The sequence below is a fragment of the Xiphophorus hellerii genome, chromosome 5 (assembly GCF_003331165.1).
Source record: "Xiphophorus hellerii strain 12219 chromosome 5, Xiphophorus_hellerii-4.1, whole genome shotgun sequence".
NCBI classification, from domain to species: domain Eukaryota; kingdom Metazoa; phylum Chordata; class Actinopteri; order Cyprinodontiformes; family Poeciliidae; genus Xiphophorus; species Xiphophorus hellerii.
Genome location: NC_045676.1, coordinates 4,201,676 through 4,345,854, shown reverse-complemented (window position 1 = coordinate 4,345,854; position 144,179 = coordinate 4,201,676). Strand labels below are relative to the sequence as shown.

Genomic DNA, 144,179 nt, shown 5'->3' with positions numbered 1-144,179 from the left:
TAAGAGCGTTGCGTGTGGCAGAGAGAAACAGGGCCCAGATGACCCTGAGCTTACCTCTGCAAAGGCATCCTGTGCAAGTGGCATTAAACTCAGAATATCCAAAAAAAAATTATATTAAGTGATGATTTAACTACACAACCTGCAGAAAAGGGGGATTAAATCCAACTTTATCTGCGGATCCTGGCCTTCAGAGTCGGGAAGAATCGGATAAATCCCTCCTCTTCTCTGCCTGGATGTCTTTTTACGAGGAATACTGTAGGGTGGAGATTTGATAAATGGTTAATTATGGAAATTATTGTGCTGAAGCTTAACTGTAATTACTTTTAATTGGCTAATTGGGAAGAATTAGTGCAATTAACTGCATAATGATGTCTTTTTTTCTTGAAAGCGTTTTGTGCAAATTTAAGGATGTACAGTGGCTCGCCAAAGTATTCATACCCTCTGAAACTTTTCACATTTTGTGGGTGTTTCCACCACAAACGTCAGTGTATTTTATTAGGATTTTATCTTCTTAACCAACACAAAGCAGTGTTGGATTGTGAAATGGAAAGAAAACAATGGTTTGCATTTTTCTATTCACTATTTTAAGTGTGGAAAAATACATTTACATTTACAAAGTATTGTAAATGTGGTTCTACATTTATAATACTGTAACTGGTCTGTCTCTGGTTTCTACAAGAATGAATCTTTTTGAACAAAGGTCATTTTCTGGACATCAATTTTCAAGTCTTGGCACATATTCTCAACCAAACCTACATCTGGACTTTGATTGGACCATTCTAGCACATGAATATCCTTTAACTTAAACCCATGTATCTTAAAGGTGTTTCATCCTTGAAGGGGTTAGGTTTGGTCTGTTTTTGCAGAAAATATTTCTCTGTTATTGAGATTTTATCCTGCTCATTTCTGCCTGTTTTGATCTCCTTTCAGGATGAACTGTCTTAGGACATCTTGTCACTTTAAATCCAAGTAAGCTGGTGCTGGCCATGCCCCCCAAATTACCGTAATGTTTACATACTCATGTGAAAATGGCTGCAAATAGATGCTCAATTATACAACTATACATCTTTGAAAATTAAAAAAAAGTAGAGCCTCCTGCACAACAAACAAGGATGCCACAAGTACTTTCTAAACCAGCTGATCAAATGTGCTGGCACTCCTATTGGGTTGCTAGGTAACAGGCTAGCTTTGCTGGGGTTTCTAAGTAACAGTGCAGCGCCCATTGAATGTAACTCAACAATCAGGTCATTTTAAAGACACCAAAAAACATTCGCTCATGGCCAAAAAAAGCAAATGTTGGGTGGCTTTTTTAAGTGCCTGGGCATTTTGGGGGGCAGTAGAAACCAAAAAGGAAATATAAAAACATGCAAAATGAGAATTTTGCATAACAGCTCCCCTTTAATCCAGGTCCTCAGATATTTGTCCTGCATGTTTAGGAGATTTTTAAGGTGTTTCCCTGCTGACACGCAGAGAAGAGGGGATGAGCAGGCGAACATGAGTGTGATTGACAGCACTTAGGCCCGCCTCCTAGTTCTGGTAGGTTGTTTGTAGTTGCATAGTTGCATTGGGGGAATTGAGAGAAGGCAGAGAAACTTGATATTTTTCACAGATCATCTGTCTTGTACCATACTGTTTATGAAATTACTTTTCATAAAAATTACAGACTGCAGTTTTAAACGTTTCCTGCTAATGAAGTCCTGAGTGAAGGTTGTTGTTTTTTTTTTCACTCTAACCAGTTGATTTTCACCACAGAGTTGGATTGTGTTAAGGCATCCTCTTCTGGTGGAGACAGTCGAGTATAAAACAAGAATTTCGATTCTCCTCACACCGCCTTCCTCCTTGTGTCACACCAGCACAGAACTCAAACCGAGTATTAGAGCGGCCTTGGCTCAAGGTGCTCAGACTCTCTGCTAATAACACCATCCAGAATTCACACCTTCCAAATGGGTTAATGTGTTTTTGCCCAGAGGGCCCTATCTACCTCAACAGCAGGACTCTCTCTGCACTTCCATTAAGCTACAACACTGCCGCCTATTAGCTGCTTTAGTGTGCACAGGGGCTACAAGTGCGAAGTCGAGTGCAGACCCTGCTTTGTGTGTGTGTTTGCGTGCGTGTTGGACCACAGAGTGTCCCGACCTGGAGCTGCATGGCACCGCTGCTGCAGGAGAGAACAATATTGTGGCCCCTGACAGCTTGTTAAAGACTTCACTGTGTTGTCTGCTGGGTGGTGTATTAGCACCCTGTAACACACTACATATATTTAACACACATACACACACATATAGGGCTTGTTTGTTGCTAGGTGTGAGCGTGAAACACAGATGAAATTCAAGCTGAAGAACGAAAAACAGACGCCGTCACTCAACGCTTGAAAACATCACTTTAAATTTGTTACTGCTTTATTTCCTTTTTTATAAACCTCTAAAAACAAACAACGATGTTATAAATTATGAACTAATCCTGGTTTAGGAAACCAGTTCAAGCAGCAAAAATCTTTTATAAATCATAGAGTAACATAGAGCACTGCAAAAACATCTTACCAAGTATTTTTGGTCTAGTTTCTATACAAATATCTTAGTACACATGAAATAAGACAAAACTAACCGATAAGAAACTTTTCAGCAAAATACAGGAGCTTTTTTAAATCAAGAATTCCTTAAGAATAATAATTTTTAAAAAGTACTAGTTATACTAACAGATAATTTCACTAAGAAAAAATGTCCTGCTATAAATGAAATAATCTGCCAGTTTAGCTAATAATTTTTGTTATTTTATTAAGGAATTATTTACTTAACACAAACACTTATGTTTTGCAAAAATGTTGTTTGTCAGTTTGTCGTATTTCAAGTGTAATAAGATATTTGCATTAGAAAATAGACAACAAAAACCTGGTAAAAGTTTGTATTTTTGCAGATAGTGTCTTGTAAATAGATATTCATGACTTTACGTATTAGTCCAACACAGAAATAGTAAAAGAAGAATTTATTTATTCAAAAACTTTTATAAAACCTGAAAAATGCAGTTTTTACATATTCAACCCCCTTTATTTTGTGACCCCTAAAACATTCAAATGTGACCAACTGAATTCAGGAATCAGAAAATAGACTCCACTTGTATGTAATTTGAGCTCAGTATAATTAATTAATAATAATTTCTCTTGATGCCTAAAAGGTTTTTATGTGAATATTAGTGAACAATCAGCAACAAGAAGACCAACAAACGAAGCAGACAAATCGGGGGAAATTTGTTGCAACGCTTAAAGCATGGTTGAGTTCTAAAAACTTTATGTGTTCACTTAACATCATATTAAAATACATGAACTTTGTGGTTGTATTTTGATAAGTGCATAGATACATACAGTAAAAAGTTTTCAAGCTCCTTGCAAATGTAGTTTTAAGATGATTTTCATTCACCAAGAAAACCAAGAAAAGCATTTCTAAGAGGAAATGAGACAAGCATCCCTTAAAAGACAATAAAACAATTTCAAAAGAGGAACCGTTTTTAAAAAAGGATATTTTTTAGTTACATTTTATTATTTTTTTATAGCTTTTCACATATTGTCACTCGTAGCTTAATTTGATGAGGAGCTCCAAACCTCCGTACTATCACCCTAGTCTTTATACCCTTCAAGACATGAAAGACAGACAGACAGGCAGACAGACAGTCAGACAGACAGACAGATGGACAGATATTAAAATCCTACTTTGTATTTCTCTCTTAAATATCCAATTTCCATTCCTTTAAAATGGACTAGAAATAAGTGGGAAAACTCACTAAAGTTAGAAAGATGGTCAGAAAGCCTGACAGACGTCGATCAACATCATTTTCAAAGAGAGTCTAAAGCAAAATCTGAACAAAAAATATTGAAGTGTCTTAAACAGAACTGTGCAATATTTATAAACTGACTATTAAATGTTTATTTTTCCCTTTGTGAATTGCGTTTGACATCACAAATAGAACCACCAGTCTTCTTGCTGGTTTCCAGTATCACCTTCCAAATCTTAACCAAATGCAAATGGGAAGTTAAGATACAGGCGGAAAAAACACTTTATTTTATTAAAATAAGAAAAGAGACGTTATATTCTAAAAACACCAGCTGATAAAACATTTCCACCACACCGCTTTTTAGGATAACAGATGTTCAAATAATTTCAGTAATCTTGTTGTAAATATTGAGGGGAATCTTGTTTAATTATTGGAGATACAAAAACAAAAAAGGCAAATATTCAGTGTTTTGCATAATTATTTAAATTCAATGTAACTTTTATAATTTACTTCAAGTCAAATATGATTCTCTTAGACTCTGCACCACATGAGCGGTTAAAATGAATTGGGACATCAGTTTAATATATCAGAGTATTTTAGCATGTCTTTTTTTAAAAATATGAAACAAATAAATTGGAGGAAATTAGTTTTGCTGTTTTCTTAGTTAAGAAAGTGAAAGAATAGCTAAAAATTAGAGTAAATAATAAAAAGGGTTAAATTATATGATTTATTATGTAAAATATTAGAAACGTTGGGTGAGGAGAAAAACTGATTATGAATTTAATCTAAAGATCTAATTTAAATTAAATGAGTTTACCTTTTCCCGTATTTATCTCATATACATATACAGTATATATATATATATATATATATTGGAGCAAATCAGAAACATTTTGTTTGGAAAAATGCTATTTTCTTGTTAATATAAATAGCATTCATTAGTATGTAGTTATTTGTTTGTTTTTCTCTCAATGGACCAAAGAAGTTACCCTGCTTTCAAAGTCAGACATTTTTAATCTGCTGTTTTTTGTTGTGTTTAATGCAATTTTAATGTTTTATATTGTTAATCAAATTAATTATGTTTTATTTTAGTTCAGTTTCTTCTTTACAAATATATTTATCACCAGCACAGACATTATTTCAACTTTAAACGGGATGAATATCTCTGTGTGCTTTTATTTCTCCACAAACAGTAGTTGCTTAATGTTTAGTGTCAGCCTGCCCCCTAGTGGACACTCTGCCCGTCCAATGATGCAAAGCCCTGCCGTTTACTGAGCAACACATACACAGAACAGTAAAAGGAAAACATCTATAAAAGTTGTATAAGTTTTGCTAAAATGAATAAATCATCTATTAAAATGGGTTGATTAGATTTCACAAGATGCACATGTTGTGAATTATGTTGCACAAAGTATTGGAGCTAAAACGCCGCAGGCCCTCGCCAGTTGTGTGTGTCTGTGAACATTTATTTGTGTTTAAGGAGGCAGAGCCATTATTCACGGTGTTTGATGCCAAAGTCAATAAAAAGCTATACATGAATGGGAGTAAAAATGGCCCTCTGTTCTCTGAAAACGGCAGTTCACTGTGTCTGACTCTGACGACAATAACTCAAGAGTCTGAATATGGATGAACTTCTGAGAACTCCTCAGAGACGCAATGCATATAGTTGATGAATTTCCATGAGTGACCGGACCAGACCGTATCAGGGAGAGTAAAATAGATCGGACCAACTCAGAGACAGCAGAACTAATTAAATGGATAAAATATATATATGGCCCCCTCAGAGTGTGTAAAATTAATAGGGGAGCAAAGAACTTCCCTGGAAGCCACTTCATTCACTCTGCAGCGCCGCACGCCTGGGCTATCAGAGGGCACAAGAGGTGCTACATACGTTAGCATGAGATAGTGTGAGCGCATTTATTGCACATTTATCTGCTTTTTATTGTTGCATGAGTAGTTCTTGAATGTTTTATAATCAAATATTTAAAACCAACATGTTGAATTTAAGTGTTTTAAACCTTGTTTGTTTAGGGGGTTTTTGCAAAGGAAATTTTAAGTCAGACAAAATTGTGCCTTGGATTCTCTTCGTTTAAGAAGAAGCAAATTAAACAACAAGCAAAAACGTTACATTACAGTAGCAAAGTAAGGGAAAACAATGGCAGTTCATATGTTCCTGTTATTTATCGAAAGCAGTTCTAATCAAATGCGTTTTTAGCCTTGATTTAAAGGAACTCAGTGTTTCAGCAGTTTTGCAGCTTTATGGAAGATTGTTCTAGATTAGTGGAGCATGAAAACTGAATGCTGCTTCTCTATGTTTGGTTCTGGTTCTGGGGATGCAGAGCCAACCAGAACCAGAAGACCTGAGAGGTCTGGAAGGTCTTTAACGTATTTTGGTGATAAACCGTTCAGTAATTTATAAACTAACAGAAACATATTATTTTAGGCAGAGTTTCACAGATTTGCCTAAAATATCAGACAGATTCACATTGCTGCTGCTCACATTTTGACTAAAACTAGAAAAATGGCGCACATCATCTTAGCTTTAAAGCTCTTAAAATGTTTCTGTTAGTTAATAAATCACTAAACGGCTTAGCACCAAAATACATTAAAAACCTCTTGTCGTTGTACCAACTTTCCAGATCACTCAGGTTTTCTGGCTCTGACTTTTTTTAAAATTAGTTATTAATAAACCTTTGCAAAGAATTTAAATGTGAGCTAGTTCTATTGCCTTCTGTGTTTTATTTCTGTCTGAAATTTGTCTTTTTTGGAGCCCCCTGCTGGCCTGGAGGCCTCAAGCAGCTGCTTAGTTTGGTTATGCCTTCGTTTTGATCTGAGACATACTGTATGTATCCAGTTTGAATTTCAAAGCCTTTTTTGTCTTTAGCTGAGATTACTGTGTGGATGGTGAAATGGGAAATGAAACTTAAAGCATTACCTCAATAAGAGACGGTTTAAAAAACTCAAACCTGATTTAGTTCAATCGAACTAGATAAGAGATCTAGAGTCTCAAAAGAAAATGCAATTAATTCTGTTTGCAATTCAATCAACATTTATCTTTGCCTTAAAACAACAATAAAATACAACATATTAGAGCAATTGATGTTTTTTTCTGTCAAAACCATTTTTGAGATTTGAAACTTTTGAGAATAATTTCAGAAATTTTCTTTTAAAAAAAACTTGTAAATTTTTAGTTTCAATAGTCAAGAAATTTCCACTTTTGGGAATTTTCTGAGATTTTTTACAAAAAAGATACTCCTCCTTTTTTCTATCTATAATGGGGCTAATACAAGAAGACAAACCTGCATGCAAACAGAATTTTCCAGTATTCAACAATAATCTTTAGCTGCACAGCCAGAGATGAGCAGCTTTTTCAAAAAAAATATCTCCCCCTCCCTTCCTCTGGGTATCCTGAAATAAAACTGTAGTAAACCAAATCCACCACTAGAGGTCACACCTGTGAGACGAATTTCAAAGGATCGTCCAGTCCTGCCAACTCGCCTGGCCTTGACCATGCACTTGGGAAGCCATCATTTATTTTTGGAGCCTTAGGCTGCATAGCTGCTGTGAGACTGGCAGGGGGTGAGGAGGGGAAGGAGGGAGGAAGAGATGCAGGAGGAGGGGAAGCAGGGCAAGTCACGCCAGCACCAGGCAGTGACACAAAAAGCATTGTCCTGATTTAATGGCTGTGAAGTCTTGCCTCCCCTTGGTCCAAGGAGCTGCTGATGCTTAATTAGGACGAACATTCATTTAAAGACACAACACCTCAGCTCCGGCATGGCCAGCCCGGAGCGAAGACGATTCAATCCATCTCCCGCCATCGCGGGGGGATGAGTTATAAGGACGGGACGGGTTCCTGTCGCCGCCCTGCGCAGCGTATTCACTCCTCGTCCAATATGGAGGCCATAAAATTCTCACCAGGCTCTAATGTGAAGAGTGAAACCTCTGATGAGTCATCAAGTAAAATCATACGGCCTGAAAATGTATTTGATTCATGAGGGGATGGGGAGAGATTTTCAGTAACGAACAACGTTAAAGACAGCTGTTCCTCACAATGCCCTGCTTAAGTATTCACACTGTGAAATGTTTCACATTTTGTCTCAATTTAATAAAAATAGAACATAGTATCACCTCTTCTGCCACCCTTGAACATTTAACTACTGAATTGTTTTTCCCTATTTGTCTCCACAAATTGATCCTTGCTCCAGATTCTCAGTTTAGTTCTGGACTTCAACTGGACCGGACGTAGTTTGTATGATGAGTTCAACAGATGTGCTGCTCTACCAGATGCTTGTTAATTGCTGCTGCTAGTCTGGAGGAGCTGAGACGGGGATAAGAGCTCCGTGAGGCAGAAGCTGAGCTGGAGGCTGCAGCTCAAAGGCGGCGCTTCGTGAAAGCAAGCGTTTAGGCACCCCTGAATGGTTGCCACGGGAGATTTCAGGATTTCTCAAAGATGCATGAAAGAATGAAGCGAGTACTCCAGGTATGTTTTTGATGAGGGAATAATATTATAGCAAGATATGCACTCAAAAAAAAGTCAATTTTACATAATACCCCCTTTAAAAAAAACACTAACCATGGTTTGATTTTGGAAATAAATCACTATAATCATGAATACCTGGGGTCCACTGCACACCATGGTTCAGCTTTTTGTTTGTAAAAATGATTTGTTAACCAATTTCTTCTCCCACTTGACAATTGTACACTATGTTGTGTTTATGTGTCCCATAAGCATCCAAGAAAATATTGACTAATCTGTTACACTTTGTAGGGATGAAATATTATTTTGTTCAAGTATCAGATTTAAACAAATAACTGATAACCGTTATTCTCTTTTAATGCAGGGATATTAGTATTTTATCATTGAATATTGTCAAATTTAGATTAGGTCTTAATTGTTGGTTGAATTATATTGACATTATTTACCTGTGAAACACTGACAGCATTATTATATTCCTTCTCATAACACAGGACCAAAATGAGTTCATGTTCCATTTGTAAAGGTTCTGCTTGCGTTAAAAAAAATAATTCAAACTAAGCTGAAAGCGTTACTGAACTTTTATTTAGAGACGTAATGATTCAAGTCAAACTCATTTTCAAGCCTCCCTTCCATGCAAATAACTGCCATAATGGTTTTCCTATTGATTTAAATCCAAACATATAAAGACTTCCTTCTCCATTATATCAAAATGCATATTTCTTAATTATTTATCGCAAGGCCTTTAAGCACCCAGGTCTTTTGAATTTTTTATTTCTGCTCAGCTTCAAACAGGAGATCTTGCATTTAAAAAAAAGAAAAGAAGAAGAAGAAGAAGAAAAAAGGGGAGACCCAATTTTGGGGTGTGGGAATTGCTGCAGGGCCAAGCTGACAGGATTCTTAGTCTCAAGGCGCCTCATGGTTTTTCATTTACAGCACAGCAAAGGCACAAATCCAGGTCAATTAAAATAAGGAGAAAGAGGCCTGTCTGGTTGACTGGGACGGACGCCACCACCCTTACCTGCCACAAGAGGGCACAAGGGGTGCGGAGGTGTTTAAACCATGAAAACGTTTCAGCCTGGGGGGCGGGGTGGCCCAGATAACGCAGTGACAGTCACAGCTCCACTTTACGCGGTTAATCTGAAGGTTAGATAGTCTTCTGCTCAGCAGGATATGACATCAGCTGTCACAATAAACAAAAAGAAAAATAATGATGTAAGAAAGTGTCCCAAGTTTAATTTTGTGTGCAGAGTTAAAAGCCCTTCTCCCCATCACTTTTGGCTCTTCATAAAAGCTTATTAGATGTCTCATCATTCGGATCGTATACCTTTAAATGCATTTGGCCTATAAAAGCTGCTCCTGCAACCCTTACATTTCTATATTCTAGGTGTGTGTGTGTGTGTGTGTGGGTGTGTGTGTGCGCGCGTGCAGGTGTGTGCGTGTGTGTGGGTGGGTGTGTGTGTGTGTGTGGGTCGGTGGGTGGGTGACAGAGAGAGAGAGACAGGCAGAAATCCTCCTTCACTTTCCATGACGGTCATTAAAAGCTCTCAAAGTGACACCCTGGCGTTAAAAAAAAAAAAAGCCTGTGTATGTAACGCTGCGGAGAGTCACTTTGATTTTAATGGCCTGTTGTTCCTGGTGTGTTGAATGGAAATTTATATCATGAACTTAACACTTTTGCTGTCCCTCAACTACAAACAGGAGCAGAAACTCCTGACTCAGTTTAGTGCGCCTGTGCTTTCAGAAGCGATTTTGTTTTAGGGTAAATGTGTCTTTGCCATTTAAAACGCGGGATTGTAGAGTCATTATGACCTCCATGCTGGCCAGAGATGGGCTGAAGTCATAACTCTTCTGTCAGGCTGCACCCCTGAGCCCCAACCCAGGCCAAAACCACAGAGCTTCCCTCCGGGACTCCAGGACCACACACATGCTGCTCGGGCATTTCCACTGTGGCACTTCCAGTCAGACATTCCCCATGTCCAAACAACCAAAAACATAATATCACTTCATGGAAAGCAGTGGTGTGACACTGGAGTATTTGCTGCAGCTTGGACTCAAAAGACACCTGAGCATCTCGCTAAATTTCTCAGTGAATTTAACAGTGAGTCTCATTGGGTTCAACCTTTTTAAATGTTTTGTTTGTTTTTGCCTCTTTATGCTTCATCCAGAAGTGCTTTATAGTAGGAAAAAAAATCTTTAAAAAAAAATAGGAGATTATTCATTGATTTAATCGTGATGAATCGATTGTTGAAATATTTATCAACTAATTTAGTCATCAATTAATGGTTAATTGAGTATACAGGCTCTACAAAATGCCATTTGCTGAAAGAACACACTCAGAGCAGTAACTGATCCAGATTTGTGCAGATATATAGAGATATTTTGGATTTAAGGTAACAATAATATCCTTTATGTATGTTTGGTAAAAATGTTCTACCCAAAACTCCTCAAGTGGTATAGACTTAGCTTCACATGGTTCAAAAAAACTCCTTTTAAGCACCTTTCACAATTCATTGAATATTGTTAATATTCAATGAATTGAATATTCATTGAATTAAACCAATAAATTGGCACATTTATTGGTTTAATTAACCAATAAATTAACCAATTTATTAATTGGTTAATCCAAAACATAATCAACAGATCAGTCCCACACTGCATTCATGTTAAGACCAGCAGAAACATGTTGATGTTAGAAGTATTTTTTTTTTTTTTTGCTCCAGATACATCCTTTGCTAAATGATCTAACATGCACTAAACATAAGGAATGCTACTGTATGTTGCTTCATTTTAGGCAATAAAATGTTCATTTTCTTGTTTAATTAATACACAAATGTAATCAAAGTTTAAACTTTAAATCTAAAGCTGCCAGGGGGGATAAATAAGTTTGGGCTGTTACCTCATTTCTGCAGTAAAAATGTTGTGTTTTGTTGTGTTTTTTTTTTATTGGTCTGATGTAATATTCTAATCTCAAGTGCTGTGTCATCAGCTTTAACCAATCAGCTTTAAGTAGAAAATTATTATAATTAACAGATGTGAAGGCTTGGAAACATCAGTCTGTGTAAAATTAATCTGCATAATGTTTCACTGAGACAAGTGAGTTACTGGAACAAATGAACTTTTCAGAAATATTCTCATTTATTTAAAATGGCTTCTGTAAAGAAAATTTAATTTAATTTCCTACTTTTAAAGGGTTAACATATCTTTTAGTGGATTTCACTTTCATGATAAGTCTGACACTGACCATGATTTCATTTTATCAATAGAAATATATATGGCTTACAGCTCTGTGTTTATTTGTCCAATCATTCATTGACGGCTGATCCGGAAACAACTTGACGCTGGTGTCTGACCACCTTTGGTTTCCTTAAAAAGACTTTCAGAAACAAAAACAGGACAAAACACCATATAACCCAGCAAGGCAGAATAAATCCTGCGCAATGTGATGCTAAAAGCATTTTCAGACTCCTCAATGCTTCCAGCACCTCATCATTTCATCCGGTGACACCCCAGACGCTCGGGTACGTTGGTCTGAGAGGAATCAACAATAAAAGACTCGTGCATTACCATTATTACTATTTTGGGTGCATGCCAGAAACACTCCATAATACCTTGCATGGCAGACAAATTGGCATTCGGAACAGCGGCGTAATGGAGGTTAACTGCCTGAATGCAGGGTTACCGTGTACTTCATGCAAATCTCCTGTGCACAGTGGTGAGACTTGGCTGATAAACAGGACAGGCAGCAGAGATTCTGAAGCAAGCCTGATTGATGTTTTATTAAGCAACATGTTTACCTCATTTTCAGCCTCGCTCACAGGCAACCGAACGGGAATTTTGTGAATCCAAAGGCTGCTACTAATGCTAACTCTTTTGTTCAACCTTCTTTTTTATTAATTAGAGCTCGAATGTGTTCAGTTTCCGGTCTTTTCTGGTCAAAGTTTTGTTGAAAGATCTTCTCTTTTGCAATGTTAAGGAAATCTAGCATTCTATCCTTTAGCAAACAGGGCAACACTTTTCTTTTTATTGCTTGATGAAAAAAAATGTGCACTCTTACTTTATTAGATTACTAAATGTCACATTTTCATTGCCGTAAGCAGAAAATCATCATAATTAACATAAATAAAGGCAGGAAAACACCAGTTTGTGTTTAATTAATCTATATAATGTGTTTCACTTAGTGTTAGACTTCCTGAAATAAATGGACTTTTCAATAATATTCTAATTCTAATTTATTGAAATACATACAGGTTACACGTCTTTAAAGAGCACTCTGTGTTCTGCTATGTTTTCTACCAAAGCGTAACCTCTCTGGGTCCAACTTTGACCTTCACACAACTTCATCTCAAGGTTAATTTACGCCTTCTAAAACTACCCACACCACCTTTGAACATTTCCACATTTTTCCATGTTACAACCATGAACTTTAATGTGAAACAGATTTAAACACAGAGAAGTACATAGTTGCAAAGTGGAAGGAAAATAAAGAAAAATCTGAAAAGTGTGGCATGCATTTGTATTCAGCCAACTTTACTTGAATACCACAAAATAAAATCCAGGACAAGTTGCTGAATTAGTCAACAAAATTCATCTGTGTGTAAAATTAGTGAACAACCAGCATCAAGAAGACCAGCAGACAGATCAGAGAGAGAGTTGTATAGAACTTTAAAGTATTGTTAGGTTATAAACCAAGACCTAAAGCTTTGAACATCACACAGACCTCTACTAAATCCATCATATATAGAAAAATGAAAGACAACTGCACAACCTTACATGACTCCTTCATATTCCTGCACTGCACTCCAGAAACACACAATAGTACTAGGAATGTTGGTTTAGTTTCTAGTGGAAATATGTTAGTACACTTGAAATAAGACAAAATTAACTTATAAGTAACTTTTCAGCAAAACATAGGCTCTTGTTTTAAGTCAACATTTCCTTAACATTGATGAAAAAGTAGTAGTTCCACTAGCAAATTATTTCACTTATAGCATGAGAAAAATGTCTTCTTATAAAAGAAATCAACTGCCAATGGAAGAAGTACTTTTTGTCAATATTAAGGAACTGTTGACATAAAACAGGCTCATATTTCTTGCTGAAAAGTCACTTGTAAGTTAGTTTTGTTTCAAGTGTACTAACATACTTGAACTAGAAACTAGACCATTAAGGGATACCACTAAGTTTGCAAAACATTGCAACATTTTACTCCGTATTTGGATTCTCAACTGTTTATACCAATAAAATTAATCCAATTTTCTCTAGAAAGAAAAACACCATCCAACCCTGACTTAAACTCTCTTTTTTTCACTGTGTTGAGAAGTGTGCTTGTGATGCTTTGTGTCCCCGGCCCTTCAGGCTGAACTGGGTCAGGTCACGGTCAATAAGACAATACGGGTAACATTCGTAGGCAACTCGGTGTGTTTCCAAAATAGAGCCTACTATTGTGGGACAGCTGCAAAGTCTTTTCTAGTCGAAGTTCAAGGACTCACGTGGAGCGCAACGTTCGAGTCTCTTCCTGCCTCAGTCTTTGGCGAGTCAGTGAATGTTCACAACAACGTGAAGTGAAACCTTACAGCTCTGTTGCTTCAGAAGGAGCACCTAGTTACCCTCTTCTAACCTTACCATCTGCATCAAGCTGCCACTCGGAGCCAAGATTAATCACAGAAGCTCCTGTCCGTGCTGGGAATAGAAGTTTTCCAGATAACAAGGTCAAGGGTCACATTTTTGGCTGAGGTTGAGTGTCCTCGGGGGCTAAATAAAGAGCCTAGGAGTTGCACAGCAGCTCGGGCTACCACAGGCCTTCACACTCAATTAGGATCAAAACAACCATCTGATTTTAACTTGGATTGCGGATTCTGAGAAACAAAGAAGGGCAACACACACACAAGGCTTGAAGATATAAGTAAGGCAGTTTTTCCCCTTATTTTTGGATACAAATCCAAACCGATGGAGATTCAATCTATTTAAAAATAGAAAGACGGGTCTATTTTATTACTTTAACAGTGACACTGTTCCTTAGGTGTTTGTTTATCTTGCTGAAACCCAGCCGGACCTGTGACCCAGACTGCAGGATGTGAAAGCAAAGGCACAAAATGAGAGGTCACGGCCATCGTTTACGTCCTGAGCACATGACAGGCTGTCAGGCAGAGGTTAAAGCCGGTCAGGATCACAAAACAACACATGCACAAACAAACAGCTGCTCATAACCAACAAATAAGAGTTATATACTGAATTCATGACACACAGAATCAATGCAAAAACACAAAATCTTACCAAGTATTTTTGGTCTAGTTTCTTTTCAAAAGGTACTTTTAATTTGACAAATGAGCCTCATCAGATTATTCTACTTTTTCAATATAACTGTATGTGAAGGGAATTTAACTTTTGGATTATATTCTAATTTCTTAATATTCACCTCAACCATAAACAGATCGGGTTCTAACCTGGTTCTTTAGTGAGTCTTAAGCTAAAAGTTTTCTCCCTAGTAAATTCTGACATCAATTGAATATGGCTTATAAAATCATGACACAACATAGTTAATGTTTGTCATGTTTATGTCCTTTTTTAATAAATATAAAAACTGTAAATGCTGTACAAGGCAGAAAAGTCAGGAGGAAGATTAATTTGTTCAATATAAATGTGTGCATCCTCCTTTTTTAAAGCCTGGTAAAAATCATCTTTATGATAATATCCACTCTGAATAGATCTGCATTAACAGAAGGCAGATATTTGTCCTTGTCCAAATGGGAACGCGGCACAGCCAAACATAAAACCCACCACCGGTTGTCCTTGTCATCCTTTGATCCCTTGTGAAGAGGCTAGACAGTCATGCTGCAGTGATCAGTCAGGGTCACATCCTCCTCCGCTCCTCTTACCTCCTCCTTCCTGCAGTTTTGTGTCTCAGGCAGATGGTGGTGCTGTAAGACTTAAAGCTGACCCCCCCACCCTTTTTTTTTTCTTTTTTTTTGCCTTTTTCTCCAAACATAACAAGGCTGTCACCTATTCTATCCTCTTTTGTCCTCTCCGCTCCATCACTCACCTCCGCACGTCAGCAGTGAACCACTGCAGCATCCTCCACCTCCAGCCTGCTCAGGAGGGGAGCGGAGACCCCAACTCAGCACAAACTATCCTTGATAAGCAACGATACACACACTAAGCTGCAAAACAAAACAACAACAAAAAAATCTATTTTTTACATTTTACTTCAGTGCTTTAGGTTAAATATAAAAGATTACTAACAAATGCTGAAGCAATAGCTGCAATAAAAGTTTTTTAATTACCAAAAAGAAGCATTGAAATGCATATCCTCTCCGAGGTCATTTGTGTGAATCATAATAATTTGGTTCCCGTTGAGGCCACACAGCCTGCAGCTCAATTATGATTCCAGTGGGTAAATATTTGTCTGCGCTAACCCCTCGCTAGGTGCCATAATGGTTCTTTGTGTGTTGCAGCGTGCACACTTCCTTTCTGTGGATCTATCACTCAGTGCCACTGCGTGTGTGTATACAGCAGCTCAATCACCCCTCCACCCCCACCCCCTAACATTTTCTCTACAGCTGCAGCTCGGCAGAGTTTGATCAATAACGCGTCCTTCATTCTCAAATCAGGCCTGACCTTGGCAGCCTTTTGTCTCCTTCCAGGGGCCAGAGTGCGCATGCACAGGTTGGAAAACAAGGCTCTCAAAAATGAAAAAAAAGAAGAAGAAAAAAAAAATCCACCCTTGGAAGGAAATTAACTGCCCTTGCTGCGTCTACAATGCGGCTCCCTCTCATTACCAATCTAATGAATCGCATATTTGTTACAATTTTTTTTTTTTATCTCGGTGCAGTGAGGTGATGCTGCTTTTGAACTTATTTGCGAAATAACCATGGACCGTGCTGAAATGAATCCCTGCATATGCTGCTGCATTGATTTCCAAACCCGACCGAGCAAACAGAACCTGAGCAGAGTCGAAGAAGACAAAAAAAAGAAAGAAAGAAGGAAAAGGTGGCCCTGTGTGCTCAGAGTCGTTTTAAAAGAACCAAACCTCCGAAGGCTGCTGCAGAGGGCAAAGGAAGTCGATCTAACAGATCCGTTTACATGTTAATGCAGCCTGCAGGGGGCACCATTTATAGATTAGTCCTGTAGTCGCTCTCTTTGTTGTTCTCTAATATACAGTACATCTGCCTGCTTGAGAAATGCTTTCTGTCACAGGTACATATTGGACCTGTCAGTAATGGTGCATTAAAAAGAACAACAGGTTACTCCAGTATGCCGTGGTGCTCCATCATGCTACCTGGCCGACAATTTACTCCCAACTCCACATCACATTACTGGAACTCCGTCCATGTGCATGCACAGATCAAATAAAGCTGCAGGACCACTTTGGGTTACATCAGAAAAGCTCCGATTAAGGCTGGAGGTAAAAGATTCAAACAAGAAATTCTGGGTTTTTGCTTAAAAACTCAATATTAGAGTCTGCTCCGTTATGGTTTCTACAGGCCAGAAAAAGAGAGATCAGTTATAAAACTGGCACATTATGGATTACAAATTATAATATTATTCTGTAATCTGTTCCAGGCAGTGTGGGAAAAATGTGCACGACTCTGCTTGCTTCAACGATTCGCCAAGGGGTTATTTATAGTGCCAGCCACACTTATTGGCAGCTTGGGTAAAGATGTGTAAAATATAATAAGTTCATATTTTATTGCAGCAGTAGTGGGGAAAAGAATTGCTTTTAAAAAGTAACTGAAGCATTTTGTGCTGCTGTAATCAGATTTGAATACAGTGGCCAAAAATTGTAGTCAAAAAATTTTTACACAAAAGTAAAAGCGGCCAAAGAAATAACTCTAGTAAAAAGTTATCTAGTTCAACGGCTACTCAAACACTGATCCGAAAATCTGACTTAAAATTTAAAAAGCCAGACAAAAATGTAGTTATGTACAAATTCTGGTGTTTTAAACACTAAAATGGGAAAAAATGCAAATAACATGGTTATAAAATAACAGATTCAGGCAGAACTTTCCCAACTATGTAACTGACATTTACAGATGATAATGCAAATATGCTGCATGTCAGAACAGAGTAAAGTACTTCCAGTACCAAAAAACACAGCAGGTAGAAAATGTTAGAAAAATAAATCTTTTCCAAAAACTGTAAGTCTTACTTCAGCTTTAGCTGTAGGTGGGTCTGTATCTCATACATTTTTTTTTGTTTTTTCTATATAATTTGAAATTAATCAGTGCATATTCAGAAATTTTACTCAAAAGTAGCAATATTTTATAAAAACATCACTCAAGTAAAAGTAAAAAGGATAGTGTAACAAAACTTGCTTTCCAGGTAAATATAATTAGTTCATGCTCACCTCTGGTTATAATTAACTGAAGATCTGAGTTTTTAGGAACTTCTCATCTATCATTCCCTGGTGTATGACAGGTACACCAGGGAATCAGCTTTTCTTGCTAAAGCTGATTGTTAAACTGCAGGAAAATGTGACATTTGTCTTTTCACACAAGCAGGTTTTTTGGAAATAATGTCAAAAAAATAAATAAAACTAATTGCTGTCCTACCATCACAAGCGTGGAGTTTGTTCAACTATAATGGATATGGATTTCACATATTCAAAGATTTTTACTAATTTTTACCTGGGGTGCCATTACATTTGGCAAGTGCTACAGTTAAAGAAATTACCAAAAAGTAAAAAATATTGGATTTTAATTTCTATGAGCTCTCCAGCAATGGCAAATCATAAAAACATAAATTTTAAAGCTTTATTTTATACTATTAAAATCATATAACCACCTACTGTTCATGTGAAACACAAACAACTTTACACAAATCCATTCAACATAATTTTATTTCTATTGTCATAACAGTGTGAAAATGTAAATGAAATCCATCATTTATCAACTTATGTCATTTGTAGAACATTTCAACTTTACAAAACCACAAAAAAACAAAAAGTCGCTCTCTAAAACAAATTAACAATAATTAAAAAAAGAAGATTTCTGCTACACCTTCCTCTTCTGGGTGCTGATGTACAGAACTGCAGGAGAAAAGAAAAAAACACAAGTTTATAGCTTTTAAAACAGTTGTTTAGTCATTTAACAAGATTTTGCTTCAAAGAGTGTTTCTCCACAAGAACAGCGCAAAACCAGCAGAAGAGTCTCGTTTCAGGTCCGTTTTCACCACAGACAACATTCCTGCCGTCAACCCAAATATGCAGCCGGTTTGGGTGGCCCAACCAAAGTCCGACCAAAAGGTTTAAAAAAAAAAAAGCGCTTGTTTTACAAAAACAGTGTTCTAAACAACAATTGATTCCTGATGCCTTCTCGTCTTTGAAGTCACTCCCACCCTTTACTTCCTGAAGCCGACCACAAAATGTGTGGGACCCACAGCGGTGCGACTGCCCGACATTAAAATCACAGTTCTGGTCGTCCTGACTGCTGTGCTGAACAGCAGACAGGTAGGTTGTTATTTCTGCTCATACCTTAAATCTACATTTAACCAGCTGCTCCACTGTGACTAAAATAATCCTACCTAGAGACTGTAAATGCTCCTCACCAGCATGATTCACATTCATGACTGAATCACACTGTAGTTGGCTTCTATCTGGGAAACACAGCCAGAGAAGGGAGGACGCAGACATCAGTTAAGAATCATTATTCTGAATTAAAATAGTAAAATCCTTAAACTTGTAGTTAAGAGTGTTTAGCCATTGTAGTAACAATAACAGAAATCAAATCCAAACTATTTTATGCAATAAAATATGGTAAGCTAACCAAATATGGGTAACCTGAAGCATCAACAAGCTGCACTGAATCAAAGACAAACCACAATAAAAGCAGTAGCATTTTTTTTATCATTATGGATACATCTGTAATGTTTGGTAATCACAAATAATAAAGAAAATCCACCCAAGATATTGTAAGTTTCTGAAATTTTTATTTTAATTTCAAAATGTGTTACTTTTCATGTTTAAAATAAGAAACAAAAAGTGTTTGTTACACCATAATCACTTTCTAAAACTTGCATAAAAACATTCAAAACACTGAATGTTTCGAGAGGTGTGTTGTGGTCAGTCTTCTCTGGTTCTCATCTAGTCACAATATTATCATCAAAGTTTGCTGGTAAATAATAAAAATGAGCATTTAATCAGCTCAACTTTACAGTTGGCTAATTAAGATATTACAGTTTCATTGGAATGTTTTATATCACTACCGTACATGATTAGTTTCTCCATCTACTTATAGCCCAGGAAGGTTTCACATCGTCTATAAACCTGAGAGTTCATGATAAAGTCTAACCTCAAAATGGGACATAAGGGATTCAGTCAAACTATTTCTCTGCTTTAGTTGGGAAAAAAAACAAAATAACTGGATACACCTCTAGACTGAAACTGAGTTTGTAGAAACAGATCTTTAAAAGATTTTAGTTTATGTCTTACTTACCTCAAGAGAAGTAAACTGGTTATGAAATTATTGTGTCAATGTGTCCAAAAAAGATACGAGTGTGATTCCAAGGTTGGTGTGACCAATGAGAACTAGCTTTTACTCATCTCAGTTGTCTAAAAACATTGGTTCATGTAAATCTACAGTGTAAGATCTCAATTAGATCCGTTTTTCAGCTGTTTGGATGCTTTAACAAAAAAAACATGTTTTTCATCCTCTGTCTGTATGAATTTGACCAAGTGTTTAAATCATGATAAAAAAACAAAACTAATTCAAGGTTTCTGTATCTTTAAACTATTATACTCGGATGTGTTACTATCAGAGGTGCTTTCCATCAGTTACGGTATTTGTGGCTGGGATGTCCCCTTAGAAACAGCTTAGTTGCATCATATTGGCAGCAATATTGGAAGGGTCTAGACTAAATAATAATGTAAGAGAACCATACAAAAATACAATTTATCTTATTTTTGACCAGGGCACAAAGCTAACATTATGGTTGGACAAAAATGTTTTCGGTTTTCATAAAATTGACCATTTTTAAATCAAAATTAGTTGACTAAGAAATTTATTTTTTATCGACACCAGTTACAAAAGTCACTGTATACATTTTTATTAATAAAAAATATATACATCCTTACCATTGTTTCCTCTCAAAAATGCATCTCCATACTTGTTCTTGAGCTGCCCGTTGACGTACTCTTCTGTCTGCTCAATAGCAATGTTCATGTAGCCATCCAGACAGGCCAAAACACCTGCACAGCGACAAACAGCAGCAGTTATTCAAATTGCATTTCATTTAATGGAAGCGGACTATTCCATTCATTTTTGTTCATCGGGATAATAATGAATTTCAGCATGGCAGCTGCAGTACCTCTGTAATCAACGCCCGAGTTGAGCTTGACCACCACGGGTCTGCCGATAATCTGCTTCAGAAAGTCACTGGGGGTTTGTTTTCTGAGACTCATCTTCACCTAAACTGGGTCGAAACAAGCAATGTAAAGGTTTGTTTATCTCAACAATGAACATTAGCATTGATAAAGATAATCCACCCATATTCGGCGATGTGTACAAGTTAAACCACACAAGAAATGCATTTAAAACGATAGTACTAAAGTACATACTCAGAAGCTATTTTAAGAAGAACCACGACAGTATTTAATAGCGTCTTGGCGAGATAAAGCTAGCTGCTGCTAATAAAGCTAACAGGCTAACCTCTTCCGTAAATGAGCGTCTACAGCTAACGACATGAAAGTGTTGGTAAGCGAATAAGTAAATTAAACACGTACTAAGGGTTAAAAGTGAGCTGCTTAATAAATCACAAACTCTTTAAATTTTTTAACAGAAGCGAAATATTGGTTAACGTTTTTACCTGCTAAACGTTTCACAAACGATTGTGTTCAGCGTGCAGCGAAATCAGCCAATCAGGTGCACATAAAGTACGGAAACCATGCCAGGACAATCATCTCAAAAAGCAAAGTTGATGCGAAGCACGGTTAGATCCACGATTTACAAAAACATAGCAAAAGTGCTGCTGCAAACAAACTTGATATTCATAACTACTTGAGATTTGAGTAAACGACAGGCATGATAGACAAAGAAGGAATGAGATGGTGTTTAGAATAGAGATAAAATAGTTATTTTTATAAAAACAAAACAAAAAAGCTTAATTTGCAGATTCATCTCAAAGATATCATGATAGAAAATGATACAGGTTTTTTTTTGTTTGTTTACAGTGTAGGGTTTTTTGCCTTGTTGTCATAGTACACACAATTCCTTTTCTACAATATATTATTATTGTTATTATAGTCAACCAGCAGGACACTAACATGTCTGTACAGGTTTAGTAAAATATATTAAATTACTGAAAAACAATCTTTTAATTTTAACTTGTGTAGATTTTATAATTGCCATAACTACTCATTATTTTCGAATTAATGTAAAAACATATTAATAAAAAATAATAGGAAGAACATTAAATAGGATTGATAAATAAACATAAGAATAACTTTATATTTTGTTTAAAAAGGAGTAGGTAGAATGTAATGCTTATTAAATGCTACCTCAAATTAACTCATTCAGAATATATATTGTGGGTAATAATAATGATAATAATATTGATCTCACTACTACAGCAGTTGTAAACTACTGTAGCAGTGAAATTATATTAGACTTATCTGATTGATTGACCATCACATTTTCAGTGTTTATGGGCCTGGAAAACATTTTGACATAAAAATGTAAAGGCTATCTTTAAAGAGATGTCATTACAATTTGATTCCTCATTTTAATGATAAAACCCTAACCTCCAAGAAGCAATAATTTAATTTAGTTTTGTTTATTATGGTATCTGAGAGCATTTCTGTGAAGGATAAAGGAAAGTCTTTTCTCTAATAAACCCAGGTTGTTGAGTGCATGACCCAAACACCGCACAGCTTGGGAGGTACATGAAAAACAGTGTAGGGGGGTAAACAAGGATGAAATGGTGAGGAGAACGATAGAAGAGGATAGAGGGCAAGAGGATGTGCCAGTTTGTGTTAGTTGAGACAGAAAGGTGGAGAGCCGAGGTACTGGTGAAACAAAGAAGAGAGAGGGAAAGACAGAGAGAGAGAGAAAGAAAGAGAGACCTGGAGAAAGAGGGGGGATTGTGAAAGGTGGAATCATAAAGTACTTCTTGTGTGTCTAGACAGGTTGCTTGTTAGCAGGGCATGGCTAGCCCTGTGGAGGCTAGAGGTTAATTTGGTATCTGCTGCTGTGTTAAACTAAGGTCAGTACTACAAGTCCTTAAGTCATAAACAAGAGTGGTTAAGAGCCATGTATACACCTAGGCACCGGTTAATGAATATTCAATGAAGAGTTTTTCTTCCCGCTTGTCCCCTGTTCCATTTGTTGATGCTTGCTTTGAGGGAAATTTTTTGGAAAGAAAAGAGAATCACATTTCTTTTCTTTGCCTTTCAAAAGTGACCTTTGTCCCCTCACATTTATTTATTTTTATATATTCTTACTCTTGGCTCAAGTTATAAGAGTATGCTGGTTTTGGTGTAGTGAAGGTAGATGTTAGCAACCTAACATCAAGTATTTAGATTTATTTAGGTTTAAATAAATCTAAATACTTTTTATTTCACAATTTTTATTTAATTGTGAAATACAATAAATCTAACCCACCATCATTTTCTCCTGATTATTTATTAAATTAAAATCCATCCTAAAATTTACAGTGGCTTTCAAATGTCCACACGCCATGGGAGAAGATATAAACTGTAAAAAATAATCGCTGCACTTTTCCAGCATTAATTTCACATATTTTTACAATTCAGCTGAAGAACAAAGAAAACATGTTAGAGGAAATTATCTGAAAAAATAAAAAGACCCAATAAAAAAAGCTCCAGCATTCACTATTCTTTACTTCATGCCTGCAATCAATATATTTATCACAGAAATTGCTAAATTAAAGGGTCAGTATTATGTGTTTTCCAGGCCCTTAGTGCCATGCACAATCAAGTAACAATGATACCTTGAGTCGTTCTAAAAATGCTATTTTTTAGAACATATTAAATGTGTATTTAATATGGCTTAAAAGAAATTTGATGAATTCGATTTTAATTTGAAAAGCATTCAAATCTAAAGTTTCTGAAACTACACCTGCAGGAAGTTATCACAGCATTGCTCCTCTAGTAATTTTAGCAAAGTTTTTACCAGCATTACACTGAGAAGTAGACTGTATAATGAGCTCAGCAGGCGCACAGTCCCACCAGGTGTTTGCTAGTTGTTGCTGGCTAGTCTGAAGGAGCTGAGTGGGGGGTGGTGGGCGAGGGGTGCTCTGTGATGAGGAAGATTGAAAGCGGGGAAGCTTGGAAACTGGAGCTCCGAGGAGGAGCAGCACCTCGAAGGCGGGGATAGGTCTACCCAGGCGTTTTGCACAGCTGAATGGTTGCCATGGAGATGACTGGATTTCTTAAACATGCATCAAAGAATCAAAGCAACACTCCAGGTATGTGTTGATGAGGGAATAAGCTCAAAAAAAGTCCGCTTAACATAATACTGCCCTCTTAACAAGTTAGCTATGAAACATGGCGGTGGCAGCATCATGCTCTGTGTAGACTCCAACCGATGAAGCCTGAAATATTGGTTTAAAGGTAAGCGCATATAGGCAGTGGGTGGATGGTTTCAAACGTATAAATCTCAAAAACCAGGAATGTTAAAATTAGTGTGTAAACTTCTGAGAGCCACTGATGTGAATCCTTGAATGCGGAGCTTGTAGCTGCAATTTATAAATATATATGTAAAACATTTACTTAAACTGATCCTACAAAGATAAATCATGGCTCCCAGTGGCTCCGCGATAAGCTTGTTTTCACTATAATAGCAAAGAAAAAAATTATTACAGTAAGCCATTCAGTTCAAAAGAGGTTAATTGTAATCATTGACTCAGTGGGTTAAAATAATGGCTAATACAGCGTCCCATTTTACCGCAGATTGCATGTCAATGATGGCCACACATTCTGCTGCCTATACATTATTTAATATGAAAGCGTGTGGGAGTGCAAATCTAAAATGTCAGACCTTTTTTTCTTCTCTTTGCATTTTTTTTCCCAAACATACCCTCCAGCACAAAAGCAGTAGTATGTTTCTTCTTATGGATTGAAATTAGATTTGATGGGTTTATTTATATTGTATTGATACACTAGAAAAGCCACCTCAGGGTAACAGAAAGAAAAATAAACAAGTCCAATTAGAATTAAATTATTTGCAGTCTAGTCGTTAATTTTATGCGCCCACTATATTGTTCCTACTGTTCAGGGTTATAAAAGGTTATAAAAGGGCAGGAGCTTTTCTGCGGCTGGACTGAGAGAGGCAGGGTAGACATCTTATCCATGTGTTTAAACTGTGGGAGAATCCATAGAACTCAATGGAAACCTGCAGAAGCACAGGGTACAAAGGAGAATTGAACTGGAGAGCTCCACCATGCCATCATCTTCAATTATTCTACCATAATTTTCAAACTATTGAGTGCATCTGAATATAAGACGCACGCACAAACCTTCCATCAGATCATATTTTAGCTTTCCTTCATTGGCTCCAGAATAGAGTTTAAGATTTCCATTCTCACAAATAAATCCCTTAACAATCACCTCTGTCATCTATTAAAAATCTGATTGTTCTGAACAGATACTTCACTCTCATACTGCAGGTTTTCTGGTACCTAGAGTTTCTAAAAGTACTAGAATGGGAGGTAGATCCTTTAGCTTTCAGGCTCCACTCCAGTGGAACCAGCTCCCAGTTTTAGTCCAACAGGCAGGCACTCTGTCTACTTTTAAGACTAGGCTTAAAACTTTCCCTTTTGATAAAGCTGAAACTTAAACTGCTTTAGGTTATCCTGAGTTATTTCTGTAGCTATGCTGCTGCAGGACTAGGCTACTGGAGGACAAACTGACCACTTTTTCTCACTTTCTTCTTCTGCTACTCTCCAATTTGGGTTGATGGATGGAGCTGTGTGATTTCTTATTGTGGAATGATGGACTGCTAGTCATTTGATCATCGCATTGTGTTACCAACCCTTTTATGCTCCAGATCAGCAGAGTGTCAGAAATCTTGTTTTTCTGTAAGTGATCACTGTCGATGATCAATAAAAAAGGGGGCTTTGATTAATGACTAGGAATAAAATTAGCAGAGATTGTATTTGATTCCTCTTGGCTGTGATCTGTTTTTTTATGTTAATTCATATAGCATCAGCTTCTAAAAACCCATGACATTACCTTAGTAAATAAAAGTGAACATATAAATTATGTTTTATTAATCTTTAAATAATAATTTGGACCAAAAATGTTCTCTGCCAAGTTCAGAAATATGTCATTGTTACAGCCAACAATTGATGAGATAAATGATCAACTCAGAGGCAAGGCGTGGCCTCGAATGATTTCCTAGTCATCACAAAGAAACAGTGAAGTGTAAAAAAATGAATTATTATTCAAATGATTATCTGTTTTGCACACATAGAGGATTTTACTGTCACAACTCACAGCTCACATAAAAGGGTAAAGTGCTAAAAAGCATTATTGGGTTTTCTACTGTACTTCATTTTCTTACCCAAAGCCACTTCTGAACATCCATCCATCCACTGTTTATTCCTGTTTGCAGTGTTTCCAGATTGGGCGGCTCTCCACCCAATTGGTCTTCTTTTAAACTTGTTGGGCTAGGAGAAAAATAAACAGCTGTGGTGAAGTTGTCAAAATATTTAAGAACATTTGTTTCATTTTTAGAAAGTGTTCATAGGAAGTAGCTCCTGTAATGAGCTCAGCAGATGCACAGTTTCATCAGGTGTTTGCTAATTGTTGCTGGCTAGTCTGAAGGAGCTCAGTGGAGAATTAGTGCTCTGTGAGGCAGAAGCTCAGAAACTGCAGCTCTGAGGAAGAGATTACAGGATTTCTCAAACGTGCATGGAAGAATCAAGGCAATACTCCAAGAATATTTTTTTATGAGTGAATTATATTACAACATGATGTAAACCTTTAAAAAGTCAGTTTTACATAACACTACCCCTTTAAAAGGACATAGCACCACAAAAAACAGAAGTCTTGTTGTGTTCAAAGATTTAAGTCCTTTGCAGTCCCAGTGGGATCTGGTTAAAATAAAATAAAGGGAAACCAAAAATGTTATGAATAAAATTTCTAAATACTATTGATGATCTATAGGACATATCTGATTATATATGACTATATATGGCACTATTAACATGATTTTCATTAGAGGTTGAGCTTTGGAATGGATTTTTTTTAGTTGGGCAGGTTTTACATTGTGTTTGGGCTGAAAACTTTCAGATCTGGCAACCCTGTAAGTTTTTTTTTCCATGCAGGGTTATGCAGGGGCTGGTGTCCACCTCCTGCAGTCATTGGGAGAGAATCGAGTTACACCCTGGACAAGTTGCCAGCGCATCATAGACACACACACTCACACCTAAGAGACCATTAACCTAACAGTCATGGTAGGAAGCCGAAGTACCCAGAGAGAACCCCACATGTGCAAGGAGAACATGCAGACTCCATGTAGAAAGAGCTCAGCGCCTTCTTGCTGCAAACCAACTGCTCCACCATTGCAGCCCAACCTCTGAAAAAACAAAGCGTATTGTTTTCGGAAAACACTTTAACCATCTAGAAAAAGGCAGTCATCTAGAAATCATGATATCATAGCAGCATTGTAAGCTGATTGAACAAATCTTGTGTCCATCTAAAAAAAAACAACCTTTTGACCCTGGGGGACGGGTTGGTGAAATAGGAAGATTATCGCCATGAGAGCTGCTGTTTTAGACAGGAAAATGGGGAGGACTGGTCTGAAACAGGTCAGGCCTTTAGGTGAGGGGGAATAAGGTGGAGGGGGCACATCACTCTTCTGTCCTAAAGCAATGTTCAGGATATGGGTCGAGGCGGGGGGAGGGGGTGGAGTAACATGAGGAGAAATTCTAGACTTCATTGACCCTTGTGAGGGCAAGTTTTCTCCTCAGGTCAAACTCGATATGGAGAAGATAATGGAAAAAGCTTGGGGGAGTTTTCAAATAAAAAAACTGATTGGCAGACATAGGATCGCTGTTCTTCTGTCTGTGTAATCCCTTACTGTATGGAGGTAATAGCTTGGAAGTAATAGGAAACCTTTTTGCCATCTAACCAGGTCATAGAAACCTCAGTTGCCTGGTTTGATGCTGAAATTCATTTATTAATATATATTATTCTACTACGTAATGGACCAAGCATAATTGTGAAGTGGAAGGAGAATGATACAGAATTTTAAAACATTTGTTTACAAATCAAAAACTGAAAAGTGTGATGTGCTTCCACATTCAGCCACCACAAGTCAATAATTAAAGGGGATCTATTGTTCAAAATGTACATTTAGCAAGTTTTTTTTCTTCCATTTATATCTTAACTGCTTTTAAAGACAGCCCACATGCTTACAAAAACCCATGCAGGCAGAAAATTTGTATTAGAAAACAGTATTTTTTTCAAAAACAAAAAACTCAAAATGCACTGTTCCAAATTATTATGCACAGCAGATTTTCTAAACATTTTATCAATTACAAAGAACTGCAAACGGTCATTCTTTGAATGTGCAGCATTAAGTGGTCACATGTACTAAAACCAAAAGGTATTTCAATCAAAAACATCTTAACAGACCGAGTTACATATTAACATTGGACCCCTTCTTTGATATCACAGCACAATTCTTGCATCCATTGAACTTGTGAGTTTGTAGATAGTTTCTGCTTGAATTTCTTTGCAGGATGTCAGAATACCTTCCCAGAGCTGCTGTTTTGATATGAACTGCATTCCATCCTCAGATCTTCTGCTTGAGGAAACTCCAAAGGTTCTCAATAGGATGGTGACCACACCATGAGTTTCTCCCCTTTTAAGCCCACATCAGCCAATGACACAGTGGTATTCCTTGCAGCATTCATTGTCATGTATGAAGATGATTTTGCTACAGAAGGTATGGCTCTTCTTTTTGAACCATGAAAGAAAGTGATCAGTCAGAAAGTCCATATACTTTGCTGAGGTCATTTTCACACCTTCAGGGACTCTGAAGGGGCCGACCAATGATTCTCTCCCCATGATTTCAGCCCAAAGCATGACTCCACCACCTCCTTGCTGACATCACAGCCGTGTTGGGATGTGGTGGCCATCCACCACCAATCCACTACTGCGTCCATCTGGACCATCCAGGGTTGCACATCAGTCATCAGTGAACAAGTATGTTTGAAAATGAATCTTCATGTACAGCTGAGCCCACCTCTTTCCGTGAAAGAGTTGTACGGAGCCTTGTGCCGGAAGCCCATTAAAATGCTGTTTACATCGTTTTAAACTGTGTGATTGTGATTGTGAGTGGGAATAAAAATAGCAACAGGTATTTTGTTCCATATAACACAGTAGGAATGTAACAGGTAAACCTTCTATGGATGCAAACTCGACTAAAAACCCACCTGTTTAGGATTGTATTTGAAACATAATCAATTACAAATTTATTGATGGAACCTGACTTAATGTCGTGTTTTGATTGTTTATTCTATGTTGCATTGTGTTTCTGTGTTTGATATGATGTAAAGCACTTTGAAATGCCTTGCTGCTGAAATGTGCTATACAAATAAAATTTGATTTGATTTTTGATTTGACTGCCACCGTTTCTGCTTGTGAGCTCTGGTTAGGGGGCCAATAGTAGGTTCATGCACCACAAGCATCTGGAGGATCCTCCATCTTGAGGTTCCAGAGGCACCAGCAGCTTCAAATAACTGTTTGCTGCTTTGTAAGGGCATTTTAACAGCTGCTCTCTTAATCCGATGAATTTGTCTAACAGAAACCTTCCTCATTATACCTTTATCTGTACAAACCCATCTTTGTTCTGAATCAGCCACAAATCTCTTCACAGTACGATAACATTTCAGTTTTTGTTAAATATCTAATGTTTTCATTAGAAGGAAAACATTGTCATACGGCACTAAACTATCTGATGATTTTCTTCAGCAGAGAAATCCTTTCTGTTGGGTTCTGCAGGGGAGTGGTTTCTCTACATTTACAGGGTGGCAGGCTGACGGGATCCAGCTGGTGCTCATCATCACCAATCAGCAAAGGCCTTAAATAGGAGCAGCTTCCCTGAGGCAGACACCAGACGGTTTTGCTTCAACAGTGGTACACTCCAGCTCTCTGTGCTGCAATTACTGTGTTTAACTTGTTCTGATTCCTCTCCCATCCATTCCCTCCTCATAGAACCAGCTTTGACCACTCCCTGGTGCTCGCTGCTCCGCTAGGCCTTGCCCCTGGATACCTCCACGACCACCAGCCAGCTGCACAATACCATCTATAAATTTAATAGCAAAACAAAAAATGTAATCTTTATGACACTTTAATCCAATTTGCATAATAATTTGGAACACGGTGTATACCTATACTAACCTGTTCAACGAACTGCAATAGAATAGAATAGAATAGAATTCAACTTTATTGTCATTGCACTGTCACAAGTACAAGCAACGATAGGTCACCTTTAACAAAAAAATGAAACACAACCATTCATAATTGTGCACTACTTTGTGTTCATCTAAATGAAAATCCCAATAAATTACATTTAAGGTGGTTCTAAAGATAGATGGGTATGTATACTCTTGCAAAGTGTTTTATCTGTTGTGTCTGTTGCACCATCTGATCTATTCACAGCTCTCCTTCTCTAATTTTAGCTGTATACACTAATAAAAGCACATATTACACATGTTATGACTGAATCCCATTATCTTACTGCTAACCAGAGAAAATTTAAAGAGCAAAGACTGTCCCTACGGTTTTGGTTTTTTATTATTTCCAGGCCAGTGACACATCGCTCAACTTCTACCTAATGACTCAGCTGTGAGCTCCGACAGTTGATGGTGGTTGGCTGGCCTGGGGGAGCAGGGGGTGGGGGGTAAAGCTGTGAGAACGGAGGGGGGGGATGTGAGGCAGACTAGGTGGGATGTAATCACTCCCTGTAATTTGGGAGGAAATCCACTGAGCTGTTCACAGTGAAGATAAAAGGCAGTCTCTTCACAGCCACCAAGCTCCAGCGCCTCTGAAAGGAGAGGTTCAGAGGAGCGATTCCGCTCGCTCGGCATCCCCTGAGGTTTGGTCCTGAGACCATCTCAAATCAGCTACAGCCCTGGAGCCATGTTCTTTCCCCAAGGAGCCGCACCGCAGCCAGACAGTCAGACGGCCCGTCCTGCGCTGTATAGCCCAGGCGCAGCCAGCCAGCTCACAACTCTCCTGAGATCCTCCTCTGTGGAGAAGGGAAGCTTGGTGGAGCTTATGCTGCTTTCTGTCTGACACCCTCCTATGCTGCATTATCCTCTCCCACTTCACTTTAATGTCTCAATCTGCAGCAGAAAGGAGCAACATTTGAGCTCCTGTTCACTTTTCACTTTCTGACGATGAACGAATGGGAGTTTTTAACAAAATTATAGGAATTAGGTCTGGTCTAGTATGAAGTGCTCACTGTATAATAACCTTAATTTCATAATGTTACTGTTTTAACACATAACGTTAAACAAAAAATTATTTAATGTAATTGCTTTGCAAAATCGCAAAATCTTACCAAGTGTTTTTTGTCTAGCTTCCAGTGAAAATACCTTAATATACTTGAAATAAGACAAAATTAACTCACAATTAACTTTTCAGCAAGATAAGGGATCCTGTTTTAAGTCAATATTTCTTTAGTACTTTTTAATATTGATGAAAAAGCACAAGTTACATAAGTGAAATAATCAGGGAATGGAACTTGTAGTTTTTCATCAATATTAAAGAATTGTTGACTTGAAACAATCTTCTCTGTCGACTCGCCCTAGTGGTTTGGAGCACTTCTGTTTTGTGGCGAGAGTTTGCAGTTGTTTTTTCTGTTTGTAGAAGTTATTTGCACTAGAATGTTGTCCCAAGTTACTTGATAAGACTTTGTATTTCTTTTTTGCAGTGTTGGATTTCTGAGTGAAATACAAAATTAATCTGAAATATTACATGTGGAAACAGAAGGAATGACAAAGTCCAAGTCCTGTTGTTTCGAAATACCTGTTACCACAGCATCACTTGGAAAACACTGACTGACGTGGTTCTTGTTATTAGAGGACCACGAATCAAAACTACGATCTATGTCACAAGTAAATTTGTCTTGAACCATGAGCAGACTGGCCAACGTGATCACTTTGTCACCCAACAGCATCCCACCAAGTTGTCACGGAGACAGCATTGTAGTGGTTTTAGCTTGATAGATGGTGAATGGTGCTTATACAAGGAGCCACTCCAGTGCTCCCATAAATATGCATCGTGACATTTGGAACAAAGCCGCTCGTCCTCTCTTTCCTGATGAGCTCTCCCTGCATACTATAACATATTGCCATACTGTCACACCTTGTGTTTCATAACCAATCTCTCTGTTCATCAACTTGGCAGATAACCTCTAGATGCTGACAAATGATATGGGGAATGACATTAGGGTTCTATTGTATGCAAAGCTGAGGAGTGATTTTCCAACAGTGATGCTTACACGGGTACTTAATGATTAATGCGTGTTATTTCATGATGTATAGAGTATTGTTATTATGAAATATGAATTCAGGCTTTGCAATCTTGTTTTTCTGGTAGTTTAGAAAGAAAAGTCCAAATTTTATATTTAAATTGATAGTTTGGGATTTTTTTATGTAAGGCTCTATTTAAAGGTTTTGTGCAGGTTTTGATCTGACCCGCTGTAGATGATTATCTAATTACACAAATGCAGAAGCTAACAACTAGTTCAGGAGCGCCAATGACCAAAATGTATGTCTTTGGTCTGCATTGTACTGTGATGTCAATATTATTGTTGATCGTGTGTATGCCTTTTTTGTGAACCTTTAAACACACTGCGAAAACACAAAATCTTACCAAGTGTTTGTGGTTTGTAGTGAAAATATCTTAGCACATTTGGTAAAAAGCATTAGTTCCACTGGCAGATTATTTCATTTATATGGATAAATTTTTCCTGTGTTACATGTGAAATAATCTGCCTGTGGAAAAAGTACTTTGGATCAATATTAAGAAATTATTGACTTAAAAATGCAAAATATTACTTGTAAGTTAGTTTGTCTTATTTCAAGTGTACAAATTCTGAATCTTTCACAATGCAAGCATAGCAAACAACATGTGAGAACATCAACTTTCATCAGCAAAAACCGAAGGTAAGACTCTGAGGTTCCAACACCAAACACTCTCTTCTCTATGACGCTGTTCAACTGAAGGAGGCCAGAACTGAGAGGGTTTTAGGCACAATGTTGCAGAGCTAAACAAATTTAAATGAAAATGTCAAAATTTGCACCAAACAGGGTGTCTGGATATCATTAATAAGTCTTCAATTGATGCATTTATAAGTAAAGCAGTAAAATGTCTTAAGCAAATAATAAAATACATTACTCATAGGTCTAAATATTTGTCATCACTATTTAATATCTTATGTTCCATGTAGTTTTCTTTCTTGCAAGACTGTCATGCACAAGTTTGAGTCGCTCATAGATATCTTCATTGCATTCTGTGTCTTGAGGTGGTTGCAGCTAGAACTAACTAGCTGCTAATGCACCCTTGTTAGGTATATAGTTAGCTTTTCTTCGTCTACCATGGGTAATAACAAATTTATCACCAGTTAGCTGGACGACATTCGTCTACGCCAACCCAAATGATGCTAGGTACATTCTGTACAATAAAACTTGGCGCTGTTGGGGTTCAGGCTGTAGCCATAGTCGGTGTGAGAAGCACAAAACTGCTGCCAAGAGCCACAAAAAGATCCCAGAAATGTTACAGAAAACTATTAGCACTAATCTAATAGCAGCGTTTGGTTCGACACAACCTCTGAAGTTGGAGGTTTAGTGGATTTTACGCGTGGAGGTCAAGCACTAGTCTTACCAGATCTTAAATTTCGTTCACAATGGTCTTAAAAAGATCTTTAAAAGTCTTAAATCTGAGTTGGTGGAATCTGCAGAAATCCTGCATAAAGATGGAACCCTAAACAACTTCTTTAGAGTTTATCAGCAAAAAAAAAAGTTGATTTGGGGATTAGTTACACTTTAAAGAGGTATCATTAACTGTTGAAAATGTTTTAAGAGAGAAGACCCTTAAAAAAATGTGAACTATCCCTTTAACGACAGCACTGTAGAGGTGAGCGAATGTGTTCAGAGCACCTTTTACAGCTCTCCCTGTAACATTAAGAACATATCTGGCCTGTTTCTCCAAACACATCAGTGCTTTGCAGGGGAATAAATATCCAAGACAGCCAGAAGCAGTTCCTTTCAAATCCCACTCACACTCACTCATATCCCCCCCCCCCAACCCTCCATGTTTCTCTCTCATTCTCTCCCTCTGTCATTTGACCAGCAGTGCTTCCTGCCACTGAGGACCTGTGACTCAACAGCCGGAATACAGCAATGTTCTTTCGCTCACCCTCTTGAATATTCATAGCAATAAGAGGACTGAAGCTCACACCGATCCATCTTGTATCCATGCGCAATTACATAAAGAACAGGAGCAGTGCATATATATACGTGTTAGCAGGTTTAGCAGATATCTAAGTGGCTCCTCGTTGGGGAGGAAAGTGAGGTGGCGAGGCTGTTTTACACTAATTTCTTTATTCCTTTTCACAGGAGTGCCATGTTACAAGAAAATTCTTGAGGCGAGCCAATGGCCCGATAAATCTGCCGAAGCCTCTCTCTCAATTTGTCTCCGTGGAATGTCAGCTGGCAAGCGCCCAGCCACCGAGAACCTCCTTTCACGACGCGCCAATCTAACAGACGAGATCCCATGTTGGAGGACTGGCGTGGATGAATCGCCACGTGCCTTATCTATGTCTCTTTATGTCTATCCGGCTGAGGTCTCCCGCTCCTCAGAGGGCCACTCTTTTTGCAGGACCCGACAGTTAACCTCAACGGCTGAGCGGGTGACAATGACAAAATGCAGGTGTCAACCCGTGATATGACACAGATGCTGTGTCAACCCGTCTCACTCCATATGACCCGCAGTGTGAACAGAAATTGCTCTGTTTGGTGTCGTTCATCACTGTGTGGCGCAGTCTCCCACATAGCTCAGTCCAGGTGGCGGAATGGCAGAGTGGGAGAACAGACCATGTTTGTGTGAAGATGCAACAACTCTCTCGCTCTCTTTTTCGCCTTTTTTTTACTCTTTCATTCCCTGCCTCCTTCTTGTCTCCCTCTTCTTGTTCAAACTGAGTGCTGTAGCACTCTTTGTGTTTTATTTAAAGGTTGTAGGTTAGAAAACAACAAGATGACTCCCCACCTGTACTCCTAAGTGACTCACGTTGGAGGTATTCGCCATTTGTTTATGTCCAGTAACAGAAAATGCATCCATGCATAAATAGATTAGGGAAAATTTAGTTTTTTTCCTCACAATACAGTGCTGAGAATGAATTTTTCTTAACATAAAGGATTTTTCTGTTAATGCATCACTGGATAACAGAGCTATGTGACATTTTATGTTTTTATTATTTATATCTTTAAAATACCTTGCCGCACTATTCACATATATTAAACTTTTTATGTTTTGTTATCTTAGAACTAGGGCTGCAACTCACACACACTTATTTTAGTAATCAATAAATCTAACGATTATTCTGACTATTAATTAATTAATCTAATTTTGAAAACTGGCACATTCTGCCAACCTTTTTAAATAAAAAAAGTAAACATTTTTCTGCCTAAACTACAACAACATCATTCCTTTATTTTAAGTTTGTAGCAAAGTATGCATTTGCAGCTAAACAAATACTGCTCATCTGTTGATTATTTATTTGATTAACCAGTTAAAATTGGAAAGTAGCACATTCTTAATAGGAAATTTTTCTTTTCACAGAATTTGAACCAGATGAAGTTAAATCTATTCCACTTGAGGAGTCCTGGGTAAAAGATTTTTAGATATATTTTATATTTTAAATGCAAAATGTATCTATAACTAAATTAGTTGACAATTATTTCAATAATCGATTCTTTGCGATTAATCTGATTAATCGTTTAAACCATAAGCAAATTATCGGACAAGAAAACCTTAAGAAGCTTCAAAAGGCTTGATACTGGTGTGGAGGTTCATCTTCTAGCAGGACAGTGATCCCAAACATTCAGCCAGAGTTACAATGAATTAATGTGTTAGAAAAGTCTCCATCCAATCTGTCTGAGCTTGAGCTATTTTACAAAAATTGATAACCAAAACATCTCCTGATGTGCAAATCCTAAAGACTTGTGGCTGTGACTGCAATTGGCCATACAAAGTATTAACTTGAATACAAATGAACGCCACACTATATCTGCTTCACAATTATTCATGTTTGTGGTTGTGAGGTGAAAAATAAATTCATAGCTGTATGAATACATTTTCACGCCACTATTTTACTGTGACTATCCGATCTTGTTATTGTAGTACTTGTCAGATCAAATTTATGCATTAATATATTCTAAGCTGGCAAAACAAATCCCTGAAGGATGACGTAAAATAAAATTTCACAAAAGCCAAGTAATTACATCCTCTAACACTCTAAAATTTGAATGCAGCCAGCCACACAAGCGTATTTAGAGGGTTCATGTTCCTGCACGACAGTTGGCATGACTGTAAAAAAAAGCCATGTGCCAAGTGGAGCTGCCAATGCTCAGCATGGCTGGTTTTAATATTTTAATGTGCTTCATTACAACATTATGGGCCAGATAGCCTTTCTTGGGTCCAGACAATTGTTCTGCAAATGAACAAGATTACATGACAAGCCCTGAATGACAGAGCTGCCCACTGTTGCCTGCCTGAGCCTGTTATCTGATGGTAGCCAAGCAACAGATCCCTGACCTGGCTTTGACCTGCACCCGATAAGGTCAACACCTGAAGGCGCTCTCATTGGAGGGCTGGCGGAGGGAGAGGTGGAGCCTGGGGGAAGCAGGGAGACAAAGGACCCACAGAGCAATGCCCTGCTTTCTCCATATTAAAAAAAAAAAACAAATCCCCCAAAAAATGAAACGAATAAACACCTCCGTACCTTATTTATCAAAGGGTGAGAAACGTCCTCCCTCCTTTCATACCACATCATTGAGAGTAAAAACAGCAGCTGTAGCTGATCATAATAAAGAAGTGTTAAGACAAATGGAAGAGACACATTATAAAGGAGGTGCTGAATGTGAAATTAATCGACCAGAGCAACCAGCTCTCATAGTCACCCCCTCCTCATTGTGTCATTTGTGTGCCGGCGCTCATGCAAACCTCAGTTGCTTTAACAGCGGTGTTATAGAACTTAATCCAAATGGCGATAGTGGCAATAGCCTATTACACCATGGCAATAGACTCAAGCTGAGACTGGTAACACATTAAAGATATCAGTGTTCGGCCCACTTCATTACAACATAAAGTGATATTAATCAGCAGGGGTCCTCTTACACATAGAACGGGATAAAACAAACATGCAACCCAAACATGAAGAGGTGCGAAATCAAAAAGTTCAGTTCAGACGGATCCAAACTGGATCTGAATCTTTAAATAGTAGGAAAATATCACTGTCCCCTTTACAAATAATTTACTATAAGATAGAAAAACACACGCAAGAAACCAGCCAAGACGAAAGTGATGAACAAAATTAAACTGATTATTTTTGCTGCTCTGGTGCTTTAAATACAATGTGATTTTTAGAGCAGGTGGCAGACATTGTATTCGCAGGGATTTTTTTAATAATTGTAATCTATGTAGATCCCATAGAGCTACAGCATATTGTACAATTTAGCAAGAATTGTTTGACTGCTTTTAGTTTTTATAACATTTTCCAAACTTGGGGCAGAATTTCATACTAAAATGTAAGTCAGTCATTCATATACAGCTCCAGTCTGGAGTTTAAATCATCATAGGCTTGAATATTGTATTTATTTAGAAGGTTAAAGGTTCATTTCAACCTTTTTTTTTTCAAGACTGGAATAACAATTAGAAATACCCCAATGCATTAATATCTGATATTGATATTGCTGTTAAGTCTAATAACCGATATTTATCAATATCATATATTGTTAGTGCCAATATATCCTTAATAGTTATGCAACAAACAACTTCACGTTGAACCCCTACTCTTTTCTGAACTGATGCAGTTCATTTAAACCGGCACAGATTTGGCTTTTAAGGGTAATCCACTATTTTTAATGTGATGGTGGTACTGATTTGAGGAAGTTTGTTCCAAAAGTTGAATATTAGATAGTTCTGTCCTTTCCAGAACCGGTTTTGAAGTGTGTTTGGGATCATTGTCTTGTTGTTGGAACACCAAAATGCGTCCAATTTCTAAGCATTTGACCCAAACTGTAGTGCTTTGTTTAAACTGGATGGACCAATGAAGGTTAAACTTCAGCTGAAATCACCACCCGGATGGTTCAAACTTGAGGATAATTGAATATTCCAGCAGGATAATGTGGGTCAAGAGGAAATGTGCATGTATCTATATATCAAAACCTGTTAAAATAAGAGAAAATTAATGAAAAAAAGTGTATTCGCACAGACACTCATTTAAGTTATGATAACCCAATGGTGGATCTGAACTAAGTCCACAGCAAGAACTTGATAGAAGACTGTTTGTTTTTCAGCTCAATGCATCATAAAGACTGTTAGAATATCTTTTTGGACATAAATGTACAGTATGTCATACTTTATAGAAGCTCTACCTTTTATATTTATCACGTTCATACAACTGCAAGCACAGTCATTCCTCCTATGTAAAAACTTTAGTCTCTGAATTGAAGGATCTTCACTTCCCTTCAGGCCCTTCATGCAAGACCTCTGGCCCAGATCACTCAGAGCAACTTAGGCTCCTCCTAAGTGCGTGTGTGTGAGTGTGTGTGGGGGGGCGTGTTGGTGTGTGTGTGTGTGTAGGCGTGTGGAAGTGCGTGTGTGTCTTTGTACAGCCGGGAAACCGTTGAAGGTCAAAGGGCAGGAAGTTGGCCACCTGCCTCTGTCACACTGTTAAAGGTAGCTGAGCTGAGAGAGGAAGTGGTAGCAAGAGACACGACAGCGACTGAGAAAGTTTTGTAGTGTATGTGGGATGTTTTTTATTTATTTTTTGATCTGGTTATCTAATGGGCAACCTTGGTGCTGCAAAAACTGAAAACAAACTCTTTCTTGTGATAATGTCCCATTAAATATTTTAATTTGCTCTATACAGAATTGCCTAAATGAGTTGCAGAATCAGACAGCTGTGATATGCTTTAAAGTGTCCTGAAACCACACCTGAAACATTTGGTACAAGGATGTCTTCAGTGGTATTTGCTAAAGGTGACAACCTGACTTGCACCGTGCATAAATGTGCCAACCGAGGACAAGAGCATAGAAGGCCAGAGGGCAAAAATGGGAGTGAACCACCTGTTTCTGTCACACTGTCAGAATGGAGGAGGATGAGTGCAAACAGGGCGAAGTGTGTTCATGTGAGTGTATGTGTTGTGGATGTTGTGCAGGAGGGGGGACAGGTGGCGCACTGGACGTTGCTGGCACAGTCCACCCCAGGATTTATCACTCAGCGACAGTCACGCCTGGGCAGGGGACAGATGTTTCTGTTTACCCCAGGGCAACATCTGACTGGCCGAGCCTAACGTTAGCCCAACCAGCCTTTAACTCTGATAGGACAACCCCTGAGAGGACTGAACTGAGGGAGAGAAAGAGAAACAGGACGATCCACGCAGCTCAGCCCCCAAGGCAACAAAACATTTTTGGTCATTTTTCTCCAATCCATTTCATCCTCCACTGATGCACCTGAAACTCATTTGGCCTCCAATAACTCTTGAGTCACAATAGGGAATGCTTTTATTTTAAGAACAGAAAATATGGAGATGCACAACAAAACCGTTCCAGTCAACCCTGAATCTGTTCTGCATTCAGTAGGGAAATGGTCATAAATGCTCACTACTTAGTCTAACATCTAAATGGACACAAATTAAAACTTTTAAATCAACACTAATTTCCATGGACTGCACCTCTACGGAGCTGTAATTGTTGTAACCTTTCATACAGGTCCTCATCATTAGTTCTCTATGTTTTCTGAATAAATTTGTTTGGAGGAGTCAGGGTGAAGTTGGTCCCAACTATCAAGTTGTGGCATTGATTGTTATTTTCTGACAACATCATCTTCTACATGATCATGCCAACATATTATCCAGGTTTTGACTGGAGAAGATTGAAAAGTGGACAAGTGGAATATAAAATGCAACCTCAAGGCAGATGAAATTTACCTGAAAATCATGTTCTTTATGAATAGAAAGAAATGCAGCAAGGTCCTGACTCAAGACCTGAGAGATGCATCCATCCTTAAGATGATCATCTGTGTTGTACGGTGACCCAGAAGGATCAACTGTTGTGTCATAGCCTTTTGTTTTGACTTTTATTGTTGTGTTGTGGCCTTTTGTTGTTGTATTCTGGGTTTTTATTGTTGTGTTGTGGCATTTTGTTAAACTTTTGTAACTTTTCTTGTTGTACTGTGGCTTTTGTTGTTGTGTTGTTTTGTTTTGGAAGTTTCACTGTTGCATTTTTCCTTTTGTAGTTGTGTTGTGACTTTTTGTTGGTATAGAATTTTGTTGTTGTGTTCTGGGTTTTTATTGTTGTGTTGTGGCTTTTTGCTACTGTTTTATAACTTGTTGTGCTGTAGTATTTCTGCTGTGGGCATTGTTGTGGTTTTTTTATTGTTGTGTTGTGCTGTGATTTTTGTTGTTGTGGCTCTTGCTGTTATGTTGTGAACTTTGCTGTTGTGTTGTGACTTTTGTTGTTGTATTTTGCTTTTTTACGTATTTTGTTGACCCTTCTGGGCCACCATATTGTCAAATTGCTGCCATCAAACTGATATATCTTTGATAGAATGAAAGAAATTATTTATTTTTACAGGTTGGTCAGGTAAACAGATTCCTTGCTAAATTCTCTACTACGTGTAAATGATGCCAGTTTATCCCTTCAGTTTGAAAGACATTTTAGGCATACTAATATTTTAGTCAAAATTAAGTTGCTTAATAATTAAACATTCACTGAAATCAGCAAAAATGCAGTTAAATGCAAAAAAAACCCTTGAAAGCTCTTCATAAAGCCTAAAGAACCATCAATTGAGACCACTTTAAAAGATGAAAAGACAGATTGGTTCATTTAAATATAACATTATAAGAAATGCTTCAAGACTTTTGCACAGAACTGGATGTACTTTCATGTTTTGTCGGTGAAACTTGAGAGGTACTGCTGGCAATGAAGCCGGTGCACTCATCCCTGGAGCGCAGAGAAATGACCTTTAGGTTCAACCCTGAGTGAGGTCATGGTATTGTTGCCATAGCAACTATCAGTAACCTGTCCTGTAGCAAGCATTACCTCAGCTGACTGGCATTGTCAGGGTCAGAGACCAGGCCATGAGCTCCCCCCGTGGTGACCGAATTCACCAGGAAACAAAAACACCATCAAAACAAAAACTACGGTTCTAGCCTTATCAGCTGGAACCATGTGTTCAGAGAAAACAGTCGCAACAAATGCAAAAGTTTCACACCTTTACACTAAACCGCATCTGAATTAGGGTAGGCTAGAACATCAGCAGGATCATTAATGATCTGTAGAAAGTTGATGTGAAGAGCCTCAACATTTAACAGGAGTTGCAATATATTGGTTTAACTTAAAACATACGCATATGTACAGATGCTTAGAAAAATTAATACATGGATGTGGCATAACTTTCTTCAGCTGAACAGAAACACAACTGAAGTTATAATCTTAGGACCTAAAGAGGAAAGATCCAGAGTCAGCACAAAGCTTTATTATAACTAGAAACTAGCGATCAAGCCCGAAATCTGGGTATAGTGAAGGACTCAGACCTGAGCCTTCAGAGACGCATAGAGACCATTACAAACTCGGCCTTCTGTCACCTGAGGAACATTTCCAGGATTAGAGGACTAATGTCCCAGCAAGATCTAAAGAAACTCATCCTTGTGTTTATCTTTGGTGGTGTTGACTACTGCAGCAGTGTCTTCACAGGTCTGTAAAAAAATCAATCCTCCAGGTTCTGCATCTCCAGAATCAGAACCAAACATGAAGTAGCAGCATTCAGCTTCTACACACCACAAATCTGGAACAAACTTGCATAAAACTGCAAAGCAGCCGAAACATCGAGTTACTTTAATTCAAAGCTAAAAACCTACCTGTTTAGAGTTGCCTTTGATTAAAAACAACTAGAACACTGATCAACATATTTGATGTATATTTGATATTGAATATTTTTGATGATTTTAATTATGGCATTTCATTAAATGGTACAATTATATATGTTTTTTGCCTTTGAAGCACTTTGAACTGCATGGCAGCTGAAACGAGCTTTGGAAATAAACTTGACTTGATGTGTTATAATGACTAGTTTGTACAAATTCTCCAGATGTGCAAAACTAGTAGAAACACATCTCAAAAAGCTGTAATAGCAGCAAAAGGAGAAAAGAACTGACTCCAAGAGGTTGAAATACAAATGCACACCACACTTTTGAGATTTTATTTGCTAAACAATTTGAATACTTTATATTTTTTCCTTCCACTATACAACTATAATTACTTTCTATTGCTCTATCACACACAAATGTGAAAAGGGGGTGTGATTGAATACAATTTTGCATATGAGACTTTATTTTGAGCCAAATTTAAGGGTATATAATTCCAAATATAATGTCTATTACATAATGTCTCCATGTATATTATGCAGTGCAAAAGCTGAACTGATCTGCAAGGAGAGGAGAAATGTCACAGTTTCCCACTTTCTCTATGCATCAGCTCTTTCAGGCTTGAGTCAGAGCACCTGTCAACAGATTGTCCATCAGCAGGTGCAGTTGAGAAACACTGCTGTTTGCATAACCACACAACCATCACCAAAAGATGATTACAATAGTCTCTATCATCGCCCAGCATTATCCTCTCCAAAACTGAAAACCCTTACAGGGATGTCTTAATTATTTCACGCAGGAGATGCAATAACAAATCGCTTTTTGCTATTTGTGGAACATGTTTGTCCACTCTCCTCCTGATAGGTCCCATTTAATCATGTTGTTCTGTTTCCTAATTAGCAGAAATGCAAAGTGTCTTTGTCACCTGTGGACAGCCAAGAGGGCTAATTTGGGCTTTTCACTAATTGCCACGGTAACGAGCCTCCTGCGCCTCCACTGGGGGTGGGGGTGGGTGGAAGGCATGGCATGAGGAGGACTGGAGGATGGAAGGATGGAGGGATGAAGACACAGCTCTCCTCACACGCGGCCGAGGTGTGAAAGAACGCGGCAGGCCAACAGAACGCAGCCTGGAGGAGTCCAACAGCAGGGAGTGGGGGACAGCCTGCGCTGTGAAAAAGCCCCAACACCCAGCTGAGAGGGAGGAGGATTCAGCTCTGGCCAGTTTTTTGCTCTCTCTCGCAACTTTGATGAGGAGATGACTGCGTTGGTTTGGATAATAGTCTGAAATTTTTCTGATAGGGACACCTGTTATTGTTATCACATGGTTGAATACAGATTCCCACACAATGTCCCCTTCTTTTTTTTAACTGTTCTTATTATAGAATAATCCTAGGAATAACTCAGCAGGCAGATTTTAAATGAACAGCCCAGGGTGTAGGATTCCTAAGGGGAGGTTGACTTCAATAAAATAAAGCTTTAAGTTTAGTGTTATTTGCTAAATTATTTAGATTTCATAGTGGGTGTTACTTTTGACCAAATACTGCTCACTTTTATGCACTTTTTTATAAACTAAGCTAATTTGCAATGCATTTCCATAGGTTACAATGATTAAAACATAATAAAATTAACTCTTATTAAGCCACAACAAATCAAAATTGATAAAGTAATAAATAGGAGAACACAATACAATACCAAATACCACATTGGCTGTTTGTTTTTCTGATGTTTCACGTATACCCACCTCACAATTCCCACTGGATGGGCCAAGACTCACCAAACCAGTGACTCTAAGTGGAACTAAAAGGGCCTTGCCATGTCAAGTATTCAGAAATAACTATGAGGTTTTCAAATCCAATGAGATTTTCAAAGCTCCTCTATTTCTTCCGATTAGTCCAAAGATATGCAGAACTGATTAACATCTTCACTTGTTTCTGGAAATACTTTAGCTGTTGAGACTTGTTGATAAGTTCACTTCTTACCAATCAAAGATAGGGACCAAAAGTAAAAGACAACTGACAGTTTTAAGTGAGACATGACTTTTCAAACCAATGCTGCAATAGACTCCAATACCAAATCAGTTGTGTTGAAAATCAGCCAAAACCTACAATAGGTTATAGCTGATTGTGTACATTGGCTTACATTGTGTACATGTAAGCCAAAACCTTAAATATGGTTTAGGTAATACAGTCATTTTAACACTAAATGAAAAAAATGTAAGTAAGATAAAAATGTTGTAAAAACATATAAGGCACAACCCAGGGGTGGGCAGAGCACTTTTGGTGGAAGTCATGTCAGTGGTGCCCTAAACTAGTTTTCTATTGCTTATTGCTTATTAATACATTGCAGTGGGCACCCAAAAAAACGAACTAAACTTACATGTGGACTGGTCATACTTCATGCAAGAACTGCTTCTGCCTGTGTGTCAACAGGTGCATCCCAACAAATTACAACGTCATCAAATGCTAGTTATTTTAGTAATTTGGAAAATCATGAATAGCATATACATTGTATAGATTAAATATAATTTTAGTGATTTCTTTCGGATGAGTATTTTTGTAAAACCAGCAAAACAAAGTTTTTCAAAGAAAAAATTATGTTATGACCATTTTTTGGCTAGACTGCTGACTCTACAGTTCTTTGCAAGAAGAATAAGGCGCAAACATTCCAAAAGAAGCTGAGTGTTCAGAGTGTTGCATACAAGCAAATTGATGGAAAGTTAAGTGGAAGGGAAAACTCTGGCTAAACATGGTGGACAAGCAAAAGTAATGACAGCAGTTTTGTGACATAGACTTATCCAAAAGAAAGACTGCTGCATCCTGTGTTAAGTCAATCTCAGAGGCATCTTACTTGGGCTAAAGAAAAAAAAACTGTTGCTCGTTGGTTTTTAATCTTCTTTCTGATTGAGAGTAAATTTTGAAATTAAGATCGCAGATCCTGGAGGAGAGGAACAGAATCCAACTTGCTTTAGGTTCACTATGAAGTTTCTGTAGAGAGGAATGATATGGCAAACCATGTCCTTTGTTGATGCTGCTCTTTTGTTTTTTCTTATGTCCAAAGACAGAGTAGGCTACCAGGAAAATTTAAACCACCCTGCTGATAAACTTTATGGAGATGCTCATTTAATTTTCCAGCAGGACTTGGCGTCTGCCTGCACAGTTAAAGTACCATTACTATCTTTAATGACCATGGTATCACTGTTGCCCAACAATCTGGTCTGACTCAACAAAGCAGATGAGCTGGAGGCTGCTTCCTTCAGACTTCACAGGAGCCACAGGTTAATCACCTCCATGACACGCCGATGCAGTAGTTAATGCAAATGGTTCTTAAAAAAACATGCAATCTGATTCTATCAATCAGTGTCATTGCTTTTAAACTGTTTTGTAATTTGTTTTAAACGTATGCATATGTTTTAATTTTTATTTACTTTCATGTACTTGTGTGTTTTGCATATTCCTACCCAGGTCCCTCTTGAAAATGAGATCTGGATCTCCTCACACTTTCTTCCTTCCTGGCTAAAAACAGGAATGAAAAAAATAACAAAATGATGGGGATTTCATTAGATGTGAGCCAAAATTATCAAAATGAACACTTAAGTCGATATATGTTTATCTGGAACTGAATTGCTGAAAAACATGTTTTGAGAATATTCTGCCTTACTGAGATGCACCTGTAAATTGTCTTGAGACTTTTGTTCTGAAATTTAAAAAATTAATTATTTGATCCATTTTTCCTCATATTAATACGCATTTATCTTTTCCTGCTGAACTTTAAAGTCATTCTCTTAATCTCTGCTTTGTGTAATAAGGAGTCAGAAATGTTAGCGACATTTGCATAAATTAACTCCCATCACTTTATTTATTTTCATTTTTGTTTTTCCTCACGGAAAAAAATGACACGACTCGGGATGCGATTCGACTCCATCAGTGTGGTTCTCTTTGTGTTTTCAAATATCTATATTTTCTTTTCAGCAACGCGCACTGAAAGCCTGGGGGCACCTTGTCCGTACGCTGCTCTCGGGGGCGAGCTCCTCCAATGCGTGCGCGCGCGCACGAGGGAGAGCGCGTGTATGTGTGTGTGTGTGTGAAGCGTGTGTGCCGAGTGTGTGTGTGTGTGTGTGTGTGTGTGTGTGTGTGCGTGCCTGCCCACGCGCGTGTGTCTGCTCTGCTGTTGCTGCCCTTTGATCCCTGCATTAGTGTTAGTTAGGGGCTCGGAGACACACTTGCACCGAGAGCAGCCATAGTCAAGACACGGCAACAACAACAGCGAGCGGCACCTCCTCCGCCCGTGTTCCCGTTCCCCCCCTGAACAATACACTTTAAACCGAGCAAAGCCAGGTGCACGACCGAGTCCCTGCCATCACTGGCGCCTCCAGTCTCAATGGGAAAAATCCTTTTTTCTCCTCATCCCCAAACAAGGACGAGAATGTGATTAAAAGCGGGGGGAAAATGCCAAGGAGGAAGCAGGAGCAGCCCAAGCGCCTGCCTTCACGTAAGTCCTCCGCTCGACGTGTGCGATTTTAGCCGCTCTCCGTGTGTTTTGCGCAGTAGTTTAGGGTTATAGAGGTGAAACAGACAAAAGGCTCGGCGTAGGTTATTTCTCCCCCCTTTTTTTTTTTTTTTTTTTTTTTTTTTTTTTTTAGGTCCGAGCGAGGCAGCCATGTTGTTGGCGAATGGGTAACGTTAGCCAGGCAGTGAGTGGATAAACGATACGTGGCTTTAATAAAGAGCAGAATCGATGAGAGGTCCGGTTCCGCTAGAAAGGTTGCGGTCAGTTTGGCGTATGTGTCGGGGCGGTAGTGTGCGGCATAACGGGCGAGCGGTTTCGGTAACGTCTTCGGTCTCTCGGGTAGAGAAAAGGGGGAGGATCTGGGAGTCTGGCCGCAATAAAATGAAGGGTCAGCCGGATCAGACGAGCCAGAGTCTGGCTCCCCTGAACACCCCCGGTGTTCTCAGTTAGCCTCAGCGCTATCTAGCAGCACCGCTCGGTAAACTTCAATTCCCTGGCTATAAACGGCCAACTTTCGCTTCAGTTTTGCTACTCCGAGCTCGCGGAATCGACTCATTTCGCGTTTGTTTTAATTTTTTTGTTGTTGATAAGTAATGATGATGCTTTTTATTAAACCCAAACCCATGTATACATCTTTTTTTACCCCTCCCTGTCTACATGAAGGCACTGTCAGAGACATGGTCGGTCACCTGAAGTTCAGGGTTTTTCCCCCCTTCCTTCCCTTTGCAGCCATTCATTGCAGACAGACTCCGATCAATAACGCGGTTAGAAAAAGGAAACAGCACTCAGGCTCAGATACGCTGCTTGTGCCGCAGCAGAACCCCATTATACTTTCCGAGGAGTTTATTTTAGTCGGTGGTTGGCTTACTTTTGCGCGTTTGACCCTTACTGTCTTCGATATGCTGCCTTTATCAGTCTTATACATATAATGAAATGCTGCAATAACGTACTCCGGCCGCTGGAGGATTCCTTAGATGTTTAGGGGCCATTATTAGTGACATTTTTTATGCTGTTAATCATTTCTGCTGAATGCACGCGTAGGCAAACAGCTCAATTAGTCATATTGATATGCAAATTTCATGAATAATTAAGTAATTCAGCTGGATATATTGTTCTTTATTTTATAAATGTCACATCCCTCCAGATGTTTTGCCATTGCAGCTAATTTTGCTCGTTTGTACCCAGCTCAGGTGTCTGACCTGGGGGTGAACTTAAGGGGAAAATTGCAGAAGCTGGGTATGAGGCAGAGATGTGGACAGTAGGTGCAGTGATTGGTGCTCTGAGTGGAAGTGACTGACAGTGTGGGAAGTCACATGAATGGGCTTCACAGCACAGAGCGTGGTTTTGAAAATAAACCGTAGCAGTCTTTATAATACAATCTGGCATCGAAGTCTTGATTTGGAACTGTGTTTTGAGTGTGTTTTAGTCACTTTTATAGGTTCAGAGATTTAGTGGCCAATTACTGAATTTTGTAAAGTGTTGAATTGTCTCTACTTATTTTAGTTGATTTTCGTTCTCTTAAAGTAGGCATTTATTCCTAGACCACAACTGAGGTTGCCCTAAAATAGTAATATTTTCTTTTCAAGCTGTTATTATTCCTGGACAGAAATATTTCACATGAAACAGGAGCCTGTGGTGCAAAGACCAAAAACTTCCTAACTAAACCATTTGGTCTTATGCTCTGGTTCAGAAACCTGTAGAGGTTAGTGGTTTAAAAATCTAAGAGCCATTTTCATTCCTGTTAGCAACACAGCTGAGGGGTTTTGCTGAAGTTTTGATTGTTCAGTTTGAGTTTGGAGATAAGTTCAATGAAAAATCTGAACAAATTAATATCTTAAGTTCAAATTTATAGCTTTAATTTGTGAAAAAATTCAACCTGAATACCTATTTTTAGGTTAAATAGTGTTCGTTTCTGTTTTAAATGGGGAATGTGTTAGTTTCCAGTACAAACATGGCCATTTGGCTGTTGAAAGTTACTGTTTCAAAGTACATAACTGACATTTATTCTGACTGCAGCTGAACATTTCTTCACAATAACAGTTCGCACAATAGTATCACAAAATTGACTGTTAATATGATCCAAGTGTTATAAACTTTGATTTTACATGCTAATATAATATTTAGCCAGCTGGACAGAGTCTCAGAACAGCAGATGCTCACACCGGAGATGAGTAACATTGCCCAAAATGCTGAACGAGTGAAGGAAACACAGATATCACCACTGCAATATTTACCAATATTATCGCCACTGCAAGATTTTTATTAAATGTCATGCAGCTTTAATTTTGATAACTAAAACGTTGAACATTAACCAAAGATTATTTGTTAAATTTCATGACAATATTTTCCCAAAATGTTCAAATTAAGCAATTATTTGATCATATTATGTCACAATTTTTATAGGTTTCAAAGTAAACTGAGGGCCCTTAAGCATCCCAGAATATCAGCCTTTACCTGTCTCCTTTATTAACCTTGGTATAAAAATTCTTTCTTCAAGTTCTTTTGACACTTTATCAAACATCATTGTATCCAACTCTTTCAACATTTTTTTCATAATGCATCTGTTTTAGAAATAACAGTAAAATGACTTTTTCTGTTTCAGATAAATGAGAACAGTAAAAACAACCCAGACTTGAAGCTGCCTCTGTGTGACTAGAAAGCTACAAATACAGTAAAAATCCTCTAGGTTAAAGGCCTAAACTTTGTATACATACAACTAAGCAGAAAAGACAGATTAAAGCTCACTATTTATTTTTTTCACAAATATAGGGGTCAGCATATTACCAATATCTAATTTTAAAATAACAGTAGCGTTCAGCTTAATATTTGGATTAAAAAGCTCTGATTTTCTATTAGTTGCTAAATTGCTATCATTAAATTTATTTATAGTGGAGCTTTATGGAGTTGCTTGGATGCAATATTTGGCTGGATATTCTAAATCAAGGGCCATGCATTCATTCTCTGCATGCAAATAATAATTTTTTGCCACTTAGCTACCCATACCTGATGTATAGCTTTAGTTGCTGAGATGCTAAAGCACAGTGTGTGTGCCGGGGACATTGGGATGTAGTAAAGAGTCAGGAATATGTGGGTTAATTATAATTAATATACATTTTCAGCGCATTTTGATGTTTCCTGAAATTATTCACCTTGAGTTTTGACAAAAGTTGAGTATGAGAGAGAGCAGCTTATGTTACACCGCTCTGCAGTAGGAGGATTTCAGTAACACCAAAACAAAGAGAAATGATCACAAAGTTGACAATTTGATCCCTTTCGCACTTTATACTAGCAATTCACATTAACTGTAGAGTTTGTAGACTAACATTTTCCAAATCCTGCATGTTCTCTGACACAGAACAGGACTTTTTATAATGATAAAACAGAGTAACTTCGCTGCAATATGTTCAGTTTTTCTTTACCTTCTAACGTCAGACTTTATTGTAGTATTATATTCACTCCTAGGAGCTTCTTGCATGTTTTGTGTTTGTCTGATCATTTGAAACACCTCAATGAATCTGAAACTGACTTCTTCACTTTGTGAAAACCTTCACAACTGGATGTGGCAATAGCTGATTGGGAAAAGCTCAGCTCTTTACTTCAGATCAGCTGATTATCTGTCAAGCATTAAATCAACTGATTTACGCTTCAGCAACTTCTGAATTTTGTTGTTTTTCCACTACGTTTGTAACAAATAAACCATATAATATATTATCTTTGGATCTCTTTTCATCGCCTGTTGGATATTTGTCTACTTTTTGTTATTTGTAGTCATTAATGTGTGGGACTGTGATATGTTACCCTTAGAGCAAAGCTGTGTGCTCATTTTTGTTACATCTCTGGGACCTTTCTCCATTAATTCACCAACCTTGTCAACACCAGCCGTATTCATGCCCTGGTCCTAATGAGGCAGGATGTCATTTCTGGGTTAGGTGAGGTTCGTGTCTGGATTAGGCATGCATTTGTTCCTGTTAAGATGTTAGTTTGTTTTTGAGGCTGTGCACATGCAATTTGAAAGCAACTCCCTCCCATATATTTGGTGTATTATGTACCTGTCTGTGTATCTGCATAGCTTGTAAAATACTTTTACAGATATATAGCAGGGATAAGATGTGTATGATTTGGTATCTAATTGTTTACCTAGAAGGATGATCTGATAGATTATCCAAAACATATAAAAACTTTATAGGTTTACTTCTTCTATAAAGAAAACAAAGAAGTATTATTTCAACAGGAATATTTTGGGTTTTAATACAAGACAATTACAAAATACACACTTGTTTCTGCTTGGTTATCATATAAATTAGTCCCAAATAGAGATAAATATGTTTCATCTGGTATATAAACACAAAGTTGTGTATATTTGTGAAAACAAATCAAGAGAAAGCCGATATTGAAGGAAATCAATGCAATGTTGTCTGGTCTATGCTTGTCTTGACATGCTAACATCTAAATATCCAGGCAGCAGAGACTAAATTCCACAGTAACATGTCTTGGATTATACCATAGATTTTTGGCAAGCATTGCTAATCCATCTCACTTGCTTTTGCCACTCCTCTGACTGCATCGTGAGAAAGCCGGGCAAAGAGACACGTTGAAATTGGTGATATAATTCTTGCCCATTATGAGTGAAGATTATATTGTAAATATAGAGATGGATTCGCTGCTTAGATGAGACCAGAACTTTTTAACCCACATCCATATATTGTTTGCAAGTCTAGTGTAGGGCCTGAAGTGGGGCCTGTGCTCCAATCACAGAACAGTATGGATTTGTTGGAAGTTTTTTTGTTTTTGTTTCCTGTTTTCTTTCTGCTCTGGCCTTTTTTCCCTGTATGAGCTAAATGATAAATATGTTTTGAAATGCAGTTTTGGTTACAAAAACTAACTCTAATGTTTGAGTTGGTAAACCCTCCAGAAATTTTGAAACCAGGGGTTAATCTAACCCCTTTCAACTACCTGGTTTCAAAATGACAATATTATTTATTGCAATAATTTCTGGGACAATTTATGGTCAAGCGAAATTTGTTATCATGACACCCAACAAGTTTTGGAAATCTCTTAAAAAGAAAAGGCCAAGCTAACACACTGGGTTTAGTGCTGTGAATAGACCCAGGTAGACTGCTTGTTCTGCCCTGCCTGCTCTGCTGGTGTCTGTTATAGACGAGGAAAGTTTTCTTTAAATTAAGGATGGCACGCTCACATGAAAACGAAAACAAACCTCCGAGTGTGTGTGTTCCTGTGTTGGTGTGTCTGAGGGTACAGACGCTGGCTATGGAGGTCACAGTGCAGTATGGCGCCTTCACTCTGACAAGCACATTTGACCTTTGGTGCCACAGAGGAACCCAGCATTCACTCTGACCTTGGTCTTTATTATTGTTTATGTAATTTTTCAGTCTAACTACTCCGTCCTAAAAGTTAGGGACTAGTTTAAATGCTTTTAAGTTCCAGTTTTATGACCGGCGCTCTGAGTCAGCGAGAATACCACAGGGAACACTTTTATTCCCTTCTCATCCCTCCTGATTATTTCCATTTAAAATATAGAGATGTTCATCATTTCTGGACTGGATTGAAGGTTTTTTTCCTCCCGTCTGCCAATAGCTGAGAGACTTGGTGGCTCTCTACCTTACTGTAATGGCGGGTCACTGGCTACCATCCACTTTTTATGATTATAATGACCTTGGTAGGGCTAGGGCTTGAAAACATTGGATTATAGGGAAAATGAGAGAAGGGTTTCCATTTCCCTCTTGGCATCAAATGTTTGGGGCTCTTTCTGCCAAGAATCCTCCACCTCACCACCGCTGCTATGTTCTCCCCTAAGCTGGCTGGGGTTGGGGGGCGCGTGCTGGCAGGTCTGATCGCACAAAACTCAAGCGAGAAACGAAACACAGCCTTGAACTTGGAAATGCATTGCAGGACAAGGGGAATAACGCTGTGCGCCTTTAACTAACCTATGCAACCGCAGACCTTGGGTGCATAGAAACTGTTTTCAATTAGTGTTCATATTCAGCTGACAAATTAGATCCCGTCGTTTGGTCTTTTTTTTTTTTTTTTTTTTACTTCATAGTTGCAGAAAACACAAAGTTGTTTGAGTGAACAGTTTGTTGGGCAGAGTTTAATGGGCCTGGTTTCACAGAAGTAGCAGAGCCTCAGGGCTAGGATCAATATTTATACACAAATGTTAACCTTATTTGCTACTTCAGACAATTGGCGAGGCACACAGACGTGGAGGCTTTACAGCACTTAAAGATGAAGGACTGGGAAGGGGAAAAAAAACTTGCTGTTGTGTTTGTAAGTCAAGATGAATGTAAAACGGTCAAATAACTGACTTAATGAAAGGGGTTTTAACCGGCCTCAATTTTATTTTACAAAACTGGAATCAGTTCCTTCGACTGTTATCATTCAGCACCCTGATAAAGATGTGTGAAAAATGTCAGAATAAATTATTTTGGAGACTTTGTAATCCTAAGATGCCCCTCTTTGCTGCTTTTTTTTTTCTGCCCTCCTTCTCTTCCTCGTTGCACGGAGGAGCAGCTGAAAGACCCAGTAGTGACCCATTTTCAGTTAACTGGCAGAGGCCATCAGATTTTTATTCAAACTATTCTCCTGTCTCATGGAGCTCATGATATAGCAAGATTCTCTGGACTGTTTTGGAGCTGAATCAGGCCCACAGCATCACACATTTAATGCCTAAATGCTTCCCAGTCATCTGATCTTTACATACATTTGTAGGACAGACCAAAAATGTATGGCCTATCCTATGTGGAGATTGGGTGACTTTCAAGACACCACTTTTTAATTATCTGATAATTACTGAGCCAGTAATTTTGTTTAAAAAATATTAAACAATAACATTGTTGTTTCAAGAGACTGTGCATAGTAAGACACAACAACCAAAACAATAAATAAAAATGTAAATATAAACCACTTGTAACCAAAATCATAAATATCATTAATATTAATTATCAAAATGGAAATTACCAAGCTTAATTCATCATGTTGCTTATTGCGACAAACTTAGTCACCAGTCCATCTCAGTGCAACACAGAGAGACAATCCTGCATGCACACTCATACCTGCCACTTTGTTGTTTTTTTTTTGAGCGACAAAAGAACAGTCATGTTTTTTGACTGTAGGAGGAACCTGGAGTACCCAGAGGGAACCACGCAAGCACAGGGGAGAACATGCAGGAAAAATTCCAGGATTCCAGGATTCAAACTCCCAACCTCCTTGCTATGCTACAAACGGCTGAGTTTGGGATATTTTGCCTATGTTTCTTAGAGTCTTTTGGGCCTATTCAGCCCCAGATTTCACACAAGGAATCAGTGGGTGATCTAGATTTGAAAAGACTCAACAGACTTCTCCTTCCAGCAGGACTTGTTCACAGTTCAGGTGCTCGCAAAGTCGGAAACAAATAATAATGGATTGTGTTTCTCTTTCCTGCTGTGTGGCCAAACATTCACAGGGAAAAGTAGTTTCTCCAACTCAGCCACAAACTTCAAGCACTAAAGGCATACAAAGCATCACAACGGCACCAAGTCAAAACTTTTCACGAGGACAGATGCATTGCTGGTTTGTCTGCCAGCAGCATTTGGGAGGAAGAAATCTGTAAAGAGTTTGTAGAAGAAAGAAAAAAGAACTAGGATTTTCTCCCTTTAAAAAATCTGGTTCAGGATGTTTTAAAATGATATTTCTTTCCATGAGTCCTACTGACCTGATGCACAAATCAATAAAATCGTATTTTGATGCTTCTAACATTTACAAAGAAACACCGATATTATAGAATAGAATAGAATTCAACTTTATTGTCATTGCACTGTCACAAGTACAAGCAACGAGATGTAGTTTGCATCTATCCAGAAGTGCTCTACGAGATATAAATATTTATTTACAGATGTACAAGACTATATATGTATGGACTATAAGGGGTTATAGCAAGAGATATAGATATTGTGTATAAATATAAATATGGGAGCTATATGCACAGATTATACAGAATATACAAGAATGTTAGGGAATGGATTATAGATAAATAATGGCAGATAAAATTTACTGGTTGTATGTGTGTGTGAAGAAAACAGTCTGTGATGTGTGTGTGTGTGAGGATAGTCCATGTGTTATTGTTGTATGAGAGGATCATTCATTCCTACTTATGGATTCTACAAATTTTGAATGACATATAATGTAAAGCTGTTTGGTTTTTTAAAATCTGAGTTGTTTACTCTCGAAGTATATATGCTTTATCCTGGAAACTTATTATTATTTTTTATGTGCCTTTAGAGAACTTGGAGAGTCAAAGGTGGAGTACCACTTTTGAAATCCCCCTCTTTGGGATCATTATGAATTTCTCACATTGCAAACTAAGCCCTAGAAATTAATGAGCAACGTGGAATTAAATTTTTCTTGACTTCGGCATGCTGACAAGGTTCTTAATGAATTAAGAAGACACAAAACTGGCAATTAATTAAATGAATGTAGTTATTTCTCACTCAACGTGTAAATGAGATTTAGCATAATCATACAGTTTATCCCCCAGTAAGCATGGAGTGCAGTGTTCCTGCTTCACAACTCTCACTGCGCCTGATTCATCAACTTGCATATCTGGTGGCATCAATGGATGCTCACCTTTTGCAGCATCTGAAACAAATGCATACAACTGAAACTGTATAAAAGCCTGGTTATTTTTAAATAAAATAGGCCAGTTCCTATTTTTACACAAAGCTCTTTGTTTATAGAAACTCTTTAACCACATTATAAAATTATGTTATGGGAAAAAAATGTAACTCAGAGTTTGCATTTGTGTTGTGATCTACTGTATGTGGAAGTTGCTTAGCCACATTTATTTAAATTACTGTTAATACCTTTTGACTGCAATTTTAACTTTTTGTCATGTTGAAACCATAAATATTTAGACTTTGAGTATGCTGTTCTGAGGCATGAATTTGCTTTAATCCACTGTTGAGCACTGGTAGCTAAAAATGTAGTTGCGTTAACCCTAAATTGCTAATCATAAACATTAGCTCTGCTAATGCTAAAGCAATACACAAACAGAACATCCAGTGGAAGCTAATGCTATAATTCTTGCTTCAATTCAAAACATATCTGCCCTAGGATGACTACAATTTAATTTGAGTCTTTCGAGAGCTTCATTCAATTTAACTCTTGAATTAAAGTTCATATACTGTAGAACTGTGTTTGTTCTACAGTTCTCAAGTACCGTATTTATGTTTAGTTTGTAGATTACCGTTTTATTTTGTTCTTGTATGTTTCTTGTTTGAAATAGTTATCGAGGGAAAAAAGAGAACATGAGAGAAAACTGAACTGCTGAGTAAAGTCTTCACTCACTTCAAAATAAGAGTAAGAATATAAACATCTAACTACTTGAATAATTATTAAGTCTATAACCAAAAATTTCAACACAGATGTTGAAATTTATTGCACTGAAAGTTTACATAACAGCCAAGCAAATTAACACATTAGAATGTATCCAGACAAAATAATTTAGAGGAAGTGCACTAAAGGTTTCCAAAATTTAGCACATTAGCTAACTTTGCTATTATCCCATTAGCAGATTTGCAGAAATGTGTCATTTCATCGTATCTCTGGCTGCATGTTTAAGGTTGATGTTCTGCTGGAAGATGAAGCAAAAGCTGTGTCCACTTTTGCTGCAACAATTTTCTCCGACCACCGCGTCGCAGTTGGCTCCATTTATCTCTCAATCAGCTCCCACTAGTTTCTGTTCTGACACTCTGATACTGCCGCCGCTGTGTTTCGCCATGGGAATGGTGTGTGTTCAGGAGTACATGGAGTTGTTTTCTCTCTCATTTGACCAGAACACCTTCTGACATGTGTTTGCTGTGTCCTCTACATTGTTTTTGGCACATAGTAAATGGAATGGCTTGTGGCAAACCTCCAACAGGACTTCCTTTATCTTTCAGGCCTGATTTGTAGGGTGAACTGTAAATAGTTTAGGAGGGGATTGCTGCTGCTTCTCCAAAGTTACTGTGGGGCTGTCACTCGGCTGCTTCTCTGATTAATAAGTTTAGGTGTTCTGCCATGTTTTGATGGGTTAGCAGTTGGTTCTTCCTCTCTCCATGTTCAGATGATGGATTGAACAGAGACGTGGGAGATGTTCAAAGTTTGGGATATTATTTTTTAATCTAAATCAGCTTTAGACGACTCCACAACTTTTTCCCTGACCTACCTGCTGTGTTCCTTGGTCTTCATGAAGCTGGTTCTCTGATTTTCTCTAACAAACCTTCACAAAACTGCATAGGTAGACTCTGTTCACTAGTTAGGGGATTTCTGAAGGCAATTATTTACGGGGATCAGAGTATAATGCACTTTATGCTTCTTTTTGTTGTTGTTTTTTTTTTTTTTTAGATTTTTTATGTGGAAAAAGAACATTTTGAGACTATGCATCATTTTTTTTCCACTTCACAATTATTCGCTTCTTTGTTTTGGTCACAAAATCCTAATAAGATAAAAGTTTGTGGGTATTAACACTTTTGCAACGAGCTGCACATCAGGCATCTGGGAAACATTTCTTTTTTTCCCATTTAAAGTTAACTTTAGCATCATCAAAGCATTGCTCTTTGTGATCGCCTCATCCCATTGGATGATGTGCTGGATTTGATACCCTAACATTCTTCCTCTCTAATTGTGCTTATGACAAGACAGTCAAAAGTATTTTCTCAGATTTTGCTGCTACTGGCTTTATTACAGGCACATTGTTTCTGATTTTTGCCTGCCGTCACTTCTTAGCTGCGTTGCACAATGAATCAATTTCATTTGATCAAGAGCATACGGTGCTGCCTACCCAGCAGTTTTGTGGATCTCGTATAACAGAAGAGGAAAGTGGGTTTTTTTCATCTGAAAATTGACATTTCAGTTATTATTCAGCTGAAAAACAAATCTATTGAAGGGAAAATGTTCAAAATAAAAAAAAATTTAAATAACCTGATTGAATAAGTGTTCACATTCTTAAGCTCACCTTTTCATTGAGTCTTTGCATTTAATCTGAGGTACATCCATAATTTATATTCATCATTTAGCTAAGGCATTAGATTGCTGAGGATTAAAAGAATCCCTTGCAATAATAAAGGTATCAGTCCGAAGAAGGATACAAAAACTCTAACTCATCATATATCACTATGGATGTGAGGGTAGCAAATAATAATTGTAGAAAATGTTGAACAACAGTACCTAAACCGCAGATATATTTATGCACAAAAAAGCTAATATTTTTGGGATTGTTAGTTTTACAATTTTTTTTCACTGTCCAAAGAAAGTGTCAATAAAATCACAAAATTTGAAAATATGATAAAATGCGCAGTTACTGTGTGCAGTTTTGTGATACAAATCACACTTCTTTATGCGACTAGTGTCCTAAAGAGACATATTATAAATGAGAATGTTTTTAAAGAGCAGTATTTGTGTTTGTGGTGCTATGATTGCTGTCAGAGCCATACAGTTACCTAAAAAGAAGCAATATACGTATATATGTTATCGATTAGTGAAGTTTATTTGTGTAGCAAATTTCAGCAGCGGCTGTTCAAGGGCTTTACATCATGAAAATACAAAAACAACATTCAGTCTGTTATTGGTTTTGTGAAAACCAATAACAGACATTACATTTTTCCATCATTAAAATAATTAATACACATCATATATGTTGGTCAATGTTCCATTTATTATGGTCCAAAAGCAGCTCTAACGAGGTGGGGTTTCTAGCATTGATTTAAAGGAACTCAGTGTTTCAGCTGTTTTGCAGGAAGTTTGTTCCAGATTTGAGATGCAGAGAAGCTGAAAGTTTCTTCTCCTCATTTGGTTCTGGGAATGCAGAACCATAAATTTTACTCATCACTTTTGAGTTATCATGACAATACTACAAAATATCGGGATAAGATTTGAAGTCCATATCGTCCACACCTAAGGTGTGTATGAAAAATGACTTACTGAAGGTAGGAATCATTTTTCAACAATTTATAATGTCACATTTTTTATATGTTTATTGCACTTATTCTTGTGGTGCTTTTTTTGGGTCCTGGATAAAGTCTAGTTCAGATTCCAGAAACGATGAGAAAGGAAACCAGAAAATGCTCACGTTGTCTGCTTTATGTGCCTGCAGATTATTTTACTGATCAGAGACCAGGCTAACCTGAAGCCACCTGGCCAGTACCTGCGTCTCTGCTTGGTCACCATCAGACCCCAACCCCCTTTTCCTTTGTGTGGAATGGAAGTGCCTCAGTCTCGATAACGATTTTTTTTTTTCCCCCCGTGTTGACAAGTCACAACATGGAGATCTACAGCTCGGAGAGCAGCCCTTTGGCTACGTAGAGCCCTGCTTGCACTGAGTAATAGCAATCTCACAGGAGTAGCAGGCTTTCAGCTGGCAGCAGTTCATACGGAACAGCTCGCCGGTGCAGCTGGGAAAGACAGAGCATGAGTGGAAGAGGGGAGCGAGGGGCCGGTGGAGATGGAGGGAGGGAGGAAGTGGAGAGGAAGAGCTGTTAAGAGCTTTGGGCGGTTTCTCTGTTGTTGTACCACACAAGTGCATCCAGGCCCTGCAGGACGAGCCTTTAACAGGCGTGAGGGATGGAGAGCATGAGAGGAGTGGAGGAGGATGCAGCGGAGGAGTAGGAGGAGGCTTTGGTTTGGGGAGCTGAAGCCGGCCGGTCGTACCAGACGCCTGATCCGAACATGGATGGGATTTATTGTTTGCCTCTGCATCACTAAAGGCATTAAAATTACTCTGAGAGATAAAGAACTTCCTTGATTAGAATCCCCTGCAGGCTGAGGATGTGGTGCATCATTAAGACAGGCTTCAGTTCTTACAGTGCATTCACACCAGCCCTGTGTAGTCCACTTTAATCAAACTAGTTTGTTTGCCTAGAAAGTCTGGACAGTTTGGGGAGGTGTAAATGCCAATCGAACTGTGATGTGGATCAAAAAAGTGAACTCTGGTCCTGGAGTTTCACCCATAAAACCTGCTAAACCCGGTGGTAGAGGCGCTATGTCAGTCCACCAGTGTGTATTTTGTTTTAAATGTTTTTGTTACATAAATTCCACGAACAGACCTAGTGACATCTCCATTTTTAGTTCTGGTGCATGATCAGACAATTTGCAAATAACTTCATGAGGCCAGTTCAAAACCCTATTTAAAATAAACAAACGATGCTTATCCTGGTGGGGGCGCAAATGAAGTCTGGTGGCCCGCCAGGCTTATAACTCAATTGGGGATCCCTCTGGGTCGCCTACAAACCTAGATCTCGGTTTAGTTGAAGTGAACACTAGCATAATTCAAATGCACATGTGAATACTAAGCAGACTGGAGATTGCTCCAACAGTAGGAAGTGAACTGTATAACAGGGGATTCTGGGTAAATACAACCAAAAACAAATGCAAAAGTCTAGCACCAGCAGGAAAAATGGCTCATGGTGTTTTGCCAAAGACAAAATCGAAATCCAACAACCTCTAAAATCTGACGACGCTCCATTTTTGTTTACATTTTGTGAAAAAGCAAGTTGCGGTGATGTAGACTTTGTGGTGTTTCCTTCTGTGGTTTTTGGTGCAGCGCCATATATATTTTAAGGATAACATTGAATAATACAAACTAAATGCTATTACACATAGCAATTTATATAATTTTATGATTGCGTCACAAGTAATAGGTTAACCTCTTCCTATTACTGTTGTTGCTGCTGGTGCCTTTATTGGGGAAACATAAGATATTAAACTTCTTAGCTTGCTTACTGTAAGTTCAGTGTTTATCTGCTGATGATACTTTCAAATAGTTAAAATATTATGGCACACTTAAATACCACTCTGCTTTTCAAAATCCAAATAATTGTTTCTAGTTAGCTGGTAATGTTGAGTTAAAATCAATAGCTATAATAACATCTGTATGATGTAAGCTAATTACAAACGATGCCAATGATAAGAGGTATGTTGCACACAAATTAACAGAGCAGCGTAGGAATGTTGAAGCATCTGGTGCTGACATGTTGGACCCCAAATGAAAATGTGCTTAGGGTTCCAAAAAGGCTCGAGCCTTTTTGGAACCAAACCAAAGCCCTGGCCACCACAGGTTTTTCAAAGGTTTTGGTTTGTTTAATACAGAGCAGTGTGAAAGAAAACTGGATCACCTAAGAATGAAATAAATGTTGCAATTTTGGTCCTCAATCAGACCGAGTCTACTGGATTATCAGATGTGAAAACTCTCCTACTTTCTGCTCCTCACTGTATAAAAAAAACACTAACTTTGCATGAAAAATGAAGATTTAATGCTTTTATACACGTATCTCTGATCTGCATGGAGGTCGGCCAACATGTTGATCTTTGTCGCCCTCGCAGAACACCCTCCACAGCGCAGTGCAGTGAGATGACCTCACTTCCTGTGTGGGTAGAGGAGGGCAGCAGGGCTCTTGTGCGCACAGAGACACACTTTCCCTCCTGAAGCCTGGCTCCGGTTTCCCCTCGGTGCTCGGGGGTGGCGGGGCCACAGCCAACCCCCGTCTTTCCTCCTCGGCATGGAGGAGTTTTCAGCGTTTTCACCTCCCCTGCTGGAGTTTTAGGGATGGAATCGGGAATCAGTTCAGAGAAGAGATTAAAAGTGCGGAGGGTTGTTACAGACAGAGCAGTGTGTGTTCATAAAGCAGCAGGCACTCTCCAGGGAAACAATAAATCAGCTCTAAACGGAGAGTGGAACTGTTTTGGCTCGAGTGCAAGAAATCCTGAGAAGTTAAAATCCTCTATATGATGTCATCTCTGTCAGTTATTGATGCTGAAAATGCAGGTAAACATCTCGACTGATTCATTGTCAGGTTAACTCCTCCTTTGCATGCTGCAGTCATAGCTGCTGTTACAATAAAACAAAGATGGACTGGGCCCTAAAATAAATTCTTGAACAGTAACTTTTAAGGCAGGCTTGTAGGTTCTTTCAGAGTATTTTACAAAAATCCAAGCTTAATCTGATTCATAGTGGGCTAAAAAAATCACAGAATTACTGGAAACACAATTATTGGAACCCCTGCTGTTAACACTTTGTACAACCCCTTTTACCAGTAGGGCTGTGTTTACTAATCTCCCAAGGGTTCTTAAAATCAGTAAGATTGCAAATTCAGAAATCTGAATCCTACTCTTCAAATCTGAAATAAGATTTTCCATTTTAGGTCTTCAATTATATTTCATCTTAAATTATTACTTCTTCCCTTATAGTTTCATTTTAAGATTCATCTGTACTGTGATGTTTTACTTCTACCTGAGGATATCAGGGAATATTAAAAGAACTTCAAGCCCCAGGATGCAGGGAAGCAGTTTGCTTGCTACTTTTAAAGAGATTTAGATCATACCCACCTTGTTTAGTCCGCTTACCTCCACTTTCAAACCTGTTTATGTTTAGACTCTAGTTACATTAAATCATCTTATGTTATTCACTACCAGTTATAGTGATGAAACACATTCTCAACTACTGAGATATACGTTTGCTACTGCATATAGTTGGAAGATTTAAGTTTGGTAACCTAAATGTGAAAGCACTAACATTACATATGGAAAAATGCTACTTTAAATCGACATAAGTTTGTTGACAATGTTGAATTATCAACTTTGTCAATGCAGAGTCATGGGGGAGCTGGTTTCTGTCTCCAGCAGTCATTGGGTGAAACAACCTTTCACACACACACCCACACACCTGAGGGCAATTTAGTAAGATCAAAGATTAAACTAACATTCATGTTTTGTGACTGTAGGAGGAAGCTGGAGTAACCGGGGAGAACCCATGAATTCTGTGTCTGATGATGAACCATTTCTGTGTGGTTCTGATCGAATGTTTCAGATCATTATTCCACAAACAGACCCAGTGACGACTCCATTTTTAGTTCTGGTTTTATTTTTAGAGACGGAGCACAGATCCTCTATTGTACTTAACAGTGGGCATGAGGTGCTTATCTGCACATTCATCTTTTTGCTTAAATAAACCCCAACAGGAGCGTTTGTTGTTGAAATGCTCATTCGTAGTGTGATCAAACTAAAGCATATGGTTACAGTTAAAATTCCAGCAGACAATTTAGAAACTCCACGTTTACATTTGTGATAGTAGAATAGAACAAGGTTGAAAAACAATCAAAAAACGAGCACAATGCAAAGATTTGATTTTTAAAAATTATTGTGAGATTTTTACAGAAGATGATTATCTTCATCTTCTATTTCTACAAAATGGAACTCTGATATTAAAAATCATTTCTGGCAGAAACTTAGTTCTCCCCCTGTAAACCTTAAGTTAGTTACTCCCAGGTGCCCATCTACATAAAAGTAAAAAATCTTTTTGTTTCTTCAGTAGACTTAATCCTTTTCCGTAGATTGTTTTTGCAAAAATAATTTATTTGAGCTTCTAAAGCATCATTGTAAAGGACGCTAATAAATGTGGCCAGCACTATAACTCCATTCTTCTTCTTTCATTGCTTTCCAAGGACATTTGTTCATTTCATATGGTTCCTTTTTTCTGCTACTAAGATTAGGTAATCACTGTTTTTCGAATTTAAGAAAAAAGATGTCGTGTTTTTATTCTTAAAATCTAGAAGCAAACAAAGTGGGACAAATGTGAAGTTTCTAAATGAGTTGACATGAGAACTGAATCAGAGGGCCCGGCTCGGTAATTGCCTGTGTTTTTTCCCACACCGCACGGGTCCTTTGAATGGGGGCCATGTTAGCTCAGATTGCCATGTCATTAATCCCTCGTACTCTACAGGGGAGTGGTCAGCGGCAGATGTGTTTGCGCTTACTCCAGAAGGTTTTCTAGATTAGGACAAATCCTCCCCCAAAAAAACCGTTTAAAAACCCCATTTGGCACGCACGGCCAGATCGTGTGGGCTCATAGCCGGCCAATGACAATGACAACCATCCCTCCCTCGACATCTAATTCTCCCCCCACTTCCTGATTATTTTTTTTGTGTTTGTTGTTTTGTTTTGTTTAGTTCCTAATCCCCTCCCCCCACCTACCTTGTGATTTTCAAAGCGTAACTCCCCCCTCACTCCCCTATGTTGGTTCGGACCGGTCAGCGTAATTGTTTGGAAGCCGGCTTCTGTCATTTGCATGTAGCAAGCAGCCACTTTTCCAGTTTCAGTGGTTTGACCTTGTTGTACCTGCCAGCCAGAAATGAGATCATCAGAAGAGTAGACGAGAAGCTGACATCTCTCCTCCACCTACCCGTGGCTTTAAGTGATGGTTGTCATAGCAATCATTATGCCACAGAACAGACTCGGTGCGTGAAGGATGGCTTTGAATGCCGCAGCCTCGGGTCACAACCTGGTTATGACAGAACAGATAGACCTACGGAGGTTGACTGGAGACTGTAAAGTAAACAGCTGCATACGCTGCTTGTTAGCGCTATAAATTCTATATTCCTATTTGAACAGTTATGGCAATATTCCCTTTTTTATAGCATGAAAATGGGAAGGCAGGTATTGGTCTAACTGAGAGGAGAGGGGCAGCGTGGTGCAAACAGCGCCTCCCATTCCCATCAGCCGCCCTGGCTAGCATTTAACATGGAGATTGGAAATGGAAAAAGCCCTTCAAAACCCCCCCACCATCCCACCATCATTCTCCCTGGACCTGCATGTAAATGAGATAGCAGTGAGCATTTCCTGCTGTGCCACAACACAGCTCAACTCAACTCTCCTTTTTGCTCGCTCCTTTCTTTTTTTAAGTGATGGCCTGGAAGCGCTCCCTTGCTTCACTAGGACCAATCACTAATAGTGACCCAGTCCTCACTAACGATAGCCAAAATCCCAGGTTTGAGTTCCTTCTGCCAAATCTGTTCAACTAAAACGCTTTTTGTCCTCCTTGCTCCTTTTCCCACTTTCTCTCCTGCTGTATTTATTTGTTGTTAATGTCGCATTATAAACCTGCCGAATTATCTCCCAAGTCTGTCCTCACCTCCCACTGGACCTTGATTGTGTGACCGCTGTAGGGCCGAGCGTCCCTCCTTACCAGTAGGACGATTTACAAACAATACATGGACACTGTCCGCGGCAACCTTCCACCCTCCTACTGTCTCTCACTTCTTTCTTGCACAGCTCCACAGCGGGGAGATAGTCTGTTCATTTCACACTCATTCTAAAGAATGCACCCTGTCTTCTGCTGGACGTTGGAGCAAGATCCACATCTCCTTCGACAATGGACGCTTTATTGGCCAGCGGGAAAATTTATGACAAACTCACTTTTTCTTTCTTTTTTTTATTGACTTGCCTTATACAATAATTTAGTTTGAAACCACATGAAATTCATAAAATGAATTTGTGTAACATAGGCATGGGACGATATGAGATTCTCACAGTATAATTTGCCACAGAATCATAGTATAGGAAACATGTAACTCTACAAGCTTTTATTTAAACCCAATAATAGAATAGAATAGAATAGAATTACTTTATTCATCCCAGCAGGGAAATTATTTCGCAGTTACAGCAGCATAGAGACAAGACACACAACATCCACCACTGAGTAGCAATGTAGACAAGATAAATAAGAATAAAATATGACATGCTGTCAATATAAAAAGCAGCTTAGAGCAGACCTTGCAAAGATTCAAAATGCAGAACAGAATGTATATGTAAATATAAGCCTTGTTTGTTCTTAATGCTCAGTTCCGATTTGGGTTTTTTTTGTGTGTTTTTTTTGACGTGGACATTTGTGCTACAAATTAAAGTCAATTGCACTCAGAATTCTGTGTGAACGATTTATGATCCCAAAGCAACCTGCATGAGCAGAAGAAGAACGTAGAGATCACACAGCAGAGCATTGTTTATAGAAGTAATAATGGACAGAGTAGTCTATAGATCACTTTTATTCAGCGACAGTATTGTCACAAGATCATGACAACACAAAGACTACAACTAATGACAACTAATAGCTATGGCTTTTTGTGGAGCATTAACTGCAATTTCTGTAGAGAAGTTTGTTTTGGATGTGTAGTTGGAACCAAGAGTGGCGTGATTGTGATCTGATGTGCTTCACCAACACAGATTTATTTCATAAGTTCATAATCAGAATTTTCAGGCATTGTTTACTTCCTGATTTACTGAATATGGCTTTTTCTGGTGCAAAATTGTGATGCATGTCTCGCATCAATGACATAAAAGCTGGATAAAATGTGATATGACCGCTCAGACTGCAGGTACTTTGAAAACAATCAGATACGAATCCAATTTAATACCAGACATGGAAGTGGCACAAATCACATTTTTTGGGGGGGCAGGGACATGGGGTGAAAAGATTGTAATTCGGTCGTTCAGACTGTGGTGAAAACGTTGGACATAGTTTGCATATGGGTAAAATAAAGCGGATTTCGCATGCAAAGGTGAGGAAAGTTTGACAGCAGAGTTGTGACAAAAAGGGCGGGGAACATGAGACTGAGAACAAAATTATGTGGCTTTTGTCACGCAACTGCGACAATGAGAACTGATTTCAGCACTTCAGCTCTGTGTTGGCTTTTTTCTTTAAATTTTTAAAAAATGTCCGACTGTCTGGTGTTTCTAATATCATGTGTAAGTAGACCCTAGAAAGTCCTATATTTCAGTAAAACCAACCGCGTTTGGACTGGAGGGTATTCCTCCGCTGTGCCCGCTCCTTGACCTGCAGAGTTAAGAAATCTAAACTGCTTTTTGGAGAGAAGTTGCTCAATAACTTGATTGGCGGAGTGTCTTCCACAGCGAAACAACGCTGAACTCCTCAGAATAAATGGAGAACTCTTGTTGCATCTAAAGGCTAGCTGTTCAAAATGCAGTCAGAGTTGTTGTTACTATGTTCTCCCCTGTGAGACCATCTTATATGGATCAGGAACGAATCATCCTCTGAATTGTTAGAATTATATTTACAGTGAACCCTCGTTCACCTTTCAAGGCCTCGCTGCTTCGCGGATTTTTTTTTGCAGTTCTTTTTCACAGTTAAATGTATTCTGCATCCTGATTGGCTAAACAGTCTCCACGCTTCTTCTCTACCTGTGTGCCAATAATGTTACAGTATTTAAATATACGTAATACAGCGTGGCAAATTTTGGTAAATGTTTTTGCCCAGAAGAAAAAAAGAGCGACAACAACTACCAATAACTATGTTCTTCTTTCGAAAAAACACACCTGCGCCACAGGATTCAGAAGAAAAAGCCACTAGAGAGCGGAGTCAGGCCGCAGCGTCACAGTCAGAGCAACAGTGAAATACGCGAGTCACAATTTGTCCTACTGTACTTCGTATTGATGATTAAAATGATTATTTTACTGTAGTTATTTGTAAGAAAGCATTATATTTGTTTAAAAAATGCTTGAGCCTGAAAACAGGTTTTGTTCTTTGGTTCAATGTAGAGTATTTAATTATGCTGTATAATAATTGTAAAAAATAAAGGTAACTACTTCACGGTTTTCGCCTATCACGGGTTCTTTTCGGAACGCAACCCCCGCGAAAAACAAGGGTTTACTGTATTCCATCCTGTGCACCACAAATCTTGAACAAACTTTCAGAAAACTGCAAAAAAGCTGAAATACTGAGTTCATTTAAATCAAGCCTAAAAACCCACCTGTTTTTAGTTTCTTTTGAACCATAATCACTGGAACGTTGATCATATTTGATGTGTATTGATGATGGCAAAGTAATGTCTGTTACTAGTTTCACAATTGGTGACTGTATGGTGTTTTTATATATTAGGTAAATCATTTTGAACTGCCTTGTTGCTCAAATGTGTTATGGAAATAAACTTGATTGATTCATTGATTATATTTTATGCACATTATTTAGCTATTTACACTCATATGCTGACTGTACTGCTGTCCTTACCCTACATGGAAATGTAGCTTCAAAAATTGATTAAAAAAGCTGCAAACTACTAAGAGTAAATTTTAAAAATCTAGTTTTTTTCTTTGAGGATTGTTTTCTAAACTTTTATTGTGAATTATGCTAGTTTTCTTGGTTTTAATAAAGACGCTCGAAAAGTGAGACCAAAGGTTAGAGTGTCGACAGTCACTGCGTTCAGTCATAGTCATGTGCTCATGACACAAATTTAATCAGCATTAGATATTTTGAATATCAAGGCTGAAATACAACTTTAATCTGATGGACCGAGCTGATCTCAACAGGCAGTGGCAGCTCAGCCGCTGGGTAATCACCAAGCTTTTTTTAAAAAGAAAGTCTTCTGTATATCAGATGCGCATTTTGAAGATTGTGTGGTGGTTCAAAAATAAATATTCTTATTGCTATCTACTCCAACCTGCATTAGGTTTTTATTGTACCAAGAGACATGCAAACTTCTGTAGGTTGCCGATAATATTTATTTTAAAACATTATTTTTTGTAATATCCATTTTTCCTCAATAAATCCAGCTAATTTGTTTCCTGGGAATAGTTCTGTTCTTTAAGCCAACTGATTGAGTGTGTGCACCATCAGGGGTAGGAAGGGGAAGGGCCACTCTTTTATATAGATCAGTGGTCCCCAACCACCGGGCTGCGGACCGGTACTGGGCCGCGCAAGAAATAATGAACTACTTCCGGATCTTTTATTTTGAAAATCCTAAACTGGATTTTACCGGTTACGTCTTGCGCGTCAAAATTGAGCCAACTTGCAGCAGTATGAGTAACAAAACAACATCGGAGTACTGCGGCGCACCCGATGCTTACCACGCCCCTCCACCCACACACACACACACACACACCCACCCCGTCCGCCCGCAGCAACATTTCGAAGGGCTGACCGGTCCGTGCATAGATGACACGCAGATGTGATATTATTCAATATTTGTAAGTGAGATTTTTATATACCGTACAGAGACAAGCCGATGTCTTGTCCTGATATATATAAATATCGTAGCAAAGATTTTGAAACATTAAAACATTATTAATTTCCAAAAGCATTGATTTGTGAAATTATAATTCAGTATTTGGTAATCCATATATTTCTTTTTAATCTTTTTTTATTATTATGAAGGTAAATTTCCTGGAACAAATTTACCTTCATTTTGCTTCTTTATGGGCTCAATGATCCACTGAGACAGATTTAGGTGGAATACTGCAGAATTAAACAAGTTTACACAAAAATGTCAGAATTTGCATAGAAACATGAAGATAACACCCTTGAAGACCAATTTAGATTGTTTTTATCCGCATAAAAGGTAATTTGGGGTTTAGTTCCTCTTTAAATAATCAAAATAATTCAGATGTCTTTGGACTTTAATAAGCCTAACAGGTCACTGGTTGGTAGTTTACATGTAGGGATCTAAAAACAGAACAACTGAGTGCTTAAATCTAGATTTATCTTCCTGAATACAAGTATGTCAATGAATTTTAAGCATTGCTGCCTTTATAGAAGGAATACAGTGCAAGACATTTTGTGAATTACTTTTTTTCATTTTAAATGAATGTATTATTTTCAGTAATAGATTTTTCATCGTTTAATTTATTACTTAAGCCATCAGTTCCTTTTAACTAATAATAAATGTGACCTATACCAGGTCTGTAGCTTGTTGAAACACTCTAATATGACGTAATTTCGTCTTGTACAGGAATTAAAGCCAAAAACCTAATGATAAACTTTGCATTCATGTTCAGAATGCAAAGTGCAGATTCAGTAGATATATCACCTCTCTCCCCTAAAGCGGGCCAATCGATTTGATGACACATCTTATGTTATGAGAAGCTAAAAAAAGGAACGGAAAAATAAACCGCTGGTGGTGGGGTAGGGGGCTAAAGTGCACTTCATCTGCATTGAGGAATTTCAGAGGTCTCGGGTTGTCTCATTCTTTTCCAAGAACACTTCTCCTTCCTGTTTCACCTCTGGCATACGGCCCAAAGAACCCACAAACCACGGAGGCCAAGGCCGAAAATACACTCATGGTAATTCGCGCTACATTTCAGTACGACTCGAACTAGCAGTATATATAGCCGCTCTGCCTGAACTCTGATCCTCACCGAGAGGATCATCTCACCTCAGAGTCCAGCTAAAAGATGATCTTTTGTGTCTTTGTCAAAGGCAACAGTTGGATGAGATTATGGAGGTAGTTTAATGAGAAAAGGAGTTTGATTCAGAGTTTTCTGAATATTACAACTTAGAATGTGCTGATGATATGTTTGTGGCTGATTTTCAGTCGCCGACTTACAGACACTGATTCAGATTCTTTTAAGAGCTAGACTTTAAGAAAATATAGAAACAGTATTAAAACGACCTTTCCAGTCTTCCTGCCCAAAGATGTCATTGATTATTGGGAGCAGAGGAGATTTCTTTGTGTGAGAGCAGTTATTGTAAACCAGAGTTTTGCTAATATTTTAATCAGAGTTGACGTTTTAAACTATCTTTTGCATCTTATATGAAAAATTTGTACTTTTAGAGTGGTTGGCTTTACTAAAACAGTGTTCTCAGACAGACACTTAGATTATAGATTTACGAAAGATTTTTCAATTAAATTAAAAAAATACTTTATTAATCCCAAAAGGAAATTAAATATTGTAGCTCAAAAGTTATTGAGTTATCAAAGTATTTTTAAAGAATTGTTGATGATGCCGTGGGAAGGAAGCATCTCCAGTAGCAGTCAGTCTTGCACCAAATATGAAGAGGTTTCTGACAGAAGACTATTGCTGTATGACAGTTTAGCTGTCATGATGCTAACAGCTCAATATTCAGGTAGAAGAGATGGTATTCCACATTAATATGTTCTGAATGACATCAACAGCTGTAATCAAGTGCTGCTAATCCACCTCATTTGCTTTTACCGCTCTTCTTTACATCTCTGTGTGGCTATATTATTAAAAAGCCAGGCAGAAAGACATTGGAGTCTGGGATAATGGCTTTTTGGCCATTATGTTCAATGGATGGTTTGATGCTCTGCATGCATGAAGCCTCCTTTTCCACTCCTCTGGAGTTTGGGGTCGTAATTCAGATATTATTTGAACTTTTGAGATACTTATCAGCTTCTCCTTTTTCAACTGTGTTTCGTTTTTTTGTTTTGGCTCCATATGGTCTAATGCTCTTATTGTATACTGTTTTTCATTGCAATAGCACCACTCTTTGTCTATGGTGTATTGAAGTAGCCTATTGTTTGTATTTGTGTTTGTTGAGCTCTAAATGTATTTCAGATATAGATGTATTATCACAAAAACAGCAATCAATTTCATGGAATATGTATAAAACATGAGCAAAAACAACCCAAGTAGTTTTAGAGCTACAAAGGAACTTTCTTCAGATTTTTTTATTTATTTATTTAATTCTTTTTAAATTTGAAATGTCACAACTGTGAACCTCCTTTTATCCAGGTTTTACCAAGTAACCCAAAATAATCACTCATTTATTTTAGTTTGACTTCTTCCTTCAGATTTTACTGGAGATTTCTGACGACTCAGTGCCTCATATTATTGTTATTCTTTTCAATGAGCAGCCTTCTTGTCCTACCAAAGCACTCACAGATGGCCCAGTCCTTTTTATACAGTCCTCCCAGCTCCAATCAGAAGATGTTCACTTTTCACTTCTCATGCATGAATTTGCCAATAGCTGTGTTGTTGTTGCCTCCTAATACGATTATCAAGTTAAAAACCAAACCAAACTTAATGAACCTTGGATACATGTCCTAAAATGTTTCAGCATGTTGAAAATACAGTACACTTACCTTTTAAATGCCTTCATGTATTTCTCTGCTTCCACTGGCAGTTAAGCATCTTGCTGATATTGAAGATACGGTATGGTGCATTCACTGACTGTTAAAAGATTAGATTTTTATGTTTCTTGTTCCCGATCATAGCCAGTTAAGTTGAAAATTGTCCAATTGTGGTTACCAGATGGATTTTATGGGGCTTTTTGGTGTGTTTTTCTAGTTTTGGCAGAACATTTAATGCCTGACAGAAACACAGTTGTGAGAATTTTGTTTTCCTCAGGATCAACACTGTGGGAAAGTAAAACATCAATTTGATGGTTCAGGGTACCAGGACTTCAGTTTATTTATATGACATTCATTTTACATTCAATTTTAAATTACTTTTTTTATTTCTTTAGAACAATTAAAAATTCTTTTAACACAAAAAGAGAAACATTCTTGTGAAACTTGGCCTATTTTTTTAGTTCATTTCATTTGCTTTATTTAATTAAAATTTCTTAATTATTTCAATTGTTGCTGTATTTTTGTATTTTTTTGTCTTTATCAAAACAGTTCTTACTTGTAAATGAGATCTTGGATCTCAGTGAGACAACTTGTGTAAATAGAGGCCAAAAACATATTGAATTGGATTTCAGTTTGACTGCTTTTATTCATTTTGGCTTGTTTGTTCCTTGTAGTATTTTGATGTCATATTTGATGTGAATAGTTTTGTTTTCTTTTTTTCTTCCAAAGTTTATCAAGAAGCTTTAAACTGTACAATCACTAAGTTTATTAAAAGTAAATGCCCACTGTGCTTCATGCCAACTTGCTTCAGTGATCTTATCCATTGCTTGGTTGTCAGATTTCATTACCTTCTAGTGAAAATAACCATGAACATAAACTAGAATTATTAGGGTTTCTTGCAGTAATGGCAGTAAAACGAGTGAAGGGACATCTATTTAATTTGTTCAATATGTATTTTATTGTTTGCTTTCTGAGAGAAATGGAAAGGCAGGAAGAGTTTTAAGTGGAGAAGTGATTGAGAAGTTTGCAAAAGGGATCAAGTAGGTGACAGATTATGCAAAAAAGGAAAGGGGGGCGAGCATTATCCAATGTGTCCCAATTAATGGAATTACACTCCTCCTTGGGAAGGCTGTTAGTCATTTGTTGAGAAGTGAGTCTGCCGTGGTGCATCTCTCCCACCATATTGTCCAGCGAGCGCTTATTAAGCCAGGCCTGACCGCTGGGCATGCTCATTAGCATAGCCCGCGGCCGTGGCAAGGCCCAGTAGGGCTCAGCTGGACACTTAATTACCGTCAAAGCTTCTTCGGCACTACCTCCATGCTCTCTGCTTCCCTTCCCGTGTCCTCACCCCCCTGCTCAAACACCCTTAACCCAGCCATAGAGGCACAAACGTGCCCTCACACAACTGTCACCCTTGCTGCCTTGGCAGGAGAGGGAGGCTAATCATTTTGGTCATGTAAATGTGATGGCTTTAGTCGGAGTGTGTTGTGGCAGTCTTTTATGTTGCCTCGCTCTGCACGGCTCTGCGGTCGCTTTGCGGTCAGCAGTCTTTGAGATTTTACTGACTCGCTGACCTACACTACCTCTCTCTGTCTCTGGGTCTCTCCCTCATTCTTATATTAGCTCATGGGCATGACTCTCCTTTTGACATCGGCGCAGTATTGATGCATCCCCTTCCAACCTTAATCGGCTAATGGCCTCTTCTTCTTGCCTGCCCAGCCAAATCAACCCCTCCCTTATTTATCCCTTTATCTCTTCCTTCTTTCCTTTGCCTTCCCCCCACCGTCACCCTGTTCCTGCCTGGGGTCGCTGACGCCACTTTTCATGCCTAGCTAAGGAAGAATAGCTTAGTACACATACATGTTTATGGGTTCATCTGGCAGAACACGATGTCTAAAATGTATTTTATGGTTTTTAACTAATTTAAACCTCATGGATGTTTAAATTTTAACTAATTTAAACCTCCATGGTCGATTGATCTTGAGAAATATTTGATTAACAACCCAAAATATTGTTTTTCGTAGCAGCTGGTAGCAGTATTAACCTCAGAATAATAAAGTGGATCAATGGAAACTAGATTGTAAGATATCTAATCTTACTGTAAATATTTCACTGCAAAAACACAAATTTTTGCTAGTATTTTTTGTCTTAATTCTAGTTTAGGTATATTGGTACACTTGAAATTAGTAGAGATGTATAGAAATATATAGACTCAGATAAAAAGGTAATTAACTTACAAATAACTTTTCAGAAAGCTATAGGAGCTTATAGAAAATGGGAAAATGTGCAAGTTCTTATTTGTATGTTTAGCCTCCAGATCTTAATTGAAGCTGAAATCATTAAGAACAGTTTGTTCTCCATAAATGCAGAATCATCAGCTTTGACATCTGTAAACAAATTAAGAAATTGGATTTCAACAGTACAGTGGAGCTTGGTCTTTTTGCTGATTTTTCTGTGCAACCGGCCTTCGAGTTATTTGTGAAAAATCCTCCTATTTGTGAAATGCTTTTGTGGAGTGTACATAAAATATTTGAAAGAAAGAAAATGCAACACAGGAAGTGGAAATAACGGGGCACAATCCTACTTGACATGCTTTTGGCTGGCATTTTCAAAAGAGCCAGTCCGGGAGCTGTTGAATTAATAGTAATAAAAAGTTAAGAAAGGTTCTACGTTTTTTAAAGGGGGATCTCAGTTATTGATTTTAACTAATTGCAGGCAGCTGTTGTCCCTGTATTCATGAAATGAGTAACATTAAAAATAATCCTTTGCAATAACCATATCTTACCCAGAACTTACATAGAAGTCTATACTTTGATTAAAAACTTGATATTCTGCATTTCTAAAATGGTAATCACTGGAGTCTAATAAGCTCCTTTCTTTTTTGCTATTGGTTCATGCAACCATTTTATATGATCAATGTTGGAGATCAACATGTACAGTATGACTTGATTTGTGTACATCTGTTTTAAGACCTAACATGGCTTGTTGTTGTCACCATTGATTCCCTTCAGTCTATTTATATAGACTCAGTCTGGACTTCCTAGGTGTCTTTATCTATAAAGTAGTGATGCTATGCATTATTTGTGGCCCAGAAAGATCATCCTTCTGCGCTGCACCAATGAATCATTTGTGTGTGAGCGATAACGGATCTCGACTGCTGAGCACCCTGCAGCTGTTTGTCTCAACATGCAAGTCATCCCCGCCATTACACTGCTAAACGGTCCCCTTTCAGTGGCAGACGCTTGCCGCCTCAGCCCGTTTCTCTGCATCTCCATCACTCGGGGTGGCGGGCGGCCGGGGTGTGTGGTTACTGTCACCACGCCAGCCACGTTCCAGAGGCAAAGCTCTTGACTGCATCTTAGAAGCAGTGCAATAGAGAGAGGGCATAAGCCTTAGAGTAACACTTGAGAAAAACGTTTGCTCCAGGGCTTTTCCTGCCGTTGTGGGGTGTAATACCACTGTTGAGCAAACAAATCTGTGTGAGTGTCATGCATGTGGAACTTGTAATGCTTAAAAATTAAGCAGAAATGCCATAAAAATACAACCAATAGGGTTAGGGTAACCTTAGAGCAGTCGTTCTCAATTATTTTCATTCATGGCTCCCTAAATTTAATTATTATTGAGAAGCTGATTAATCAAGCAGTTTAATAATTTGTCTATACAAAATACTGTATGCGTTTTTTGCACAAGCATTCAAAATTAGACCTGCAACAACTTAAATTTTAAATTGTAGCTCATTTTATTGTGCTAAACTTTAAAACTATTTCAAGTGTGTGTGATTCTCAAAAAAGAAAAAGTCCAAATGATTCACAGAGATGTGTATTTCTATACCAAACTCGGTACAATTCAAAACTTTTTAACTGTAATCATTGATTACTTGTCAGCTTCAGCAGCTTATTCCTTTTTAAAAAGACAAAACTTTTTAAAGAATTTTGTGAAAAAATTGCAACAGTATTGCTTATCTTTTAGCTTATCAGAAGACATGGAAAGTGCATATCATATTGCATTCACAGTAAAGCCAAGGGCAATGTAGGCCATGTCATACTTACTGGTATTTTTCTGTCGGCTATTGTCATTTACTCTACTTGCCTCCATCATTTTTCTTTTAACTTCTCCATCTCTCCTCCTCCTTCAGCTCTGTACGCTGGTGTACTTTCGTAGACTACTTCTTCTACTGGGTTGATTAATGGGAGCACTGCTGCCACCTAGTGATTGGATGCTTCTTTATCGTTCAATCATGAATAAAGACACTAATAACAAAAAAGTATTCCTCTTTCAAATTAGAGATAAACCAATATATTAAGTGACCAACAATGTGGATCAATATATTTGCTTCTATCAGTTTTGGGTTTTTTTTAGATCTAGAAGGACAATAGGCAGGACTCTAGTTGCTGTGGGTGTCAGGATTAATAGCACATTTTCCATCAGTTGAAGCTGATGAGCAATAAGTTCCTACAAAAAATGCATTGATACAGATTTTAAAGAGTGTCACCAATATCTTACTTTTACATCAAGCCTGTTATAAAAACTACAACAACCATAAATTAGTTTAAACTGTTTCTTAGTTATGAATTAAGTTTAAGTGGACCAGTTCGGTATTCACTGACTTTTCTGTGGAAGATTACTCCAAATTATTCAGGGAAACTTCGCCTCTTCGTGAATTTTTTTTTCTGAAATATTCAATAGAAAATGCAGCTTGGGAACCTGAAATACTTGTCCACAATGCTATATGACATTCTGTTGGCTAGAGTTTACAAAGAAACCAATCCAAGAGCAACATTCATTTTCCTGAATTAGCTCAACCCACAAGAGCAGAGATTAGGAAGGCTGGAGATGTTGGCTTCTTCAGCTAAGACAGTATCCATTGTGCATATTAATTCATATTAAGGTATATTTGATGTCAGATGGCGTCTTTAGAGAAGGACTCAAACATTCCCAGATTTTGGCTATTTGTGGGTCTCTGTGGTCCCTTACCTCTGCGAATACCAGAAATCGATTAGCATCAGAAAATTAAGCTACTACATTATCCCCATTTTTACTTCAAAGCACATGTCAGATTTTTATTTCATTTAAAATAAAGGGCATTTAAGATCCTTCTGGTGTTGAGCGTATAGACTCAACACCAGAAATTGTAGTCTTGATTCAATTCTTTGAGATGTTGTTTTCAATTTACTGGTAGGAGTGAATGAATGTGTGTATGCCGACATGGACTGAAAGATCACTCAGTGAGGAGGAAGCCAAAACTCCTAAAGAAACTTAAAATGTCAGATTGCAGTTTACAAATGTACATTGACAAAAAGCGAAATGTTTTTGGAAACATTTCCTCTGGTCTGACGAAACTACAGTTGAACTATTTGGCCATAATGACCACCGTTAACCCATGGTTTATGTAAACCTGTGGTTTCAAATGTATCCTGGGTCTGTTTAAGTACCGGTATATAGAAATACTTTAAGGGGTTATGTTGCCTAATTCTGAAAAGGAAATGACTCTAAAACTTGTTTCAACCAGACAACAACACCCACCTCCTTAGCAAGTGAGCATCATCTTTGTTCCTGACAAGGTTAACGGTGTAGAGTGATCATCCCTTTAGCAGAATCTTAAACCAGACAAAAACTTTGGGTCACACTGACTGTTCCTGAATAAAACCAAGAACTGCTGATGAAATGTGGAATGTAGTCCAGTCATCCCAGGCTGGGAAACCTTTTCTCTGGTGCCAGAAGTTGCTCCATGCAACACAGATGTGAAGCAGTTCTCAGAAGCACAGTGGTTATTCCACTGAATGTTAGCTCGGTGATTCACAGGGAAGCTAAATCTTATAGTATTTTTCAGTTTATGCAGTAAATGTTGTAGTTTGTAGGAAACAAAACATTATTTTATGGTAAAATTCTGTTGTTTTTTTGTTCATTTTCTGTATACTGGTAAGAAATATGATATGTCATGTTCTCCCAACATTTGTAATTATAGAAACAAAAGCTTTAAGGATTGACTCACTTCTTAAAATACATTATTTAGAAAACAGTTGTAAGGATCCAAATTAGTGGTGGGATGTAATTAAAATTTTTAATCAAGTTAATTGCAGGGTCTGTAATTAATTAATCGAAATGAATCATTACTTAATTGAAAACCATATATTGAAAAAATTTGTATATATAATTAAAAAAGTCTTTTTTGTTGTTAAATCATTGAAGAAATAAACATATGAGCTTAACTACAAATCGATTGTTTCTAATCTGTTATTTAGGTTATTCAGTCAAGTATTCAAGTATACTGGATGTGCTTTCAAGTATTTCAGGAACACCTGCTAATTTATAAGTTGCATTAAAAAAATAATACTGTAAATAATACTTTAGAAAGTGGATTTTTGACGCCGACATTAGTGTCATCAGCATCTGTTCTTCCTACATAATATTTAGCACTGAGATGCTACTTTTGGCTTCAATAGCTTTGCCGATGGGCTACCTCATTCTAGCACAACTTGACCACAAAAGTAGTCTTTTCCAGCATCCAGTCAGATCTTTTTTGAAGCAAAAAATTAACCCACAGTGGGCCAAGAGTAGCGACTTTGTCAGCGAATATAAGTAGCTTGTGTCAGATTTTTTGGAGTACCAGAAAAGTGCCATAAAGGTTCTGTCTTAGGACTTTTGTATGTTTAAAAAAGCAAACAAACTATTAACTGTGTTAAAATTTTCAATGCGTTTCAGTGCCACTCTTAATCGAAATAAAACAAAATCGATTAAATTAAAAAAAAATTTAAATCAAAAAATATTTTCAATTAAATAATTAATAATGTTAATCGGTGTTTTAATCAATGTTTTTACTCAATTCAAAACATTGAATACTTCAATTTAGTTTCAGTTTTACTATTTGAACGTTACATCCAATAAGTTTGTGACACAAGACCATAAAACATTTTTTCATCAAAACGAGCCAGAAGCTTAAAGGTTTAGATTTAAGTTGCATATAGCTTCTATTTTTTTTCTCTCCTTGCATGTGAACAACTTTTAGCAGCAGTTGCGAGCACACGGCTCGGCTGAAGTGCCCTTAGAGGTTGGGCTGGAGACCTCGACCTTGGAAAATGTCAGTTTGCCCACGGGGGTGGCTTGCCTGTGACACACGAAGCTACGTTAGTGAAGTTCATCGGTGCACTTTAGCACTCAGCCAGGATTCTGGTGGTGCAGTGTCGCGCTCCACTGTACCTAACCCCGGGATTTTAGCGTGAACTCAGGAAGGAAGAGAGTTCAGCCTTAAAGCTGGAACCTCAGGTCAGCAATCCAGCTATTTCCCTCTAACCATATTACAGCCATTAGTGACTCTTACTGCTTTTCGCATGTCACATGGAAATAGGTCAAGGCCTGGCCTGTATGACTCACTGTCTCTTTTTCCCCCTCTCTTTACTCTTGCTAACCATATTCAGGTGGTAAAATGGCTGCAAGGAGCATGGGAAAGGATCAGGATCAGTGCATTTACTTATTCAGCTCATATGCTGACTGCTAATAGTGAAAGGTCAAGCAGTGTATGATCAACCCTGTCAACACAAGCTGCACTGTGTACGAAGTTAGGGAATCAGAAGTGAGATCCAGTGTTTCTCCTGTAAATACAGGATATATATTGGGACTGTAAATGTGTTGGAGATGAGAAAATATGTGAAAGTGTGCGTTTGATATCTGTAGCAGCTGGAGAGCAGCGGTCATCGTGGGTTGGGATTCTGGCCACCCTTGTGGACCTCAGTGAGCTGTGCTGGCCAGATGTCAGGCAGCTCTGAAAAGAATCCCAACAGGTTGCCTGGAAACTCCTTTCCCCGTAAACAAAGAGGCAACCCACCAGGCCGCTGTAAAGTTCGCCAGGGTTAGACCAGCTTTGGTGTGCAAATACACCAATGTTTGTGTTTTCAGACATTTTGGGCAAAAAAAAAAAATTATTTGTTTATTTATTTTTGCTTTAGTTTTCTCATGAATCTCTGCTAATTGTTTTCCGTTTAATGTTTGGGAGATTGTGTACAGTAACCCAAAATAAAAAGGCCGGTTTTGACACCCCACTTCACCCGGATTTATTCTTATGGAGGTTTGTTAATATGTATCAGGAATATTCACTTTTCTTTGTTCGCCCTTGTCTGGCAAGCTGTAATGTTTTGCTTATGAATATTGATACATGAAGTGTATATTAATGACCCTTGGTGACCTTAACCCTATCCTTATTGGCTCCCTGGTGGTATCTGCAGGCTCATGAATATTAATCTGGTTCTGTAACCTCCATTACCCTAATCTTCGCTGTCTAGCCTCCCAGAAGGACCCGTTGTCATGGTAACCCCTTTACCAGGCTCTTCCTGACCAAGGGTGGGAAAAATGTGTTTAAAAAAAAAAACCCAGAAAAATCTCAATTACACACAAAAAAATCTCCAATGTGCAATCTGGAATACTTTTATACCACTAACCTGTTTGTGTTTCTGAATGGTAAAATTTTGTTTTGATTTTAATAAAAAAATCATGTTGGCAGATTTTCTTGCACAGAAACCACAACATGTACTGTATTGTATCATTCAATGTCGTACAAAAAAACATAAAGTAGTACTTTGTGGAGTGGTATGAAAATAATGCATGGTTTATGATATGATAAAAAAAAAAGAAAATCTGAAACGTGTGGTGTGCAACCACCCTGAATTAGTAAAACTACATCTTTATGTCTCAAATGTATTTTTGAGGAACATTTTTTGGACACGTTGAGGAATTATGTACATTTGTGCCGTTCATCACAAAATACCTACAATGGCTAAAAACTCCTGGATGGACATTGGGGCTGCAGCTAACGATTATTTTAGTAATCAATTATTTTTATTGATTATTCTGATGATTAACTGGATAAAAAATTGCCACTTTCTGCAGATATTTCATTTAACCACTTAAGCCTCTTTATACAATATTAGAAATACACAAAAGATGCAAATAAACAAATAATTCAATACCTTTTTAAAATAAGAGAGGAAACATTTTATTGCCTAAAATGCAAAAACATAGCATTCATTTGGTGTAAACTTGACCATTTGTAGCAAAGGATGCATAACGTATACTGAAGTAGGAGGGGTGTTTCCATGTAGTCTGCACCGTGTGTGAATACAAATGCAACGCAACTACGTCGTGACTGTGCGTCAACTGTTTGCCGCTGGGTGAAGTATGGGAGAACCTTCATTCAGATTGCATGCAGAGAGTCTGAAAAGAAAGTTTTGCTACAAATTCTCAATTGATTTTAGTCTAAACTTGAATTAGGCTATCCTAATTTATTATTATACTTTGGTATAAAACATTGCATTCATATTTCGTAATTGTCCTGATAGAAGTTATGCCTCTTGGCTTGGATTTAACTCCATCAGTCTTCATGTCAACCATGACCAGATTCACTGTTTCTGCTGATGTCAAGCATCTCTACAACATAATAATGCAACCTCCACCTTTAGGGCAGAGCGATAAATCGATCTTTATTGATTTTTATCGAAAATCGAGATTTTTTTTTTCCACCAATGCATTCTTTGGGTTGTCATAGTTCAGAGTGATGTGAGTGCTTGTTTGACAAGTGTGTCTTACTGCTTTCATTTATTTGGATGTTGAATTCAGATAAATTCTACAACAGAATATTAGGGCAAGAGAATAAACCCATAACATTACAAGACTCAAGAATACAGTCGAATTAAGATGAAGTAGAAGTAACATGAGGATAATGTTACAATATTAGAAGAATAAAGTCATATTATGAGAGTGATGGTAGTAACTTGATAAGACCTCACACAAAAACAAATAATTTAAATGAGGACTGTTGTGAAGTTATTCTTTGATATTGTTTTTACAGATGAGGAAATACCAAACATCAGCACCAAATTATTATCAGTAGCAACTTTTTTCTTGTTTTATTTTCTTTTTCTTGTTTTTTTAACACAACTTTTCTCTTGTAACTTTAGGGTGGGACATGATTTTAGAAAAGAGAGAAATGATAGATTAAAATCAGATCTTGCATGAAAAAGACATTTTAAGCCATATCACCCAACCCAATTAATAATAATGATAATACAATAAATTTTATTTCATTTTCTAAGCACTCAAAGACGCTTATCATATTGTAAATTATTTTCCCAACAAACTGCTTGTTACATCTGGTGAAATGGTTTTATTTTATGTCTTTTTGCAGATGTGGACGGCGATGAAGAAGAGGGCCCCAATGACGGTGCGGCGGAGGAGGAAGGCTGGTTTGGGAATGCCTCCGACACGCGCTCCGACTCGTCATCGTTTGGCGACACGCAGGACGAGCTCCTGCTGCACAGAGGCTCCTCTCCTGAGGAGCAGTCCGGGATCGGTGGCGGCTCCGTGGATCATGACACCTGTGGAGGCGAGAGCTCACTGGGTTGCCCGGCACCCGTCCATCGTGCCTCTTTGGAACTTCTTGGCCTGGATGGAAGTACATTCTCGGCCCAGGACACTCTTTCCTCTGTTGTGTCGTCGCTATATGGCGAGGCAGCATCTCGAGCCCTGGGGAAACCACTCAGCAGCAACCTGCGGCGCCTCCTAGAGGCAGGCTCGCTCAAACTTGATGGTGGAGAGGTCCTGGGTCGGTCATCTAGGGGAAATGCTGGCGGAGAGTCCCCTCCGATCGCACTAGCTCCACCTTTGACCCTTTCTCCATCTTCCCACCATGCCCAGCATTTAAGTGCTCTTGCTCGAAAACTGGCAAACAACAACAGTGGCTCAGCTTCACCAGCCTCCTTGGCACCCTCAGTCACCAACATAAAGCAAGAGCCCCTTGACCCCTTTAACTCTGTCACCCCCACCAATGGAAGCGGCTTTGTGTGGGCAGGCGTGGCCGACAAATGGCCGCCGGCCTCCTGCTCTACGCCTTGCGGCTCCAGCTTGTCCCCAGATTCTGCAATCCAGAAGTTAAAAGCGGCAGCTAACGCCGTGCTTCAAGACAAGAATGCCGTTGCTTCCTCCTCAACGACCTCTTCCTCATCCACCTCATCCGCAGTGCCCGCGCTGGGTGGGGGCGGTCGAGGAGATGATGTGGTGCGCTTTGATACCTTCAACTCTCCGTTCAGCCCGCAGTCGGCGAGCTCCACCCTTGCCGCACTTTCCAAGAAAGTGAGTGAGAGGACCCAAGGCTCATCGACAGCCAGCACAGTGTCGGACCACCAAACCTCGGCGAGCTCCTTCCTCTCGCTTGTGTCAATTACCACCTCCTCTGCTGCCTTGCTCAAAGAGGTGGCAGCCAGAGCGGCAGGAAACCTACTGGCAGAGAAGAAGGACGGTTCCCCTTTGTCGACTGTAGGAGTCCTCCAAGAGGACGTGAAGCCCCTGCTGGACAAGAACCAGAAAGCACCGACGCCCACTACGCCGACGCAAAGCTTAGAGTTGTTGTTACCGTCTACGCCGAAGAGCAGAGGCAAACCAAACAACCAAGCAGGTAATCTGAATGTAAAATAGTATTACTCATCCTTGTCAAGTTTGGTTTACTGTGCGATTCCCCACTTGAAATGGATAGTCTCTACTATGAAACTTAACTGGATCTTTATTTTTGTATGATGGTCACCATAGTTTTCCAGCCACATAGGTGAAAGAAAGAAACAGACATCTATTACATTTTGAAATTAACAAGATAAATACATTGTGAAATAATCAAACAGATTTCCACCCCTTTAAACTAATTATTCCAAAAGTATAATAAATAGCAAATATTTTATAGTAAAATTCAACACCAATAAATAAATTAGCATATTTATCAACATTTTGTTAAATATATTTTTAGTCAAAATTCTATTCAACATTTATTCATTTTCACTTTCTGCCATGAACAATAAACACCAAGTGTATTTTTTTATTGTTATTATTTTTTTAAAAGTTACTTGCTTGATTTGAATATTAAAACTGTTCAGTACAACAATCAATCAGAGTCCACATGCTGCTCCAATGAGATTCAGGAAATGAGCAACAGCATTGTGATGCTTACCGGCTGTCCTTCACAATTTGCAGAAAACTTTTGCACAGTTCTGAATTTACATGTGCTACCAGCACTGTTTGCTTCTCCTGCTGTGGCACTTCTTCAAACAGGAGTGACAGGTCAGTCACACCAAAAGTACCTGCACTCTCTGATTGCTAGGAGATTGAGTCCACCTGGTTCTCATCACTAACCAGCAGAGAAGTGGCAGAAAGGTGCAGCAGAGGGGAGTGGCTACCTGGCAGTTCGCCAGAACAATGTTATTGGTGAAAGATCTGTCCAGTATTTTCTGGACTATGTCACTTTAGATTATAAGTCACTTTTTTTTTTTTTTTTAGAAATTGTCAAATGCAAAGGGGCCCTCGTTCATGTTGAAAGGTTCCAGTGACACGTTGTGTTCAGCTAACAAACATACGGGACCTGTTGGCTTTGACTTGGAAGTCTGCTGGCTGTTTCTGACTTGCCAATGTCCATGCTCTAAATGTGGGTCAGGAACGACTCCGCTCCACCAGTATTCTGATAATCTGTGCTACCTCATTAGGTTTTCCTACCGTAGCTGGTGAAGTGTGCAGCAGAGCGGAGACGCCTGCAGTAAATCCAGAATGATAGAGAGGCTGTTGTTTTCATTGAAGTAGTTTCACAAAGAAGCACGTTATTTATTTATTTAAACATCAAGCCCACTAGCCGTGTTAGCCAATGTAACTGAGAAGTTAGTTGTGTTACCTCTAAAGCACTAATCATAAATCTTAGTTCTGCTACACAAATACACTTTTCAGTGGAAGCTAAAACTAGCGCTTATACTCAGTACTGCACTGTCTATATTACTAAAACTCTTATGGTGACGTTCAGAAGGAAGTTGTCTCTGTTTTCCTGCTGTGTTGATTTTATTAAAGTGACACCAGTTATACTGTTCCAAATGAAAGCCATGTGCACTTACTTAAATACGTTAAAGTGTAAGTTGACCCTCATTTACAGTCTCTGTAGTCCAAGCTGATACTGAGTTAAATGGACAAACTGTACTACAATAAATCCCCCATATATCGGGCTAAATGTTAATTTACCAGCTAGTGGCTGCTGAACACACAACCAGAACTGCAATAGCGTAGCTCAAAGCATATTTATATGTTGAAATGATCGAGATCATTGATTCCCAAACTCTCTGCCTTCTGACCCACAGAATAAAAATGTAAGAGGTCCTTGACCTCAACTCTTGGTTTAGCAGACAAGCATTCCTACTGAGTCAGTAAAAAAGTGGTTCAGTGGAAACACAGTCAGCAACAGCACCCAATATATTGACTGATATGTTGCTTTTATTTATTCAAGTCTTATTTTTTTATTGTCTATTAAACTATTTATACGACACACATGCTTTCTCATAGCTATTTTTAGTATGTAGGTTATTGTCTCAGGAGAATCTCAAGACCCTGCATTTATATAAATGTGACCTCAACTTTGGGAATTACTGTTCCAGATAGTTTGTGCAAGAGCATAGAATAGCAATGGATATAATCTGCCTTATAGATCGTCTCTATGGTATAACAAATGTTCTACCTTCCAGTCCTTCACCATATCAACCTAAGCACCTTGAATCCATTACTGATTTGAATTTGAAATTTGATAGGAAATGATAGAGATATCATTCAAATAAGTTTTGCAAAAAATGTTTTGTTTATTTTATTTTTTGCATTGTTCCTCAGTTTTTTAAAATTATTTATTCGTGGTGATGAGCTCGAAGACTTTGAGTTGGAAGGTGCCCTTGCTGTCATCCTAATCTTTAGGTCCATCTCTATCAGATTCAAGTCAAGACTCTGAATAATTAATATTACATTTAGTAAGAAGAAATGTGTTTGCAATACATATCGGCATCATTTGGTCTGAGATGCTTAGGTCTGTTAATTGATTTAACATATTTAAAAGTGTTGTTCATGATCGATTCCATCTAATATGGACTTTACCTTCAAGACGATGACAATCTTTTTTACTCCTACAAAAACTGTCATCCATTTCCCAGAGAAAGCACAGCTCTGAACTTCACTGACATGTTTTCTCGTGTTTTGTCATAGTTTTGCTCTCACTTCAACGGCGCCGCAGTAGCAGTGTAGCCTCAGCTTCAACTGTCAGCCGAGCAGAGAGCACAACCGAGAGAAAACAGCCCTGGCTGGCCTTACAGTATGGGAAATGGTCTGCAGGCGCAACGGGGGGTTCCGACTGAGACCTCGCTGCCTCCCCTAAACCAGTTCGTTTGCGCTCGGATGTGCCTGCTGCCAAAAGGGGGTCGTCAGTGTATGCTCGGCACAGCGGGGCGCCCTGGAGTCCATATCCATCTCAGCAGCCTCCTCCTGGCTGCAGCCCCCCTCTTACCAGAGCCCTCTGCACTCATCAGCACAGTAGACTTAAGGCCAAACACATCATACTTTCCACTGACTGGATACAGATGCGTGCACACTTTTTTTTTTCCCTACCCTCTCTTCTCTTCCCCTTTCTCTCTTTCTTTCTCTGTGTGTGTGTATTGCTCATGCAGTATACTTGGCAAGCATACACTCAGATGTAGACACATAACCCAAACAATGGCGCACACAAGGATCTCACTCGGGACTCTAAGTAGTCTTAAGGGAGAACCGAATGCTTTCAGAGAGATTGATGGGGACTTTTGAGGGATTGTGTCGCAACCCCGCCAAACCTAAAATGGCTGGATCAAATTGACTTCAGACAGATGAAGCAATCGATGTAATATTCTGTGATCTGCATGCTAAAAAGGGTGTAGGGGTGGGGTGGGGGTGGGTCTGCTCTAACCCAGGCTGCCGTCAAGGTCGAGCAGCGCTGTAAAAATGCAGGTAGTCATTTGGTCGCCAGACTGAAAAAATGTGACCTTGATTGTCGACTCTCGTATCTTGTTTTACTGTCATCCCTCACCAGTTCGGCTGTAAAACCTTGTCACACAGCATACCGTTTCTTCCTCCGATATGCTACGGTTCCAAACATGTTGAGGACCAAACTCCCAAACTTTCCTCCTCCTGTGTTATTTCTGCTGCAGTCACCTTAAATCTAAGAAAGCAGGGCTTCTTTCTCTTTTTTTTTTGCATCCTGATTCTCTCTCGGGGAGAGGTTGGGCCGCAGATGGCGGTTTATTGTTGCAAATAGGCAGTCTCGAGGTTTTACACCTCAGGTCAATGAATGGCTGAGCGCAGTAATTTCACCAAACACTGATTACCAGATGTTTTTCAAGGAACGGCGCTGGAATACTTATGAAGCCATCCTGACAGGCCCCTTGTAGAATTTGTAATGCAATCATGCCTCTTTCTAATAAGACCAATTAAACAGTAATGGATGCCGGATATGAAGCCAACAACAATAATCGAGACACTAAAACATGCCTGAGTTTTCTCTCTCTCATTGTTCCATTTGCTTCTAGCTGGCATTTCCCTAGATGTGTCCCATCATGAGGTGTACAGACGCATTCTCCTACTTCATTACATACTGTGCTGGCCTCATTTATTGGCACATCTGATAAAGAAATGTAAAAAATCTCTCATACGTTCACCTTTTATTGAAGCAGCAAGATCTCACACTTAAAACCTTGAGAAAGACCCAACTTTTAATTGTATTATACATATTTAATTTGATTAGAAATAACAAAACCACAACTATTGGTACCCTTCTCAATTTTCTCCTACAATACTCCATGAGGTCAAACACGGAGCGGGGACTTTGATGAACTGTTTGGAAAATTGGGATTTTTTTTTCACCATTGCATAGTTCAGAGTGATGTCAGCATGCCCAAGACCGCCATCTTGTTTGACAAGCGTGTTTTACAGCTTATATTAATTCGGACTTTGAATTCAGGTCAACTCTACGGCAAATATAAGGGTAAGGCAAAGATTTTTTTTTTATTTAATAGAATAAAGTCATAATATTACAAGAATATTGTTGTAATAATAGGAGAATAAATTTTATGAGAACTACCACACAGAGGAATGATGAGCATTTCCGAAGTTGGGGCACAAATCAAGTTATACATTTGTGCCTCTTTCATATGTGGTACTAAATCTGATACACATAGAAAAATTTTCAAATCAGATCGAATGTCGCATTTTGTACGTCTTTTAAGTCAGTGGCGTGAAACATGCATCATAATTCTTCACCAGACGAAACCAGATGCTGTAAATGTGAATGCAAAGAATAACTCAGTGCTAAGCTAATCCAAGTCTTGCTACGGTCTTGTGGTGATACTGTCTGCTCTCATCGATCAACAACTTTAAAATCGATCCATGAATGGTGATATCCATTACTTTGGTAAACAGTGCACTGCTGTGTGCCATGCAGTGCAAAATGCAGAGTACTTTGGGGTCAAAAACCGTTCACACAGAAGTCTGATTGTGGTTGCATTTAATTAGTAGCATGAACCACTGTGCAAAATTTCAGAATTGAGCATCAAGACCTGCAATGTGAACTTCATCTTTCATCCAGTTAGCAAATACTTCTTCATTAAGTTTGTGATGGTAGGACACCCAAACAACCTGTAGATGTGGTTGTTGGTGGTACTTGGTGACCCCGAGTTGATGTTTTTTGCTTCAGGATCTTCGGAAATGATTTTTTATTTTTTTTACCTCCCTTATCATCCTTCTCTGTTTGTGTGGTGGCAAGATAAACTTGGGTCATCATCCAGCCCTGTGGCCAGAGGGGATTGAGAGAGAAATGGGTCTCTGTGACGCGTCACATTTATTCCCCGGGGAAATAGAAAGTCATGGATTACTAATTAGATGTTCCTAGAAACTTAATTCCTGCGTTGTTACGGGTGATTGTGCCACTAGCAGTTTTGTTAAAAACAATTATTTCAGAATATAGGATTTTCTTTTCCACGAATTGGTTTCATTAACGGTTTGGTTTTTCTGCATCTTTAAGTCTGAGAGCTTCTACATTAATCAGTTTTTAAAGACTTTTAAACATCTTTACCCTGTTGGTTCCGCTTCTGGTTACTAGAATGTCTTTGCAAAAATAAAATAGCATTTCTCCAGTAGTAAAACTTGCATATCAATTGCAAACACCAACAGTGTTCTTCTCTTTCATTCAGGCTCTCCTGAGGATGGCGGCAAACCTTTCCAATGTCCTGTATGTGGACTGGTCATCAAACGCAAGAGCTACTGGAAGAGACACATGGTCATTCACACAGGCTTGAAAAGCCATCAGTGTCCACTGTGTCCCTTCCGCTGTGCTCGCAAAGACAATCTCAAGTCTCACATGAAGGTTGGATGATCTTCTATTTTTTTTGTTTTGTTTTGTTGTTTTTTTTTTTTTTATCTCAAATGATTTGAAATTGGTGCCACCAGGGTTATTTAAAGGTTTTCCAGTATAATATCTGATGGCTGTCATTGATTGTTCTAATTTTTCCCTACCTGCTGAAGTTTTGAGTGATTTCTTATTTCTTTGTGTTTTCATTTCAAGGTGCCAAATAATAAATGTTTGAAGAATTAAAATTCCTTTTAGAGATCCATCCATCTGTTCATTTATCTATCCAACCATAAATCTGTTCACTCATTCATCCATCCATCTATTTGTCCATCCATTCATTAATCAGCCCACCCAACAATTTATCCATTTAGCTGTTATTCATTCATTCATCCATCTGCCCATTTATCCATCAATTAATCAATAATTTAATCCGTCCATCCATAGGATGGATTAATCTATCCATTATTAGATGGATATCTATCAATCCATCTTTCAATCCATCCATCCATCCATCCATCCATCTGTCCGTCCATCCATCCATCCATCCATCCATCCATCCATCCATCCATCCATCCATCCATCCATCCATCCATCCATCCATCCATCCATCCATCCATCCATGTTAACAAAATTTGCTGAAAAAGCAATGAGGACAAAAAGAACACTGTAGAGTTTTGACATATAGAATGAGCAGTAACTGCTCCTTTCCATTAACTAGTTTCCTGATTCTGTCTTCCTCTTCCAGGTACATCAGCACCAGGATCGAGGCGAGACATTTCAGTGTGAACTTTGTCCCTTTACCTCCTCCCGACACTTCAGCCTGAAGCTTCACATGCGCTGCCACCAGCACTTCCCTCGCACCGACGTCAAGGTGAAAGAAGAGCCCACCACCGACACGGAGGGCGAGGGATCCCTGCTGGGCGACAGCGGCACCAATGACCTGAGAGCGGCCGAGGCATCGCCGCTGCAGGCCGAGGCCCAGCAGCAAACCTCCCCTCCGAACGAAGCATCTTCTAATCATGTCCACGTCAAGGAGGAGCCTCAGGAGAGGGATCTGTCAGTGCTCTCTCCGTTCAGCATTTGCAGAGACCGACCTGGCAGCAGTACTAACTCCCTAGACCTACCTGGAGTTGGTATCGGAGTTGGGATGAGATCCAGTCCAAGTGGTCCGACCACAGCTTCACTTTTTAGCCCTGACATCACTACCAAAACGGCGACTGACCTGCTTATGAAGCTTTCAGGTGAGCTGAAGTTTCTTTTCTTTTGTAATATAACAAAAACGCATTACAAAAATGACTTCTGTATCATTTTGGGACATTTAGTGGGGTACTATGACATTCCTATTACTAGTTTGCACTGAAACCTACTTTGAGAATATTTATTTTGAAGATGTGTCAAAAATACAGTATGACAATTCAACAATAGATGTTTGAAAAAAGATTCTACAAATTTCTACACGGGGTAGAAATTATTGTAGGGTGTCCTTAAAAAGTGTTGAATTAATGTCTAAATTTAAAGCCTAGGAATGTTTTAAATTCATGAGACAAAGTGTAAGTTGACTTTAAGTACGCTAATCACAGGTCTTAAATTTTGTGGTGGCAGGACTATTTTTTTCTCATTCTGTGTAGTTTATTTTTCTCATGGGACACTTCTGTCAGGCAAATGTTTGAGTTGCGATCAGTATGAGACTATCGCTAACTAACTTGTAGCATACATTGCTAACTAGTTGGCTAGGTTTTTGCGTCTATCATGAACACATATATATTTATTGTCACGTTGGTGGCAATAAATTTGTCTTTGTCACTGGATCTGTTGCCAACTCATATGATGCTACATGCATTCTGTCCAAAAATGCTTAGAACTTCTTCTATATAAAATACAACTTTTTTCTTTTACATTTCTGTTGTGTTACATGTCTTAAATTTCATTCATAATAGTCTTAAAAAGGTTTTAAATTTGAGTTGGTGAAACCTGCAGAAACCCTGCTACAAATCTAACTCTATATCACAAAACAACACATCAGTTCCTCTGTTTTGTTATTTATTGTACAAAGGTAAAGACAACATGAAAATGCAATTTTCAAATTATTTGCAGTCGGTTATTCAGAAGAGAGAAAGATGATTTACAAGTGGGAAATATTTGAGAGCGCTAACAACTTTCCCAGGAGTGGACAACTTAGTTATAGAAGAAAAGTTATTGTTCCTGTCTGTAACTCCTCAACACAATGCAAATTTACATTTACTCAGTTTCTTATCTTCTGGTATGTCTTTAATTTATCAAGTGATTGAATTCCATGATTTTAAAGTTACTTGATACAGGACTTCTAGAACAATATCCTTTAAAAATGAGACTGCCGTTGTACAATGGCTGCTGAAAGAGACAAGTGTTTTTTTGTTTTTTTTGTCTTGCCATCCAGAAACCACTTGCTTCATTTTTGTTGGTTGTGCAGGAGACTCCACTTCTGCTTTTCAAAGATGTATGGTTGTATAATTGTGCAATTGTTTGCAGCCATTTTCACATGCGAGTTTAAGCACGGAGTTGTGTGGGACGTGGCCAGCAGGAGATTATTTGGACTGAAAGTGACCTAAAACAGCTCATTCTGAAAGGAGCTCAAAATAGGCAGAGTTGCGCAAACTAAAATTTTATCATCTTTGAATAATTTTGTGCAAACATTTTGCTGAATATATTTTGTGTAGCCCATTGACCTATCCTAACCTGATCAGGGAAGTATAGTTGGTCATCTTTAAAGGTCACAAAGAGTATCAGTGACAAAAGGCAACCCTGGCGGAGTTCAATTCTCACCAGAAACTAAACCAAATTACTGCCAGCAATGTACACCAAGCTTTGAGAATCTCAGTAGAGGAACCTAAGAGCCATCACTAAGGGTTCTGGTACCAGAACATCTCCAAGTCTATAAAACACATATAGACTGGTTGGATGAACTCCCATGCATTCTCCAGTACCTGCTGAGGGAGAGGAGCTGATTGGTGTTCCAGGATGAATACTACACTGTTCCCCCTGAACCAGAGACTCAACGAACTGGTGGACAATGGCTTTGTTTCTGTTAAATAAGTAATGACAGAGGGGAATATAATGCTTAATTTTTTTAGGCGTTAGCTCTAAATCATTACCTGATAAAGGCCAGATAATTTATATTATGTCCAGATAAATATATCCGTACAGCTAATAGAGTGTACTCTGTTGTTGGTAATTACTGTAATCGTTTTCTTTTAAAGAACTAATGAAGTAAATGTAGTTTTAATATTAATCATAAGAAAAGGGAGACATTTTTTTCTAATCTTCATTGTTTCGGTCAGGGCTGCAGTTCTGATGTGTTACTACTTGATTTTGAAGGTAATCAAAGATCAGAAAATCAGAGTTTTGGGGTGCAAATTTGAGATTGTTCTATGGAAAAAAAGATAATAAAAAGTGTTTACGCCTGATCGCATTTTATGAGTTGCATTTGTTTTTGAAATGGAGGACTTCAGGTGTAGCAAGGTTCACTCATTGCCTTGCTTTTTAGAATATTTTCCATTATTGTTGTGATTAAATAAGAAATATTTATCAGACTTTTAGAAAACAAAACCTTGATTTGCCTGTGAAATTACACTCTCTTTAGCTAGATAGGAGCAGGTAGCTTTCCAGAGAAGTGTCAACATGATAAAAACTGTACAAATATTCCAGCTGCAACGCCCCGCCGGCCCACAGCAACACTAGAATAAGCACAGGAGGGGGAGATCTGGTTCTTCAAACCCGTCTAAAACTTGGCACATCTGAGTGGTCAGTTCATGTTGAGTACTGCTGGTCCAGACACATCTAAGTCAGTCTCTCCTTCTGTCATGCTGTTGCTGAGTGAGGCGGAGGGGAAAACACGATCTTGGCTGTGGATCTAAGCCACTCATGGATGTTTTTTTTCCTATTTAAAAACCGTGGTGTCTGTGGCTCAGCGGCTCTTAACGTCAATTTTTAGGCCTGCATGTTTTGTATTTGTTGGGTAAAGTGCAAGTCACCATCAGTCTCCCAGCATGTGATGTGTGATTAGTAGCAGTGGGATGGGACGGGATGGAAATCAGCCACTTTATGTAACGGTGTGCAGCCCTAATTAATGATCTGATTTATTTAAAAAAATGTTTGCTGTAGGGCCATCGGTAGAATCTCTGCATTATAATAAACATATAAACTTTCCTGTATTTTCTGATCAGATCTCCTGCAGTTCGGACAAGTGAAGAGTTTTGTCTGCACATGAAAATCTGTCCGTCCGTCTGACTATCCATCCAGTCACTCATCCATCCATTCATCCATCAATCTGTCCGTCCGTCCGTCCGTCTGTCCATCCAGCAATCCATCCGTCTGTCCATGAATTCATTTGTCCATCCATCTGTTTATCCAGCTATTATTTCATTCATCCATTTGTCCATCCATTCTTAAGGCTATGAATCATCCTCCCTCTCATCCATCCTTTCTTCAGTCCATCCATCCGTCCATCCCCCTTCCATTTAGTCGTCAATCTATCCGTCCTTTCGTCCATTCATTTGTCCATCAAATAGATATATACTGTATATAGATACTGTATATGGACATCAATCTGTCCATCTATTCTTCAGTCCATCCATCCGTCCATCCATCCATCCATCCATCCATCCATCCATCCATCCATCCATCCATCCATCCATCCATCCATCCATCCATCCATCCATCCATCCATCCATCCATCCATCCATCCATCCATCCATCCATCCATCCATCCATTAAGTTGCAACATTCTTAAACTTTCCCAGCTCTGCTGTTGTCAGGTGAAGAATGATCCGGTTGTTTTTTAGATGCATTTTTCCGTGTTGCAGAATATCAAAAGAACGAGTCTGGAGACGACTGTGAGATTGATGGAGAAAGGTTGACCGAGGTCTTGAGCGGGGGTCGAAGCTACAACTGCCACTCTCCCGCTTGATGGCGTGTAATTAGATTGAGATCTTGAGCGAGTATGTGAAGAAAAAAAAAACCCTGGGAACATTAGATTAATTAAAAATTTATGCATAATTCATAATTAAAAAGGAATTCATAATTTGAAATGATTAGCGCCCCGAGCGCCATCCTGTGACCCCTCCAGGATGCACGGGGACTGGGACGGCTTAGTTAACTCCCCCTCGATCTCACGCGCCCCATCTCCACGCAACGCCCCCCGGGTGCCAGCCGCACTCCGCCACCAGACTGCACAATCAAGGCCAGGCCGCTCCCGGAGGAGCCGAGGTGGCTCCTCGCAATGTCAGTCCAGTGTCAAGCGGCGGACATCTTAGTCAGGACATTGTGCGAAGGGGATTAAAAAGGAAAACGTGGCTTTCCAACAAATACTGCTGCTCAGGGCTCATATGGATGCTTGAAATCCTTGAAAATGCTTGAATTTTCATTAGATGTTTTCAAGGTTTTGAAAATGCTTGATTCTCAAACTGCATAGTTTTGTAATAAAGTGCAATCTAATGTTTGATTAAAAGTCTACATTTGGAAAATGTAATTTACAGTTGAAGCCAGATATTTTCATAGACGTAATAAAAAGACACTTTTTTTGTATCTGTCTGAAGTTGCATCAGACTAAGATTTTCTTGTTTTATGTTAGTTTGCACTACCAAAATTATTTCTATTTGCTAAATGCCAGAAAGCTTACTGAGAAAATTTTTTTCAATAATTATTTTTATCTCTCATTTTATGTTGTTTTTTAGTATTTAATTTTAGCAGGCAGGTCATTTGCCTTAACACAACTTGTTTGAATTTGTAATAAACCAAAAATTCACCAAGCACACAACACACACCTGCAGTCTTTGTTAGAGCTTTTTAAGTTTTATATTGAAAGAAGTTGGTTAGGAAAGATGTTTCTTTTTGTAATTACATTATTTATATGAATTATTTTAATTTTGGTTTTCAAGATACCAGCATATCTCCATAACTTTATATTTTGGTCTGTTTGCTGATGTAATTTTTAAATATGAAGTAATTCTTTTCTTATCAGTTACTCAGTGCTTGAGTCATCTTTTTACAAAATACTGTTTTACTCTTGAGTACAATTTTCTGATCCTGAATTGAAACTGTCTTTTTTTTTTTCATTCCTTTGTATTGTTTTTAACTCCAAAGTGTGGTGCTGGAAAGGTTTGAGAACTTACCTTGGAAAGGCTTGAAAGGTGCTTGAATTTTACTGTGTGAAAATGCTGTGATTAGAAGATAAACCTTTATTAGTTTGTTGGAGTAACAGGGCGGTTTTGGGCTTGTTGAAGCGTAACCGTGACATGTAGCTGCCAGGCAGACGGAGGTGAGGAAGTTCCTCCTGGGACCTCTAGACTCCATTTCCTCTGACCTCCCTGCCAACCCAGATTTAGTGCGTACACAAGCACCTCATCCCTCCTGCTTTTACACTGATGTCTCAGCGCATCAGTCCCACAAGGCCTTTAAGAGGGGTGAGGGAGGAAGCTTAAAAAGCTGCAAAAGGAACGGGGCGCGGGGGGAGAGAAAAACAAAGTGACAGCGATCGAGTGAGACATAGTAGGAGCCGAAAGAGGGAGTTGCATAGACTCCCCCCGGCATTAAAAAAAAAAAAATATCTGAACTCTTCCTGACCCCTGACATAATAAGCGTGTCAGTTTTTTGGGCTGCCCTGCTTACCATCGAGTGATACACTGATACGCTTTGATTTTTTTATCCTCGCACACTTACACAACCGTTCGCCGTCCAGTGTGATCCACATTCTGATTCACAGATGAAAGCCATAGAGGCGCTTTGAAATGCACAGGCCCTCTCCTGAGCCCACTGGACTCAGAGTTAATAATGACAGTGGGCACTGCACTCCCTCCCAATGCAGCCCACTCCCCCCACTCCCGCTGCGGTGACACAGGCACGGTGAGCTTGACCCCGGCTGGGTGTGAATAATTGGCATGCAGGGGGTTGTGGGAGGTGTTGCATCTGTCATGATGCTTCTGCAGTTGTCTTATTTATCTTTTCGCTGGCAGTGTGTCTTCCTTTCCTCCTGTAACGTTATGAATTGATTCCTAAACCCATCAAACTAATGGGATTTCTAGTTAAGTGGTTTGGAAAGTAAAAATTCCCCTTACATGGCCCTGCAAAAGTATTCATACCACAAGAACTTTTTTATGTTTTGACAGATTAGAACCAGAGACTTAATTGTGTTTATTGTGATTTTATGTGAATAACTAACACAAAATAATGTCTTATTGTGAAGTGGAAAGAAAAGGATACTTGACTTTTGTTTACTAAAAGAAAATCTGAAAAAGTTGACCATGCAAACAGGATTTTTTTTATGGTGATCTTTCAGCAATGTGTGTGTTTTTTTTTAAGCTGCTGTGCATAAAGGCCAGATTTGTGTTTGATAAAGGCTTGTCTGTCAGCACATTCTCCCACCTGAGATGTGGATCTCTTCAGCTCCTTCAAAGTGACTGTAAGCCTATTGGCTGTTCCACTGATTATTGCTCTTCTTGCCTGTGTCCCACTGTGAGTTTAGTGGGACAGCCCGGTCTTGTTGGGTTACTATTTCCATTTTCAGATGATTTAAAGATGAACGGACAGCATGGATTATTGTTCTATCACACCACTTTAACTTGACTCGGCCCATTTTCTATGTTCCCAAAGTGCTCACTCTTCATTGTATGAAGCTTGAACAAGATGAAGCTCGTGTCTACCTGGATTTTTATTTTAATTTTTTGTTGTTTATGGGACATTTAATTTTGATTCTGAATTGTAGTAAATGAGAATCGCGTATCTTATGTGAATTCCTTTTTTTTTTTTGGCACATTCCTGATGCTATGTGTTCATTGTGTTCTCTAACAAACAACTGAGACTTTTTATGTTACTACTGAAAGCTATGGGTTGCACTGAAATTGTGTTGGAAGGGGATTGAGTGCAAATGCACGCCACACTTTTGATATTTACATTTGAAACCGTTAATCAGAATAACCATGATGAATCGACTATTGAAACTACGCCAATTGCTGATAAAGCAATACATTCAGAGCAGTAATTAAACCAAAACTGTACAAAATACATATATACTGTACATTTTGCATTTCAGATAAGAACATCTGTGTTTGTAGATGGGTTTCACCCAACACTAGTAATTATTTGTAACTTTTAATGTATTTCTAGTATTGTACACAAAAGGCTTAAGTAGTTAAATGAAGATACCAATTTCTTTATCTGAATAATCATCAGAATAATCTATTTATTAAAGTAATCATTCGTTACAGCTCTATTTGTCTCCATTTAAGTCCAGACGTAGAAATACTGCAGATTCTTTTGAAACGAAACCATCTTTTTTCTTCTTTGTGAATATGAGTTTCTTTCCTTCCAGCTCTGGCTTTTTGTGCGTGACCTCTGGTCCATACATCCCCTCTGCAGCCATCAGTATCACTGTCCAGTGTCTAGCACAGTGTCAGCTGTTGTTGGATTCTCAACCTGCCCCACGCAGACTTGTGCTTTCCTCTTTTTTTTATTTTTTATTCCTCTCTGGGAGAAAACAGCAACCGATTGTTAGAGGGGGAGCAGGCCGGCGTGACAGAGGTGGAAAGCTAATGAAGTTATTTGACGGCAGCCCTGACCACAGAGCGAGAGGTGAGGTGCAGCGGACAAGCGCCTGGCAGTGAGACGGATGAGGCGAGAGAGAGCGAGGCAGAGAAGCAAGCGAGGGAACGGTGGTGGAAAGGAGCGTTGGTGGCAGGTGTCAGAAGGGTGTGATAACATGGAGACAAACTGATAGCATCGTCCATCCTGAGCTAGAGCCTGCCGTACAGTATCGTGCACACAGAGCTGTCACCAGCCTTGGTTAGCACATAACCACCCTGCCAGGAACCTCACAGAACAGAAGCTTAGTCACCCAGAGATGCCCATCTCCTCCGCAGAGATGCACTCGCTTCACAAAATGATCCGCCGGGGGACTGGACAGTCATGATGCGATTACAATTGTGAAACTTTGACAGACAAAAAGCCCAAAGTGTAAGCTTGGTGTTGCTGGCGGATGAGTGCCGCAGTATGGCTGCTTGTTACCACTCTGTGCTGCCTTTTTATTGCCTGCAGGAAGAAAGAAACTTTCCCATTGGATTGGTCTAAATGGGGCTTTTAGTAATCGATTAGTTTATCGATTATTCTGATGATCGGATAAGAAAACTGATATTGTGCAGATTTTACATGGTATTGCTTAAGCCTTTTTGATATAAAATTAGTACATTACACTAAAAAATGCTTTTTAAAATAAAAATTACTTTTTTGCCTGATTAATTAATGGGAGTATGGACTCAAAAAGGGGCAATTTGCTGAAAAAACTCCAACATACTCAATAAAGTCAAAACTGACCAAACAAAAAAACCCTATTAAGCACCTTTAGCTATTTATCAAAAAGAAAATCAACAATTTAACACTACACTGTAATGATATTAATTCCAGATGAAAGGCCTGAGGATAATTTAAGCAGAAGACTAATATTTTTATACAAACAATCAAACATACGTTAAAGGAAGGCTGTGTGGTATTTCATTTTAGGCAGTATAATATTTATTTGTTTTCTTATTTGAAAGAAATGTGAATTATTTACTGGAATATTTTAAAGTTTTTCTAATATTGTATTTAAAAAATCCTTGTTACTTTATACATCAGATTTTTAAAAAATGCCATCGTCCATGTCGACTATTTTTTGGATTAACCAGTTATTGAAAAGGTGCTTTTTACAAAGTTGGTTTTTTTATGTTAAATGTGACATACATACAGTACAGACCAAAAGTTTGGACACACAGTTGTGTCCAAACTTTTGGTCTGTACTGTATATTGTTACATTTTTGGCTTAATTACTGCCTTGACAGTTCTGTCAGGAAAATTGCCCTTTTTTGAGTCTGTATACTTCAGTTAACGATTGATAAATAGACTAGCTGATAATTATTTCAATAATTGATTCATCATGATTAATCCAATTAATTGTTTCAGCCCCAAGTCTAAATAATTCATTGTGCTCTGTAATGTAGATTCTGAGTGGAAATGTCCTATTTATAACATCAGTCCACAAAGGTCAGAGAGTACGGTGACTTTCCTGGAGCTGATTTCTTTCTTCCAGCTCCACTAAGGAGGATTTTTCTGCTGATGATTCCAACTCCGATTGGTTAAATGTGTATTTTAAGAATTCGTTTGCAAGGCGACGGCAGCCGTGTGCGCGGTCCGCATCTGATCCAACATGGCCTCAACACGCTTCTAATTAGAGGACGTCCTTCCAGGTGCTGACCAGGTTATACTTAGCCTGCCCGCTGACACCCGACAGTGTGACATTTCCAGCTGGTGCCGTGTGCTGCCCCGCGCCACTGGCCCCGAACTTGAAGGTCACCGCCACCCCTCCTCTTCCTCACCGCTCAACCTCGTCCTTTTCACCCTCTTGAACTGCAATCCAAACCTGCCCTGGCGTTGACTCTGTGGCATCACATGGGTGGTCAAAACGCCCACACCTGTCCCCTTTCCCTGCCCCACGTCCCTTGTCCTGGAGCTCTTGGCCATGGCTCATCATTAATCAGAAGCGCTAGAGGCGGCACAGATTGATGGTGCGGGGCCGGCAGCGGCAGGCCTGTGGTGGTTTGAGATGTTAGGTGTGATGGGAGGGTAAGGACCGGAGCAGATCTCTGCTGGGGTCAAAGGAGAATGGACAGCAGTCTGCTTACCTGGGAGTTATATCTGCTGGTGTCAGGGGACGGGCCTTCCAAGAGTTAGGTTAGACATTTACTGTTATTAAAACGTGGGCAGAACTTCTTTACTAACCTGGAAGATTGAATGACCCTTATGTTTTTAACATCACATTGAACACAAACGTACAAAAAAACGAGAAGTATTATCCTAACACATTAAGGAGGAAGCCTAATGCAACAGTGTAAAAATTAAGTATTTCTTGTCCATCATTTGCGTCTCTTAGTAGGATTACACTGTTACAAGTAAATATTTGCTTGTCTTTGGCCCTGATTCTCGGCAATCTAACACTTTCCAGACTTAAAATCTGTTTAGTCCACTCTAATCCAACTCCAGTTTGTTTGCCTAGACAGGAGTATCAAACTCCAGTCCTCAAGGCCGGTGTCCTGCAACTTTTAGACGTGCCTCTGCTGCACCACACCTAATAGAATAATTAGGTCATTAGCAAGGTGCTGGAGAACTTATCTACACAAGGAGGAGGTAATTAAGCCATTTCCTTCTCAGTGTTTTGTACCTGTGGCACATCTAAAAACTGCAGGACAGCGGCCCTCAAGGACTGGAGTTTGACACCTGTGGGCTAGGAACTCCAGTTCATTTGGGGAGCATGAATGCGTAATTGGACTCTGATGCGGACCAAAAAAGTGAACCCTGGTTCACCTGAAAACCTTGGTCTCGGTTCAGTTCGTGTGGTTTAAATATTGATGTGAATGCTAAGTGAAACAGAGACCCCTCCAAAAGCAGGAAGCAGAATATAGCGCAGAGTTTTCTGGGTAAATGTAACCAAAGCAAACACGAGAAACTAACTGTATAGGGATAAATGGCTTGTGATATTTTGCTAGAGACAAAAGAGAAATCCTACAACCACTAAAATCAGACGCCACTCCCTTTTTGTTTGTTTCATGAAGAAGGAAGTTGTTTAACTCAGGGATACTGAGAATTCAAACATGCTGTGATCGGTAAATCCCTTGTTCCTATACTTCAAAGTGAAATATATGATGGACAAATCTTACAGCTTCCTCCAGTGTTTGGTCTGTGTTTCTGTCACATTATAACATGCAACCAACCTCCACTTTAACAGATTAATTAGTGAAATGTTCACGGAGACACAAAGAAAGCAGCTTGGCCTGCTCTTCTTTTCTTGGCGGCTAGTTGTTGCTCCATGTCTAATTATTAATTATTCATCTAAGGCAGATTAAATGTGGCCCAGTTTCTCCTCGAGATGCCTTCGGACCAGAGCGATCCATGTGACAGTTCAGTCTCTAACCTAGGCTGCGTTAGAGTTGAGTGAAGCTGGTTTTCTATCTGGGTCTGAAACAATAAATAAGTTATTTTGATGCCAAAGTGTGGTGTGAAGGAAAATGCACCACAGGTAGAGTTTAAAACGCCAAAGCACGAATAATCACGATTAATCGTGATTATTCATGATTACTAGGTTGTTAAAACAATCGTCTACTAATTAACTACTCAATTAATCATTAAATGGCCATTCACTGAAAGAACAACACAGTCACAGCAGTAATTTAGCCAAAACTGTATAAAAATATTTGCATTTGTAATTAAATAAATTTTTTCTCTGTAAATATGTTTTATACCCAGAACTCCTCAAGTGGCAACGTTTTAGCTTCGCCTGGTTTACATTCTGTTAAAAAAAAACTTCAATTAAGCACCTTTTGCTATTCAGTCATGAATCAAAAAAATAATTAACAGATTAGTAGACAATATTTTTAGTTTCAGAGGCATTCTATTTTTATTTTCTTATTTAAAAAGGAAATTATTTGATTTTTTTTCATCTCTTACTGTATTTCTAATCTATTTCTCTTATGTAAAAAAGTCTAAGTGGTTACATGAAAAATCTGCCGAATGTTCCAATTTTTTATTCGATATGATTAATCGATCAGTCATTATAATAACTGATAGAATAATCTGTTATTTAAAAAGGGTTAGCTGTGCCCTTATTTGTTCTGTTCAACATGTTTGGATGCCTCTCTTTGAGATAATAATGTTTTTTTCCTAACCTATATTTCGCCATCACATACCCAGGTTTAACTTGAGCTTCACCAGGAATCCTTTGATCCAACTCACTCCTTTAATCTCACCGTTTTTCTCCCTCTTGCAGCAGCCAACCAGAGGGAATCACTGAAGTCTCCATTCCACCTGAAAGAAGAGCCCAAAGTGGAGGAGGCACCGAGCCCGAGACCATCCTCGCAGTGCCAGAGCCAGGTTCAGCCAAGCTTCCCTGGGTCGTTCTGCCAGGATGGGTTGACGGGGGCGGCAGCGATAGCCATGGAGTCCCTGAAGCCGAGGGAAGGAAGCCCCATGGCTAAAAACAGCCTGCTGAGCCAGGATATCAACGTTAAGGTGGCCTCTGAGCTGCTGATCAAGCTGTCAGGTAGGCTGTGCTCTTAAGACTTCTGTGATGGTTGATAAAAACAAATATGCAAACAGTTCTGCGTTTCTATTTCTTCTTTTAGATCTTATAGTCTGTAATTATGAAATTGCATATAATAACGTTAAAATTGGCATGTGAAAATCTCAAACTTTTCTGCTCAACTTAACATTAATGCAGTGTAGGGCTGATCTTGTTGACTAATTAGTAATTAGATGGCCAAAGGTGTTTAGGAGAAGTTTTTTTTTTGTTTTTTTTTTTTTAACCAGGTGAAGCTAAATTTATGTTACGTGATGAGTTTTAGGTAGAAAACATTTCCAGATAAAGGCTTTTTTTTCTTAGTTGCAAATTTGGATGTATTTTGTATAGTTTTGGCTTAATTATTGCTCTGTTCTTTCAGTAAACAACAGTTTTGAGCCTGTATGCTCTAGTTTCAAGTTTGTACTTGAAACTTGAGCACACAGTTCAATATGCTCATGCATGCTTGTTAAGATTATGTGTCTTTTGCATTCCTTGTTCATGTGTATGATTTTTATACTTCTATCATGTTCAAAATAAATAACATTTATTCATTCAAGTTAGCGATTAATCGATTACTAAATTTTTTTCAATAATCAATTAATCACGATAAATCATTTTTGTCTAAATGCTAAATGATGATGCTCTGCTGTTCTCTAACATGTACTTATTGCATCTTGTTCTGGTAGACATAGTAGATTTATGTGACTTGTGTTCATTTTATGTTCTGACATCCGTCCTAAACCAGTTAAATCATATATTTTAAGACTGAAAACTCAAATCTGGCATGTCATTGTAAGAGACACATCTCTGCGTGTGTGTGTGTGTGTGTGTGTGCTGTGTCTGAACCTACTTGGATGACTCTGGCATCTTCCAGTGCAGCATGATTTAGCCTCTGCATCTTTACTGTAACTTGACAAGAACGTTGGTAACAACTCCTAAACCAGGGACTCAGATTTTTCTCTTAATTTAGCTGAGTGCATGTGCTGCTGCTGCTGCGGTTCGTTTTAAATGTATGTGTTTTGTGTGGCTGCCAGATTTAGCTGTAAAGAAGGTGCTCAATTTGCCAGGTGTGGTTGAAGTGCAGCAAGGACAGGTGTTTGTCTGTGGGATGGTGAAGAGCTGGTCTCAAACATTTGAGAGGGAAACTGGCTGCATGTGAAACATGTGATCGGTTATTATTGTCTTATCCTGGTAAAATACATTTTAAATTAGTTGTAAACTGCACTCTTACTTTACATAAAGTACTTTGATTTGTTTTAAGTGTTCCTAGAAATTGTCAGTTTTGAATTTGAATTTTGAAAAGTTAAAGTATGGATTCAATGCTATTTTTCTTTTTTTTCTATTTTTGCTGTTTTGCAGCTTATTTATACAGTCACGGTGAAAAGAAACGGATATACTAAAAACTAGTTGTTCCTAAATTAATTAAATCTCATTTTCCTATTAACAGATTTTTAAAAATGCCAAAATGAAAAAATTGCATCCTTAAAGCTTAGAATACAATTGATGCTTCCAAAGAATTAAAAAGATGTTGAAGCTGCCAGGTGCTGCTAACTGTCTAACTGATCAGCAGCTTTATGGAACAGCTTGGAAGTTTGTGTATTTGTGTAAACACACCTGTTTGCTTCAAATCAGCAAAGGAAATAAAAACAAATGAAGTCGACCAATTCAATAGAAACATTCTTTTTAGTTCCACAATGGAGAAATTCAGGTGCACCAGCTGCAAGTTGAAGGTAAATAGAAGCATGCAGATTCAAACTAAGGCAAAAAAGTATAAAGACTTGTCTCTACAGTAGAGGCAAATTTACAATATAAAAAAATAATATTGTACAATTACTGAAAATGGCATACTCTGTGCAACTGACTACTGTAATTTAAAAAAATAAATGAATGTATATTTGTGCATAAAAAATATTTACAAGAAGTGAAATATCAAACTCTTAATGAGTTTGTTGGGAGCAGAGATTATTACTTTAAAAACTGCTGGGAGGAAGGATCTGTAGTAATGCTCCTTTGTGCACTGAGGATGCAGCAGTCTGTCACTTTTCTTAATTAGCTTAGCAGACCGCTTTCTCTCAGCTATAGTTATGCTGCTACTCCAATATACTACACCAGAGAAGATTGCAGATGCCAAAGGTCAAAGGTCTTCAGGACCACCTCCTGCATTCCAAAGACCTCAGCCTCTTCAGCAGGTAGAGTCTGCTCTTAGCCTTCCTGCAAAGAGCATCAGTGTTGTGAATCCAATTCAGTTTATTGTTCAATTTAATTCAGAGTAAAAAGGTTTTTCACATCTGGAAAATATTATATGTCAGCAGCCAATCATACAAATCGAAGAAGCAGAGAAAAAAAGACCTACCTTTCATGTTCTACATATTTCAAATGGAAAATGTTGAAGTTCAGGACTACGTCACTGAATGTAGACTTTGACTACATCCACACAGCAGGTGAATGCGACTCAAATCCGCTTTTTTCTTGCCTATATTTGATCACTATGCAGCTGTTTCACTGCAGTCCGAACAGCTCAATTCCAATCTTTTCACTCCAAAAACATCCAATCTGTGCCACTTCCGTATGTGATGCATCGCCTGCAGTCTGAACGGTCATGTTGCATTTTATGTGGCTTTTATTTCAATGATTTAAAACATGAGTCATGATTCTGACATGAGTCTGAGTCATGATTCTTCTCCAGAAGAAACTAGATTACATCCAGTAAATCTGGATGTAATCAATGGCTGAAAATTATGATTATGAACTTATGAAAGAAGTCTGTCAGCCACATCACAGTCCCACGACTCCTGGCTCCGACTACACGTCCAAACAAACATCTCTACAGAAACTGTAGTCAATAATCCACAAAAAGTCTTTGTTCCCATTACTGAATCACTTTTAAATCAGTCCATAAATATCTGCTGCTACAGCTTGTAGTTGCAGACTCTACATGTAATATTGATTTTAGACACCACACTCTTATAAAATCTTATAAAATGAACTCTTCCACCACGTCTTCCTACTGTTGATACGAGGAGCAGCCATATTGAAACACAAAGTCCGCCCTACAAGTCGTAACTGGAGGTAGTTGGAGTTACTTCCAGTTTCCCAGTGGAAAATCCAACTTCAGAGGGCGATGCAGTTAGGGGTTGGCATTTATCGTATCGTTGTTTGTTTATAATTTATTGTGATAAATTTCTTAACATATTAATTAGCGTTTAAAAAACCCCAAAATTCTCCGTATCACTGTTTTCTTCACTGTTTGTTCAATGAAAGTGTCAATAAATCTCAAAATGTGCGGTTTCTGTGTGTAGTTTAGTGATACAAATCACGCTTCTTTATGTGACTAGTGTCATAAATCACAAATACAAGAGCAGTATTTGGGTTTGTGGGGATGTGATTGGTGTACCCTGAAGTAACAGCCATACAGTTACCTAAAAAAGAAATAAATATATACTTCTTATCAATTTTTTTTATTGCAATAGTACCACAAAATATTGCAATAAAACTTTAAGTCAATATCGCCCAACCTGTAGTTCTACATGTTGGTTATTCAGCTGACATCCGTCAGTGTTGTAAATTCTCTCACAACAATGGAAATGACAGCTAAGAATTAAGTTGTTGATTTATGGGGTGTGTATCTTTTTATTTTCATAAATGACATTTTTACTTCAGTTTTGACTCATAAATAATGATACTGTGGAATATTAATTCCAATTATTGATAGTTAACTCACCCAAAATTGTCCATATTTTTTGCATTATTTGTTCAATGAAATTATCAATACATATCAAAATATGACTAAACTAGTTGCAGTTGACTTGTCCAACTGGGAAGTTGAAATTTCCCACTTCTGAATGCAACTGGAACGCAGCATAAACACCTAGACTTGATAAAGAATGAACTGCAGGATTTAATTCTGACAAATATTTCACCAGTTGACGGATATTAGATTTTAGAGCATAATTATTTTTGTTGCAAACTTTCATAGTGGATCAGAAAATGACACACGCACACGCACACACCAGGTTGGTTGTAATTTGATGGTGCTGCAGTGAGCCGCTGCTCCATCTGCAGCTCTTCATCCTGTGCCAGTGTGCGCACGCTTGACAGACACCTCGCACACCGGTGGCCATTGTTCTCTCTGGGTCGGCTGGTGTTCGCAGTGACTCATGCTGGCTGGTAGCTCGGTGGTTCTACACGTGTGCTGCTCCGCTGCTTGCCCTCGGGTCACATTTCCCTGTGTGCGTGCATGTGCAGCAGCAATGTAAGACGTTGGCGTAGAGGGGCCCTAAACAAAGAAATGCATCGCCTCTACCTGCGTTCTTTTGTTGAATCGCAGCATCTCCTCTTCTGTCCTTTTTTCTTCCTTTTTGCTTCTTTCAGCTCTCACTCCCTCCCCTTCCTCCTTCTCTCTCTTTCTCTTGTTTCTGTTCTTTACACCGGCTCTGCCAGGTTGACCCGGGTTAGGGAACGATGCCGCAGCGTTCATCCCGTTGCCCCCCCCACAATCCAACCCCCCTCATGCAGCCCTTCGGAGTGCTGTGCCATCCGTTGCCGTGGCAACAGTGGGGGCGAGTAGATGGAGAGGGCTGTCTGGAGTGACAGCCTTGACAAGAGTCTGGACCCTCAAATGACCTTGGTGGGGGGTGGGTGGAGGGGAGTCGGTGAGAGCGCCATGGAAAGGTCGGCGCCGTTATCGTCACGTGTGATTACAGTCGTGAGGTTCAAGGGCGCGTACACTGTAACCTCTCGCCGTCCTCCTGCAAAGGTCGGCCCTGGTAAGGAAGCTTGGGTAGGAAAAACGCAGTAGGAGTCAAGTCTCAGCATTTTTCTTCCTCGTTCTTATTTGGCATCGCTGCCAATGGACAGAGCCTAATTAAATTTCTGCTGCTCGACCGTGGCGTTGGGGATGTCATCATTACTGCCCATTGTGCTGTAACATGAGTTGCATCATTCCTTTAACTAGGTCACTTCTTCTCTCTCTCTCGCTCCCCCCCTCGTCTTTTCTTCTTCATCAAACATTTGTCGGCGGTGTTGCTCGCGTTACTTCCCCCACATCTGTTTAAAACCAGGCTGCTGGTGTCTGGGGGCTAATTACGCCGGGCTAAATAGTCCCCGGTGCCAGCGGCTAACGTGTCCTAGCAGATGGGCGCTGGTGTTGCGGGCCAAGGGGAACATGGCGTCAAAGGAAGAGAGGAGAGTGAGGGGGGGATTGGGGTTTCAGGGCGCAAGGTGGTGCCCTGACAGACTGGCATCGTGTGGGTAACAGCCGTGCCACCCACTCACCATCCAGCCACCCTCTCTCCATAGGTGTGAAATCACACTCTGTGTTCACTTAACTCCCCTCCACAGGGCTCCTTAACTTCCTAATTCAAGTTGGACGAAGCAACTTTGACAGATACACAGAGAAACTTTCAACTGAACTGACAACAAATATTTCTTTTTCGAGTTTATTTTAATGTGTGTTCTTTTTTTTTCTTTTGATTTGGTCTGCTGATTTTGTTGAAAGTGAACCACCATGAACACATCTGAGACTTTAGCACTTACTGGTAACATTGGCAGCAAAACATTGACTGGTTGTTCTTGCCAAAAAAACTATGCAGTCACGTATCTTGTCATTGTCAGTTCTACTCCTCAAGTTTAACTTCAAGTTCATCCTTTGGCGTTTTTTGTGAAAGGTTGCATTCACACAAGCACTGTTTGGTCCGGTTTAATTTAGCCTTAGACCGTTGGAAAGTTTGGTTTGTTTGTGGAAGTGTGAATGCGCAGTCGAACTTTGATGCGTATCAAGAAAGCAAACTCTGGTCCGTCTAAAAATCTAGATCTCAGTCCGGTTGATGTGAATGCCAAGCGAATCAGAGACCGCTCTGAAAGCAGGAAGCAAACTATATCGCACGGCATTCTGCGTAAATACAACCAAAACAAACACGGGTGTCTAGTGTTAGCAGGAGAAATGACTCATGGTCTTTTGCCACGACGAGAGAAATCCTACAACAGCTAAAGTCTGACGCCACTTTTTTGTTTCTATTTTGTGAAGAAGGAAGATGTGCTTAGTGTCTTCTAAAGAGGTTTTTGTGTCATTTCCTTGTGTCATTCTTGCTGCGGCGCCACCTCAGGCAAGGAGGGGAATGGGCCGCTCAAAGGATTTGGTTCGATTGGCACAGTGCAGACTGAAAATGTAACAAATGTTGCAACTTTTTGGTCTCCAATTGAACCAAATCCACCAGACTATCAGGTGTGAAAATACCCAAAATTTGGTGGATTTACCCATAAATAGCCAGTGTTGCTGACTACATCCCTGGTGTAGTCAGTTTTTGGGGTCACAGGTTGATATAGGTATAGAACAACAACAAAAAGAAAAGAAAATACCAAATGCCATCAGTCTTTTTACTACTTTAGTGTTGAGCCTTGCTTCATTAGTGTAATGGCTCTGAATTAAGCTATGCACATCAAAGAAGGATTTGTTTACTAGTTTTCATACTAAGAGTGATAAAATATCCAAACTGTTGAACCATTTTAAACCCTTTTATTTTCTGTTTCCACCTTGAGAAGTGTTATATAGGATGTAATACCCTTTATTTTGAATTAATGTTGAGACCATATTGATCGGTTGTAATTTAAAGAGAAACAATTAACTCACTGCTATGTGGCCTTTAGGGTAATATTTATTCCACTCACCAAGTTGGACTCATTTTCAACACTAGTTGGTAGCTGTTAAGAACATTGTAACATTTACTTAAAGCCTAGTAAGGATATTTATTCATTTTCAAAGTGAATGACTGGATACTAAAACATCAAATAAACACACAAATGGTTTGCCATAAGTTAAATTTCATAGGGCTATTGGGCTTGCCATATTTTTACTGATCCCTCACCACTCCCGCCTGAAAACCTGAACCCACTCTGTGCACTACAGATTAGAAAAAGCAGACCTCAACCTCCTGTGGCTTTTGTTTGGTGTGGAGTGCTTTAACAATCAATCAAGTTCATTTGTTTATTTGTAATGCACATAGTTTCTCACCAAGTGAAAAAAAATAATAATTTGATAAATAAATATTCTATTAGTGGCAACACTTTTCAGCAAATCATGCCATTTTTCTGGCAATTGAACTATGCAGTAAGTATGAACCTTCAATTCTCCTGCTTCTTAGCATATATTTCTAGGAAAGACTAAAGAGGTGCAAGGTAAAAGGCAAGCAAAATGTTTTATGTATATATGTAGGTTTTTAAAAAAAAAATCTCCTTTTAACCTTTTAAGTCAGTACAATGCTGTTTATATTCAACTGTTGCATTAAAAGATGTTTATTTCTTGAGTATCGCTTATCGCAGCACATTGTCCAAGCAGTTCACCGTTGTGGTTCACAACATTGGCGTCATTCTGTGGTATTACCTCATATTAAGCCATGCTCTGCTCTGACAGTGTCCTCACCGTGACCCCTCAGCGTGGCCGCTCGCTGACCTCTCTTATTCCCACCCTCCGTACCTTCTGTCTCTCTGGCTCTTCATCACTTCCTATAGTTGAATTTTTTTGTTTATTATTGGTATATTTGCTTTTCATTTGGTGCCAATTTTGATATTCATTGGTAATTTCAAGTCATTTATGTTGTTTTAGTCTTGACCTCCTTTTATTACCAGAGTTTTGGCTGTTTTTTTTGTTTGTTTTTTTTCCTATTTAATTGCTTAGATGTCTGACCATATCCAACTAATTATTGGTCGTTTATCAGGCGCGCCGCTCTGCCTCTTGCTGCAGTTTGTAACTCTTGTAAGGCTTAACTACGGCGCTCTAGCTGGTTGAGGATCAATTGTAGCAGCAGCTGTCTGTGAAGTCTGCAGGCAAGGCTGCTGTGGCTCCCACATGACATCCAGTCTCCACACTGCAGCCTTTGAAGCGCCTGAACTCTTCACCCCTGTCTGAGCAGGTCGGCTAGAGAGCAGCAGAATAGAGAGATTGAGAGAGCGAGGGAAGGGGGCAGGGATGGAGAGAGAGAGAGATGTGGAATAACAGAGCAGAGAAGAGGGGAAGAGGGGGGGGGAGAGATGTCATTTAGGCTCTGGCCAACTCTCATCGCGCTGTCCTCCCCCAGCTCTTCATTCTCATCCCGCTGTCTTCGTTTCTATCTTACCCTCGGGTGTTCTTTTTCTGGCACTCTTTGACAGTTTTTTTTTCTCTCTCTTCACCCGTCCACTTTGCCTCGCTGCCTGTCCTCCTCATTGGTTGTCCCTCTGCTTTCGATGCATCCATTTGGTGCAGCATCTTCACTTTTTCGACCTTTATCTAAGGGTAATTAGAAGCTACAGCCGAAAGTTTGTCCTGAGTTAATGGGTGACATATATTCATCAGGTCAAAGTTGACCACTAAAATCAGAAAATCAGGCAAACTGTCATCACTTCCGATCAAACTGAGCTAATAAGTGCTATTTAAGGGGCCAAAGGTAGATCTAATGTGTTTCTATTAATAAGGAATCGCTTTTGACGTCACATTTCTGCTTTACTTCCACCCATTCCTGAGGCTAATGCTCACATTTACAAAAGTTTCGATTGAAACGGAAAGACTTTTACTAACTCTGACTGAATCTGTAAGTTGACAGCTTATTAAAACAACTGGCAGCAAAAAAATGTGAAAAAAACTGATTTAAAAGAGATCTAAAAATAAAAATGTGCCCATTCTTTTGTTGTTCAGTTATTTTAACTCTTCAGATATTCTGAACATAAAATAACTAATAAAATAATATTTAAGACTGTATCACATATAGACACGATGCGTTTCATTGATAAAAAATTTACACAATTCAACCAGTTTCCATATCTTTGCGCTGCATTTCAAATATTAATGCTGCAGACTCTGCTATAGAGTATAATATATGTTGTGTTATGGCATAAATAAATTACTATTTGGTGCCTGCCCTGTTTTTTGGGTCATGATTCCCTACAGGTAAAATTCAACAGCAAAAAGAAACAAATTTACAGGCCAAACACAGGTTTCACATCTTTTAAACAAAATACTAACCCTCAACAGGAACAGTATCCTGAACAAAAAGTTTTAGTAAATCTAAAACTTTAAAAAAAAAAAGAAAAAAAAGAAACACTCTCCCAATATAAAAATGCAAAATACATTTTAAGTTAACTTTTCTTATTAGAATAGTTGTGTTCATCTAACATCTAGTGTTGTCTAGTGGCGTATGGATTACAAACGCTCAGGGTTGCAAGTACCTGTTGAAAATTTAGCGTAAAATCAAAGATGGAGAGTAAATACATAAACTTAACGCAAAATTAACAATATAATTTTCTTATAATAGAAACTATTAAGACAACTCAAAGTATGTAAGTCTTTCAATACCCAAGCTATTATAATAAGTAGAACCTCATTTTTCCAAAGACTTGTACTGAAAAGCTGACTTTGCTGCACCCAAATCAGCTTTTACCCAACTTATTAAACTGAGCTAAATGCAGCAAGCATTTTGAATGTTTTATCCTATAGGTTAAAATTAATTTCTTCAAATGACCCCAAAAGAAATTGAAAACTACATATATATTTTTTAACACAATCAACATGCAAAACAATCTTTAGTTGTGGATTTATGATGAACAACACCCTTTTCCAAAAAACAAATAAAAAAATTCTGACTACTCCATTTCCTTGATTTTAGGTTTTTTGTTGTTTTCTTCTTTTGATTTGACGATTTTGGCTCACTGGACCCCTGCATTAAAACTTGCATTTTGATGTGTGTCTTTTAAGACTTTTACTAGAAACTGAAGCAATAGTACATGCAAGGCAGCGCGTCTGCACTGAAGGGGCTGACACATACTGTACATGCACACAGACTAAACGCTGCTTTTTATGGCTGCAGAACATTAGGTCATGACCCGAGCCAAAGAGCCATATCTACTATTAGTGTGGGAGTGAGAGGCCGTATTTAAATGTTTTTTTACTTTGTGACAGGTAGACGTTTCCTCCGGCCTGCTGTGACGCTTCCAGTGTCTGTGTTTCCTCTCTTCGCAGAGGAAACATTAGTTGCTGCGTATTCTGTCCGTCACGTGTGTTTTTGTTTTTTTTGCAGAGCGGCCACCGCTGCTGTTAAAGCTGTGATCTACTGATGGAAGCTCGCGTGTCCCTTGGTTGACCTTTACAGTGCAGTCCAACCCCCGCTCCCCCACTCCACTTCTCCATCAGCCTCTCCTAGGTTACTCAGCCAACTCAAGCCACCTGATTAAAGGATTAGTGAGGCTGATGGTTGTCCGTGTCCACCCCCCCATGCTAGTTGCTACCAATAACCCAGACACCTGGCTCTGAGGGATAAAGAAAGAGGGGGTGGGGGGATGGTTGTGCTTTAATTCAGCCCTATAAGCAGTCAGATAAACAAGCGCATTGATTAAGTAGATTCTTTTCTGGCCAAACAGGTTCAGAGTTTCTGTCTTGAGTTATCAAGCAAACGAGGAGACAATGCAGTCAAAGCAGGGGTTAAAATAAGGTTTCTGGTTTCTATTCTTCCCACAACCCCTCTAACCTTCCCCCAGTGTTCCCAGTGACCTGCCAAATTCATACATCCCATAATCTCGCCTAGTCGCAACACCAGGCACGGTCTATGTTCTACTTGTTTGTCAGAATAATGCAGTACCATGAAACGGCGTTGGTTGTGTTACATTTTCTTATGCTTTTTAAATATTTCACAAAATCAGACTAATTCTAATATCAGACAATGATAACCTGAGTAAATATTTTTTAAAAACCGTTTTCAAATTACATTTTTATGAAAATGTGGTCTACTCCCTTGTCAAATTTTTTTTAGTTTATTTACATTAATGGAGCCCAATCCTTATTACAGTTTTATAGCCTGATCTACCATAAAACTGTTCAAATTATTATATAAACATATGATTCTTGCTGGATATAATATTTAATATTATTGTGCCATTATTGTTTATTTTTCTATATATATAAAAGAACCCATTCTCACCTGACAGAAAAAACCTCTAAAGAAGTCACTGAGCTCAACTTCCTGCTTTGTAAAATGTGAACAGAAACGGAGTGGTGTCAGACTTTACCTGTTGTGGGATTCCTCTTTTGTCGTTTGCAGAACACCACAAGCCATTTCTCCTGCTAGTACTAGACTCATGCATTTGTTTTGGTTTTATTTACCCAGAATGCCTTGAGCTATCATCCATTTCCTGCTTTTGGAGCGGTCTCCGATCTGCTTGCCGTTCACATATACACTCGAACTGCACCAGACGATTAGGACCTTCTGGGCAAGCGAACTAGAGTTCTATTGAAGCGGAGCAAACAGGACTGATTTGAATGCACCATAAGTTGATAAGTCTGAATGGCTTAAAAAACACATTGTTTCAGAGTGGCCTATTCAAAGTCTGGATTTGCTGTGCGACCTTAAACTGTTTCTTCAAGCTTTAAGCCCTTGTGTCCTCAACCAGTTATCCACCTACAGGGGGAAGTCAGATTACCTGTGTGTTATGGAAGAATTACCTTTATCTGTACCTGAAATGATTATGTGGCAAAAAAGTCAAAACAGAAGAAATCTGTAATTTTACGGCACTGAATATTTTTTGGATATCTCCAGATGGACCTGGCCGGGGTTCTGTAGACGAGACCGAGACGTTCCTGAAAACTGGCGTTTTATTTTTAGCTCGCTCACAGTTTGAACTTGTGAGGGAATTAAAGCAGCGGCTTGTTCTCACCTTTTGCACCACTGTTTTTGTGAGCTAGGAAACGATAATAAAAAAAAAAAACAATTTTCAGTTGAATAAACAGATTTGTTGCCCCTTTGTTAACATTCAAAGTGTTTTACTGCCTTTCCTGTTTGCTTCAGTGAACCCACATGAGCTGCTGGATCGCTCCTCCAAGCAACAGCGTGACCTCGCCGTGCACTCCTGCCCTAATAATCACCCCGCTACATGCTAGCAGACTCTGCTCCAGCTCTGGAGCGAAACCGCTAGTTTAGGGTTTATTTGGATTGTTGAATTTTTGCCCTTTTTAAAAATCTTTTCATCTTTTAGCTTAGCAGATTGAGTCAGACTTCTTATTTAGTTTAGTTTTTAATAAATCTTGGCTAAATAAACAGTTTGGAATGGGAATTAATTCCCCTCTACATGCTTTGATAAATTTGATGGATCTGCAAATATATTTTGCTTCCTATAGTTCTATGATTCTTGGAGAGTAAACAAAATTAGTTATATCTATTTTTAAACTGTAAACTTATAAGTAGATGATTGGTATAAAGAAAATAGCTAAATTGACAGATTTTATTTGTATTCTTGTTCCCAAGTTCTATAGTTTACACTTTGAGAAAGAAAAGGTAATTGTTGCTAGTAAACCAGCAAAGGACAAAGGAAACATCATTCTGTTTTTCTGGTCAGAATGAGTCCTAATTGAGCCGAGTGGCATATATATGCAACGCTGTGGGGAGAAAGCCTTACTGCATGTTAGCCTGGACACACCATCCCCAGGGTCAGACTTGTTAATGGCAGCACCATGATATGGGAAGGTTGACATTATCTTCAGTAAGATTTATTTTTCCCAGCCGGTTGGAGTTGATGAAAAGATGGGGAGAAATAGATGCATGGTTGATGTTGGAGGAAAGTTTTTCAGAAGCCGCTAAAAGTGAATGAATGTATGTACTTCAATTCATGCATGAATTAAAGTATATTACGGCTTCAACATACGGCCAGGTTTGCAATGGAAACCTGGCCGTCAAATTTTGACTTGATCAGGGGGTCAAGTCAAAATTCAAACCTAGCTCTGAGTCTTTGGCATGGAAATACTTCAAAAATACTTAATTTATCCCAAATGTAGAGTTGTCAAGGATGATGATATTGAGGGAAGGTTATTTGCAGTAGAAGTCATTCCCGCAACTAATCTGAAGAGGCCTCTGACTAAAGACTGTTGCTGTATGATGTTTTGATCAGTCATGACATACTAACAGCTCAATATCTGGGCAGCAGAGACAATAATTCATAGTAAAATATCCTAGATGACACCATCAGTTGTTTTAGTCACTTCTAATCCACATCATTTGCTTTTGCTGCTCCCCTTTAAATCTCTGTCTGGTGGTGTGGTTGGAAAGGCAGGTGGAGAGATGTTGGAGTCAGAGAAATGATCTTAGTCCATTTTATAGTTGCTGTTGAAAGATTCTCAACTTCCAGTCTGAGGAACAATGAGGAAATATGCAATTAGAAATGTTAATGAATGTGTTTAGACTTCAGTATATATACAAACACAGCTCTTGTCTGTTAGCCTTTAGGTTTTCCCTGGAAAAAGTGGCTAGAAAACTGTCTTCATTCAATCCTACCCCCTACACCAGAAGTGGTCAAAAATGTGACCGGGGGCGGGGGGCATTTATAATTTTTTGCCCCTGATTAGAAGTCAAAACAGTTTAAAAATATATATATAGCCAACAAAATAGAAAACAATTGACGATTTAGATATTGCCCTTTTTTTCTTTTAGTAAGCAACTGTCCAAAGCCCTTTTCATGCTTTGGATCTTTGATTTTTTTTAAAGATCCAGCAGATTATCTGCTTATTGTGTAGCATATAAAACTAAATAAAAATCACAATAAACTCATTTTGACCATTTTAATTTAAATAATTTTGTTGCCTCCCAGTAGTTAAAATTTTCCAGTTTTGGGCACTGCCCCAAAACGTTAAGCTCAGCACTATAACTGACGGGCTCACTTGCTTTCTTTTTTTATTTATGTTGTTTTAAATTTTTATTGGTGTTCTTATTGCTTTGTAATTACTTTATGTCTTTCATAAAAGTGTGTTTGCAGAATCATTTCATTGTGTTCAGGAGCCAAAAACAGAAGCTGCAGCCATTTTAAAATCCATAAGATGCTAAAAGATTGATTGCTGTCATTTCTTATTTGAGGATGACGAGCTTTTCAGAAAGTCCAGGATTAAAAGAATATTGTTCTGACCAGGTGTTGCTGTCTTCTCTCTAGAGAACAGCAAAGATGCCCAGTATCAGAAGGTGAAGGTAAAGGCCGAGCCCATGGAGGTGGACCCACCCCCTGCAGAACTTACCCCGCCTGCCTCCCACCTGCTGACCTTCAGCACTTTAGGGGCGAGTGAGAAGAACGAGCCAATGAGCAACCTCCCAGAGACGTTGGCCTGCCCCCAGAAAGACCTCTTCTCCCAAGACATATCGGTCAAAATGGCTTCAGAGCTGCTGTTTAAACTGTCAGGTACGCTCCCTCTCAGGACACAAACACTGTCACACATCATCCACACACACATCAAGAGGGAAAAGAAATCTGACTTTAATCTCAGAATATTGAATGACACCAAATCTAGTCTTCAAACTCAAATCTACCAAGTAAATACAGCCCAGACTTTCAGAGAGGATAAAGTGTAGCTTTGCAAATCTTACAACAAAGAATAAACAGTTATGTGATTATTTGCATATGGTAACAAGATAATTGACATACACCCAAGAATGTGTAGTCATTTATTTAGATTTGGGCATAGATGAACACAGAATTGGATAATTCTGAGATTAAAGTACAACATGCAAATCTGATGGAAAAAGTTCCCTTCATCTAAAGACGGTCTGTCAACATATAATCATTTGAGACATTTAATAAGATCTAAGTCAACTTGAAATGAGGGGAGGAGCTACTTTTGTCGTCTTTAGTGCAATAGATCAAAATTCGTAAAAATTTGTGCTCCAGAGTAATGATGCACTCATTGATTTTTTCCCGATATCAATACAGATATCAGAGGTTTAGCATCAGCCGATACCGATCTGCTACAGAGGAACAGTGCTGAATTGACTTAAAAATGTCACAGATATTAATGTACTGAATTACAAGTTTGAACTATAAGTTTATTTGATAACTATGCACCACTCCAGCACACTTAGATACACCAATACCTTTACAAGCTTGGTAAAATATGTAAAAACACCTTTAATTTGTTCAGTCAGTGCACTTAGGAGTATAACAGCCAATGTAAAATAAATGATATCAAAAACTCATAAAAATAATAGGTTGACTGCATGTCAAACATTTAAAAATAAACTATAACAAGCCTTCTTTCAAATGGTTCAGAAAATGCAATTATGAACTCAAAATGTAATGTAAAATAAATAAATAAAGCATAACCTCACTCAGAGCACAAAGCATAAAATTAGACTGAATAGATTTGCCCTTATGGATCGGGCACATTATCACTGATACCCAATATAGAATGTTTTTCAATGTTGGGACCAATACATCTATTAACATTGAATTGGTGCCTCTCTACTCTGGAGAGTATGATAAGAGTTGGGGTGTATTTATCGTCCCTTAGAGAGAAGACAGATAAGTCGTTGTGTGGCCGAGGCTTCTTTCTGTCCAACGTCTGCTTTCTGTCGCTTAAATCCAGCTTCTTTTTTGTTTGTTTTTACACATATTCACACATTCACAATTTTTCTTTCCCACATCGTCTTTTACGCACACCTTTACACGCTCACACCAAGCCCCACGGGAATCGGCGTCTGCACAAATTCCCGCTCTCCTCTGTCTCTGTCTCTCTCTTTCTCTCTCTCTCTCTCTCTTCTCTCCCCTGACTTGTTTTCAGACATGCCGGCTCAAGCACACTTGGCTGCACATGTCCCCCCTCCTCTTCTCCACCCTGCCACCCCTTCCTCATCACTTCCCCTCTCTCCCTCCCCTTTACATTTCTCCTGTGCGGCATCTCCATGGCAACGTGAAAAGAGACCTCTGTCCTTGGCGAACGGTGTGACGGAGCGGGGCGTTTCGGGTTCGGGGGTGGTAGTGGCGGCAGCGGGGTGAAGGGTGAGGGTGGTGGTGGGGGGATTATGCAGCTTGCCCACCCAGGGAGGCCGGGGCATCGTCGGCCCTGGCAGCAGCGACCGCCACCGTCTCAGAAGTTGTTTTGAACGTCGAGGGGGGGCTGGAACAGAGTGGGCTGCTGTCACACAATGAGCAATCAATATGAATTACCCAGAGCAGTAGGACCTCAGAGACGCATCAGCAGCAAGGTCGCTGTGAACACTGAGATGATTGCAGCTTTGAAATTCACTTCAGTACGTCGCCTTGAAACTCACACGTAAGTCTTCGCTCTCACTCATTTAGTGGAGTGGCCTTTACTTCTGAACACGGGGAACTACACGCTCTGAGCTCTGGTTCTGGCTGCTTTCACTTCCTTTTTTTTACACCACCGTTGAAAAGTTGCCAAAACCTCAAGTCTCTGTGTGTTTGAAACTTTTGCCTTTATTAGGCATGCGTTCAAAATTTCAGTACATTTGAGGTGTGCGGTACAGCATATAATCTCTGGCTAAACAAAATGATCAATCTTACCACACAGTTATTGATCCAACACTGATACTGACTCGGTATTGATACCCTTCCAATGTATTGGATCGATCCGTCCACCACTACTGTTAAAGTGTGGATTTGAAACCTTTAGCATTATTTGAACACAACAATAGTCTTTTCGAGCTTCCCATTAGATAGTTTTTTTAAATAAAATTTTATCGCCAGACGACTGAGAAGCAGCTTGGTCATGCATTGCTGTTGCTTGCCGATGTTGTTTATGACTCAGATTTATGGGTGTACTAGAAACACGCAAATTCAAATGTCCCGGCCAGATAGAAAGCAATTAATTGCATTAAACTTTGAAATCTATGTATTTCATTAATTAACCCTTATATTCCAATGAACATCCCAAGATGAAAATCACATAAAATCCTAACATAATACTTTTTCAATTGGATTTTGGTCTGAAATTTGACTGGACTATTCTGACACACAAGTCTGTTTCGATCTTAACCATTTGATCTTTTGCAGCCTGGTTTTACAGCCTGTTAATGAGATTTCCTCCAGGATTGAACCGTATTTAACTCCATCCATCTTTCAGTCAATTCTGGCTGTTTTCCAGAATTGGCTCTTTACATTTTTATGTGTAAAAACATTTGAAAGCCATTCACTTTCACAATTTTTAAATACTTTGTGTTGGTTTGTCACTTTAAATCTCAATAAAAAACATGGAGTTTTTGTGGTTGGAATGTAATAAAATATGAATAACTTCAAAGGTGTGAATATTTTTACAGGTACTGTGTTGTTGAAACCCTTCCAATTATTTTTTGTGAGAGAAGTAATATTAGACGTGTTACTTATGGTGTCTTTACTCATGTCAGCAGTTGATGGATGAATCAATCACAATGTGCAGTCACGTCAACGCCATTAATCTTAACAGCACTAAGCTGAGTCAGCAAAAAAAAAAAGAAAATCATTTTTTGCAAGTTAGGAAAATGAAAGACGAACTGCTGGACCAAAAAATGCCATAAATGAAATGTTAAATATTTCAGTTACTTTTCTTTAATCATAACTGAGTTTTAAATAGTCGACTTTAGTCCTGGTTTCACTCCTTTTAGTACGTCTTTAGTGTGGTCATAATGCCAAAACTGCTGTGAAATTATCATGTGTTTCCACTGAATAAAGTAAAGATTTTACAGATCACAAACTTTTCTAACAGATCTCTGTTCAGTGAAGAATTGCCCAGCTGAGGTTGGACCAATGTTTCTGGATTAAATGGCTGCAATAATTGTCACAGTTTTCAAACTAACAGCATCTTTTGAAACACAAACCGAATCAACAATATCATTTTAAATTTAACTCATGCAGGGGTGTCCAAACTGCAGATGGAGGCCATTTGCTGGCCGGTTTTGCTCGGAGCCCAAACTTGAATTCAGAATACTTTTTTTTGTTTCTATTTGTATCTTGCACATGTTGAACCTTTTTCAGGCTTAAGAATCCTCCTAAAAACCTGCCAAGTAGGGAACCAACTTTAAATCAGATCTTTCAGCTGCAGCTTGTCACAAATCGGTTTCCATTTCTTTTCCTGAATTGATAGACATAATCAAATGTAACATTTTGAAAGAAGAAATGTAGCTCAGCACCAGTTAGGTGAAAAGATTTTGAATTTGGTATGAATTTTATAAAAAGCTATTAGAAAACCTTTGCATGCAATAAATAAACTGAGGTTTTATCTCTCAGGTTTTATGCTGAGTCTTTGCTGTTTGATGAAAACAGCAAAGACTGTTAATTTTTGACTTGTCTTTATTTGTCCACAAATAAATCCACTTACTCATTTTTTTTAAAGCTCACAGCAGATGGTATGTAGTCAGGGTCAGCTACAAGGACTGGACTGAAAGGAGTGAAAAACACCTGAAGGAAAAACTTGAAAAGACCTTCAGGAAGTCTGGAGAAATATTGGTTTTGAAAAAATCTTGAAAACAAAAACTGGCTTATTTTTAAGGATGAAAACAAGAACTGAGAAATGTAAAGAAATGAAGCGTGGTTTGAACACTTTTATCACGTTTGTCATGTTTTTAGTAAAGATCTGTCGACAGCAGCTGACATGAACTTGAAAGAGTCTGAATCCTCTCACAGCTGCTGCAGATTTTCCCTTTAAATTTAAAGTCTGAGTTGTCATCTGACATCTGCTGTGAAAACACAAAGAAACAGATGTATTTGGTATGAATAATGTTACATTGACTCTACTGATGAATTTGTATTCTCTTCTTTCCAGAAAAAGTAAGCAAAGCCAACAACCACAAAGACAGTAACATGGTGGGAATAAATAGGTAGGTCAGTTTCTCTATAAATACTCTGTTTTTATTTGTGCTTTTTAAATGGTCAGTGAAAGTTGGAGTGTGACTGAAACCTGTGGGTGTTTTTTAGTGGCTGTGTAAGTGTTGGTAACATCAGCGCTGCTTCTCTGTTCCAGTTCATTCCTGGACGAGTGCTTCAGACAATCACCCTTTAACTCGCGCTCCAAGAGCTCGTCCCCCGCAGAGGCCAGTTCCTCCAACAGGGTGCCGTTCCACGGTGAGGAAATGTTACTGTGTAGTGCTCAAAATCACAGCAGTCCAACATCATTAACCAGATCAATCAATGTGTTTCTGTAGAAATTATACTTGGAAGCAGCAAATCATTCACCAGCTCAATTTTATGTTTAAAAGTGATGAGAGATTAAAAAACCTACAAAGAGGGTTCATACTGGTTTTTGGATTTCTTGAAAATGCTTGAATTTCAATTAGGCGTTTTCAAGGCTCAGAAAGTTCTTGATTTCTGTATAAAGTCATTTGAAAGTGTTTGATATTCAAACTACATAGTTTTGTAATGAATTGCAACCTAATGCTTAGCTGAATGCCTAAATTTGGAAAAAGTTATTTACAGTTGAAACCAGATGTCAAACCAGAAAGAATTTTTTGCCACTGTTTGAAATTAAATCAGACTAAACTTTTCTTGTTTTAAGTCAGTTAGAATTACCTAAATTATTTCTATTTGCTAAATGCCAGAACATGTTTAGAGATTATTTTTGTAACTTTTTTTTTGGTATATTGTGCTTTAGCATGTAATTTGAACAGAAAGTCTTTTACCTTTTCACAACTGATTTGGATTGTTTCAATGTAATGAATATTTATTATTCCTAATTGCAGAATGACTTATTGATCTGTGTAACTGAAATAAACGACGTCTTATATTTTATACGTTCAGAAAAGTTATTTAAATGTGGGAATTTTTTGTTAAATTAGTGTTTGGTTTGTGTGAAACTGTTGAAACTGTACATCAGATGAACCTAAAAGGAAGTTACAGTAGACTGTGAAGCACGGTGGGTGAGGTATCATGATATGGGGATGTTTTTTACACTATAGAGACGTGCCTAGGGTTAATCGCTCATTTGGAGGCATTAAAATACTTAAAATGGGATAATAATAATGATAGAGCAGCATGTCGGGTCAGTTTAACTTAAAAATACTTTGTTTACCTTACCGAAAAATTAAATATTGACGTATTTTTCTTCTAAGTATCTTTAAAGAGTGGCTGTGATGCTGTAAGCAGGAAGGATTTCCAGTAGCTGTCAGTCTTTAACAGATTTAATGAGGCCTCTGACTGAAGGCTAGCAACTTAACATCGATAATAATATTCACTTTTTCCAACTTTCTGCAGAGTAAATAATTGCTACACTTCTTTATGTTTTGATTTGGAGTAAAATGTGCAGAAAATGTATGTAGATTAGATTTATTAGAGTTTTGAGCTTTACAAAATGTTTAAAACACTTTTTTAAAAGTAAAAATAAAAGCAGATTTTTATTAAATATATTATGTTGGTGTCACTAGCATGTAAGCATTCATTAATCCAGAGGCTCAAATTTAAAAACACTCCTTCAAAGTTGGGTAAGTTTTAAACAGAATTCCCTAAATCCCAGATCTAGCTCTGACATACTTCATAATGCAGTGTTGTTCTGATTCCACACACACAAACTGTATGTGCACATTTTTGGAGCTTTTTTTTTTAATATAAACTGAGGTTAGGGCCCTCTACTTGAGTTGGCCTTTCTAAAGCCCGGAGCGTCCACCTGCCCCGCCCGACTCCCCCTCATCCCTGGCATCTCTCAGCTTCCCTTGGTGTGTCTTTGACAGTGAGGGATCCAGAGGTTAATTAGCTTGTGCCAGTTTCCTCTGTCCCTCTGCCAGTTAATGAAAATCTGATTGGCTTCTGGGTGTCAACAGTGTCCTGAAAGTTAATTCGTCGAGGCCTTTCCCCTGTGAGTTTAAGCCTTACATCCAGCCTCTGCTGCTTTCTGCTTTATCACCTCTGTTCTGCTTCGCAGATTTTTCTGTCTCTTAAGTTGGATTTCCTGACTTTTATTTCTTCTTTATCCAAATATTGGAGCATTGGTCAGATATAATGAAATGAAAGGAAATAACAGTTCCAGTCATATACCTGACTACCTTGGTACAGGTCCTGGGATCCTGGGATCACCCAATGTTTTTTAAAAACAACTTTTTTTATCTTAAAATGTAGCAAACCGTATCAATTTTAAATTCATACAAACTCAGACGTAGCAAATAGAATAAAAAAATACAGCGGATAAACACTGCCTAATTAAAAACATTACAGAAATTAATAAACGAATACGAATATCCCACTCCAATTAATTAACCTCTAAAAATTTATTTTTAAATTATTAGAATGAAATAACATCTTTAAATGTTAATTGATAAGAAATACATTAGGAATTATTAAATAAAAAATGTAAATAAATATAGAAATAAGCGGAATAATGAATATGTAGATAATTTTAAAAAAGTATCAAAACTCAAAATTATATCGCATAAAAATATTTAAGTTAATGAAATTAATTCTTAGATAAATTTAAATGACAAGTTAATTGTCAATCAAATGTCTGAATTAAAATATTGGCAATTTTTTTTTCCAGAGTAAATTTGAAATATATTTTTCCCTAATTATGGCAGTGTCAGTCCCCCATATAGACTTAAAATTAAACTGCAAAATGAATAAATAAAACAAGTGAAAATAAATTGCTACCAAGAAATTTTAATGAAAATCAGTTTATATTACTTTTAATAAATCAAATGTCCTAATTAAAATTGTTTTTTCACATTTCTGTTATTTTTACATACATTTAGTCCTAATTTTGGCAGTCTTAGCCCTCCGTAAAGAAGTGTTTCAGTTTAAACAGAAATGATTTCATCAGGGTTCATGTGATACTCACAGTTACCCTCTTCCAGTCGGGATTTAGCTCGCTCCTTCATTTCTTGTTTGCGTCTCTCCTCTCGGCTCTAACAACACTAATTAAGGCGTTAACCACTTCAAGGCCATCCACTTTAATTGGCTTAATCATGAGTGTATTTGCTGGGTCATGGCTTTGGGTCCCTGCAGCCTGACTTCTGAGGCCCTCGAGTGACCGACCCTTCCTCCTGCTTCTCCTCCGAATCAAGACACCTAATTCTCCTCCGCTTCTTCGGCTTCAGCCACAAGTTTGGACTAAAAGCTGTGCCGGAAATCAACTCACTTCAGTCAGATTGTATCTCATGCAGGAAGTCGGATAATGAAATATAATAATTACACATGTCACTACTTTCTCTCTAAGTTTGTACATTTGCACTACCCTCTCTCTAGGACTTTTACTGGCAAAGATGTGCACAGAAACAATGGAAACAAATATTGCTCTCAAATGCATCAAAACTTAATTCATTCATCTTGAGATGTTTTTTAATTTAAACTACTCTTATAGTCATTAATCATTGAATATGCTAATGATTAATCAGATTTTTAAAATGGCACATTCTGCAGGTTTTACATTTAACCATTAAAGCCTTTTTTATGCAATATTAAAAATGCATAAAAAATACAAATAAACATAATTGAATTCTTTTTTTAAATAAGAAATTTAAAATCTTATTCCTTAAATTCTTTTAGTGAACGGATGATCATTTGTAAAAAACTGCATCAAAATGTGAAAAGCTCAGACCTTTAATCAGTACAGTGATCTGTTGACCGATTAATAACTGGACACTAAAGGTGCTTAATAGGAGATTTCTTTCTTTCTTTCTTTCTTTTTTTACTGAATTTGAACCAGGTGAAGCTAAAACTAGATCACTTAAGAAGTTCTGGGTTGAACATGTTTACGAACAAAAGCTTTCTTTATCATATGTATAATGTATTTCTTTTTTGGCTTATCTGCTTGGAGTGTGTTCTTTCAGCAATTGGGATACTCTGGTTGATTATTAATCGATTACTAAATTAGTTGACGATTATTTCAAATAATCGATTTATCAAGATTAATCCTATTAATCAATTCAGCCCTGTAAGCACTTCAACACTTTTTCAGTAAGTTCCCGGTTTTGCTTCAAATAAAGAACTTGATTAGATTATTAAATAATAATTTCCAAGTCTATATTGCCTCTATGGATAATATTGAACAAGTGAACCAGTGAAATTGAAATGTTAAATGCAATTCCTGTCAAAAGTGTGGATGTTCCTGACTTGCCAGTTCAACCAGAAACAGTTAGTCTGGATTCCTGGTGTTATGCTTCATTCTGACTCCAATGATTTCTACTCCATGCCTCCATTGATGTTGGCTTGCTTTATGAAAGATTGAACTTTTTGACCAAAAACTCTCCTGGAGATTCAAGTGTAAAAACAAACAATGAAAATGTGGATAAATACCTTGTGTATTTAGTCCACTCATAAATATGGTGCCTGTTTCTTATCCAAAGACTGTGAAAACGTTTAGAGTACATGCCTTCATGTATCATCAGGACCTGTTAAATATAAATCCAGTCAGAAAATATAAAATGAGTCGTTATGAACCTTTCAGAAGGAAAGGATTCAAACTCAGACACAAAATCAACCTTCAGTCACGGCCATCTGAGTCCTCAGGCTTTAATCCTGCAGATAAATTGTGGGTGAGCTGAACAAAGGTGATGGTCAGGGATCTCTGTCTCTGTATAATGAGGTTCTACAACATGTTTATAAGTAATTAAGCACCTCGGCTTTAAAAATAGATATTTCTAAACATGACATGTGAAAGATAAGATATAAGGTTGCAAAAGGATTTAAAACTTTTCTTCAGCTTCAAATCATTTATTTTGGATGGAAAACATATTAAAAATAAGAAATAAAAACAGGACAGTAAAGTAAAATCTCTCTTTATTGTTTTTACTTAAAGAAAATCAAAAGATTATGTGAAAAATAAAAAATAAAAATTTCTTGCTTTGCTGCTTTAAGAAGTCCATAAAAGCTGCTCTGACACAAATGAAAGCAACGATCCAAACTGCACACAGCACGACAAAGCTGGTTTGCATTTTGGGGGTCAAAGAGGAAGTTAATATCTGACACAGAGAGGAAAAATGCTCAAGGTTGCTGGAGTCAGTGCAACAGCAGCTGAACGTCTTCTCACACCACCATCTGTTCTTTAGGGACTCGCCACAAAGTCTTCCCCCTACATGCCTGGAAAAAAAAGAAAAAGATATTTGCTTTCTCTTCCCAAAGTTTTCAGAGCTGTATAAATACCACATCATTTGTCACCAGTGGAGCACACATAGGTTTTCTTCCATAATCTCATACAGGCACAGCTCAAGGCCAAACTGTGCAGCCTGAACAATGCACTCTGGAAATAAAGTCTTCATGTACTCTATGGAGGTTGCACAGCACAATGGAGAAAAATACTGCATGTTTTCTTTACTTCAGCTCTTTAAAAGCACCATCTCTGTTTTTGAGTTGGCATACGGTGAAACGGACCTGCAGAGGTGTACTTACCATCAGAGGCTTCAGAGTAAAGGACTCCTGTTTGATGTTGACATTAAGAATGCGTTTAAGCTGCATCCCTCCTGTAGGTTAGATAAGGAGCGTCGTTTAGACGGCGGCAAGCAGCTTTCAGAGTTTTGGGTTCACTGTTGAACGAGAAGTGAAAGTCACATTTTGCATGTTTTTGTAATTCAATTTGGGTCTCAAAGGCTTCTAAAAACAGCTGAAGTTCTTAAATAAGCCACCCAGCCATTTTTGGCAATAAGCTAATGTTTTTAGGTGTCTGGAAAATGTGCAATTTTCAAAAACCTCCCTAGCTGTCACCTAGCAAACTTAGCTGAGTTCCAGTACTTTTGGTCAGTTGGTTTTACCTCTGTATGCACTGTACAATGGCTGTTGGAAAGGACAATTGTTTTGATGTTGACTTACCATTCAGAAACCACTTGCTGCATTCTTGATGGTTGTGCAGGAGACTCCACTTCTGCTTTTCAAAGATGTACAGTTGCATAATTGTGCAGTAGTTTGCAGCCATTTTCACATTTAAAGTGACAAGAGGCCCTAAAACAGCTAATAGGCAGGACTGAGGAGAATAAAATCTCATTATCTGAGAATGACTTAGTGCAAAAAATTTAATTAATATGTTTTTATATCGCCTGGAGACGTATCCTAACCTGTTCAAGGAAGCATAAAAGGTCACTTTTAAGTGAACATTTTTGAAAACCATTTATTATTTTCCTTATAGTTATGTGCTACTTTAGTTTTGTTTTATAACATGTAATCTGATAAATACTTTTAAGCTTGGCATTGTCCATCCATCCATCCATCCATTTTCTGTTCACCCTTGTCCCTAATGGGGTCGGGAGGGTTGCTGGTGCCTATCTCCAGCTACGTTCCGGGCGAGAGGCGGGGTTCACCCTGGACAGGTCGCCAGTCTGTCGCAGGGCAACACAGAGACATACAGGACAAACAACCATGCACACACACACTCACACCTAGGGAGAATTTAGAGAAACCAATTGACCTGACAGTCATGTTTTTGGACTGTGGGAGGAAGCCGGAGTACCCGGAGAGAACCCATGCATGCACAGGGAGAACATGCAAACTCCATGCAGAAAGACCCCGGCCAGGAATCGAACCCAGGACCTTCTTGCTGCAAGGCAACAGTGCTACCAACTGCGCCACTGTGTTGTTTTATAACATGTAATCTGATAAATACTTTTAAGCTTGGCATTGTAATGTGACAAAAACGTGCAACATTTCAAAGAGGTGTGTGCGAACGCAGTGAGTGATGGGAATGTGTCTTTATTTCAGATTCTGAGAAGGACGACGGCGAGCCAGGAAACGGCCTCGCCCAGTGGAAGCTACACGAGCAGCTCTTCCCCTGTCCCGTCTGCGGGAAAGTGTTCGGCAGGCAGCAGACCCTGTCCAGACATCTGTCGCTCCACACAGGTAAACCACACGCTCACACAGAAGCTTGGTCTCCTTTATAGGGCTGAAACAATTAATCAGATTAATCGTTATTTTTCAAATAATGGCCAACTAATTTAGGAATCGATTAATCGTTAACTGGAGTGTACAGACTAAACATGCCATTTTACTGAATGTACAACACAATAAGAGCGGTAATTAAGTCAAAAGTGTAAAAAACATAAATATTTTGCATTGAAAAAAAATATTGTTAGTGAATCTGTTTTACCCAGAACTCAAGTATCATATATTTAACTTCACCTGATTAAAATTCTTTAAATATAAAGAAAAACCTAAGCACCCTTTGCTAATCAGTTATTAATCAGTTAATCCAAAAAATAATCAACAGGTTTGTCATAAACTGTTGATACTTTTTTAGCTGCAGATGCATCCTTTGCTACATTTGATCAAGTGCTCACTAAAGGATCGTTGTTACGTTGTACTTAATAAAATGTGTATTTCTTATTTACAAATGATTCAAATTATTTGTTTGTGCTTTTAATGTATTTTTAACATTGTATATTAAAACCTTAAATGGTTAAATAGAATTTGCAAAATGTGCCAATTTTTTTATTCGATTAATCATCAGACTAATTGATTAATCGTCAGACTAAACGATTAATCATGACAATAATTGATAAAATAATCATTATTTGCAGCTTGACTCCTCTTTTTTCCTTTAATGCATAGATGTTGTTTGTGGCGCCCGCTGTAAATAGATAAGGTTGACCGGACTAGATTACCCTTCCTCGAAAAAGATTACTACCGTGATTAGTCTCTCTGGGAAAACTGCCGTCTAATTACCCGGCTTGAAGGATGCTGCACATACTTACGGTCCGACTGGTCTTCTCCATCCGTTTCTCTGTCCTACACACACACACACACACACGCACACACACATAGAGGCTTGGGAGGCTTCCTCACTCCCTGGTGACCTGATTACTCTGCGTTTTCTCCATTGATCCGTTCAACCCCATCCCCGTCTTCCACTGTCCCGCTCTCTGTCCTCGTTAGTTACAAGAATCTAATAATAATCCCACCTTCCCGGTTATATTTAAAGGCACATTTCCTCTGGACTCCAGATAAATGGAGCCTTTTTGGGACACCACAGCTCACAAGATGAGACTTGTGTACCAAATGCCCCCCAAACAACCGAACATGCTCACACATTTAGGATACACACACACACACCATCTGAGAGTGTTGGCTGCGAACAGCTTGGCCACACCACAGAGAGCAGAAGCAGGGGCATATGTCACTGTGATGGTCTTTTTGGTTTCCCCGGCGACATAAAGGTTGCCTGGCTTCATGTCCTTGGGGCAAATGGGTTGAGAGTTAGTTTTTGTTTTTTTTTTGTTGAGGGGGGGAGTAGACTTGTTGTTATGCTAATTTGTTTTTGCATAAAAAGGAAATGTGTTTCTGCATATCTTCTATACTGCTTATACCGAAGTTTACATACACCGAATAAAAATACACGTCCATCTTTTTTCCTAACTATTTTGAAGTGAAATCAGACCAAACTTCTCTTGTTTCAGGTTAGTTGGAATCACCAAAATTATTTCTATTTGCTAATTGCCACAATAATAAAATAATATTTCAGAGATTTATTTTTTAATGTCTTCAAGTTCAAAAGTTTACATAAAGAATGATTACTGTCCCTTTAAACAATAAGGGAAGGCCCAGATGATGATGTCATGGCTTTGGAAACTCCTGATAGGTCTACCGACACATTTTAGTTCATTTGATGCATTTCAAGGCCACACCTGGAACTCCCTGCTTTCTGATTTCACACGATGGGAAAGTCAAGAAGAGGACAGAATCGTGAAGCTGCAGCAGTCTGGTTCATCCTTGGGAATAATTTCAAGATGTTTGAAGATGCCTTGTTCTTCTACTCAAGTTCAGGCATGAGGGGAGTGTCCGACCATCAGACCGCTCAGGAAGGAGACAGATTCTAGTCCAAAATGTGCAGATTGAGCCCTGAACTAAAACTGAAAAGATGCAGCTGAAGCTGGTAAGATAAAGTCATTATCAACAGTGAAACTTGTACCAACATGGGTTGAAAGGCCGCTCAGCAAAGAGGAAGCCATTATTCCATAAAAAACATAAAATGTCAGATTGTACCATCCTAAATGTGAAGTTTGGAGGTGGCAGCATCATGTTGTGGGGCTATTTTGCTGCAGGAGGAACTGGTGCACTTTATGAAGTGAAATAGTGAAACAAAGTCAATGTTTTGTCATAGCCATCACAAAGCCCTGATCTCAATCCTGAGAGAGAAGCCGTGGGAAGATCAGGACAGTCGTGTGTGAGTGAGGCGGCCTACAGATCTGACCCAGTTCCACTGGTTCTGTCAGGAAGAATGGACCAGAACTCCAGTAAACTACAGTGAGAAACTTGTTGGAGGAAACTCAAAAGATTTGACCCAAGTCTTACTGTTCAGAGGCAGCCCTAGCAAATAGAGAAAAAGTATGAAAACTCCTAAATTTGAAGACATTAATAAATAAATCCCTGACATGTTGTGGCATTTAGCAAATGAAAATAACTCTGGAAATTCTAAGTGACCTAAAACAAGAAAGGTTTTGTTTGATTTAACTTCAGACGGTGAGGAAAAAATGGTGTATGTCCTGGGTATCAAATCTATATTTATCTGTTTTTTACCTTCCTGAAAATTGGGCCTTGTCAGGAATTGATTGACCAGGTTTAAAAGTTTGATCCAGAGTGAAGTTTAAAATGAGGTGGGTTGTGTGTGTGTTGCAGAGGAGAGGAAATACAAGTGTCACCTGTGTCCTTACGCAGCCAAGTGCAGAGCAAACCTCAATCAGCACCTGACCATCCACTCTGTGAAGCTGGTCCAAACGGACGCCGAGCAGATCGTCAGCGCCGTCACCGCCGACTCCACAGAGCGCAAGAACTGCCCATACTACTACAGGTAGGCTTCACACACAGCACACACACTCAGGAGGTGACAACACTGAGGTTTTACACAGATTAATTCATACATTACAGATCTTATAACCTACTTTTGTGAGTCAGGTTCACATTGTGTAATAAATACACAGGAAAATTGTCAAATTTAGATTTTATGTCTAACATTTCGGATGATGAACTTGAGTAATCATGCATTTATCTTTCCAGAAGAATATCTGATTCACACGTGATTTATATGAGATGTTTTAGCATCCGGTCAAAAGTTTACCGGATGGCAAACTTGTTGCATTGTGGGCTAAAATCGCAAAGTCAAAAGTTCTCGTTTGGATCATTCTGAATTTGAATATGAGGAAGGATTGTATCCCCAACTCCAACGTCTCTCTGACAATATGGTCAGACAGCAATCTAAAGAGGAGCAGCAAAAGCAAATGAAGCGGATTAGCAGTGCTAACTGATGATGTCATCCAAAGACATGTTAGTGTGAAATATCATCTCTACTGTTTTGAAATTGAACTGATAATTTCTCCAGACAACCACTGGACTTGAGTTGTGAGACTGACTGCTACTGGGGATCTTTCCTGCCCGCAGCTTCGCCATCCACAATGGTTATTTGAAAATACTTGAATAATATGAGTTACAACGTTTAATTCACCTGTAGTATAAACTATTTTGGTTGAAAATCCAGAATAAATGCAAACATTTGGTTCAGCTAATGTTTTTAAAACACACTAAAGTTGTCTGTGGTGTAATCACTCCAACCTGGTAAAAGAACGAGTCAACCAACGATTGAAAGTTAAACGTCTGACTCTACATGAGCTGCTTTTCTCTCTGTCTTGTGCAGCAAACCCAGACTGGTTTTAATTTTTTTATTGACACAAACTGACCTGTTTCATCATATGAAACCAAACCAGTTCCCATCTGGTTTAACATTTTATCGGATGCTCACCTGGACTGATTCTCTTTTTATTAAATCTTTCTCTCTAGAAATTTCCTCAGTGTTTCAACACTAGAAACTCATTTTTCTAGTCATTTTCAGATAATCTTATTCAAACTAAAATGAATGTGGAGACACCATACATTTGGTAATTTATGCAGGCAAATGTAACACTGAATCTGACTGTCTCCCTCTTCTCATTCTCACCATTTTTCCTCCCTCCCCTCTCTGCTGTCTGTTCCCTGTCCAGCTGCCATGTGTGCGGTTTCCAGACGGAGCTGAATGCCCAGTTTGTCAGCCACATGTCGCTTCATGTGGACAAGGAGCAGTGGATGTTCTCGCTCTGCTGCAGCGTCTGTGACTACGTCTGTATGGAGGAGAGCGACATGAAGAGCCACATCAGCACCGGACACGCAGGTAATGACAGCTGTCGGCGAAAAGACTCCGGCTTCGGTTGTCCTGTCAGATGTTTAGGTAAAAAAAATCTAATTAAAATGTTTTATTGCTAATTCTGATTCTTGAAAAGAGTTATTTTGGAAAACTTTTCACACGTAAGAGTGGGTGGAAACTTGTCTGGACGCTAATTTTGATCTGGTTCTACAATACTTGGGTTTGAATTTAAACAATGCGGAAAATTCAACATTTGGGATTTTATGTGATAGGCCAATATACACATTAGGTTGTAATTAAGGGGAAGAACAAAAGTTTTACGAATAAAAATCTGAAAAGTGTGGCATGCATTTGTATTTGATTCCCCTAAAATAAATCAATTGTAACCAGTTACCTTTAGAAATCATCTTATTAGCAAATGCAAACCATAAAGCAAGGTTTAGTTATAAAACAAAATACCAGGCTGTTTCTGGGGAGAATTATTTTCTAATATTATTGCAAGTAGAGAAAATATTTTAAAAATTTAAATTTGAAAAAAAAAATGAATAAAATTTTAAAAAGTATTTTGAAAAAAAAAAATAATAAAAGAAAGTGATTTGAGAAAATGAAATCTGTAAGAAAATATAGGTTCAAATATTGTGTACATATTGTGTATGTTCCTCACAAAACATATTTTTTGTTTGAGAAGTTTTTCAGTTTCACTTTTGAAATTTGTATTTTCTTGTTATAATTTTGGAACAAATTTCTCTCCATAGATTTTAAAATCATCTGACAATGGAAAGATTATGGCACAACCTACCTAAACTGGAGGGAATTATAAAGTAAAAACAGTTGAGAGGGAAACTTGGAAGAGCTTCAGAGAACCAAAATTATTTATTACTCCTTTTTTTTAGGTAACTGTATGGCTGTGACTGCATGACACATCAATTATAACCCCACAAACACAAATACTGCTCTTGAAAAACATTCCCATTTTAATACGGTTGTTTAGGACACCAGTCACATAAAAAAGTTTGATTTGTCTCACCAAACTGCACACAGTAACTGCATTTAACCATATTTTTAAATGTATTGACCTTTATTGATACACCCATTGAAAAGCTGAAGAAGAATATAAAAATAATCTCAGCAATACAAAGAGTTTTAGGGGATTTTAAACATTAACTGGAATTTATCATGACTATAATAAGTCAAAATTCTTATAAATGATATAATTAATGTCCAACCCTAGTTGTGAGCTACAGTGCAATGTTTTTATGTGTTAGAAAGGCCTAGTTGGGATGTGCTGTGGTGGCGCAGGGGTTAAGCACAACCCACATGAGGAGGCCTTAGTCCTCGACGCGGTTGTCGCAGGTTCGATTCCCGCCCTGGCGACCTTTGCCGCATGTCTTCCCTTTTCTCTCATTGCCCATTTTCCTGTCAATTAACTATCAAATAAAGGCCTCTAGAGCCAATAAAACCTTTAAAAAGAAAGGCCTAGTCAAAGGCTAGATTTGAATCCTATGCACTACTTTGTGTCGGTTTTGCAATTGTGGCGAAACATGAAGAGTGAATACTTTTACAGCTCTGTAATCATCTTTCAAGATCAGACCGTGCTTTTCATTTCTGCGTGAAAGAAGCTAGAATTGTTAGCAGAAACGTTGTGATGCAGGAGTTTAAAAACACGGGGTCAGAGGTCAGTTCAGAGGACGGGGAGGAAGAAACAAACAAGCCCGGTCCGATCGACCGTCCTCACACTTTTAGAGCCGCGGCCCTGAGTCCCAGGTTGTCGATACGCGTTTTCTTGTCTGAAACAGCTTTGTTCAGTTTTATTGCTGATGTTTTTTCCTCTTTTTTTTTCTGCTCCTCATTGTGGGTGATGGTGTTGCTGGGTGGGAGTGTCCAGACAGCTGAGGGGTCCTCGGCAGTCCGTGGTGGCCTTGTTTATCTGAGAAAGCTGGCCGTTATCGTGCCTGTTGGGGAGGAATCGATAGGCCTCGGGTCCTGAGAAGACAGGCTGGGTTCTGCTCTGGGGACGACTTTTAAACCTCGCAGCCTACTGTGGCATTTATCTTTGTCTCAAACAAGACGGACTCCACCGTTATATGTACAAAAACTTTAATTACTTTAAACTGCACAAGCAAACGTCTTTGCATCCTCTGGAAGATTCATCTGTCAGGGCGCAGCTGAGTTTACTGAGCTTAAAAAGCATCTGCTGCATCTGTTTCATCACATCCCAGAAATTAGTTTTGTCATAAAGCAATACTGCTAAATGATTGCTTTTATATTTTTGTTTTGAGCCATTTGTAGGTTAGTTATCTGCTTTTTATGTGGTTTTTCTAATGCTGGGACTGAATTAAAATTTTTAATAGAGCTAATTACAGGGGCTTTAATTAATTAATTACATTTTTATCAAAAACTATCAACAAAATAAGCAGAATTTTCAATTCAAAAAACCTTTTTTTCTGATAAATTATTGAATAAGTAGGCTCAACAACACATATATTTATTGTTTATGATGTTATTCACATTATTCAACTGTCAGATTAGCTCACAGGGGAGCTTTCCAGTGTTTCAGGAACCATTTTTCCTTCACTTGTTTAGAAATGTGAATTTGGATGCTAACGTTAGCATAGGGGACATCTGCACTGCTGCAACATTGAGATGCTTCAGGCTTCAGTTGCATGGCCAATGTTAAAGTTTATAACAGGAAAATTGGAAAAACAGTGAACAATTCTTGAATATAGATCAGAAAGTACTAGTTCCACAATTTTTTTCACTTATAACAAGATGTTATGAATAATAAATCTGCCAATAGAACTAGTACATTTCAGTATATATAAACAACTTCCTATATCTTGCTGTAATGTTACTTGTAAGTTTGTTTTATCTTATTTCAAGTGTACTGAGATATTTGCACCAGAAAGTAGACAAAATACTGGGTAAGATTTGTTGTTTTTGCAGTGCAATGGCCTAGTTTAAGTGCAGATCTGATTGTGATTGAAATCTGATAGCATTTTGTAAAAAGATTCCTGTAGAAGAAACTCTTGAATCACAGAGTGTACTTAGTTTTTCACTTTAATCTTCTCCATTCCCTGTTGTGTATTGTTGTAAACACCAGGTAAAAGAAGCTGGACTATTTTTAATCTCCTGATACCTAAAAAACCAAAGGGGGAAAAAAAAGTGGTGTAATTTCATTTCTCAATGAGAGAAGGTAAGCAGATGCAGTAAAGGAAGCTGGTTGAGTTTATTAAAAATGCGGCAAAGACCAAGCTGTAATGACCTGCTATATATAGATTTGATGGAAGGTAATCATTCATCCTCCATCCCAGAATAATTTCCCTGCCTGAAAGAGCAAACCTGCTGCGTTTCTACATTGGTGTGTGCCTGTATTAAGGAGAGAGGTCAACCATTTGGAGGCTTCTTCCTGCCTCCATTCACTCCCTCCTGAGTGAATGCCCTTTGTTGCGCTGTGCCCCAAGATGCTCCCGCCATCTTAGCTCCTTCGGCCGTGACCCGCGCTCCCGGCCCTCCCTGCTGCTGCCCCTCCTCCGTCTAATTCCCCCTCTCTTCTTGCTGAATTGTGGACTCAGAGAAGAGAATCAATAAAAGCCCACTGCATCTTGATTGGACTGGCAGCAGGGCTCCCAGTTCAGGCTGCCTGCTTTTATTCTGCATGTGTGTATTGGTAGCATGCGTGTGGGTGTGGGGGTGTGTGTGTGCGGGGGTGGGGGTGGGTGTGTAGGGGTGTGTGCGTTGGCGTGTGTGTATGCAGATAACAATGGCAGTGCCCAGAAATAAATTTTCTGCACAGTATGCAGCCCACAGATTTATTTTTGGGTCTGGATTTTATATTCAGGCTTCATACTGGTGCTTGAAATCCTTGAAAATGTTTGAATTTCAAAGTTGGGAAAAGGCTTAATATTGAAACTGCATAGTTTTGTAATAAAGAGCAATCTAACATTTTATTAAAAGCCAAAATTTGGAAAATGAAACTTACAGATGATACCAGATATTTTCATACATCTAATAAAGAGACAGACATTTTTTTCCACTTTGTCTGAAGTGAAATCAAAATAAACTTTTATTGTTTTAGATCAGTTGGAATCAGTAAAAATATTTCTGTCTAAATGTCAGAAAACTTGGCAAAAACATTTTTTGTGACTTTCTTTATGTATTGTGTTTAAGCATGTAATGTGAGCATGAAGGTCATTTACCTTAACACAGTTTGTTTGGATTGTGGATTGCGGCAATGATATTAATATTTATTATTGCTAGTGACTCAATGACTTATATTTTATACATTAAACGTTATTGAAATTGAATTTTTTTTTTTGTTAAATTAGTGTTTTATTCTTGGACCACTCAGGTGTCCAAGTGTTAAATTTCAAAACATAAAAGTTTGTTATATTTTAGTTGACCTCTGCTGTAGAAGGTAAAATACCATCACTAGATTTTATTAATGTGATAAATTACATAACATAATAGTAATTTGAAACTACGGTATCTCTTTTAGTTCATTTGTATTATTTTTATCTCCAAAGTGTGGTGCTGGAAAAGTTTGAAAACTTCCTTGAAAATGCTTGAATTTTACTGTGGTTATTATTTCTCCGTTTTGTCGTCTCTCTGAGACTTAACTCTCACTTCCTTCCTTCTTCTGTCCAGGTTTGAATTCAAGAAGTCCCCTCAGCGAAACCAAGAGCACCTCATCGTCTCTCTCGGCCCTTAGCGATTCTCTCAACAGCTCGGAGGGCGGGGACGTTGCCCACGGCAACGAAGAACTGAAGAACCTGCTGGCGCCGCCCTCGTCGGCGGGCAGCCAGGCGAGCTGCGGAAGTCACTCGGGATCAGGAACTGAGGACAAGTCGGACAAAGGTTAGGAACAGGAAACACATGCTCTGTTTTATTTTACAGTTTATAAAATCTTGACATCACATTTGATGTTTTTTTGTTTTTTTATAATTTAAATAATATTTATTAACATTTAAAATCTGTCTAATCTATGCTTTAGTTATATTTGTAATACGTTTTCAACCAGTTTTTTAACACGTGCAGCAGGAACTAAAACACAAACCACCCAGGCTCCTCCATTGAGACGGAGAACAAGCAAAGCAGGAGGGCTGAGGCAGAATTGGACTTTTCTGATCAATCAGCTACTAAAATCTAGTCCACACATGCCAAATGAAATTATAGGAGGGAATGAGATGTATACTCCACAGGCAGGGTATCTGTAAATATTTCCTTGGTAATAAATGAGTCACCACAAACTGGCTTTTTTTTTAAATAGGCTCTTTAAAGGGAGAATAATCTGTGAATGAAAAATATAGAAAATAACCTCTTCCATCTTTTCTGATTCCTCCTACTTCAGTTTTAAACATTCTGACCTTTTATCGTTTTCTTCCTTCAGTAGTGATTTCCGCACTACAAGATAAACGTCAGAACCAAGGGTGCAATTTTTGCAGTTTTCTGTCCAGTCACCAATTTTAAAAAAATTAAAAAATAAACTTGACCTTCCTATTCTGAGCTGGGCCAGTACACTTTTTTTGTTGAGATGAAGTCTCTAAGATGACTGCAAAAAGTCAAAATGGTAATTATGCTAAAAGGGAAGTTATGCTAACATATGGTAGCATAACTTTCATTGTGGCTTTTGCATATTGTTTACGTTTTTAGGTTAGAAAGGTAAACAAAATGCTTCGTTAATGGCATAATCAAGACTGGGCCCTAAAGAATGACTTCATTTCATATTATTCCTATTTTAAAATAGAGTTGGGAGCTTTTTATTGATTCCCAAAACAAGAATCAATAAAGTCACAGATGTGTCAGAATTATAGGATTTGCATGACATTTTGTTCTTACTGTATTTGATTGTTCCAGGAGGCAGTCTTGATAAAACCTAGTCTAGATCACATCCAGAATCTAATCAGACTAGATTTACTTCGCCCATTCTTCACTTATTTTGTTCTGTTATTCTTTTCTCTCCAGGCTTCGAGTGTGTTTTCTGCAACTTTGTGTGCAAGACGCGCAGCATGTACGAACGGCACCTCCAGATCCACCTGATCACGCGGATGTTTGAGTGCGACGTTTGCCACAAGTTCCTGAAGACGCCCGAGCAGCTGCTGGAGCACAAGAAGTGCCACACCGTCCCCTCCGGAGGGCTCAAGTAAGGAAAGCAAGTACAGACACAGGTTCCTAACTCCACCAGTCCTTCCTCTCCATCGTCGTTCCAATTCACCACATACAAAAGCCTCCAGAAATACAGATTTACAACAGAGATGTGCCAGCTGAATTATTTAATCTCTACCTGATTTAAATAAAATAGAACAAAATTCATTGTCCTGTAAAGAGGAAATTTAGGTGTGACAGCAGCAAAAGATATAAAGGTTCGCACAAGAAATATATAAAAAAACAAGATTAACATTTGTGCAAAGTGCACCAGAACCTCTGGCTGTAGAATTTGCACCACAGCATTATGCTGCCTTCACCATGCTTCACATCTGGCGAAAACGTCTTATTTGTGAAAGCTTCGGTTCTTCCAAACAGCTAAAACTTTCTCTGACCAGAAACCTTTACTCCAGATTTTTTTTTTTACCTATGTAAAAAAGAAGAATATATTTTAAAATATTGAGTGAAAATGTCACCCTAAATGAATTTAAAAAATCATTAGTATTTGAAAATTTTATTTTTTGTATCTGTGACGTCACACTAAACAACGAAAAATTTAAAAAATGAATAAAAATATTTTTAAAGTCCACGTGCACCAATCAGCAGACTTGAATTGTTACAGAATATAGCGGAGGGCCGCACAAAATAATTTTAGAGAGCCACAAATGGCCCCCAGGCCACGCTTTGCGCACCTTGTTTACATTTAAAAAAAATATATAAAAAGAAGTTCCCTCTACTTCTGCCACTTTCTAACTAAATAGACCCAGAGGATGATGCTGCCACCTCCATGCTTGTTTGTGAGCCTCAACTCTTCCAAGCTTACTTCCTTACAGAGAGCCATAAAATATTTCTCCATACGGCGTTTCGCTTTTCCGTAAGCTGCACAATTCAATGAAGTTTTGCTTAATTTTGGTAAAAGACGGCAATTATTTCAAACAAAAACTGGATAAACCTATACGAAATCAGGCACTTCATCAGCCACCATCTTTGTAATCAAGGCGACACATGACGGCTTGAAATAAGAAGTGAGCTGCGAGAGCCACACAGATGACACCTGTAAGCGGCAGAATCGCAGATGCACGGTCAATTTGAGGACGATTTCAGCCATGTGGCTCGAATCAGTTAACCTCACTTCTCTGCTCATTATCTGCTGCCAGGAAAACCAAACGATGCAAGCTGTAGTTTCGCTGCTTGACAGCTTCCCTTGGCAAGTCTGACTTATTAGACAGTGGTCTGTGGGTCTGCAGTGGCTGTTCTGAACAGAAGGGAGAGTGGAAAAGGAGCTGGAAATGGGCTTCCCCTCGGGGTCTGTTGTTCCTCTGCCCACAGCTAACAGCCATGCCAGAGAAAAATATCTGCTGAAATCTGCATTCCAGCAGAAGTACACAGACACTTGGATTGGTTCACCAAGTGGCTGATTATATAAAATCTGTTGGCGCACCCCTGAAAGATAATCAGACACACTTTATTAGCGGAGATATCTCAGTTCTTACTGCCTTTATTTGTTAAAAATGTTGCTCTGTCTACTATAGACGGATTATAATGTACAAATATTGAAACATTTAATCATAATATTCTGTTTGGAAGTGCTTCACACTTTATAGAACCTACTTTTCCACATTTTGTACCATTTCAAGCTCAGCCAAATCCATCCACTGACCTTTTCCCACACAGAGACGCAGGCCTTAAGTTTCTATCCATCCAAGTGATTTTTTTTTTTTTTAATAACGTTTCCAGATTAATTTCAAGCAACATGAGCCATGTTTTTGTTTCGTCTAGTCTGTGCATGTGCAGAATCATTGAAGTGTCACTACGACTGCCGCCTCATCATGTCATGAACAGGAATCTGTGTTCAACATGTGTTTTTCTGTGCAGACATCAGTGGAGTTAGCATGTACTTATCCATCACATGCCACTGGATCAGAGTAGGAAGCTGCAAACAAAGTCACAGCACTGACGTCTTCTGCAGAGATCAGAACATGAATGCATAGGAAGCCCCTCGTTAGTTCCAAAGTCTCCACACAGCAGATTTCCTGCAGCCACTGCGTGGATAAATCAACTGTATTTGGAATATTTGACATGTTTCTTCTGTCTGCTGTAAATGTTTTTCTAGTTCAAATTTCTAGCAGTGAAAATCAAACTTTTACCAAGTTAATAGAGGTTACTGAGGGAAGAAAAAGGAGCACTTTTATGTACATATAACTTGTGGGTAAACACTTTGAAACAGTATTTAGTTTTCAACTTAAACGCTTTTTAAATAAAAAACAGGAATTAGAGTTTGGTTCAGAAGTTTACATACACTGTTTTGGGTATAAATGTCATTATTTTGGGGCTTTTTATTTTTCTTCTAAACGTATAGAACTCTAAGCATGACGCTGCCACTACTGTGCTTCACAGTTGATATGGTTTAGGTTGGAAAGCCTTGCAACGACTCCACCTATTATAGTTCTCTTCACCGTGGCAAAATGTCTCGGCATGATGCTGCCACCACCATCTTTGACAATAATACTTTTGTAAAATACTGCACATCGGCAAAGAGTATTAAAATGCAGTTTTTAATCCATACAGCGTCAAAATTATTTATGTTGATTCAAATATTTACACACGCATCCACCAGTATTTAATTTGTGGTTTGACCACCAACTGCTAGAACCCAACAAATCAACTTATTTATTTGGGGTGGTTTCCTTGCTGGTTGTTTCTCAACATCCAAACTGTTTAGGCCTCTTAATAATTTCTACTGATGCACAATTGTTTAAAAAATGGCTCCAAAACACTTTCCCAAACTAAATCTGCAATTCTTCTTATACCTTAACCGACCTCCTTCGACTTTACAAATTCAAACAAAAAACTTCCAGCTGCCCTCAGTCGTCATCAGGAACCCGGCTGACAAAATTGAGACCAGTTGAGTCCAACTCTAACATCCAGTTCTTGTCTTTTAATTTCTTTGCTGTAAAAATCCTTCCAGCCTGGAAAAGAACATTCCACACTGCAAAACCACAAAATTTTCCCAAGTATTTATGTCTAGTTTTAAGTTCAAACTTACAAGTAGGTCTTGTAAGTTAGGCCTTCTAACTTGTTATAATTTATTTTAAAATTATAACAGTAAGCAATAAATCAATTAATTGAGTGATAAATTATAACAAACTCAATAATTTCCATTGGCATGGTTATTGTTTTTTCTCTTTTCTACCAAAAACTTGATGACAAAAGTTTTCAGTTTTGGTGTTTTGGTCTCAACTAGCTCTTTTTTTAAAGGAAAATTTTGTTTACAAAGACTTCAGTATCCATTTTCTTTGTTGTTTCTGTTGTTTTGTTTATTTATTTTGGATATTTAAAATGACTCAGAGTTTCAATGTTAAATGTTCATCAGAAATTAAAGTTTGTTGATCTTTAAAATTGCATTCTTGCATTATATTACTTGATAATGGTTTCAAAACAAGAATATTATCGTTTATCACAATCATTTCTGGGACAATTTATCATCCAGCAAAATTTATTGTGACAGACCTATAACAAGTAACTTCCCAGCAAAATATAGTAGCATGTTTTAAGTCAACAATTCCTTAGTATTGATGAAAAAGTTGTAGTTCCACTGTCAGATTTTATAACATGGGAAAATGTCTTGTTAAAGGTGAAATAATTTGTATAGTATTAAGGAATAATTGTAATTTAGTTTTGTTCTATTTCAAGTGTGCTAAGATATTTACACTAGAAAACACTTGATAAAATTTTGTGTTTTTACAGTGCAGATGAATAATAAAAGCCCAAAATGGATGACATCCTTGACCGTGACGAGTGTATGTAAACTTGTGGCCGTATGCGCAGACAGACGGGTGTAGCCAGATGTTTGTGTTTCTCTGTATGACGGCGCGAGGGAGAGAGGGCCTTGATCATTTCGAGGTTTTTTTTCTGAGGTGATTCTGTTCTGCAGGGTTTGTGAAGCGCTTTGGGGCCCAGAGCAGATGAAAGGTGCTATTTAAATGTAAGTGCCACTCATTCCTTCATTTCCCCCATCATGTCCTCCTGCTCCCATCTTTCTCCAGCCTGTCACTCACCCCCCACTCTTTCCACCCACACACCCCACTCACACCTGCTCACCTTCATTCTTACACCATTAAACCGACACACGTCTCCAGCATATTTTCCACACAGTTTTCCTTTATCCGTCTTCCTCCTCTTCATCACTTCCTGTTAATCAATGTCAAGCTGTGTTACTTGGTTGTGAATGACCTGAGTGAAATTGCCCTCCCCTCCACTGTTTTCAATTCAAACAAAATTGGTGTCAAGGGTTTGTGCAGCAAATGTTTTTTGTGCCGCTATCATTTTTAAGATATTAATACTTTGTGTTGCTAAGACGTTCCTGAACGAACATAGAAAAAGTGTTTTTGTTTTAGGGAAATATGGATGGAATTTTTGACCTTTGAACTTTTAAGACCTTCAAATCAAAAGCACTAAAAACGAACATTTTACCAGCGTAAATGTTGCACAGTTGACACCAAATTTGTTAAATTAAGTAAATGTGGGAATCTGGTTGACCTTATACGATTTCCAGAAACTTATATTAAAGGGAACACAATTTACATTTTGCACGTTTTTGTACCTCAGTTTGGATTTCTATAACTTCTAAAAGCTGCCCAAGCACTTAAAAACTCACCCAGTTAGTTTTTGGCAATAAGTTAATGTTTTTTGGTGTCTGGAAAATGAGCCTTCACAATGTAACGTAACAAATCAGCAGACACTGACCCTCACCCGGCAACCCCAGACCGCTACCTACCAACCCCATCTGAGTCCAGCTTGTCACCTAGCAACCCAAGCAGAGCTGCAGCACGTTTGCTCAACTGGTTTTACAGTGGCTGCTGGAAAAGACAGATATTTTGTTGTTTAATTACCATCCAGAAACCACTTGGTGCATTGTTGTTGTTTGTGCAGGAAGCTCCATTTCTGCTTTTCAAAGATGCACAGATGTATAATTGCTCATCTGTTTGCAGCCATTTTCATGTGTGAGTTGGGAGGCGTGGCCAGCAGCAGTTTTTTTGGATTTAAACTGACAGGAGGCCTTAAAACAGTTCACTCTGAAAGAACTAGCCAGATTAAAATCTCATTGATTTTGTTTAAAAAAAAAAAAGAAGTAATTTACATGTTTTGTATAGTCCATAGTCCTATCCTACCATGTTCAACAAAGCATAATACAAATGAAACTTTTTGGCTGCACAAACGTAGCACAAACATTTGACACTAATTTTGTTTGATTTGAAGACGGTAGAGGAGGGAGTAACTCCACTCAGGTTTGTGAACGTACACTTTCCCTTCAGCTGTCTTCTGCTTCTGTGTGTGGCGTCCGTCCTCCCTCCTCCCCTCTCGTTGCATTAACCAGGTGCCCTTTTTGCATCTACTCCACCAACCGTCCAGCGGCCATGGAGTGCCACCTGAAGACGCACTGTAAGGTGGAGTACCGCTGCCGCATCTGCCAGGGTCTGTGGCCGGACCAGGCCTCGCTGGAGGCGCACATGCGGGGGCATCGCCTGGGCAACCACTACAAGTGCGAGCGGTGCGGCTACCTGTCCAAAACGGCCAACAAGCTCATCGAGCACGTGCGCGTGCACACGGGCGAGCGGCCCTTCCACTGCGACCGCTGCTCGTACAGCTGCAAGCGCAAGGACAACCTCAACCTGCACAAGAAGCTGAAGCACGCGCCGCGCCAGACTTTCGGCTGCCGAGAGTGCCCCTTCACCACCACGCACCCCTTCGTCTTCAGCCGCCACCTCAAGAAACATCAGAGCGGAGGCCCGGGGGGGTTGAATGGAGGTGTAGGAGGGGGAGGCGAGGACGAGGAGGAGGAGAAGAGTGGCGGAAGCGGCGGCAGCAGCCCCCTCATGAGCCTGACAGCGTCGCAGGCGCTGCAGTCCGTCGCGCTGTCGCTAACGCTGGGCCGGTCCCGCCAACCCGAAACGGCGAGCCACAGTATCAGCAGCCCCTCTCTCTTCCCTCCCTCCTCTCGCCATATATTGGAGCAGTACAGAAACGGCGAGCAGGCCCACCTGATCCCCCTCACCACCCTTTACACATTCCACTCGCACCTCCACTCAAGATGGCGGCCGGCCACGTCTCCCCACGTCTTCGCCTCGCCCTCCCACTCCCACAAGCACTCCTTCCTGGCCTACCTGGGACTAATGGAGAGGGCCAAGACTGTGTGACCTCACCCTCCTCCACCTCTTGACCACTGCAGCGGGAGCAACGTCTTTTCCAATCAGACCAGCAGAATAAGCTGGACCAGACAAACATATTAAAGGACGAAAAATAATAATAAAAAAAAAACATTTATAAGAGAAAAACGCTGTACATGCTAAAATGCATTTATATCAAAAAGCTGCTTTTCTTATCAGTTCTATCAATTGAATTATTACTACTACAAGTACTACACTCTATTACCTTTTTGTTTTCTGTTTGTAAGCATCTGAATGACCTGGACCCAGTCGCTTTATCTGATGAAACTTGCGGTTTTATAGATATTTTTCTTTAGTCGTTTGACAAAAAAAGGTTGGGTAGGGGGGAGGGAAAAAAGACAAAACAGACATTGCAAGTGCTACATTTTAGTGCATTTATGTCCCTTTGCTATTATGCATCGAAATGGCATGCCTGTTTCTGTGTTTCAGCTAGCTGTGACGTCATTAGGAAGCTGAACTCCAGATATCCCGAAGTGTTAACCGCTGCGACTCGGACGCAACCAATGAGACGGGAAAGCTTTTCATCTGAAAGGTCACGTTTCCAAAGCGACGCCTCAGACCATGCACTTACTTACTTATTTATCAACCTTGTACATAGTTTTGTAGTCCCTAGCCCCGTTCCCGTCTGTTTGAGTTGCTTTTCTTTTGTATAACGGTGACGGCGTGACGTGCGTTGCTGCTGACTGATCTCAATTCTGTCTCAGAATCAATGTGGTTTCGTGGAACAATGAAGCTAACAGGTTGTTGTTTTTTTGTAAACTTGGAAGATTTGATTACACTGCAAAAATACTAAATCTTACAAAGTAATTTTGCCTAGTTTCTATAATAAATACCTTAGTACATTTAAAATAACACAAAACTAACTTACATGTAACGTTTCAGCGATATAGTAGCATGTTTTAAGTCAGTAATTACTTAATGTTGATTTTTTAAAAGTACTAGTTGCATTGGCAGATTTTTTCACTTATAACAAATTTTTTTCTAATAATCTGCCAGTGAAACAAGTACTTTCACATCAATATTAAGAAACTGTTGACTTAACCCTCCTGTTATGTTCGTTTCTAGGGTACAGCAAAAATGTTCGTGGGTCAATTTGACCCAGGGAGTGTTTAATCATGCAATAGTGTCAGAAACCAAAAAATTCCTCCAAAACATTTTTGTATCTGATTATTAACTCCAATACTAACCATTTCAATCAATATTTGTGCAATGATGTTTTATTATTTCTCAGAAATT

The 144,179-nt window shown here is 38.6% G+C and overlaps 2 protein-coding genes across 7 annotated transcripts; one reads left to right on the top strand and one right to left on the bottom strand.

The window, feature by feature from the left end:
* Window positions 1-18,056: 18,056 nt before the first annotated feature.
* lsm6 (LSM6 homolog, U6 small nuclear RNA and mRNA degradation associated) lies at window positions 18,057-21,165 on the bottom strand. Of its 2 annotated transcripts, none has more exons than XM_032561814.1 (4): window positions 21,038-21,165; window positions 20,540-20,644; window positions 20,307-20,420; window positions 18,057-18,263 (listed from the first exon to the last, which is right to left on the bottom strand). In XM_032561814.1, exons 2-4 carry the CDS (start codon window positions 20,631-20,633, stop codon window positions 18,229-18,231), a joined length of 243 nt encoding a protein of 80 aa, XP_032417705.1. In that variant the 5' UTR covers window positions 20,634-20,644; window positions 21,038-21,165; the 3' UTR covers window positions 18,057-18,228. The 2 variants fall into 2 exon arrangements, with proteins under 2 accessions (XP_032417705.1, XP_032417706.1); XM_032561815.1 differs by having other exon boundaries at window positions 20,540-20,639; window positions 21,038-21,129.
* A 24,215-nt stretch (window positions 21,166-45,380) lies between these two features.
* On the top strand, window positions 45,381-143,255 carry znf827 (zinc finger protein 827). 5 transcript variants are annotated; one of them, XM_032563674.1, is made up of 15 exons: window positions 45,385-45,847; window positions 80,660-81,925; window positions 87,528-87,700; window positions 88,431-88,926; window positions 100,509-100,781; window positions 114,735-114,977; window positions 119,329-119,383; window positions 119,527-119,627; window positions 126,171-126,308; window positions 129,081-129,252; window positions 130,436-130,602; window positions 135,220-135,429; window positions 136,537-136,714; window positions 140,651-140,701; window positions 142,129-142,243. In XM_032563674.1, exons 1-14 carry the CDS (start codon window positions 45,805-45,807, stop codon window positions 140,697-140,699), a joined length of 3,564 nt encoding a protein of 1,187 aa, XP_032419565.1. In that variant the 5' UTR covers window positions 45,385-45,804; the 3' UTR covers window positions 140,700-140,701; window positions 142,129-142,243. The 5 variants fall into 5 exon arrangements, with proteins under 5 accessions (XP_032419562.1, XP_032419563.1, XP_032419561.1 ...); XM_032563673.1 differs by having other exon boundaries at window positions 142,094-142,240; XM_032563671.1 differs by lacking the exon at window positions 140,651-140,701 and having other exon boundaries at window positions 45,381-45,847; window positions 100,512-100,781; window positions 142,094-143,255.
* The last annotated feature ends 924 nt before the right edge of the window (window positions 143,256-144,179 follow it).

Coding starts and splice junctions, on each gene's coding strand:
- lsm6 (XM_032561814.1), bottom strand. CDS start 20,633: ATGAGTCTCAGAAAACAAACCCCCAGTGACTTTCTGAAGCAGATTATC. Junction 20,421..20,539: donor CTCGGGCGTTGATTACAGAG/GTACTGCAGCTG, acceptor GTCGCTGTGCAG/GTGTTTTGGCCTGTCTGGAT. Junction 18,264..20,306: donor ATTTTTGAGAGGAAACAATG/GTAAGGATGTAT, acceptor TTTCTCCTGCAG/TTCTGTACATCAGCACCCAG.
- znf827 (XM_032563670.1), top strand. CDS start 45,805: ATGCCAAGGAGGAAGCAGGAGCAGCCCAAGCGCCTGCCTTCAC. Junction 100,782..114,734: donor GCTGCTGATCAAGCTGTCAG/GTAGGCTGTGCT, acceptor TCTTCTCTCTAG/AGAACAGCAAAGATGCCCAG. Junction 126,309..129,080: donor ACATCTGTCGCTCCACACAG/GTAAACCACACG, acceptor TGTGTGTTGCAG/AGGAGAGGAAATACAAGTGT.